The 110,199-nt window shown below is 32.9% G+C and overlaps 9 protein-coding genes and 1 long non-coding RNA gene across 19 annotated transcripts; 5 read left to right on the top strand and 5 right to left on the bottom strand.

Annotated features, from left to right (window-relative positions):
* The first annotated feature begins 2,109 nt into the window (after window positions 1-2,109).
* Window positions 2,110-6,771, top strand: LOC117235668 (alkylglycerol monooxygenase-like). The gene is made up of 9 exons (XM_033497923.1): window positions 2,110-2,366; window positions 2,631-2,755; window positions 3,458-3,609; window positions 3,694-3,797; window positions 4,674-4,836; window positions 4,933-5,084; window positions 5,506-5,640; window positions 6,139-6,252; window positions 6,347-6,771. The coding sequence occupies exons 1-9, from the start codon at window positions 2,130-2,132 to the stop codon at window positions 6,647-6,649; spliced, it is 1,485 nt and encodes a 494-aa protein (XP_033353814.1). The 5' UTR covers window positions 2,110-2,129; the 3' UTR covers window positions 6,650-6,771.
* A 2,816-nt stretch (window positions 6,772-9,587) lies between these two features.
* Window positions 9,588-19,279, bottom strand: LOC117235658 (microtubule-associated protein futsch-like). The gene is made up of 2 exons (XM_033497903.1): window positions 11,252-19,279; window positions 9,588-10,525 (listed from the first exon to the last, which is right to left on the bottom strand). Exon 1 carries the CDS (start codon window positions 19,234-19,236, stop codon window positions 11,266-11,268), a length of 7,971 nt encoding a protein of 2,656 aa, XP_033353794.1. The 5' UTR covers window positions 19,237-19,279; the 3' UTR covers window positions 9,588-10,525; window positions 11,252-11,265.
* A 587-nt stretch (window positions 19,280-19,866) lies between these two features.
* LOC117235670 lies at window positions 19,867-23,920 on the bottom strand. Its single transcript, XM_033497930.1, has 3 exons — window positions 23,781-23,920; window positions 22,487-23,628; window positions 19,867-20,318 (listed from the first exon to the last, which is right to left on the bottom strand). Exon 2 carries the CDS (start codon window positions 23,523-23,525, stop codon window positions 22,509-22,511), a length of 1,017 nt encoding a protein of 338 aa, XP_033353821.1. The 5' UTR covers window positions 23,526-23,628; window positions 23,781-23,920; the 3' UTR covers window positions 19,867-20,318; window positions 22,487-22,508.
* Window positions 23,834-44,827, bottom strand: LOC117235660 (ankyrin-3-like). 3 transcript variants are annotated; one of them, XM_033497905.1, is made up of 27 exons: window positions 44,555-44,827; window positions 40,350-40,451; window positions 40,093-40,225; window positions 39,813-39,976; window positions 39,491-39,646; window positions 39,231-39,359; window positions 38,964-39,161; window positions 38,528-38,824; window positions 37,494-37,691; window positions 36,997-37,143; window positions 34,085-34,234; window positions 33,574-33,714; window positions 33,145-33,300; window positions 32,408-32,704; window positions 32,098-32,281; window positions 31,678-31,797; window positions 31,522-31,606; window positions 31,362-31,379; window positions 30,324-30,548; window positions 30,100-30,245; window positions 29,812-30,020; window positions 29,506-29,710; window positions 28,839-29,028; window positions 28,627-28,765; window positions 25,474-25,753; window positions 24,848-24,997; window positions 23,834-23,970 (listed from the first exon to the last, which is right to left on the bottom strand). In XM_033497905.1, the coding sequence occupies exons 1-27, from the start codon at window positions 44,594-44,596 to the stop codon at window positions 23,936-23,938; spliced, it is 4,296 nt and encodes a 1,431-aa protein (XP_033353796.1). In that variant the 5' UTR covers window positions 44,597-44,827; the 3' UTR covers window positions 23,834-23,935. The 3 variants fall into 3 exon arrangements, with proteins under 3 accessions (XP_033353796.1, XP_033353797.1, XP_033353798.1); XM_033497906.1 differs by lacking the exons at window positions 23,834-23,970; window positions 24,848-24,997; window positions 25,474-25,753; ... (12 more) ...; window positions 33,574-33,714; window positions 34,085-34,234 and having other exon boundaries at window positions 36,863-37,143; window positions 44,555-44,821; XM_033497907.1 differs by lacking the exons at window positions 23,834-23,970; window positions 24,848-24,997; window positions 25,474-25,753; ... (13 more) ...; window positions 34,085-34,234; window positions 44,555-44,827 and adding an exon at window positions 42,329-42,594 and having other exon boundaries at window positions 36,863-37,143.
* A 1,257-nt stretch (window positions 44,828-46,084) lies between these two features.
* On the bottom strand, window positions 46,085-50,448 carry LOC117235669 (bifunctional peptidase and arginyl-hydroxylase JMJD5-like). 5 transcript variants are annotated; one of them, XM_033497928.1, is made up of 8 exons: window positions 50,426-50,448; window positions 48,855-49,016; window positions 47,938-48,082; window positions 47,668-47,839; window positions 47,401-47,565; window positions 47,010-47,227; window positions 46,771-46,923; window positions 46,187-46,444 (listed from the first exon to the last, which is right to left on the bottom strand). In XM_033497928.1, the coding sequence occupies exons 2-8, from the start codon at window positions 48,992-48,994 to the stop codon at window positions 46,187-46,189; spliced, it is 1,251 nt and encodes a 416-aa protein (XP_033353819.1). In that variant the 5' UTR covers window positions 48,995-49,016; window positions 50,426-50,448. The 5 variants fall into 5 exon arrangements, with proteins under 5 accessions (XP_033353820.1, XP_033353815.1, XP_033353819.1 ...); XM_033497926.1 differs by lacking the exon at window positions 50,426-50,448 and adding an exon at window positions 49,694-49,709; XM_033497927.1 differs by lacking the exon at window positions 50,426-50,448 and adding an exon at window positions 49,288-49,420.
* On the bottom strand, window positions 49,036-49,709 carry LOC117235671 (UDP-N-acetylglucosamine transferase subunit ALG14 homolog). Its single transcript, XM_033497931.1, has one exon. The coding sequence runs from the start codon at window positions 49,693-49,695 to the stop codon at window positions 49,057-49,059; it is 639 nt and encodes a 212-aa protein (XP_033353822.1). The 5' UTR covers window positions 49,696-49,709; the 3' UTR covers window positions 49,036-49,056.
* A 1,516-nt stretch (window positions 50,449-51,964) lies between the features above and the next one.
* Window positions 51,965-53,994, top strand: LOC117235654 (the record flags this gene model as incomplete). Its single annotated transcript, XM_033497896.1, has 1 exon — window positions 51,965-53,994. A coding segment is annotated over exon 1 (1,938 nt), but the record flags the coding sequence as incomplete, so codon positions are not given.
* A 2,842-nt stretch (window positions 53,995-56,836) lies between these two features.
* LOC117235678 (BTB/POZ domain-containing protein 17) lies at window positions 56,837-61,503 on the top strand. Of its 4 annotated transcripts, XM_033497937.1 has the most exons (4): window positions 56,837-56,966; window positions 57,369-57,611; window positions 57,705-57,845; window positions 60,024-61,503. In XM_033497937.1, exons 2-4 carry the CDS (start codon window positions 57,513-57,515, stop codon window positions 61,281-61,283), a joined length of 1,500 nt encoding a protein of 499 aa, XP_033353828.1. In that variant the 5' UTR covers window positions 56,837-56,966; window positions 57,369-57,512; the 3' UTR covers window positions 61,284-61,503. The 4 variants fall into 4 exon arrangements, with proteins under 4 accessions (XP_033353828.1, XP_033353830.1, XP_033353831.1 ...); XM_033497939.1 differs by lacking the exons at window positions 56,837-56,966; window positions 57,369-57,611; window positions 57,705-57,845 and adding an exon at window positions 59,007-59,150; XM_033497940.1 differs by lacking the exons at window positions 56,837-56,966; window positions 57,369-57,611; window positions 57,705-57,845 and adding an exon at window positions 59,289-59,417.
* Window positions 61,504-62,967: 1,464 nt separating this feature from the next.
* Window positions 62,968-66,304, top strand: LOC117235749. The gene is made up of 2 exons (XR_004493726.1): window positions 62,968-65,804; window positions 65,884-66,304. It is a non-coding gene; the product is annotated as an uncharacterized LOC117235749 (long non-coding RNA).
* A 3,047-nt stretch (window positions 66,305-69,351) lies between these two features.
* LOC117235682 lies at window positions 69,352-105,968 on the top strand. The gene is made up of 3 exons (XM_033497947.1): window positions 69,352-69,705; window positions 102,803-103,013; window positions 103,230-105,968. The coding sequence occupies exons 2-3, from the start codon at window positions 102,829-102,831 to the stop codon at window positions 105,424-105,426; spliced, it is 2,382 nt and encodes a 793-aa protein (XP_033353838.1). The 5' UTR covers window positions 69,352-69,705; window positions 102,803-102,828; the 3' UTR covers window positions 105,427-105,968.
* Window positions 105,969-110,199: the final 4,231 nt, after the last annotated feature.

The following is a 110,199-nucleotide window of genomic DNA, read 5'->3' as shown; positions in this document are numbered from 1 at the left end:
AATTATTATATCGATAATTAAGATGTCGTACATTATTATAATCTGTATATGTGTTTCAGGCAATCGCTATGTTCACAGATTTTGTAAAATCTTGTTCGCAAATAACATGCTTCGTTCCTCAATATACTCTTCTATTTTAAGAAAAAATACCTATATTTTAACAATTATTTGCTAAAGAAAAGAAGTCTTAAATAACTTAGTAGTAAGCAAATTCATTGCGTAACAAACTGTAGAAGAAATAAATTAACAATGTGCTGTGCACACTACCTAAACAATATTAGTAGGGTCATGATCGCGATTACCACCAACAGGGGATACTATCGATACGATATAATTTTTAAAACATTCGACTAAATAAAGAAAGCGACAAACAATTCTTATATCGTCATTACGGTCCTTGAATTTGACGTTCATAGACGTCACTTCCCATAGCACACTGAAAAATAAAGCGTATCGACGATAGATAATAGAAGAACCGCATGGTTAAAATATATGCAATGTTTGCCGGAGAGATAGTCGAATCTACAGCGTTATCGTTAATTAAGAAATTAGTATGTAACCGATTGGCCGCTTGGAGCTTCTATTGCGATTAAAGTACGTAATGATATTATGGATGTTTAGGACACAGAATTCAACGACATCTATAGAAAATCGATTGCTTCTCTAAATTTTGATACAAAAGAATTCACTTGACGCTAACCAATTGGATATTTTCTAAGTAAATTCTTCTGTAAGACACTCGCTCTAACAGAAAAATGAATAAGAGAAAAGATTCACAAAGCGACTAGAAGTTGTTTCACTTGACGCAAAAGACAAAAGTTTGTTACATTTATTCAAAAATATATATTTTATAAGATATAAATCTTTCGTTGTTTTGCAACGAACGTGACAAATGTAGTTGAAATTTAAAACTAAGAGAAACTAGATACACATGTACGTTAGCAAATATTAATTTATTATTTTTAATGTATTTTCGAAAGCCGTTTGAAGAACGTAAATCTATTTTATATTCCATTTTACGTACGTATATCCTTTTCTGTTTAAAAATCAATTTTGAAGTCGAGTTCAAAATGAGAATATCAACATCTTATAGTAACCTTATTCGTTATGTGCAATTAACCGAAATATTAAATTTGGCATACGAAATGTACAAACAATCTTGCATATGGCAATAGTATAATTTATTGGTTTGCCCACTCTTGCGAGAATAATTAATGCGTGTTATGAAACACCCTGTCTGCCGCCAATGCAGCGTCTGACACGCTGAAGGTTTGCATACAGTGGTGTATCATGCGTTTTCCTACTCTTATAAATTCTTCCAACGTATCTTTTATGACATCATTGTTTGTCTGTAATATCGAAAAAATCATGTGATATTGAAAAAATGAGAGAAGATAGCGATTTATAACAATCCGTAAAGTCTCTTATCGTCTTCGTTACGTTTTCAAAATATACAACATGCGCGTAAACTTATATTAGTTAATTATTGTCTGTATGTCGATTATGATTTTCAGAAAATATGGCAAAAAATGTTTGTGCGATTAATTCTTCCCTCTTAAATCGCGTGTATCTTTTAATCAACGTTCAACGATCTTAATTACAGTTTAAATTTGATTCAAGTGAAATTTAAGCTGTAAATTAATTAAAATTAAATTAAGTTTGATTAGCTTACAGTAAATTAGTGGTTACCAATGTACCGACACCATAGCTTTCGACGAAAATCAAAACAATATTTGTATCAAAGAATACGATAAAAAAGGAAATCGATACATGTTTAAATTACATTACTCTATTGGTAATGTTCGCTTTTAGATGTCCAATCCAATAGATGACACAAACGTCCAATAGATAAACATTCGTTGATCACTTCGTTAATAATACGAGGAGCTTGCGATGAAGATGCGACGTGTTGTGAAATTAAGACGTGTCGCAGAATGCAGTTTAATTCCATTCAATCTTTATTTTTAGCAACCATCGATATATTTAGCATAGTTTAATTCGAATAAGATGCTATCTTCATTGTCGCGCCTTTACCACATACGGCCGTGAAATAAACATCGCGCGTACATACTCACGTGTCCTCGGTTAGCTCGAACTTACATATATAAACGATACGTGCATTCAGTTCGATGACTAAAACAGAATCGGATGGAGTTATAGCGCTTCACTGGGTTTGCTTTGTTTCGTCGTTCAACAGGAATTATTTGAACATCAAAGTGCAACGTACTATAGCATCGAACGAAATGAATATTTCCAAGGCTGATTTGATCGATCAGTTAAAACACACAGGGAAACTCTGGTATCTTGTTAACCCCTATGAGACAATTTTCGAATTCCCACACGAAGTTCCCGATTATCAGCAGCAGGTAACCATATTTATATTTTATAATAATATAAAGCGCGAAACGCGTCTTTCTTTTTACCGTTGATGCCGCAAAATTATTTATATAATCAACGAATAGTAAGTTTTGTATATTTTTACGTTAAATCTTAATATGGTATTCGGTAAAGAAGACAAAATTTCGTATATCGCGAAGTTTATGTAATAATACGTAGATACATACGTTATCGATAACACTGTAACAAACATAAATATTGCATCAATTAAGATAAGATAAATGTATACGTAGGTATGGTTACCATTTTTGGTCCTTATCGTATTTGAGCATATTATACTGGCCTTTAAGAAGAAAAGATTCCGCTTGAACGATCAAGTGACTTCCTTGTCTCAATGGATATTGCAAGAAACTAGCCGGTAAGCATAGGTAACTTTTGAAATGTATCCGCAATTACCGCCCATTGCAATTAAGAAAGACAAATTTTAAACATTGGTACGATATTATGAAAATAAAGTGCAACGATAAAATAAAATCTTTCTTTATGGATTTCAATGGTAATAAAAGAACCGTCCTGTTATAGTTACGTATATCGTTTTAGGAATTACAAATTTCTTCGTAATTATCATATATAAAATATACCGATTTACAACTTTTCGATAACAGCATCTGAAACATTTCTATTGGTTAACAAGTACATCATCGAATACGATTCTTGAAGATAAACGCGAATAATTCAAGCTTAAAAGGCATCAGAAACCTTTAGTAATCGTACAATTTAATTTCATATTTACTTAAATGTAGATATAGTAGCACGATATAAGATACGAAAAAAGGCATAAATTCTTAATGCGTATTTTTAATTGACACGGTACTTGGTACAAAACGATGTATGCTTTTGTATGGTCTAGTAATTCTTAATACTAGGTCCAATAATCGCATCAACATATATTACCTGTCGTCTTATTCGAAGTATCATCGTATATTTCGACCGAAAATCGCGATCAAACTTTGCAAATTAATAGTGACACCGAAATGAGTTCGACTCTTTTTTTATAAATGAATTATCTCGACGATGAAGTGGGTGATTCGTCTCTAATATCTTCAACGATACCTTCCAGTACTCTCTTCCGTGGTGCCGAATATTACGCGTACATCGTAATTTACGAGAGATGTCGCTGGTGGAATCTGCCTTGGAACTCGCTATGGACTTGGTGTATCACTGCCGTGGGGGTGGATTTCTGTTACTATTGGGTTCACCGCAGTAACCACGGTTAAATTCCTATCCAACCATGTGTGTGTGATTGTCCATCCTCTACTTGACAAATTTATTATAGTGTTTCTCGCCCGTTTACAGAGATACACTTTTTATGGGCTCAGCATCAAGTACATCATAGCAGCGAAGAATTCAATCTCGCGGTTGGTCTGCGGCAATCCATCTTGCAACACTGGTGTAATTTCGTAAGTATCGCTCGTGTTACATACAGATATGTTCCACGCTACGAAATGAAAAAAAAGAAAGGAAATTCGATGTTTCGCATATCTGCGTACACATTGCGTTTTCTTTTTATTTATATGTAAATGAACGAAAGAATGAATGAATGAAAGAATTTATCAAACGATTTCAAAGATACATTTGGCAGCAAAATTGAAAGATCTCGAAATTTTTGCCGAAAAGGGTATGGATCTCTGAATTGTTGTGATACTAAAAAAAAAAAAAAAAAAAACACAAGCAAAGCGAATTTACTTTCGTTAAATGTATTTTGCCATTTATATCGCTTATATCGTTGTAGACACTTTTACACTAGTCAGCAGGATGGACAAGTCAAGATACTGTTTTTCTCAACGATTTTACGGAACTAAATGTGCCTTCGGAAATTGAACAATTATTTTCGTGACTCAAATCGTTGTAAATGCAAAGATCGAAAAGTGAAAAGTTGTAGTATTTCCCTTAAAATCAATTTATTCTCAACGAGGTTGAGGTTACTAGAGGCTTGATTCTTCGAATTGGCCCTAGACAGATTAACGTACGATTTTTGTTCAGGAGGTGAAGATATATTCAACGAAAATTTCACGATGCTTTAATTTTGCTGTTAATCACATCTTTGTAAGTCACATCTTCCTGAAATATCTAAAACATATTCTATCGATATGACGTAATTTTGTAATTGTAAATAAATAATCTTGCATAAACGTTATAACGTTATAGCATAAACTTTCTCTAAAGATAAAATATCGAGTATATATATACAATATGCAAATGTGCAATTGTGCAAATGTACAAAAATGTTATTCCACGCTATATTATAGAGATACATGTGTGTAATCTGTTTACAGATGTTATATTTACCTCTTGCATTATTTATACCGCCATCGCATTTCATCGTACATAATCAGTTTAATTTAATTTATCAATTATGGATTCACACGACTGTCATTGATGATCTTGGACCGTTCGAGTTAATATTCAACACACCAAAACATCATCGTGTACATCATGGTAAAGGACAGATGGGTTTTATATTATATTAAATGTTATTGTTAATAATCATTATTACGATTATTATCAATTATAATTATTATATATCGTGGATAGGTTGCAACTTATATTGCCTGGACAAAAATTACGGCGGCGTTCTCATCATATGGGATAAATTATTTGGAACATTCGTGCGAGAAAAAGAAAAGGAAGAGATAATTTATGGCTTAGTTGTTAGTGCTCAATCTTTTAATCCCCTGTATTTACAGGTAAGGTCATATTTGTTTAGACCATGTCTCTTTGTTTAACCGTTAATGAAACGAACGATCATTCTGTTACATAAGCTAACAATCAGTTATGTAAATATGCGTTCGGTTGACATGATTTCAGAGCTAATCTACATTTTAATGAACTGTAGTAATCCATACTTTAATTCGTTCATTTATAGATTAATTTGTATATCGAATATTTTCAATTGCATCGACATGAAAATTACAAATTAAATTATTTATGCTTATATGTAATTTACAATAATTTTGCCTCTAATATACTAATTCATGTTGTTTATAGCAATGCATGTTTGTTCGATATACGTTCAGATATATTTGGTCCAGTATATGTAACACATTCGTATATAGCATAACGATTTCATTTGTTAATATAAAATATAATAATTTTGAATTGTTATAGACATTTTACACTGCAGAATTATTTAAAAAGATTACACGGATGTCAACTTTTATGGACAAGTTAGGTGTTATCTGGAAAGGTCCTAGTTGGTTTCCAGGTATTCCTCGCTTAGGTCTGGATAAATATAAAATTAATGTAAGTTTTATATTTTATACACTTTTACGTTGTTACGACTACATTATCATCGGTATTACATATCGTTACTGTTATTATTAGAATCGACTCACAAACGTATTTGAAAAATGCACTATCTCCTGTTGTACACTGCATTATTTTCTGATTACCAACAATATTTTATGAATAATTCAACCGATAGAAAGAGAATTAGATTGTATGAAAGTACTTGTATGAAAGTAAAATGAGCTCGCTGCAAACGCTCGGACGCATCATTAAATAATATTTACGAATATATAATTCGCTTTTAAGAATACTAATGGATTTATGTAATTGGCATATAACAGCGAATGCCGATATGGCACAGGTACTAGTTTGAATCACCAACAAGACCACATAAACCGGTTTGGTTTTACTATGGGTATTCTTCACCACACGATCACTGAATCTCATAACCATGAATACATTTATTTCAAAGCACGTTTATGGTAATAATATCATTGTCGTTATTTCCAATAGGTTACATCTAGGATTAAATATGATAATTATATACCGCAGTGGCAAAACATTTACGTAATTATACACTTTTGCCTAGTTGTTTATCATCATCTTCAAATATACGAGGAAACACAGGTGAGCATCGTAGTAATTTAAATATCTTTGTTTCTTTATACGCTCAAACGTTGTACTTGTCTATTTTTAAAATATTAAATACTTTTCTATATAGGATTTAAGGACCATATCATCAGGATTTATCGTTATTAATAATTTGCTTGCTCTTACCACTATTGGTTTGTTATTCGATAAATCAAAATATGCTGGAATTTTGGAATTCATTCGATGCCTTATTTATTTAAGTTTCTCCAAAATATATTGTTCCATAAATTTATATATCTATTATGTATATGTAACTTCGTTTTGCATTTGGATTTTACATTTTCACCATACAGTAAAATCAAATTTTATAACCGTGGCAAGATATAGGAATCAAACTAATGTTACGGAGCATGATGAAAATATTTACACATAAATTCTGTATTTACACTATATACGATTATTCTGTCTCATTGATATTTATGTGATAAATAATACATTATTCGATATCATTGTTGTACACATTTCACAAACAATAAATATCGTGGAATATAGAAATTAAGTATTTATTGATATGACCGTGAAGGTTTATCCATAGTTATCCTCGTTTGAATAAAAAATTAGCTATATTCTGTACATAGGCATATTCGCAATTCTACAAAACTTTTTCACAATTAATATAGAAGTATATAGATAATGAAATGTCTTTTGTATTCAGTATTCGTTCATTTCAGAGTATTATATGCTTGTTTCATAAAAATGTTGAATAAATTATTCTACAAGCAATAAGAAAATAACATAACTTTTTGAATACGATTAATATAGTAATCAAAAATATCATGTATACACTACCATATATATACTGTTGTTATATATGACAAAAATTGTGAACCAGATCTATAAAATTTTGATTTATAATAATCAGTTTTCTACCTGAACTTACGTCATTGGTCTCCTTTAAATCTTCGATCCATTGCGATTTTATTTCAAACAGGTTCCCTTGGTTCCTTGAATTCTATTGAAACCACAAAAAGAATAGAACTTTTTCTTACACTCAATGTACTTGTTTCGTCATTGCATAATGAAAACATTTGGCAATTATTAACAAAGCAGCTCGTCGATTTCGATGATTTCCGAATATGTTTCAGATATCGACATTTTGAACAACTTTTCCCTATGCGTGTAACCCCCGCTCGGCCTTAGTTTCTGAAATATACATTGGCAAAAAGATTGTCGGTACCGCTGCAGTGAATCGCGTGTGCAATTGCGCGTGTAATTGTGCATCTGTGGCGGTGTACGCGTAAGTATTGCCGGTAGCCTTGAGGCAGGCGAGTACAACAACCGAACCAACAAATACAAAAACCAACCTAAACCTAGCTCTTATCTTTCGTTTATAATGCGAATGGATAATGTTCAAAATGTTAATTTCTACAACACATTAAAAAAATCATCGAAATCGGAGAGGCGGGTCCCTTTATAAATAATTACCAAATATTTCTTATACGAAATTTTATGACAAAGTATTCGATTGGATTGAAACATTGGAAGCTCTAAAATTCCTGAATTATTCCTTCTTTTACGTGTGCAACAGGTTTAGATGGCCGTTGTTCAAAGTATGTTTAGAATGCGGGATGTCAAGCGTTTAAACGGCATTGTTAACTCGAATATATGCCTTGCAGCTGATTGTTCCGCAGATAAAATTTATAAATAGTTTTATGCGCTTACTTAGGTATATGCAAGTATTGTACAGGATGTTACAGAGAAGAAGTTACAGGATTTTGCGAATTTATAGTAATCATCGTTCCCTTTTCGTGCAAAATCAATTTGAGAGTTAGAAAATATGTAAAAGTTAAAGAGCATTGTACTTTTTCTTTACGCGTGCGAAAAACTAGACCAGACAGGATGATTCAAAATATATCTGCTGTATGTATTTAAAAGTGGAGCGAATCTACTTGCGATTAGGTAAATGGGATTATACGATTCCAAGTAGGATAGATTATAATTTTTGTTATGTTTATTTTTTACGAAATTACAAGATTTCGAGTTACAAAAATGTTAGAAATACATTCAATTACCCAAAAATCTTATGGTTTTCAAATGATCCTAAGTATAAAAAATCACATCTTTTAATTGATATTTATGTTCATGTTAGGTAAAACAATGTGAGAATCGAACAAAGTTCATAATTCACTCCGTTTGCTAGAACACTTGATACTTACTTACTACAGAAGACGCTCGAGGTTAACGAACTTTGATACATCATTTAAAGAAACGATGAAATAGCGTAACACACATACAATCGCATGAATAATCTCCGAGGAACATAAATATTGACAGTCTTCTGATTTTTATCATTATCTTTGGTATCATGCACTCTCGATACGTCGGTATATACCATAAGCGAATACGTCAGGCTAAAGTGTATCGACATCAAGTTATGAATCATGATTAAGGAAATAAATATATGAATTGTGTAACGATAGATTTCTGCTGAAAATAATATGGATAAAAATTATATTTAGAAATCAAGTCAGCGACTGATAAAAATAATAAAGCCATTAATCGTTTAGTAATGAAACTATAGCTATTATTAGTAAGTTAATGTAAGTAGTATTGTGATACCCCATTTGGGTCTAGACGCTCCAACCGTACAATAGTTTGCATAATTTCTATGTTTAATACAATTAGTTCTCAAATAGTTTCTCTTATTCCTTTCCTAAATGATACAACAAAATGACTTGCCAATGTTATATAACAAAATTAAAAAGTATATTCTTAAAATTTTATAAATTTCAAATTTATGTCTTTGTTTCTTTTTTTTTTTTTTTTTTGACAATCACATGCAACAGATATCGTTATGAATTTATTTATAATTATAAATATTTATCGTGCAATGGATAAAGAAACGATGTAGAATTTCAGAGGCAAGTAAGTTACTTCCATTATTTTGCTTTTTTATTTCGTTTCACTTTTTGGCTATCAATCAGTTTTTGTTATAGCTCTTCAAAATCGAGAACATATTCATAGGCATACTTACAGAAAATACAGAAACATATGTATGTATGTAGTGTGTGAGACAGGCGAGAGAAGATGTACGAACGCTTCTAAGAACGATGATTTATCTTTAAATAAAGGATGCAAGGAACTACCGAAAAAAGGCCTTCGTGAATGTTGAATGTATCTTGTATTTCTTCATTGTTTTCTTCATTTTATTTTACAATATTTTGTTAGTTGCGCGTATGACTTTGCGTTTATTAATTACCTTACGTATAGACGAAGTTATTGCTCTATTATAATTGAAGTTCTATCAAGTATGTTATCCAAGCAACTATCAATTGCGATGAACATTGGGGTTTCAATAAATGATGATATTATTTGGTTCATATAGATTTATATTTTCATCGATGAAGAAAGAAACAGATTATGAAGACAAATGAAAGACATCGTTAAAATTTTGTCGTAACGTAAAATTCGCATGACCGATAAAATACATGAAATTTATCGTCGGCAAATAGACGAAAGCAAAATTTCGTAATTGTTTAAAATTTCGCATACAAAAAATGTCTACAACATTTGCACATATGCATCGTATATTACGTAGAGAATGCATTCTCTCGATAGTTTTCTCCTAAAACCTTAAATATTACGGTTCGTATATAAAATTTTCTATTTAATTAATATATTTGTTCTTTCGTGAACACTTGCAATTAAGATTAACGAGTATTAGAGCTCGTAAACGTTTCTTGAAAATCAGTATGCAATATAAAGTGTTCGTAACTGTCAACACCTTAAGAAAGCGTAGTCACAATGACACGTTATAATCGAAAATTTACAAAACATGACACTTTATGTAAATAGTATTATCATACAAGTAGGACAATATGAATAACATTTAAAAGTACAATTTTGCGATATAAACTTAATCGCTACAAACAAACGTGAACAACGAAGCAAGATATTCGTAATTATTTAAACAAGTAAATGGAAAGCAATTACATTCTAGTACGGATTTAATACGAAATAAGTAAGCGTCATTCGTATTCCTATCTCATTTTCATAACAATCCTATATTTTAAATATCATAACTATTCGACTTAAGCATCGTAAAACAATTTACGTATTCTTATAAAACATGGCATAAAATAAAGGTAAATGCATTAATATCTTGCATATGCACAGCGCGCAAGTATTTCTTTAGTACATCATTTTCCATATTATGCTGTATACGTAAAGCATTTGAACTGGCTCGATAATACATCGTTGTAGCCTTAAGAATCAATGTTGTAACAAATTCACTTCGATGGTCCACTATCTGTAACGAGATAACGAGTTTAATATTCAAACGCACGATACGTAACGAGCAACATCTATGGATATAGATATGCTACAATGGAAGGACAAATTTTCAAAGCGACAAAGCGTTGTTGAATGCTATTGAAAACGATCGTATCTCTTTGCATAGGAAAAAACGAGTCTTCGAATGATATGCGAAATATAAAAAAAAAAAAAAAAGGAACGGGTTGTATCGAGCTACTGTTCGAAAGAATTATATGCATCAAAGTAAACGTTTCACAGTGTTCGGATATTAAAATCACTCGTTACGAATATCCGCTCAGACAATGCATATTTCCGAAGACTAAAATTCCTAAAAAACAAGCGTTCGAATTTTTCGAAGTGATTCTTCGATAATAATTAGTCGTTCGAATAATCGTACGAAATTGGCCACTATAACGCGACAATGAAGTTTAAGGGAACCAAGCGAACGAATAGAAATCATTCGTGTACTTTTTATTCTTGAACCAATTATCCGATATTTCGACGAGCAACGGTCGCGATAAAAATTTAGCATAACTCTGTATGGTTAATCTTAGTTGTATATTTATGTACTACTACCGCGCAAAGAATTAGAATTCACGCAATTTTATCGGCGATGACAGAAAGCAAAGGGCTTAAGGGTAGTACACGCTACGATGACTACGGTAGAACCATAACGTCGGTAACTACATTGTCGAACATAATCTTTTCATACGATACGTACCTACGAAAATATTCCTATGTATTAGTGCTTGGTGTTGTCCTCATTTTATCACTTTTATCCGTGTCCACCGTTTCTGACCTTTGCTCTAGAGAATTGTCCGACGTCACGCCATCCGAATGATCGTCCTCGTTGCTTGGCCTCTCGCGACTTTCAGCATCCTGTAGTTCCAACAGAGGCATATCTAGAGAATCCGAAGAAATACGCCTAACGCTGCTTGCATGTTCGGCTACGTCCGATTGCATCTCCTTCGCATCTCGCACGTTGTTCAACGAGTCGGAACTTAACGAAGGAAAGTCTAGCGTGGTTTTCATTTCTAACGAATCGGAGCTTCGACACAACGGGTGATGCTTTTTATCCATATTATCTTCCAGCTCCAGAGAATCCGTACTCGTTTCCATAACGTTGCTCTCCCTTTGGAGAGGCAGTACAGTTTCCGGTTCCTCCGGCTTCGAGATTGATTGCACGCCAACTTGAGCTCCGATTTTCTCAACGTCCGTAATTTCGATTTGCGAAATGTCCTCCGTCGTATCATCCTGCCGATCAAATTTCTCCACGTTCGACTGAGCTATTCGTATGATCTCGTCGATCTCTTTTATTCTCTTCTCGTAATCATCGGATCCCGACGTGCTCGCGTTGAACGAGCCAGCCGTACTCGTGTCGATCCTCGTTCGCGGTAGACTTTCCAATTTGTACTTGTTCTCGGGACTTTCGTGTTCCAGCAAGTCCTCTTCCTCTCTGGCGCGCAATTCGATCAAGTGCGCTTCCCTGCACGCTTTTTCCAATCCTTCGAAATCCTTCAACGAGGACAGTGAGATATCGTCACCGTGGCCGGATCGGCTAGTCATGTACCTTCTTGGAAGACTACCGTTATTAACGGAATCGTGCGAACCGCATTGTAATCTCTTCGAATTTTCGGCAGCGACGGCGCTCTCCAAGTTTTCGAATTCTTGCAACGAGCTCAACGATACGTTATCGTGATCGGATGGTCTAGTGAAATACTTTTTACCCGTTAAGACATCGTAATCGGGTGTGCTTCCAAAGCTACCGCGCATACTACCCACGCTTCCTATCGATTCTTTATGGCTACCTAAACTTCCAAATCTACTACTGCCAGCTTCAAAGTCGGTAATTTCCTCCTCTTTGATGTCTTCTAGAGGGCCTCGATCGTACTCGATATCGTAGACTCGGGGATCGGCATGAAATTGCATTTCTATCCATTTCTTCCCTCCTTCGTATTGCTCCTCGTCCGAATACGACTGCGAATACTGATCGTCGTTTGAGACCTGCGGTGGACTTTCTTCCGACTCAAAATCGAATAATTCGTTATTTTTCGACGTTTGACTGGTCGACACTTGCGAATCCTGCTTGTTTTCGGTTATAAGGTTCTCAAGATCTCGATCGTACTGTTTGCTACTCGCTTGCGGTATGGAACTAATACGTATACTTTTACCTTCGGAATCGTATTCTTCGGCCTCTTTGCCGACTTCCTCTATAACTACAAAGTCGTCGATGATATCAGGCTTGTCGACCATCTCGAAAGAATCGCTATCCGGCGAATGACGGTCCGACTTCTCCTTTCCTACGACCGTATCGATGGACACGCCCGATGTTGACGACGTCGACATACTCGTCTGCTGTATTATCGATGGCGTAGACGTCTGCATGGACATTTCAGGACTCTCGCTGGACACTCCTGCCGCAACGTATCTTTGCTCCAAGAGCTCGGACTCGGTCGTCATCGGTACGTCCAACGTTACTTCCTCCGTGTCCTTTTCGGCCGTTGCCGCGTCAAAAGTTTCGCTCTCCACCTTTTCGAAGGATGATTCGGTCTCGGACGTGGTTTGAGTCGAAATCACCTGGGTGCATACGCTCTGTACACCGTGTTCGGAAACCCGTGATGTCATTATATCTACAGATCGAAGAGTACCGGGTATCGCGGTCAAGGTAGACGTAGCGAAATCAATTCCCTTGGCGTCTTTCGTCGTCAGTTCCTCCGTGGATTCAACCTCGAGAGCAGCGTTATCGAGGACCTGTGGGAAAATCATTTCGGAAGATCGCTTCATACGGCAAGGTATACTGCTATAGATGTTGTCTATCGGTTCGTCGATCGGTATATCGCTGCCCGAAGAATCCGACTGTTCGGTGTGTTCTTCCTCCAGAGCACCGTCGAGACGTTCTTCCACTTCTTCTTTCTCCGCGTCAGTTTCGGAAGGCACCAACGTTTCCGACAATTCGCTGGTACTGTCGATGCTACCAAGATGACCGGAACTCAAAGACGTCAGAGATTTCATAGACTCGCGCGAGCTCATCGTGGTGGCTGCTGTATGGTACTCCTGAGAGGTTGGTTTCGAAGAGGAAGAATGCTCGATAGACATCATCGCGGTTTCGTATTCCGAAGCCGTCGCAGAAGGTACGCCACAGGATTGCAAAGCCTCTACGTCGGAAGAACTAGGTCGGCTGCCGCTACCGATCTCGTAATCGCAAGATTGGTAATTGCTACTCTCGCCGGAACTAGAACCAAGATCCGCGTCGCTGTCGGATGCCACGCGTTTAGAACTTCTACCGGGTTTCTGTCGTCTTCTGAGTACCGGGCGTGGCAAAGCCAAAGAAGAACTTTCGTCTTTATTGTCAATGTCCGAGCCTGATCTGCTAGCAGGTACAGGACTAGGATGTTCCTCTTCGTCGTCTTTCGTATCTTCGTGGACGGTTATCGCAGCAGTCTCTGCGTCAGACTTTTCGGTTTTGATCACAGGTGTGTCTCCTTGTAGATGTACCGGTTCTTCGATACTGCTAGAAGTGGATTCTTCTAATTCCACTTTACTTTCTGTACTATCTTTCGTTTCGTACGGCATCGACTTATCGATAGGAGATTCGCTCTTTACAGCTTCGGTATCTGATTCGTGCGGCTGTTGTTCAGGGAACGACGGTGTGTATAAAAATGGTAAATCGTTCGGAATGGATTCGGGTTGTAATTTAAATCGGAACTCTGAAGGGGAATCTTTAATTTGAATCACAGTTTCGCTATTTTCGCTTAATTCCTCTATCAGGTCTTGTTTCGCTGCTTCTAAAGATTCTTTCACTTCGGCTATTTCTTTTTTAACTACCTGATCTAGAACGGTTATAGCGTATCGTGCGCTTAAATCAACGCTAGGGAGATCGTCTTTTTTTATTTTAAAGGCACAAGTGTCGGAAGGAACTGTCGTGGATCTTCCAGGCTTATCGTGTTTCTCCGTAGCTTTCTCCATATGCCTTTTATAGTCGTCGCCTAAGGGTTTCATTTTCGACAAATAAGCTTCCGTCCATTCCTTTAACACGTCATCCACGCGTACTGGTTTCTCAGAGTCTGTCGTTTCTTGCCATACTTCTTCCGCGGGTTTCTCGCTCTCCTTTAACGATCTCGTCGTTGTTTTTTCCAATTTCAGTTCGATTCCCGACTTTGAAAGGATTTCCTCGCGTTTAGAAGTTTCGCTGACCGAAGACGCGTCCTCTTTGATCCTTTCCTCTCGAGTTTCTTCCTCCAAAGATTTCTCTGTCGTAGTTGCAGGTAGAACCTCGGGACGTTCTTGCGAAGCGGACTCGTCCGCTTGTAAAACCTCTCGCTCTTCCATCGCTTCCACGATTCGTTCGCCAGATATTTCTCGTTGAATACTCTCAATGTACTCTTTGATAGGCGTCTTCGCGTCGTATTCTCGTTGTAACGTGTCTACCAACTCCTGACAACTAACGTCCAATTTGTTTTCCACCAGTTCGCTGTCAAAATCTTGTTCGCTGACAGGAATCGCCGTTAATTTCGTCTCACCGACCGAGGAAGCCGTACTTTTATCGCGACCGTTGTCCGCGACCGTCTCTTTCGTCGATTCTATCACGCTGATCTCTTCCGAAGATTTAGTGCCGGATTCTTGTTCGTGATCCGTCGATCCATCCAACGAGGATAATCGTTCCTTCTTCTTCATCGATTCGTAAGCTTCTAACTCCTGGTTGAAAATCTGAGACGGTTGCAGCGTTTCTGATATTTCAATTTTCTCGTCACCGATCATCCAATCGACGGGTTTAATTTCAAGTCCGCGAACTTTCGGTTTCGGGGAGACCAGTGGAGGACTTTCGATCTCGAAGCTGTCTGCTCTTCTCGTACTGATCGTCGGCAGATCCTTCTGCATCGGGATAGGCTGAGAAGACTCCTGTACCAAGGAATAATCTATATTGGTATCCTCGGATACGGTACTAGGACTTATCGTTATATCCCGTTCTTGATCCATCTTATCGAACGAATCCATTTCGGCACTCTCGTGCAACGACGGAATTCCCCTACTTGTCTGCTCGGATATTTTATGTTCGTCCATTTCCAAAGAAGGCACGTCGACCGAATCTTCCCTGGATTGACTGTCTACGCCAGGTTCGAGAATTTCCAGAACTCTGGCACCTGAAATCTCCGACACGATCTTATCCCGAGGCAAACTAACGTCACTCTGGAAATCTCTTTGCAATTCCATTTGACTGCTCGACTTGCTGAATCGTTGTTTCTCAGATTGTGCACTCGAGATTGGTTTCGACACGCTTTCCAATTCGTCCGTATCGACGTCGATGGTTTCTTCGAAATCTATTTGCTCCGATATGCTGCTAGGGCTCATCGTAATGTCCCTGTCTTGCAGTTTAGCCTGGGACGACGAAAGAGGAAAACTTTCTTCTTTTTCCTGCGGAGACGATTCCTCGTCTTTAGTTATATCTTCGCTGACGCTTATACTGTCTCTCGTAGAACTTTTGTCCAGGGATTCTTCCTGTATCGACGACCTCAGTCTCGGCGATTCCATTAAACTTTCGTCGATTTTCATTTGTGCCGCTTGCTTGTCCATCGTTTTCCTCATGATACTTTCGAACTTGCGCGTCAAATCGTCAGCCAGTTTTTCGTGATCCGTTTCAACGCTTTCGCTTATAATTTGCTCCAGATATCCTTTGCCAAGTAGTTCTGCTTTCAAATCCTCTGCCGATTTTGCTTCGATTTCCCTTTCGATCGATTGAATCAAAGTCTCCGCTATGGTACGTGCCTCGATCTCTTTAAACTTTAGCCGTTGCTTTTCCTCTAAACTTTCTCTCGGTGTTGTTGCTTCTTCTTCCATTGCTTCGCTCGCTTCTTCTTCCTTCTTCGATAAGTCTTCCTCCTCCGTTTTCCTCCTCTCGCTTGGAACGAATTGAATAACATCGAAACTTTCTTTGCTTTCTTTGCGCGATTCTCCTTGCGCGAGCGTTTCGATGTGATCCGAATCTGCAACTGGTTTAGATATCCTCTCCGTCGCCGGTTTCCCTTCTACCGTTTTCACCTCATCCTTCTCATCGTCCCTTTTTCCACCGATATCTTTCTTTATCCGAATGGCTACGTCGGCATCGCTTTCTCTTAACAGGCTACTACCCGCCTCGCGAGTCATAACTCCCTCTTTGTCGGATAACTTTTTCAACGTCTCTTCCTTCTTCGTTTCGGTTCTCGATTCGGAGGCAGCTGCGTCTATTATTTCTTGCGTATCCGTCAAATTCATCGACAACTTTTGAATCGCCGTTTTATCTAATTCCTCGTGTTTGCTTTTCTTCTCCTCCAACGTCTCGGTCGGCGATTCTTTTTTTAATCGCGACTCCGACGATTTCTTCCTCTCCACGCGTTCCTTCTCCTCCAGCGTGATTACTTTGTCCCTACCGTTGGAAATCTCCGACGACACCACTTCCTTCTTTTCCGTCGTAGTGGAAGTTTTATGATCGATCTTCGAAGTGACGGTGGCGAATTCGCTCTTTGCGCTTTCCATGTCCTCGAACATTTTGAAAGCTTCTTGCGGATCGACGAACGATTTGGAAAACGTTTGTGTTTCGCTCTTCGTGGTTAGGTGCTCTTCCAATTTTGAAGTCACCTCTTCGCTCGATTTTTTTTCCGTTATCGTGTACGATTCGCTTTCTTTTCTAACGTGCGTGTCCTTCTTTCCAGCTTTATCCGATGTTGGCTTGATGTCTATAACACGTTTGGGAATTCGAGATTCGAACTCTTTCTTTTTAGTTGTCGGCGAAATTTCTTGTTCCTCCGTGCTTAATTCCTTGTCGCTCTCGAGTTTACTCGGAATCTGTTTTAGTTCCGTTATACTCTTCGGTTTCGTTTCCTTTTGCATTTTGTCCTTATCTATCTTTGCCGTTGAAACGGGAATACGCGACTCGAATTCTTTCCTAACGTGCTTCGTTTCCATCTCGGTTACCGTCTTCTTATCGAGCGTAATCTCTTCTTTCTCCTCTTTTCTCGATTCTTCTCTCTTTCCTTTGATTTCTCTGTCTTCGACCTCTTGGATCGATGAGATCGCCACAGGAGATGCTTTCTCCGATTTTTCTTCTTCGATCGACGTTATCTCCTCCTTCGTCTTATCTTTGACTTCGATTTCCGTCGCTCTTTCACCTTCCAGCAATTTTTGCATCTCTTTTCTGATATCGCTTGTAAACGTAATCTCCGGTGTAACTTCGCTCGTAGATTCCACTTCGTAGACACTTTTCGTTTCGATCTTACTCTCGGGAAGTTGAACTAGCGCGGCGGCTAAAGCCTCGCTTCCTCCTTCTACTTGAACCGATTTTAACACCTGCTCTTGAACCAGAGTGCCATCTTTCTGCACCTTGTAGATAATGGTAGTTTCTTCCGTTATAATGCGTCTTCCAGTCGATTTCTCTCTAACAACGTCTTCCTCTTTTATCTCCGGCGTTCTAACTCTTTCCCGCACGATTACATCCGTAACAACTTTTTCACTTTCCTTCTCCTGTTTTTCTACGTGTTCGACAACCTCGTCTTGCGCCTCTTCCCTTTTCGTCTCCCTTTCCGTCTCCCTTTCCGTGATTACCTCGCGTTGTAACTTTCTCTCCACCGGAGCTTCTGTTATCACGTGCAATTCCTCCTCTTTTTCTCGCGCGTCGGTTATTTTCTCTTCTTCCGTTTCTTTCTCCTCGATATCCTCTACTTTTTCCTCGCCACCTATTTCTACGCTAACTTTCTTCGTCGCTTCTTGCTTATCTTCCTTCTTTTCTTTCCTACTCTCTTCCTTCGCAGTTACTTCCGCGACCTCTTCTTCCTCCACTGCTTCTTCTTTGTATTCCATCTTCTCCTTTGTACTCTCTTTCTCTGCAGCTACCTTTGCGATAGCTTCCTCTTGTTCTTCGATCGCTTCTTCTTTGTATTCTTCCTTTTCTTTCGTACCGTCTTCCTTTACAGTTACCTCCGCGATCGCGTCCTCCTGCTCTCCTCGTTTCTGTCGTTTTAGACTCTGGTCGACACTTTCTTGCAAAATTACCTCGCTAACAATTTCTCGCTTTTCCTTTCGTTCCTCCTCTATACTTTCTTTCGTCCTCTCTCCTTCCGTACTTGTCTCCACCCTCTCTCTTATATTTTCTTCCTTTGTCGTTAATTCCAGCGTTGGTTCTTCCACCTTCTCCTTTACTTCTACTCTTTCCTTTATGCTTTCCTGCGGCATACTTACTTCCACAGACTTCGCAACATCCTTATGTCTCTCCTCTACATCCTTCGTTTCTTTCGCGCTTAATTCCATAATTGACCGTTTTGTATCTTCTCTTTCTACCTTTACATCCTTTACGATATCTTGTACAGGTACTTCGGCGATAACAATTGCTCTATCTTCCTGCTTCGTAACACGTTCAACTTTTAACTCAACTAATCGATCTTCCACCATCGCGCCACTTTCTTCCGTCTTCTGCGTCGTGTCGAGTGATTTTTCTTCGGTCGGCATCGATGGCTCCGCCTCTTTCTCGATATGCTCTTCCCTTTCTACATGCTTATCCTTTATTTCTAGAGGTTGCATAGAAAGCACGGCATCCGTCTTTTCCACATCTTCTTTCCTTTCTCCCTTTTCAGTCGTTTCATCGAGTTTCGCTTCGGCTAATTCTATTTTAGCACTTACATCCACGTAGGTTGGTTTACTCTCGTCTTTTTCTTTCTCATCTTCAGAAGACAATTTCATCGTTTCTTTCGTCTCCTTCCTTTCCACCTCTTTCCGCTCTTCCCTTTGCAAGCTAACGATTTCTCTGCTTTCTTCCATCTTCGTAACTTGCTTCAATTCGGTCACGTACTTCTCATCTTTGTCCAGCTTTTCTTTGTCGCTCATCTTAGTTTTCGTTAGCTTCTCTTTCTCGGACTTTAACGAGTCTTGCTGAAGCAACTTGGGTGGAATTTTCGTGGTTTCTTTCTGTATCTGTTCCTCGAAATACTGAGCCTTCTCCGCCACCGAGCACTCGGAAATATCAGGTACGTTCAAATCTTCCAACGTTTCGGACTTGTCCATCTGCTGGACGATATCCGCCGTGTCCTCTGTGGTAATATTATGTATATACTCACTGTCGCTTTCGTTTATCGTTAACTGCGACGTTCTCGACATTTCGGACTCCGATCGTTGATAACTCTCGCGTTTCCTTGAAATATCCTCCCAGAATTTTCTCTTCTCTGAATAGGTTTGTCTCTCGACACTGGGCGACAAGTCTTGCTCTTGTCCGACTACTTTACTGGGATAACTAGCATCTACAGATTCTAAGGAACAAGCCGCTTTTTGCGCAAGGAATTCGTGGATAGTAACAGCATCTAGAACAACCAAGAATTATGCTCACATTACTTTTTATTAGGTAAATACATATGCACGAAATACATTGCGTATATTTACAGTTTCGCATATAACTCTTAAAGGATTACACGATCAAACTTTCACAAACATAACGAGTAAACACGATTTTTATACTTTATAGCATCCTTTTTAGAACGTTATTAGACACAACACTATCGTAAACTCTGTTTACTGTACACATAACAATTTCTTCTTGAAAAGAAATACAATTTCAAAAATAAGTTTCGTCACCGAGGTATCGTTAATTTCATTAAACTCGTAACATGCACATAACAGTACATAAACATTGATATGCATATAACTCTAAATCCCTTTATAAACTATAATTGCTTTTTTCTATCAATATCCTTGGATATTGGTATCCTTCGAGACTTAAAATTAATATCCCATACGGTTGTCTATGATAATGTCGAGGACGGCAGTTTTGTCTGCAATTATAAGTACAGAAGATTGCGTTAATACTAAGCGATAACAATCAAGCAGAAATATTTTCTATCGATAGATTCTCGTAACGCGCGTGTAAGCGTAATTCGTATTTTTATATCATCACGATGACTTTTTTCGTTAATGTTCGTTTTCCAAACGAAGCTCGCGTGAATCGAGCCAAATTTCTAATTATACCTAATTACGTTACGCTAATAAGTTAAACTTTAAATAAAAATAATAGTAACTGTACTCAAAGCATGGTGCAAAAGAGAAAGAGAAGGTTTGCATAGTAAGTTAATTTTACGAACACGATAAAGATGAGAATAGTTTGTGGAAAGTAAAAGGCACGAATCATCGCTCGTTAATGCTACGATATTTTCTGACCTGAAATAATACGCACAGATTCATCTTAGTTTCTCATCCGAATTATTACATTTCTATAGGTATAAGATCATAAAAATATGTTCTCTACGAGCATCGAATAAATTTGCGAAAATGATATATATGGTGGTGGTTGGTAACTGGTGGTGCAAGCGAAAAGGGGGTGATTCTACGCGAAAAAACAAGTCGAAAATATAGAATAACAATTTTTCGTCCGAGGCTTTGTTTTCGAGAAAATCGACTTTGAATTTTCGCTCGGTACGCGTGCTGTACGTTACAACGGATCTCGCTGTAGATCGTTGTCTCGATGGAAAAATTAAAAAAAAAAAATTAAGCTAGTCATCTTTTCCATTTATTTAGCAAGTTACTAATTTGAAGTCGAAAATATAGAATAAAAATTTTTTTTTTAATTTTTTCCATCGAGACAACGATCTACAGTGAGATCCGTTATAACGAGACGCGATAAAGTGGACGCGTACCGAGCGAAAATTCAAAGTCGATTTTCTCGAAAAGAGAGCCTCGAACGAGAAATTTTTATTCTATATTTTCGACTTATTTTTTCACGTAGAATCGCCCCCTTTCCGCTTGTACCACCAGTTACCAAGTACCCTGTATATAAAATAAATTTTGAAAATCTTATAACAGAAAGTTTTTGTTATTTTTTGACTTGGAAATCTAGTCGTCGAATATGTGTTTACCGTATAAGTAATGATCAAATGCGTAATTACAACGACGAAATTGAATCAACGTGTTAATATTTTCAAAAGATAGCGATCGTAGGAAGATATTTACATTGCTGAAGTAAAAACAAATTTCCAAAGCGTGTACGTAAAACATGGTATATCGTTAAAACGTTGGATTATTTTCTAAATTATCTTACGAGACGTGCGATTAAAGTATAAAAATATTTAAAGTCCGAGATTCGTACAAAAATTAAAATATCGAAGAAAGGAAACGTTAAAGTAATTTTTTTTTTTATAGTACAACATTCTTCTTTTCTTTTAAACCAACATATTCAACATTATAATAAAAGACGTATTTTTATAGCTCGAAAGTAAAAATAACGATTAAGAGTAAGCTTACATGATGCAGCTACTTTGTAAATATACGGAATAAGACTTTACTCTATATTCAACTCATCGTAGATCAATTACAATTAATTAAGTTTCGAATATTTTAATAAGTAATATGACATTTCTCGTTTCCGTTTGTTACTTTGTTCTACAGAAATCAACGAAAGACATGATATATGTAATTAAATAATTATAAACGATATCAAAATATATATAAGCGAAAGTTTAACACAATCCTACATATATTCTTTCATTTGTTTTAAATTTTATATTATCCGTATTTTTAATTTAATATGCGTTACGAAATAAGTCCATTTGTCGGACAAAATGTAATAATATTTGATTCTACTCCGAACAAAGGTATATAATCGATATGATTATTCCAACGATTTTTTGGAGAGTCCTACCTCACGGTCAGTGATAAGTAATCCATTGTAATTCGTAGAATATTCTGAATTCCTCGATAAACATTATGTTTAACATGATGTCGAGTCGTATGATATTTACTGTATATGTTTCGTAATTGTATAACATATATAGCAATATTATAACGAGCAAAGAGTGGATAACACAAGGGACAATATGCAGTGCGTTCTTGCAATACATTCGATACATAATTGATCAAACTAGATTTAATATATATGAGATTTTCATCAGAGTCTAAATAGCACAATATTTCTCGCTAGAAAGCGTATTTTCTATATTCGTGTCCTTACCATCGACGCATTTCGAATTAATTTATTCATTCGGATCGACTTCTTCGATGTCCGTATGACAATCGCTGATCGCGTCGTCACCAATATCTTTCACAGTTAACGTGTTCTCCATTTTATTGATATTTCTCATAATAACTTGAGACGCTGCCAGAACGTCCAAATCTTCGAGCAATTCTTTATGACTGCAACAGGCTTCTTGCATATCTTCCTCCTCGGATATATCCATATCTTCCTCGTCGGTATTCGACATAACCACGATATCCGGCATGCTACTGCCCAACCCGTTTCGCGGCTCTTCTTCCCGATACATTTTATTTCGCACTTCTACGGAAAACGGTCCGTCACCTTCCTTCGTCGTTATCGTTTCTCCGCTATAGTCGCAAAATATATCGCACCTCGGTTTCACGTAAATCATCGAGTGTACTTCGTCTTCGCCTTCGAAATCCTCGAGATCCGTATCACCTTGACACGGAGTTTTGGCAACCTTAAGGTTATTCCGATCCTCCTTTCGCTCGTTTTCTGGCTCGCTGGCATAAATTTCGTCAACGTCCGTAAGGTCTTCGATGAAATTATTCGGCTGAGACGAGCCTTTATCATCGGGTGACAAAAGCTTGGAGCCTTCGGCCTCCACGTCGTCCGACGTTACAGAAATAATCGGTCCTTGTTGTTCATCCGCCGTATAACTCAATGATCTGATTTGAGAATTAATGGACGTTAACTCTCCTTCGGAATCGGTGTCGGAGAAATGTAACGACGTATTGTTAATCATAGCGTTCAGTTTTCTACGCGTCGATCTCAATTTACGCTTTACTTTCGCGCCTGTAACACTTTCCTTCGATTTCGAAGGACTCGAGTTTCCATCGACCATCCGCGAACATTCTACGATCTTTTCTGCATTTTTCCCCGTCTCTGAGCGATCAATGACTCGATTAGGATCTAAAGAATCTGTACCGGCTACGATCTTATCGATGGATAATCCCTTCTGGTTCGCAGATTCAAACGTGCAATTTTCCTCCTGTTTGTCGCCTGATTCTTCCATGACGAGAAGCGACTCTCGGCAATAAGTTTCTTTCTTCGTCTTTTTTAGATTTAGCGCGCAGATCTTAAGTGCAAATTACTAAAGAACTTAAAAAAACCTGAAACTGAAAATTGCGAAAGAAAGAGGAAATTAATGCTCAAAACGAACAAAAATACGAGAATAATATAAGACTGGCGTGTGTTATGGATAAATAAAGTAAAATCAAAGAGTGTAACAGATATTTAAGTACACTGGATTTAAGTAAGATAAACTCACATGTGTCAAATTGCGGTAGGGTGATACTCAAAAGAAGATAAGTTTTAAAGATACTGCTTCCAGTAGTGGTTCGAATCAAACTAAACAAGGTTCGTCATAGCTACGTCGAACGTTTGTTGATACTGTTACGCATAATTAAATTAAAGAAGCCTCACTCAACGGTCGAGCCATAAGCAGATTAACTTTTCCTCTTAAATAAAAATAGAATTACAGTGGAATTTTGCTACCGTATGGAGCGTGATTGTTTTGAAAATAACTTGTCTTTTTCGATGTAATAGCGAATTCACCTAACTTAGCATAAAAATCGATCGTCGTTTATTTTATCGCAGTCGTATGTGTTTGTGATCGTTAAAACAATTTGCATGTTAAAAGTACATAGTTCCTTGTCGTATTTCAATATACATATATATACATATACATACATACATGATATATACAGGGTAGTTGGTAACTGGTGGTACAAGCGGTAAGGGGGTGATTCTACGCGAAAAAAGAAGTCGAAAATGTAGAATAACAATTTTTCGTTCGAGGCTTTGTTTTCGAGAAAATCGACTTTGAATTTTCGCTCGGTACGCGTGCGTTATAACGGATTTTTTCACTGTAGATCGTTGTTTCGATGGAAAAATAAAAAAAAAGGATTAAGCTAGTCATCTTCCATTTATTTAGCAAGTTACTAACTTGAAGTCGAAAATGTACAGTGAGATCCGTTATAACGAGACGCGATAAAGTGCACGCGTACCGAGCGAAAATTCAAAGTCGATTTTCTCGAAAACAAAGCCTCGAACGAAAAATTTGTATTCCATATTTTCGACTTCTTTTTTCGCGTAGAATCACCCCCTTTCCGCTTGTACCACCAGTTACCAACCACCCTGTATATATACATATATAGATTTCCTTTCTTTGCACCTTGCATTTGAATATTCGACGACACCACTCGGTGTCTTGGAAACCACGTCTCACTGTGATTTATAATTTTTATATACCGTTATAACAAAGTAGAGGATATTATATTTCAAATTTTCTAATTTGTCTAATATAAAGCGAATAGGTAGAAATGAATATCATACCTGTTCGTTCTTTTTGTAAGGTGTCGGTAATAAATTTCTGTTCGGAAGGCGAAGTATCTTTAGGTTCGTCGCCTTTTTCTTTTTGTTCCATCTTGTATTTCGATTCGTAAGAATCCAATTTTTGATCGATAATATTTGAATCTTCGTAATCTATAACGAAAGAATGAACGACCTGATTAAATATACGTACCGTATGTAACACACGTACGAGTATTATCGAGGTCCAGCGCAAGAGGAAGCTACACGTCGCAGCAATAACGTCGTTTTTATGGAAAATTTTGTGTTTCGATAAAAATTGCATAATTAAGACTACTATGTTTTTACTTAAACTTGTTAATACGAAGGTAGTGTATCTGAGGAAATGTTTTATTCTTCATTCTATTTCCTATACGCTTAGATCTGAAAATTTGATTAAAGAGAAGGAGAACTACATGGAAGTTACTTTACATTTAGAAACATTCACGGTAAAAGCAGGAATTTTCTTACGTAGTTATCGATTAAGGAATAATAACTAAACACCAAGAGATTTCGGAATTAGTAAAAATCTCGTTTTTCAACCTTTTGTGGGATAAATCCCTTTTGCACTGGATCTCTTGCCCGACATTAAAACGTTCAACAAATTTTACCTTTCAATTTCTTCTGTACTTCCACTTTAGTCGTTATTTCTGGAAGAACGATATTCAATACACAAATTGGTTGTTGAGGTGGCTCTCCTTTCGCAACTTTTGGCTCTCGCATAAACAGCATCCTGGCGACAGGATCTAACAACGGATCTTTCACTTTTACGTGAAAAGATAAACGATTCTGACGAAACGCTTTGAACGTAAATTTCAATTGTACACCCGATTTCGTCACAGGTACTAAATTCCCACTGAATTCGATATAAAGATCTTTCCCATCGAGCGCCTACAAAACAAATATACTAGTTAATACGTTTCTATCAAAATTACGTATATTCTTATGCTACTTTACAGCAAGCTCTTTTGTATGTGTACATCAAATTTTTGTTATTTTATCTTTAATAAGCTCTGTCGGTTTATAGGAAGATATCATCTTCGCAAAGAACAAAGGACACGCAAACGCGTCACATTGATTTACTGGAAAACGAGATTAGAAATAAAAAATCTGATTCTGCATCGTCAGCTTGTTCTTTCTCGTAAAATTATCGCTTTTTGAGTCGTGTCGCTTATTCAATAACATCATATTGGTAAATTCAGGTTGCTGCTCCTTTACTGTCTTTTTTTTCGTTTCTTCTTCTCCTTCTTGGTTGATGATCTCGATAATTAGTAATTAGTAATCAAACAATATCGTATTTGATATCATTTCCTTCGGTCGAATTTATATCGAATACACATTTTATTCGTCACTAGTCGTCATTAGGAGGCTCGAACGCCACTCGTTATTACTGGAATTAATTTATACAAAGAAATTGTCAACTAACATACATGCATATGTATATGCAACTTTAGCCGGGCAAAAACATGATTATTTATCCAGCAGCATTGCAGAAACAAATTATTTTCACCCATGAGAATGTTGGTATTTTTCAGAAGAAATAATATTTAAAAAATAGAAGTAATTAAACATTGTAAACATAAATCTTAAATCTAAATCGCAAATGATATGTCTCCTTTCCTTCGAGATTGTTGAACCGTACCAAAATTATTTCTAGCATAAGAATCGTGTTGCTGGTCACGAACAAGTCAGAAAATATTGGTCGTTTTTACAATATAAATCTCTACGAAATATCCTCTACCAACTATTCCTCGACTGTTCGTTACTGCTAAAATAAAACTTATTCTATCTCAAAGAGGACGTCTTATGACAAGACAGAGAGAAGCCAAAGAAGAATTCATTTTCACTGCTACGAAATTTCGCTTGTTTCATCTTGAATACGTCATCCTACCACGCTATCGGATTGAAAAGTGGTCCGTTTTTTTCGGAAGATTGAACCTGTACATATGCTTGTTAATAAACGTTCGTAATTGAAAAATGCTACGATACCAGTCGTATTTATTTTTAGATGTTTTCCATGATCTTTGGATTGGAAGAATTTTGTTTAACCGTAATGCAGAATTTGTATGCTTTTTTTAAGAATATAACTACGCACGAGTTATGTCAGTTAATTTTCCCTAAATTTCACCAACAAGTAGAAAATAAGCACATTGCGTTAATCAAATATTTCTTTAATTATTTTATTATCAAACGAGCAACTCGTTGGATATTGATCACTCTCAGTTGCTTATCGTATAATTTAAAAAAAAATGCTTCACGTTACTTGTAAAATGTTCAAATACACGTAATACATTTTTTACAAGTACATTTTTACATGTAGAATAGCGCCTATTTTTAATCTTACAAAGGAATATCCCCTGATCAATGAAACTTATGTATGACGTAGTTTTCGACAAAATATCTCACACGTAAAAAAATACGTGCTGGCATTCACGTTGAAGGATTCAAAACAACCCCCAAAGTTGGGGCTTGGTAATACGTTTCACAGAATATTTGGAAAACTATCAGATTTCGAAAAGTGATTCACACGTAAAAATTGCACATCGTACGTCGCACATAACGACAAATCGCGATGAATATGCAACAGATTATGACGATTCGTATCGAAATGTTCCAAGATTAAAGTATAAAACAATATATTACGCGTTACGTTACCACGTTAATCCTGCAAAGGTTCCTCGGTGTTACAAAATCAAACAGAAAATATTCGATATCCATAGCAGAATTATGGAACATGAAATAAATGAAATCTGTTGTGCGTAAAAGTAAAGAATGCGTATTAAAGCACACGCCATTACCAAAAATGAATAAATCTTTGAGATCTTCGAAAGAGACGATACTCGTTAATAATAAACCGAATAAAATAAAACTACATACAATCGACCCTCCTGTAACGCGATTAATTCGTTCCGTGTTGCATCGGAGCTGTATTATAAAAATATCGTGTTACAGAAGGGCTGTCCAAGTATTAAATATGCAATTAAATTTTGTATTTAAATTTTGTAATTTTTGTTGTATTAAATATTGGGAATTCATAGCAGAATTATGGAAGATGAAATAAATGGAATCTGTTGTACGTAAAAGTAAAGAATGCGTATTAAAGCACACGCCATTACCAAAAATGAATAAATCTTTGAGATCTTCGAAAGAGACGATACTCGTTAATAATAAATCGAATAAAATAAAACTACATACAATCGACCCTCCTGTAACGCGATTAATTCGTTCCGTGTTGCATCGAAACTGTATTATAAAAATATCGTGTTACAGAAGAGCTGTCCAAGTATTAAATATGCAATTAAATTTTGTATTTAAATTTTGTAATTTTTGTTGTATTAAATATTGGGAATTCATAGCAGAATTATGGAAGATGAAATAAATGGAATCTGTTGTGCGTAAAAGTAAAGAATGCGTATTAAAGCACACGCCATTACCAAAAATGAATAAATCTTTGAGATCTTCGAAAGAGACGATGCTCGTTAATAATAAATCGAATAAAATAAAACTAAATACAATCGACCCTCCTGTAACGCGATTAATTCGTTCCGTGTTACATCGAAACTGTATTATAAAAATATCGTGTTACAGAAGGGCTGTCAAAGTCCATTAAATCGTGCCATATGGAAACCGTGGTGTAAGAATATCACGTTATAAGACAATCGAGCGAAATGCATCAAAGAAAAGAAAACGAAAAATGTGAATACACGCGTTCTTCAGTTCTTACGAGTGCGATAAAATAAAATTACGTAATGAACGATATTTACTTCAACATCGCGGCTTTTTACAATTTCGACAAATTCCTCTTGCCTTTCCAAGGTATGCAGTCCCTCCTTTCCATCGGTCATACACAATATTCTTAATGTTGCTTCGAGCACATCCATTCGTTTCGAATATATTACGAAACTGTATGAGAAAGATATTAACATTTTAGAAAAACTGCTAATCCAATCAAAGCGATGTCGGCGTTAATACGTACTTCGTAATATATGGCACAAATAACGACTCTTCGTACAACTCGGTTGCCATTTTCGGAACTGCGCCTATATTTCGGCAATCCATTAGCCAAAATCGAGCGGATACGGTCGTAGTAAAGGATACTGTGTCATTCATAAAAGTTAACGGTGTCGAACCAGTAACATCTTCCCATTGCGATTCGCTCGTCCCACCTAAATGTAAAATGAAATAGAAGGACATCGCGTTAAAAAGCGTCACTGGTTTCGCGTATATGTAAAATATCGTTGGTCCGGGTTTCCGACTTTAGGGGTCGATGCCATATATCAAATTTTGTCGTATTATCGATTATCATCGATCGCACCACGGAACATGAAATTTGCCGCAATATATGAAAGTACGTACGCGTAGAGAGTACCGACAGGATTTATTATAAAAAATTTGTTAAACCTCGTTGCCAAGGAGATAGGGTAACTTGACGATGGTTCGCGAAAATCAAAGTAGCGATTTCTCGTTAGAGGATGAATCTGGAGAAAAGAGTTGGAAATATCGGAAATATCGACAGTAATGTTCTAAGTCGTATTACTGAAAATAACGCGAGACAAATGAATAGCAATTCGAACGAATGTGCAATAAATAGTTCTACCCTAAAGAGATAGATACTTAATGAGTTTCAATTACGATTACTTTACCTGCAATACTGCACAACAGGCGTAGCGTTGGTGTCTCACCACCGTATTGATTGATCATTCCTTTATTTGCAGCTTGAGGTACAGGTATTGTAAGAGTAATTGGTTTGTGAAACTTTCGTCTTCTCGGTTCGATTGTTATCACGGGTGAAACGGCTACGCAATTTCCTAGTAGCTTTGCTGTAAGCTCTGCCGGAATCACGTGGGCCTATGAAAAGTAACCATCCACATTTTTCCCGATTATCGTCGGTTTACGCGATACGGTTCGTAGAAATGTTCCGAGGTACGATGCATTACGATCGAACTTACTTGTAAGCCGACTTTGATCTTCTTCGTTAACGCTCCTGGTGGGAAAACAGCTTGAACGTCGTTGGCCACGCTTGAAGTCAAAATTCCACCTTCGGCGCCGATTACGTGAACTTCCTGTTTAATTCTCGTGATAATGGCAAAGTATTGGGGAAAATCTGTCGTTATTATTCGAGTGATTCTGCCAGAATGAGCAGCGCTCATTTGTGGATCTGCAAAATGACAAGCTCGTAAAATCTTGTTACGTTTCCATCTCGATACGAAATACGTAAGCTATATTTCCGGAAATACCATATGGAGTATTTAACAAAGTAGTATCATTGTCAACAGAATTATCATGCTCTTTCCAGGTTTCTCCGTTTTCACTTCTGAGGATAATGATTTCCCTCTCTTTGCCTCGAATAGACGCGAAATGGGGTATATCGATTAGAACAGGCCTGAAACGAGATACGTCCAGTTCTTGATAACAAAAAGGACATATCGTCGTGTAAAACGATTCGCAGAATGGTATTTACCCTAGAAACGTTGCACCGACCGGCCCCATCTCCATAATACGAGTTGCTAAAGCCTCTCCTTCCATTAAAGGTGGAGGATTCGCAATTTTAGTAGGTTTTATCAATCTACACGTAACACGAATTGGCATTGTCGCTCTGCGTGGCGGTACGATAATACGTACACCGCTGTGTCTACACCCTTTCATAGCACCTCCACGTGCATCCACCAAGAAACTTACTAAAAATCTAAAAATTGAAATCTCCATTGTAAATATCATGTAGCACCAGCTTACCGTAAAAAGATAATTACTTGTATAAAAGTGCGCATATTTTTCGATTCGCTTGAAACTGTGAAATCTGCGATCAGATAGCATAGATAAGGAAGCTCAAATTGAGAGTTTAATTAAAAATTAATATGTCGATCGACGCTAATCGATGAAATCTCTTGGTAAAATGATATAAGGCCACGTTTGATAAATCGATTACACCTTATGACGAACAGTCCAGTAGAAAAGGAAAAGATTGTGAAACAAAAATAGCGATTAATCCAAAAACTATCGACTTGAACGACGCATTGGAAAATATATGTGTATCTTATTTTTACTTTCATAAAGAAAGATCACAGTAATTGATTAAAATTATAATCTGACTTTTTCTGATAAACGTACAGAATATGACATTAACGAGAAAAATACTTTTGTGTATATTAATAAATATACAAGTAAATCGAATAAACTTACTGTTAAATGTTTCTCTTTTCGCGATTTTTTAAACATTTTACATATTATTTTTGGCGAATACTGTATTGTGAAACGAATACTCACACGAGGTGCGTTTTTCGTTTATCGAAATTTACGTTTGAAATAGGCATCTTTACGAAGCATGCATTTATCGAATCAGTAAACAGACGAGCGAAATGAAAAGTGAAGTTAGCACGCATTGCTGTGATTTTTCTTTAGAATAAAAGGTTATATGTATAATAACGGTAACGTGACTTTACATTGTACAATGTACATTGTGAAATCAGACATACGAACTTTAGCGATAAATGTTACTTACGATCTGAAATGAAGTCGGCTAAAATGAAAATATTTGATTTTCATTAATAGGAATTCTGGTACAAAATGTTACGCTACAAATGCTCGATACGTCATTGAATGATGTTATATTTCCAAGTAATTTACTTTAGCGACTATTGTATAAAATCGTGTTTACATACCCCAAATTAAATCCATCAGTATCAAAGTTTTCTGCTAGACAATAATTATTGCTTTGAGTGAAATCCTGTTTTTCTTCTTTTGTGACTAGTCGAAAACAACGCAGCAGATTACGTAAAACGATCGTGACGTTTAAAAACAAGCAATAAGTGTTTTACCTTGTCTGTGTATTGGATCGTCTCGTGTAACATCAATAGGCAGAGAATCGTCTCTCAAACTTTTCATCAAATCTGCTGTAAGATATCGATACGGCTGTTCGCTGATCAACGCATCCGAACCTGTAAACAAATATCTCGATTGAGTTTTGTTTCATAAAAATATTTCGTTTCTTTCGCATTTTATTACTCTAACATTTACATTTATTCTAACAAAATATAATACCTATGGTTTAGCTTTGTTTAAGTCTGAATGTATATTTTCCTGTCTATAGAACGTAAAATGCAATAATATAACTTGATTTACAACGCATGCGTACAGAATTACTCATTTCACGGGAAACAGACATAATAATACTTGTTAAGTTACATATTAAATTACGTATACGCGTAACAATGTTCTGTTATGAATAAACATCGTACCTCCTTCGTCTTCGGAGTCAGACATAAAGCTGGTCTCTTGCAGACTTTCAGGAGCGATCACTTTGTACTTCTCGTCCCAATTTTTGTTATCAGGTGCCAATGTATCGTAAGACAATCCTTTCAATACCTCCATTACAGATATGTATCCTAATTTTTGAGCTATATTTAATGCGGTTAGTCCATCCTAGAACAATTTTAGCATGTACCATACGTGTTTCTACATTATTACAAATTAATAACGTTCCACAATTACAAAGCATATACGTGTATATACAGTTGGAGGAAAATGTATCGAAATATTATTACTCACGTTGGTTCGTGCTTTATGCGAAGCATTTCCCTCCAATAAAGCGCTAACAATATGTGCATGACCTTGTTGAGCAGCCTGATGCAATGCGGTGTAATTTTGATTAGATTTTACGTCGATGGTCGCGCTATGTTTTAAGAGAAATCGAATCATAGAAAGGTTTCCAAAATGTGCCGCGACGTGTATCGGCCGATAGCCAGTTTCCGTTTCACTCTCTACATTCGCACCATTTTTCACCAGGATAGAAGCCACTTTAATAAAGTCTTCTTGAGCGCATAGATGCAACGCAGTGAGACCATTCTAAACAAAACGATCGTTATCCTTTAACGATGACAATTACGCGATTATAAACACGTTTGACGATTATGCGATAAAACAACGCTCGTCGTTGAAAAATAAAAAAGACCGAAAAGAATAATATCTACGTATGAGGTAATTTGACTGTAATTTTAATAACATAATTCCAAGTTGAATTCTTTAACTTACAGAGTACCGATAGTAATACCGTTGTTTGTAAAAAGAAATTCGAAACAACATTTGATCGTATACAATGTATATCAAAGGATATACCTAAAAGTATGAAATTTTCCAACTGGTCGCATTTTTATGCTATAAAGACAAAAATCTAATTGTTCAAAATAATTACAGATAATCGACTATCAAGTCTAGAGATATAACGATATACAAATGTAAATTGATTCGCTCCTCTTCTTTATTTGATTACCAGACAATGCTCCTACCTTTGACTTGTGATTTGGATCAGCTCCATGTTCAATCAACAAATTCGTCATATCATAGTGACCTTTTTGTGCACTTAAATGTAGAGGCGTGAATCCTGCTTTTGATTCGGCGTTCGCATTCGCCCCATTTTCTAAGAGTGTCGAAGCAATATCCATCTAAAGAATTTTGAATCTATTAATTATATATCGCTTGAAATCTTTTTCTAGAATTGCTTATATCATACAAATAACTTCTTAATAGAATTGTAATCGAATTTTAGAAATATCAAAATCAATATTAAATCGACGACAGACTGCAATGTGAAAGAACTGCCAGAAAAAAAAAGAAAAGAAAAAGATTGTATTAGAATTCGTTTTCGTCGTCAAAAGCTACGTATCCGGGTTAAGTGGTCGATTCATTACAACCACGTACTATATTGTAAGTATTACCTGATTTTTACGAGCAGCGATATGTAGAGGAGTATGTCCATTTTGTGAAGCTAAATGAGGGGATGCGCCCTTTTCCAATAAAAGATTTGCTACATTTGGATGGTCATAATGGCATGCCAAATGTAGAGGAGAAATATCATTCTGAAACGTATTTTAACGCCTTAGTAAAGATTTTACAAATTACGTATAACTAAATAATGAAACGATTATTTACATAAGATAAGGACACGTAAATTGTTATACACTATGATATTACGATACTAAATTGTATAACACACAGATAGACAGAAATCTGAACATAAAAGGGTAATTAAATATTCATTTGTAAGAGTATTGGTAAAGAATTTTAATATCTAGGTTGACAAGAAATAAAATCGAATTATTAAGAGACACATAATTTTCAGTTTGTACTCGTGTTACATGTAATCGTAACTTTCATTAAATAAAACATATATATAAAAAAATGTAGATAACATACATATTGAATAAAAATATAATAATTGATACGTACCTTTCCTTGCGCGTCCAATTTGCTATCCCTTTGCAAAAGTATCTTAGCAACGCTCATGTTGCCATATTTAGCCGCGATATGTAAAGGAGTAAAGCCGTTTTTAGTTGTAGCCTTAAGAGAAGCATTGTTTTCCACAAGAATAGTTGCAACCTGTATACATATAAATACATTAAATAAAACATCGAACGAAATTATAATTAATCTTTTAAGCTGGAAGCTACAAATAATAATTTAGATGCTAAATTGTTATATTACATTTAATCAATTAAATATAATATAATAACTTTGATTAAACGTATATAGTGTCAGATATAATATTTATAGATATCTGATCGATGACCTCATATTACTAACACTTTGTTCTTATGCGTCTTATTCTGATTTGACGTATCGTGAGATAAACGACGCAGCATTTGGTTGTATACATACATATACATATAAGCAAGAAATTAATTTTTAAATATACCTACTTTATACCTTTATGCATAGATAAGAAATTAATTTTTCTCCAATATATTCAACACAAACACTTTTGCATCGTGACATTGAATTTCTCAAACAATCCTGCTTTTACAAAAATCACTTTGCACGTTTAACGTCTTTAAAAAATATCGTGAAAGTCGTATTAAAAATTATTGCCTATATCGACAAACTGAAATATTCACTCAAGTGTTACCTTTACACGTAATAATTATTTCAAGAAATGGAATATTGCTTATTGTCTCCTCTGAATGGACTATTTTTCAAAATATCATCATAGTTTCGTAATGTTCTTCCATGAGTAATAATCACTCTTCCTGAATAAGTATAATCAAAGTACAAAATATACAGGGTGGTTGGTAACTGGTGGTGCAAGCGGAAAGGGGGTGATTCTACGCGAAAAAAGAAGTCGAAAATATAGAATAACAATTTTTCGTTCGAGGCTTTGTTTTCGAGAAAATCAACTTTGAATTTTCGCTCGGTACGCGTGCTGTACGTTATAACGGATCTCACTGTAGATCGTTGTCTCGATGAAAAAATTAAAAAAGAAAAAAAAATTAAGCTAGTAATCTTTTCCATTTATTTAGCAAGTTACTAACTTGAAGAAAATATAGAATAAAATTTTTTTTTTAATTTCTTCCATCGAGACAACGATCTACAGTGAGATCCGTTATAACGAGACGCGATAAAGTGCGCGCGTACCGAGCGAAAATTCAAAGTCGATTTTCTCGAAAACAAAGCGTTAAACGAAAAATTTTTATTCTATATTTTCGACTTCTTTTTTCGCGTAGAATCACCCCCTTTCCGCTTGTACCACCAGTTACCAACCACCCTGTATATTGGGTGTCACAGTTCTAATATTAAGTATTACATTATTATTTTCTATGAAACTATGATTGACAGGGAGCTAATCGATTCAATTTTCTTTCCATCTTTTTTTGCATAACTAAAAAGATAGAAAATATTTCAAGAAGAATATAAGGGTATCTTTGGACGATCAATAACGTTGTCAATATTTCAAGATTCCCAATATCGTTGCGGTTTGTCGGTAAATGATATTGACAATATGTTTCGTCAATATTTATTGACAAACCATATCTTCCTCGTACGTTTTATACTTATTGGCAATATGTATTTATCGTCCGAACATCCCTTTATACGTAAACAATAGTGTTAAGAACCAAAATATAAAATATTAACAATATATATCGAACATCTGAGAATTCCCTCGAGGGATAACACTTTAAATAGGATTGTTATTAAATAGGATTTTAGTTAGGCCTTAATATGTGACACTTTCTATCGATACGGTAGGCACGCGTTTCTTCCAGAGGAATTCTTCGAGTCTCTGCACAGTATATGACCAGTCTGTGTCTGAACAAGTGTAACATAAACTCAAAAGTATCGCTTCGGGTATTTTCTTATTTTTCATACGATAAGTTGCAGAAAATTAAGCAATTAAGATGTCTTTTCACACAGATGGTTTTTTCACATAAAGAAGCTAATGTTTGTTCATTGGGAATGCCGAAATAAATCGATTTATCCATCAAAAAACGTATGTTACCTAAATACATACCAATCTTCGTATGATTCGCTTACGAAAATGCTCATCATATCGAACAAATAGCCCGAAACTACTCCACTTTCGTTTAAAACACTTTTCCATATAATTAATAGTTTCGAAGATATTTCAGCTTCCAGTCTTAAATGATTCATCCTGTATATTAGATCGTACCATGTAAGTAATGCAAGTCTTTTTTAGAAATAACTGTTGACGAGTGAAAGTGATACATTGTACATATTCCGCCGTTCTCTACAATTTTTTTGCCATTTTTCTATCGAATTATTCCTACTCCTCTTCTATGAAAATTCCAATCGCAACCTGTCCCATTGTTTCAAACTTAGCTCTTGGAAAAATCACATTATTGGATGACCTGACAATGATTTTTTATTACTACGTTCACTGATCAGGTTGTTAAAGTTACTTTGTAACAGGAAGAGGGTTTCTCAACTTCTTACCTCGCAAAAATCAGTTTACAGGTGAATCTAAATGGCAACATAAATACGAATGCAGAATGAAAATAATAAGATGAAACTATGAATTTTCAAGATATTAACAATGACGTACGCAACATAACGTTGAAAGAAGGCAACGTAAAAAATAAATTAATATGGTGAAAAATTTTATTAAAATTCATTACAGATAAATAACTTAACATAAAATATAACAAGTGTAAACAAAACTTAATTAACAGAATATGAAATGAAATGTAAATGATAAAGAGAAAAATCTGCATATAACAACGGAAAATAAGAAATTTTTTTTATTACAGAACCTATATAAAGTATTCACGATATCTTGTCCAAAATAAATATAATCTACTTTGTGTACTGATGTGATCCGCTATCTTTGAAATTTCTTTGTACATTACCTCCTCCTGGCCTTCCTTTGCCGCGATATGCAACGCTGTGTACATATCTTTTGTGGTAGTATCAACTGCTGCACCATGTTGCAGAAGTAACATAACAATATCGATATTTCTTAATCGCGACGCAATATGAAGAGGTGTTTGTTGTTCCTAAAAAATCGGAACATACACTAAATATACCATATTGTTAATATTATATATATATATAAGTATATACACATGTACAATCATTATAGCTTATAATCAGTACTAATAACTTTTATAATAAATTAACGGCGTAATGCGTATGTATTATAAAGGATAATAACGATAATGATATAAACATAGAAAACATAATGAGACTGGTTAATGGAATGTGCGAGACATTTAATAACAACGAATGCGCATGTGACCATTTATATGTATCGTTTTGTTACAAAGTGCAATTTTTGCCAAAATATCAAGGAAACCTGATCACGTCCGGAAATATGGTTTTCAAGCAAGATTCTTTGTTTACTTACCCTCGCACGAGCATCAACTTTGGCTCCATTTCGTAATAAAATTCGAATAATGTCTGTCTGATTAGCTCTAGCTGCCAGATGTAGAGGTGTTTCACCCCTAACAGTTGGCACATCAGGATTGGCTTCGTGTTGCAGTAGAAATATCACGATATTCATACATCCCATAAAACTGGCCACATGTAATGGAGTCAGTCCAGACTGTAAAATATATGTATTTTCTATTAACATTTTGCTACTATGACTCCATGACTTTCGTACCGATACTTTCTTCTTCGGAGTATATTTATCAACATACATAGAATACATAGAAATGATCATCTGTATTGATCATGATAGTATTAATAGCCGTTAACCAGTCTTTTCGTAACCAAGGAACTATAAAGCGTTCTATAACAAACAAACCTGATGTATTTCCCTTTCTAACGCGTTTCTTTCTCATTATCTTAATTATAGGCATACATTTATAAATAGCGTAGTATAATAGCGGAGTAACTGACGAGCATTTTTTACTTAGTTCTTGAGTCAAACGCTAAAAAAATGAGAAATTTTAAATATCCTCTTAACGATTTGGCCAATTTCAAAACACATCTATTTCTTACGAATCGCGCTAATCTAATTAAAATAAATTTTTCTTATAAACGTACGACTCTTAGGTGGAGAAACATGACGATAAAGTAGTTAAAAGGGACAGTTATCGATCCTCGGGTAAAGGTAATCGAAAAAGGTAAAATAATCTGATAGAAACGATGCAACGTTTTTCATTTCCAAGATTCGAGTGCAAACCGGACAAATGTAAGTACTTTGTCTTTATATAGTAAAATATATCATTTCGACCATCTTTTACCAAATTATATTCTAAAGTCTAAGTCGTTTAAACGAATAACTCAGAATGAAAATTAACGATGAACGGGTGAATAACTTAAAAAAAGAGAGAAAATAAACTTGAACGAAAGAAATTATTTTTTGCAAGTGAATATGATTTACAAGCAATAATTAACGTGTAATTATGGGGAAAATCGTTATACGGTAATTACCTCGGTAGTAGATTCGATCGATGCTCCGTGTTTTAATAAGAGTTCGACAACTTTTATTCGATTTTTCTTGCAAGCGATATGCAATGGTGTGAAGCCATTTAAAGCGCGTGCATTTGGATCAGCTTTGCGATCCAAAAGTAGTTTTGCGACTCTAACGTGGCCGCAGTGCGCGGCAACATGAAGAGACGTTAAATAATCGATCGTAACTTCGTCCACTGGCGCTCGGTGATACAATAGTACTCTTGCTGCATCCACATGATCACCTTGCGATGCCATATGTAACGGTGCAAGTCCATTCTGTGAAACGTATGCGAAATGAATTGACATGTTCGTCGATAAAGTCGAAATGTCGATCAATTTACATGTACGTATATCTTTCAAACATATAGGCCGATAAAATCGTTGATACAACGAGCGGTTAACGTCGTTTACGTACTTTCGTTCGTGCACTAATTGGTGCAGAATGTTCAAGAAGTGTGGTAATCACTTGTTCATGACCAGATCTTGCTGCACAATGAAGCGGTGTTAAACCATCCCTAGTTTTAGCATCGATTTGCGCAGAATTTTCTAATAATACTTTAACCATGTTGTTTTTACCCCACTTCGCCGCTACATGTAAAGGGCTTATATTATGCTGATAAAAGAAATGAAAAATATCAGTACAGGCTTGTAACTACTCTTGTCGATGTCGATGTATTCGCACCTTTGCCAAATAATTAACATCAGCTCCGCGCTTTATTAATAAACGTGCTATCTCTTCGTTTCCGTAATGGGCGGCGATATGCAAAGGTGTAAAACCACTTTTTGATGTAACATCGGGTTTGTGATCATTCTGAAAAACGAACGAAAAAATTAATCATCTTTAATACGTCAACGTTCAAAGACGATATAAAACAATCGCGATAGTTTGAATAAGAAATATAACAATTCCAATAACGATCAGCTAGTAGTATCGTTGTTCACCTGTAACAACAGATCCGCAGCTTTGCAATCATCTTTCTTAGCCGCGATATGAAGTGCCGGTAGTCTAACTTTTCCTTTAGAATCATTTTCTAAAAGAACGCTGACGACTTTATCGTGTCCTTGTTGCATCGCTACTGCGAGAGGTGTAAATCCATCCTGAAAAATTATTTTTATCTTTCACCGTTCCAATTACGAGATACATAAAACATTTCATGAATATAGATAGAGTCGTTTGAACCGAGAAACAAGTAAGCGCAAATACATCTCAATCGCGGAATACAATTTTTAAATATTGGCATGCAAAGTTTCAGATAATATTCACCTCCGTAGCAAGACTCTGATTGGCTCCATTGCCGAGCAATAATTTAACCACTTGATCGTGATTTTCTTGAGCGGCCATGTATAAAGGTGTAAAACCATTTTGAGATTGAATATTAACTGCAGCACCATACTGAATAAGAATATTTACTATTTCCACTTGGCCGGCTAAAAACATGTTACAAATTTTATTCAGTAATATATATATATATATATATATATATATATATATATATATATATATATATAATTATGGTGAATTAGTAATAAACAATTATATTTACCCAGTGAAGCTATGTGCAACGCAGTGTTCCCCTTTTTTGTAGCTGCGTCCACTTTAGCGCCTCTTTTTAATAATTCTGTTACTATTTCAACATGGCCATCTTTCGATGCTAAATGTAAAGCATTTAAACCGTTCTGAAATGCGACACGTAACATCAAGTTTTTCCATTTAATATAGAACCGATATGTGATACCATCTAATGAATCCGTACGTAACATGGGCTAATTAGAACGATTTATAGATTAGCTCGATACTTACCGAATTAGCTGTATTAATATCTAGATCAGTGTCGAGGAATTCGATCACTTTTTCAAGGTTTCCGGACCGAGCAGCACGAAGAAATGCTGTCGTGTCGTCAGCCTAAATCAGAGAAACACACACACACGCACATATATTAATATTTATTTTATTCGATTAATCTGTAAATTCTATAATCGCGATTACGACTACCAATCGTAATGTAATGTTCCACGATTATTTCCCTTTCACTTACTTCACGATTGGTATTAATCGTCCTAAATATATCAAATTTACGTAAAAGGATCCTTGAAGAAAAATTCATTCAACAGCAACAATTCTATGATAGAAAGTGTTCAATAGTAAGTTGGAATAGTCATGGATAATTTCCACCTGGATAATTAGTCTTTTTACACGTTTCATGATTAATGACTTTTTGACACAAAGTAATCATTAGAAACATATTTCGAAGTTCTAAAATGTAAATATGTTTATTAAATATTATACGACTTTATAACCGAACGTAGCAGCGGTATTGCAAAATGGAACGTTTCTTAAATATCTTTAGCTTGTGGACCAGTGTGCTCAAATAAAAATTTTGTTCTTGTAATATTTAACAACGGTATATGAAATTTCATAGTAGTTCGTAGTAGTAATTTGTATTTAAACGAGAAGTAAGAAGATGGGAAAAATAAAACTGAATAAATAAAGAAATTGTATTTAAAATACCTAAATAAATAAAAAGAACCTTTTGTAATTAGTATAATTAACTTCGACCAATTTTTTACGCGATCTATGTTATAATTTAAAAAATTACATAGCTTTATAACTGTACACATTTACGTTTATGGGACCAATCACAAAAAGAGCACCAAGATTAAGCAGTTTAATTCGTAATTTAATTTAATTCATAATAATAAGCATAAGATAGAGGAGATAATCAAAGGAAAAAGTTGCTTCGTTTGAGATCAAAGAGTATTAAAATGACCAGTCGTTAGTTAACCTTTGGTCAATGCAGCAAAATTAATACTTATAGTACAAGTACCAATCGTATAATACTATTCGATATTGGGATACTTTGTCCTACTGCGTACATTGCCATTTGCTTAAGAAACAGCTTGGTAAAGCGTTTATCTAAACGAGTTACATAAATTAACGACAAACGATAAACGATATGAATAAATAAATTATGCGGTATAAAAATATACTTCCATGTGAAAAAAAAAAACTCTATCTACAGAAATGATACGGATGTTGTCATATTAAAATCGAAATGATTTCATTACTACGATATAAAATTTACGTACGAATCCCTTATATTAGCGATAAAATTAATTTCAGATTTAACGTTTACAAAATACGATGATAGATACGTTCAGGTGACAAATAATTGAGAAACTTTTAATAGACTGATATTATCATAGAATTTTTATCCGTCCTCTTCATTTTGAAACGTAGAAGTGGTATTACTTTTGATTCAAGTACTCGATCCGAGTAATGCAATTGGTTACATTATACGCTATGATTTGACCATGACCTTTATCCCACCAACAACTTCGACGTATTCCGCTTGATAAATTTTGTCTGCTAGAACGTTTGTAGCAAGTTACGTTGCTTTGATTATTTCTAAATTAATATCTGCAAAGTGGTAACCACAAGGCAACAACCGGCTTATAAAACGTCTACCTTTATCGTATGCACGTATGTATATCTTGCTTACATCATCCCCTCTCACGACTGCCTTTTGCTTTATCTATGGTTATCAGGCAGAATTTTAAAGTTCCGCTCGTTTCGGTACATTTAATGCCGGGGCAAAGAAAATTCACGAAGTAAGGGAAAACGGCGTTCGGAAAGTCGATGTGACTATTTTCTAGCAACGAAGGAAATCGAATAATTTCGATATTATCGGTCAACGTTCACACCCTTCGATCAGTCGGGGGTGGAAAAAATACCGGCGACATTCCGGCGCCTCTCGCTACGCAAAATATATAGAACCATACCTGACTCGTACTATCCGTAACCATCGTGCTTTATAAGAGACTAGGCACTATCCTCCTGATTCTTTCACTCGTCCAGCAACTGCCGAACACGAAGGTTCTTTTTCTAGGCACGCGTTAAATCACCATTCATGCACTCCTGAGGTAACGCGGCGATAGATGAATAGGAATATAGGAGCCGCCCCGTATACGAAACCAAGGCGCAGAATCGAGCGGCAACGATTACGGGAAAAACAGGGGTTGCATCGTTGCCTTTCTCACCCCTTCTTATACCTGTCCTTGTTTTTCTCCCACCAACTCATGCGGTGTATCGGTTCCCGACACTATGCGCACGCGCTTATCAAATCTGATCACACACCTACGCATACGCATACTTTCTCTTCCCTTCTCTCTCTCTCTCTCTCTCTCTCTCTCTCTCCCTCTAGGGGTATGACAGCCTAGGAAAATTAACCAGGTTTCTCAACATGCGAATATCGGCCGAACAAATATTACCACCGATATTACATACATCAATGTATCGTGGGATACAATTTCTTGTTACATCGACGACAAAAATTCAATCGGACATAGCGATATTTTTAACAGCTGGTTCTATATTGTTTTATCTTCGAACAAGTCTACTTACATTTAGGTAAATACCTTATATGCGATATCAAATTGCAAATTGGTCATTCGCGATAATTTGATCAACTTACGTTCTAAGAAAGAAGTAAAAGATAAAGATAGGTTATTTCTTTTTATGCGGTACATGTACTATATATATATATATATATATATATAGGAAAGTGTAGCAATGAAAACACAATACATAATACGTTCGAGAGATTGTACGCATGTGCGATAGTCGAACGAATTCAAAAACGACTATTAACCAACTTTCTCGTTGTTTTACGATATGTAGTAAATGTGGTAAAAGTGAGTTAAGTAAAGTCAACGGAAAGCTTACGATCAATATGACATATTAAATAATCATACAACTTTTAAAAATAATATTCCATCGATATTCTAAAACTTTAAATTGTCTTCAAAAAATCCAGTATTTAACCCATTTAATTCCTCCATTAATATATGCATTTCCTGCACATGCATTTATGCACACGATGAATAGAATAATATATTTTATGACGCATAATTTACTAATATTCATATATTGAGTTTACTAATATTTTTAAACGTCATTCCAAACTGCTTATTATTATTTTAATTGTACGAGCGTTAGCTGACTTGATAATAATCTTACATTTCCAAATTATTATATATAAAATTCTCTACAACCAACAACATGTAATTTACCTATCGTTACGTTTAATTTCGAAACACAATCACCTGCATTTTACATTGTAGAAAAAAAAACATACACAGATTGCAGATATAATGAAAATTGAATTGTGGCGGGTTAAAGAGAATTATAAAATATAGTAAATAAGTAATCGTTTATTAGTATTATTACATTTTATAAAATAATATTATTATATCTTAGAAAACAAAAGAATATGTATCATAAGTAAAAAAAAGAAGCTTTGAAATCACGAATACTGCGACTGTTAGAATATGAGAAATCATGTTTTACTTTGTACATGTTTTACACTGTCTTTGTTGTTGATTAAGTCAGAAAAAAGATGTTGAGAACCTATTTATTTCGACAAAAGGAATACGTTTAATAAAATCGAAATACTTTAACGTCACTTACATGTCTTTAAATATTAATAACGTCTCTGTTTTCAAATTAAAGTTTGTGATATGATTATAAAAAATTGTACTCTTATATATACTTTATGTTGAAAAATGATGTAAAGCTTATAGTATTTAGGTATGTAAATCTAAACTGCTTCGACTTCCTACTTCGTCATAACTAACACATTTCGTTTCGTGAACCAACAATACGATAATTATATGAATTTTCTAAAAATATCTTTCACCTTCTTAAACACTGGATTTTCGCCAATATTACAACGTAAATATGGATGTAATGAGAATAACAAGGCAGTCGATATCTTTTTGATACGGGTATGAGAATCAAAATTCTATCAAGAAATAGTATGCTGCAATTATTATTCATGGGATGTTATTACTGTAATATTTGTTTCGAAAACCCGGAAATATATTTAGCTCGATGTGCACTGAAAAGAGGAAAGAAATTTTTTAAATGCGTCATATACATTGTGGTATAAGCTTTAGCACAAATATGTTGCACATCCTTTGACATATGTTATTTTCACACATTTTTACCTGGAACTTAATGATCGGTGGAAATGCCTCCTCTGTCGTCATTCCCAAATAATAAACTGTGTATTTCGTTTGACAGACTTTACGTATACGTATATTTTCTACACTCTATACTGAAAACGTAGGTCAGAGGGTATTTATAGCATTCCGTTTTATTCTCATGAACGCCTTTGTGGTGCATCTGCTTCAATGATTTGCATATACATATTTTATTTAAACCAATCAAACATACTTAGCACTATTCTGTTTTGCTAATCGTTGCTTTAACGTAATAATATTATTTTCTGGCGTCCAAAATAAAAAATAGCTGAATTAAAAAGCTCCATTTCTTTTTTCGCTGACGTTAAGAAAATTATGCATAATTGACTTATTTTATCAATTGTAATAGTCCTAAGATGCTTGTTTCGTATCGTTATCGCTACTAAATCAGATCGAAGGATAGGCATGCATGCATTCCTTATATCAAAATTATCTCTGATTATTTTTTTAGAATAAGCCTTTAAACAGCTTAATTTACATTCAACAATTAGATGTTATTCTATTACCACCATTAGAAAGAATAAGAAAAAATGTAATATTATTGAAATAGAGATCATAATGATAAGTACATTATTTATATTAATAGCAAATAACAAAATAATTATAAAAAATTAAATATCTTTTTATTTTATACATAGTTATATAAGTATGTATGAAACGTAATAAACGTAAAATTTTTATACAGTAATAATTCATGGATTAGAAGTTATTTATGACAAAGTAGTAAAAAGATATAAGGATTATCAATTTTTAATACATTTCGTTAGAAGAAAATTATACAAAATATTGTTAATCCATTTTTTTGATGTACGATTTTTGTTTTTCTTCATTTATATTTTTGTATTAAAATTTGAATATCCGTGTGTGTATTGTTTTCATCTTTATTCTCAAATTTTCTGTCCTTCCCCTCGTCATGTGAGCGATCTAACATAAAATTAAAATAATTATTTGCCCTGTAACACATGTAAAGTAAATTTCATCTAACACTTTATATCCGTAGTAGATCCAGGACTTTACCCTTATTTTACGTACTGACAACCAATCAAGCGATAACAAATATGCAGAATACCAATATAATTCATCTTTTTTAAATTGACAAACATTTCTTTTCTTTTCATCTTCTTTGTATTGATTTCTTGTTTATTACTTGCTTATTATCTTAGTCATTTTTATTCACTCCATCTCTTTCTTCTTATTATTCAATTAATTTTATCAAATATTAATTGAAAATTTGTATAAGATTGGGGGAATAATTTCATGTATTTCTTCTTTCACTATGCTCCCATAATTTCTCATATTTACGCGTGTATTAGACAATATTCCTTTTATTCCCATTTCTCTCTTTGCCTTTCTTAATTAGTTTTTATCTACCGTATGAATTATTCTTATGATCATAAATAAATATATATGTATTGAAAATATATATTTTCTTTTATCTACTTATCTCATTTATTTTCTATCTTCTATTATTTAGAAAACTTTAATTTAACATACATATATACTGTATTTATTAAAACTTTCAAATACTATAGTAAATTATTGTACATGGGGAGCATTACAAGCACGTTAATAATTTATAAATATATTCTTTCGTACTTAACTCCACCAGAAACTAATCGAAAAGCTTGGAGTCAAAGAAGTTACATGATGCCACCATTTTGGAGGAATGTAAAGTATTTCTCCAGGTCTCAAATAGGTCATCAAACCTTTAGCTTTGCTAAAATTAGGCCATTTCTCATAATTTGGATTCAAAGGATCAACTTGTGCAGTGTTATTCAATAATCTTGTATCATATGGATACAAATTAGATGAATCATTTGGGTGATATAGAATGACCCGTTTGTGTCCAAATATCTAAAATTTAGTAAAAAGCCAATACTATAAGTTAATATACTAAATTATATACTAATCTAATACAAATACAAAGCTATTAGATTATAATTATATAATATAACAATACAGAGGTATAAAAATAATAATTTACTTCTCTAAAATAGAAGAAGTTAAAAATTAGGAATGACAATAATTAAATTCTATATACAATAATGTTCAATAATAAATAATGAAATTATGTGGCAAAAATTTGAGATTTAGTATATACAATAAACTATATTATATTATTTTTTTTCGCAAATAATTTAACTTATATCTTATCATAGAATGACAATTAATTTTCATACTTGGCACAAAAGATTATTTTTAGGATCGAAATGTAGAGGTGAAACAGTTCCGCTAGGTCCAAACCAAGCATTTATATCTGGTTGTTCCACATCATCATTGTCTGTAAAGTTACAATATTCAGGAATTGTAAAATCATCTTTCAATTCAGGAATCTAAAATCATTTTGACATAATTAATATTTAGATTTTCGTTAGAAACGTTAAAACTATAACAAATATCGAGAGATAAAAAACAAAACCTGTTCAAATAATTGATGTTGAGCTAAGTAACCAACTTGGTCACCTTTCGTTAATACATATTTTTGTAGAAATTCTGAAAAACTAAGAAGCTGCTGTGACCAATTTTCATCGGTATAACGTGAACCAATTTCAATAGGAACCGTTCTACTTCCAGCTACGCTAATTAAATACTTTAGATCTTTCCACTGTTCTAGAGCTTTCCAATGTTTGATACATCCTAAAATATATTACAAGTATTTCGAATTAAATTACAATAGAAATTAATAAAAAAAAGATATCAACTGTATATATACACTAGAATAGCTTAGAAATAATCTTCTTTCCTGTTTTAAAATTGACATGATATAACAAGAACATATTCAAATATACAGATTGATAAAGAAATGTTACCTTTCATTATTGCTGGTACTTTTGGCATAAATATTTTTGTGTAAAATAATTCCATCGAAGGTTCAACATACTGAACAATTTCAGTAAATCCCGGCAATACAAAATTATATAAACTTTCAGAATCAATAATTAATTCTTCTACATCTAACTCTCCCAATGACTCTGCTGAAGAAGATAACGAATAATCACATGAAACAGCTATTGATACATACAATACATTAACACTATCATAAACATACATATGGCATTATAATAAGTAAGACTTACTGATACAACTATTCAACATTGAAGCAACTTTTGGTAATAAATCAATTACATTTGGAAGCGGTGCTCCTAATAGAATACCTTTATCAATCTGCTGAATAATGTTCCTCAACAAAATTGTATTCTTTGTAAATTGTTTAGTATCATTATTGTGCTGAAGCTCCAGTAGAACTGCCTGTAGATATAGAGTATCAAATTACAAACACTTAGATAAATATGATATAACATATAGTATAAGATACATTCAACGGAATGATTAATATGTTATATTACCTTTAAGATAGTACATAATGTGTAACAGTATCGATATTCAATTGGAACAAATTGCCAGTGACCAGAATTTAGTACTTCCCACGTTTTATCCATACAAGCTTCAACTACTATTAACGAATTTTTTATCCATTTTATCGATGGAATCCTTCCATAAAAAAGATAAGGATTAAATATTATTCTTACCATTTTTATGTAAAAAGTACGATTGAAATATATAAAGCCATATAGCAGTTTGTTTTATAGTATATACTATCCCATAATTATAGCTAAATAAGTAACATAAAATAATATAAATGGACCCAATATCATTTAAAGATCTTCAAATTTACATAAAATAATATATAATTATATTTAATTATGCTTTTAGTGAAGCACATACAGAGTTAAAGAGAAATTACATTAATTTTATTTTTGAATATAATATTGACAATACTAGATAAATGTTTATATATTACTGTTTATTATCAGATAAATTTGAAGCCTTAAAAGAAGGAATTAAACGAATAAAAATTTGTTATTTTAAAATTACTTTTAGAAATCACATTATAGATATATTACTATAATATAGCTACAATAATATAGCTATAACATATTTGTAATAAATAAACAATATATGTCTCTATAAAATGTAGTATAAATTTAATTCAATTTGATAACTTTAAAATGATCTCCAAGAGAGTTATAAATATTGCTTCTGTTTTTCTAACTCATGCTAATCTTGTTTCCTTTTATTTTTCAATTAATAAAAAATATAATTTAAGTATTAAATAGAGTATTATTATAAATTATTTCTGTGAAGTTTAAATATATTCATGTAATTATAATTATGTATGCGTAATAAAAAAATCATGAAGTAAAATTTGATTTTTTTTATTTTTATAATTATTTTATACAATTATATAAAAATTTCTATTTACATTTTATCTTCAATGGATGTTTTTAAATTGCTTTCTACCGATGACAAGTGTATCTTCATTTCAATAGGTAAATGATTTTCTATATTTTCAGCTAATAGATTCCAAGATATAAAGTTGGCAATAATTGTGCAATTAGACATTTTTTAAAAATGATGTATGCAACTAGAAAATAAATCATAGGTATAAATTAAAGTTATTTTATTTAGAAATAAAATATTTTACTACTTTTGTCATCTGGTTCTTGTAAATATGGCCATTGTACTATTTGGTAATCTGCTATATAATACAAAATTTTTCCCGTTAATGACAATGTTTTGACTCTGCAAAAACTTTCAACAAATATTATAGTAGTTTGCGCGATACAAAATACTTTAAATAAGAATGCTACTATACATAAAGGGACACAAGTTCCTGGACCATTACATAGAAGTAACTCTGGACATTCTCTCCACAAGTAAGGAATTGATTCCAGAGTTGCATAAATAGTACTATAAATAGATGTATAGTACGACTGATGAATTTCTCTGCTTCTACGAATTTTAATTATCTTATAATCTACATTATTCTTTTCTAAATATTTAACTTTTTCAATGCTCATTGAATCTGTATCAGCATACACATATATTCTTGGCGAGTAATTTCTAAAGCTTAAATAATTAAGTATTCTTATCATTTCTGCTGTATGTCCTCCAGATCCTAATACAATCATTGTTTTAATTGGTTTATTTCGAATCGATTTCCTTCCGCTTGTTTTATATGTAGGAAACATTACAAAATATATTCTTGCAATGATTATCATACAAACAATTATACAAATAGAAATGTAATATATCGTGTACATTTTTGTAGTATAACCTGTAACAATTTAAATTAAAATAATCAATCTATCGAGCTGCTTTAGATAAGCCAAAGCAAAATAAATTGTTAATTATTACATATATATGTCATGAAAGCATAAAATCTAATAAAAGTTTTTCTAAAAAAAGTACTTCAATTAGTTAATGTATGCATTTACATGAGATTTTAGTCCAAAAGTATTAAAAATTATAAAAATGTATAACATCCTTAGATTTACTACATATATTTATTAATTTATTAAACAATGCATACATTTGCTACACTTTAGTAACATGTTAATGTACACATATATATATATATATATATATTACTTCACAAATAAATAAACACTACTATATTATTAATCTATATATTACATATAACAATACTTAATTATATATTTAATTGTATAAGTACCATCTATCTATGATTAATATGGGTGATCCGAAGATAAAAATGTAGCTATCTTTTTTTACAATAATAACTTATCAATCGATTTAAATTCTTAAAATTTTCGTACTTCGTACATTACACATATATTAGATTAAAATATGTCATTAATAATCAATTCTTTGTTATTCGTCATAAATTTAATATAAATATATTCGAGAGAGTATGTAAACAAATATTTATAACTTTGCAAATCTTACGGAGATAAATAGTTGCTTATATAAATTTAACAACAAATATTATATTGACAGATACAGAATGTGAAACTTAGGTTATAAACATACACTAAGAGAACGAACCACTAGACCGACAACCAAGGTTAAATAAAACTATTGACGAATATATAATATCAAACAAGAAACGAGAGTGCTCGCGCCCGTAGTTCTAGTTGTTCACAGTACAGGTGCCGCACCATGCGGCCAAGTGCTCAAGTGAACTAAAGTTAGCATATACAAGAACCTATAAAAGTAGGAACTTGCCCTGTTTGGTTACACACTAGCATAGGCAAGAACCTATTTACTTTTCTATCCAATATAGACAAGTATAAGAAATTTCCACAATCCCAGTGGAAGAAATTTGGGCGTTAATCGGAAAAATGATAAAAAACAATCTCGATGAAATATATCGCAACGCCGGGTCTTGAAACGAGTTTAATTTAAAGTTACTACATATAAATGAAAAAAAAGCTATTTCAACTATGCGCGATAGCCACGAATCGCAACGCTACGAAATTGATTTAAAATTAACGTCATTTTAATAATTATTTATAATACTATAATACTATAATACTATAATACTATAATACTATAATACTATAATACTATAATACTATAATAATAATCATTTTAATAATTAATAATTCTCCAGGATATATGTACACGAAGCATCTTTATTCGTGGAAAAGAAAATTGCGTGGAAAATAAATTACAAGAATCATATGCGATTTCAGCGATACACGTATCTATTTATAAAACCTAAAATAAAATTATTCATTTTAACAAATCTTATTCTATGTTAAATCGGTAATCTCGTGAATGACACTAAAATGGTAAAGAGTAAGGAAGGTCTAGAACACCTATGTACTTCGTGTTTATACAATCGTCCTCTAGGCTCTTGACTAGAACCTTTGTAATGCATAACCACTGGTCACTGAGCGCAAGGCACGTACAGAAGTATGAGTCAAAGATATATTGAATGTTAGATCAATTTTTTGTATTTTGATCTGCAGTATTCGTAAACATTTTATACCATTGAGTAATTTCTACAAAATTGTTCTCCTGAGACAAATGCGATAATAAATAGGTAAGTAAGACATTTTTTTAATTGAACAAAAAGTTTCCCAAAAATAAAGTGAATTTTTATTCTATTGGAATTTTATAAAAGTAAATTATTTATCATTAAGTGTGATATTTTTTACATTAGTTATATTTTTAAAAAACGAATTAAAAGTGAATTATATAAAATATATAATTTTCAATAATGATCTCATCAGATATGAAAATATAATAATAATTTAATACATTTTTTACAGCAGGAAATGGACATTTGGTGTAGTTAGGACCATAATGAAATCATTTACCAAAGAAAAAATTTGAGAATCACATAAGAATCGATAAAAGATTATACAATATTATTATCAGAAGGGTAAAAATTAATATTATTTTTATTACAATTAATAAAAATATTAATATTAATTTCATCAAAATTAATATTATTAAGAAGCAAATGCAATTAGAAAATGAACTCAAATAATTTTTCATCGCATAGTAGATTTCAAAATATTTATAATAAAAAGCAATTCTCTTGTAAAAATTATAAAAAAGAAAGGCAAGCGATTGTTAGTGTAATTTATAAAGAAAATCAGAATTGTAATATCACTTTAGCTAGTTGTGCAAATAAGAATCAAAATATATTAATGAATTCAACAATCAGATCTACATTAAACAGAAGGAACTGTGATAAATGCCAAGAAAATTTAAGTAGTTCTCCAAAAAATACTTTAAAATCTACAAGTATCGTAAATCGAGTTTTAAACAAGTGCGATGGAAATACCTCTGTTTTGTTATTGGGAAACTATAGGAATAACAAGAAATCGAGTATGACTGAAACACCAAATATAATAGAAGACGACCATAAAGCAGTATTAAATCATGATTTACAAAATATAACGTGCTTTTGCAATAAATCTAATACAAATTGCAATTTATACAATAAGAACGAAATTCACTGTGAGCAAAATGTGAAATTTCAACAGAAAAGTTTACCTATAATATCGCAACAAAGATCTCTAGAAGCAAAAACACGTAGGAAGAGAAATCAATCTAATGCTACTAATGAAACAGATTGCAATATCTCGATGCAAACTAAAAGAGAAAATAGCTGTGATATTAGTAAATCTATTACAACTGAAGAATCAAGGGAAGGTGTTTATACAAAAGGTAAAAGACAAAGAACAATAAAATCAACTTGCCATTTACAAATAAAGAAAAACAAACAAAAAAGGATATACAGTACAGTACATAAATATAAACAATGTAATAAAGTTACCAAAAATAAATATTATAAAGTAATAGGAAAAAGAAAGGATATAAGTAATTTTTCCACAGTTACCATAATACCATCAAGCAAGATTGATACCAAAATAAACAAAGATATAGCAAGGCATAAAAATTGTATAGATATTAAAAATTTGATAATACCTTTGATTAGAATAGATGATCTTCCTACATCTGAATTATCTAAATTAATTCAGAGTACCAAATCTATCGAAAATAAAGAGAATATACAAAAAGATGAAAATATATGTAATGAAACAGAGAATATCGTAGAAATACAGTGTTCTGCATATAAAAAACACAGTGCTACTGAACTCAAACAAGAACAGGAAATAAATATATTGTATAAATCAGTGTTTGAGGAAAGATGTACAATATTTGAAGAAAATGTAGTGAATAAAATTGATGAAAATATAAGAAATATAAAATTTGAAAAAGAGACGTATAAAATATCTCCAGAGAATATTTTACAATTTTTTCTAGAAAACAGAAGAGATATATATATAAGAACAAGATTGAGATCAAGTATTGAAAATATCTATAAATATCATATAAGAAAAAGTGTAGCAATGTGCATTAAATGTATAGAAGTCTTTAATCTTTTACGACAATTTTCAGGTAAAGTAAACTTTGTACAAAATGAAAAAATATGCATTGAATGTACACTATGTAATTTACAAATTAACTCTCTATTTCATTTTCAAAAACATCTAATGGATATACATTTACAATGTGAAAGAAAATCATTACGTAAACAAAAGAAATTTGCAGTTGCTATTATTAATTTCAGTGATCAATTAGATTTAAATATCAATAACCAATTTATATTTGAATGCTGTTGCTGCTCAAAAATATTTGATCATACAACAAATTTTGAGGAACATATTAAAAATATGCATCACGGCTTCGATCATCATACAGATGATGTTAAAAAATGTGAGGCAGAACAAATGGCTGTAACTTCTGAAACATATACAACATTTAAAAATGAACAAGTATTTAATGAAACTCGTGCTTTAGATAAAAATTATATTTTTGATGTTCCAACTGATATAGATGAAATTTCTAATTCAGGAAAGGAAATTAACATACAAAATGATCATATAAACGAATATGATATTAACGCAAAAGAAATAATTCTTAAAAACAATATATACCATACAAATTCAAATAATAAAAATTTATTGTTGGAGATGGAAGTAAAAGGCGAACAAATAAATGATATAAATAATTCAGATGTTACTGAAATAAAAAAAGAAAACCAAAAATTGAAGGAAGATATAGAAAAATTAAATGATGAAAAATATTCAAATAGTATTTCAAAATTAAAACTTTCTAATGTATCTGTTAAAATTGATGGAAGATTTAAAGAATATTGGAAACATAAAAAAAGCTTTTCTTTTATTTGTAATGTTTGTTTTAAAAAATATAGAAGAAAACAAGCGTTTTTATCTCATATGTCTAAACATGTAACAAATTTTAATACTAATGTACATGAGCAACAAAAAGCAGAAGAAAATAATGATCTCATCAGACATGAAAATGATGTAGTATTAAATGCACATACTAAAACTTCTCAAGACAACAGTAAAAGTTTCAAGGATAATAATGTACTACATTCTACTATAAATTTGGCAGAATCAGACCAAAATACTTTAATATCAAAAACAATTGATAATGAAGTTGATAGTGGTGAAAATGGAAATGTAGAATATGATAAAGACGATAATGTAGCAAGTAAAACAGATGATTGTAATTTTGCATTATATATAAACCTTACACACATACAAAAAACAAGAAATGATGCGAAAAGGCAAAAATTAATTAAATACAGTATGAACATTACAAAAAAACGTAAAACAAGTACTAATGAGCAGCAAAATACAGAAAATGAAATTGGAAACATGTTTCCAACAAATTTTACCACAAATACTAATTCAATAATAGATGCAAGTAAAGAAAATGTAAGTTATGGTTTAAAAGAACTGCATTGCATTATATGTGACAAAAGATTTAGTTCTTTGACAATATTTAAGGAACATATGTTCTTTTTACATGATTCGTTGTTTGAAGATCCAAGATCACCAAATTTATCAATGATACCATATAAAGTAAAAGATCTGTCTACACAAGGTACTCGTGTATCTAAAATGAAACGCAATATGACATGTAAAATAAAAGAAGCAAAGAAAGTTTTGCAAAAGGAAAATAAACAAAAATATAGAAAGTGGCGTTGTAACGCATGTAAAGAAAATTTTGCATTACTTAGAAACTACTTACGACATAAGTATTACTGTCATAATGATGAATCTGTAGTTCATATTTGTGATAATTGTAACAAAATCCTTACTTCAGTTGCAATGGTGAACATTCATATGTGCACTAATGTTACTACCTGGAATTGCAAAAGATGTAGTCTCACTTTTCCCAACGGTATATCTCTAACACGACATAATATGAATTATCATTTAGAAAAAGTAGGTCCACATGTATGCAAAACATGTAAATTAAATTTTCTTACAATGTACATGCTAACAAGACATGAAACAACGCATTCTATAAGTAATAATTCCAATGTTACAGAAACTTTCATAGATTTATCTGTACCTGCGAAAAACTATTTACCTTGTACTGTAGATGATACAAATGTTAATTCTGAATTCAGTAGAAAACAATTGGATGACAAGGCTATTCCTTATAGGAATAAAAATGTGGAAATTAAAGAATTAGATGAACTAAATGAAAAACTTTCAGAAATGCACATTACATCTAATATACCACACGATGATAAAAATATACTGCACTGTAATACATTATGTGCTACAGCAGTACAATTTAATCTTCATCTGGAAGAAAGACATAAAAGAGAGATATGTCAAATTTGTAATAGCTTATATTTTACAGATAAAGTAGTAAAACATTTAATATCTGATCACATAGTCTCAAATAATGTGTGTTTTAGAGAAAACGATGCTAATATTGAAATAATACAAGGAGATATAAATTCTCAAAATGATATAATAGAAATCCTTGGTGTAAAACGTTTATTGTCACTTTACGAATATCAAAGATTTGATACTATTGTAGAAAACAAATGTTTCAGTTGTATAACATGTTCAGAACAATTCTCAAATACTCAGCAATACAAAGTTCATTACTTAAAATATCATGATACAATCTGTTTATTGTGTAATATAAAATTTGAACACAATTTACAAGCACTTGAACATAAAATTAAAATTCACAAATCTATTGATTTGTATTTGTGGATAGCGCAGAAGCTAATATTGCAGTTAAGACAATATGGAAATACCATTGAAGATGTGATATTAAAATCTAACGAAATAAGAGTATGTTAAATAACATGTACTCGTAATTTTAAGTTATATTCTAACTAGTCTATACAGATATCTGTAATTCATTAAGGAAACGTATAAGTTGACTCATTAAGACTATTAATTCAGATAACCTATCAAATTTTAGTTACCTTCAATTAAATATAAAATTTTATATATTATACAACTTTTTGTAAGTATTTTTTATACAAAATAAATATTAATAAGTATACTGCTGTAATCTTAATAATCTGATATTCTTTTATTTGTAATTATAGAAAGTACACTCAAGTATTATAAAATGATAATTAAGATTCTGTTATAAAATTAAATTAAACTCCAAAGAAACACCCTTATTGGATATAAATAAAATATCAAGAGAGAAATCATGATATAATACAATTCTTTTGCTCTATTATTTTGTTCATAGTATCTGGATTTGTATCTTTTTTATTGTTTGAATCTTATACATATAATAAAATGATACAGATTATTTCATATATTGTAAATCATTTGTTCAGTTTTTGAATAAAAATCTTGTTTACCAATAAAAATATAAAAAACTACATGGAAATTGAAATTTCCAAATTTGAAAGTAGTCGTAATATGTATCGATCAATTTAAATTTATCAAATAAATATATCTTATATCGATTAACCATAGTCATATTAGACACCTATTTATTCGTGTATTATTTCGTTAACTAAATTATTTAGTATATTTGAAATTTCCTTTAAGAATCAAGTAATTCTAAAACTTGTATCAAAATTCGCGCTGAATATACTACAGCGCTTAGCTTACTTTATCACTAGTCTTGTATGTATTTATACAATCGACTTTCAAATCAGTTCAGTTACTATCTCACGTCGATGTGGTTTTTACAAGTTTTGGACATTTCGAAATTGTATATGAAATAAATCCAGTTGAATATTAACGTATGTATACAAAATAAAAACAGTGATAGTTCTTTCATAGTTTAATAAAAGAGTTTATATATCTTAGTGATTTAATATTAAAATAGACAACTGAGGTTTCACAATTTACCTCCTTCGTATTTAATTAGCAAAATCTTTTTAATTCATTACAATCGTATACAGTCTTTGACAAATTAAAATTTATCAATTGCTACTTTATTCAATGTCTTTATATAAGATAAACATAACCACTGTTAAACATATAACGTTTCTGTTTATAAAACATATGCATTACATATATTAATAATCTTAAGTAACATATAAATAATCAACAATTTTATTAAAATCCATTACTATTTTTCAATTTATTTTCTTTTTTGAGGATATAATGTATACTTTTATATTATATATTCTTTCTTACAGTTATAAGAGTATTAAAACATTAAAATTTATAAAGAAAAGATGAATATTTATTCAGGCCATTATTCTGATTATAAAACAAATTTGAGTACTATGCTATAGAAGTGGAATTAAAAGTTAGTCCAAAAGAAACAGTGATGATCAAGTATGACAGGTTCTTCGAAGATGGATACAAACAAAGAAACGGAAGAATCTAGTAATGTTCCAAATAATGTTGGAAATTCTGAAAGTCCAGATTCAATAGAGGTTGTTATTAAGGGATATAAATTATCATTTAAACAAAAGAAAGATTAACAAAATTTTATTTGAAGAACTGAATTTATTATATTTTCTATTTAGGTGGATAATTCGCGTACAGTTCTTTTAAAAATAGCAACATTATATGCAGAACGTCTTATGAATGATATTTGTCTTGTTGTTAATGGTATAGAATATCCAGCACATCGCCTTATACTTTGTGCTTCAAGTGATGTTTTCCAAGTAAGTAAATTTTAAGGTAGAATATAAAATAAGATAAAATAAAACACATAATTGTTCATTATACAGGATGTCATTAAACTGGTAATGTAACTTAAAAGAATATGATTTTATTAAAGAAAGTAAATTAGTATAAAGTAACATTTTCCTCATGTAAATTGATATTAATAATTCATTCAGTATATTTAGTATATTCCAAAAGATATAAACGTATTGAATATAATTATGTTGGTAGACCATTAAAATTTTGTTCTAGCAAATTTTTTTATTAATAAACAGTAAGTTTTTAAGTGGAAGGTACTTCTGTTTTATTATTCATTCTTCATCATTTAGTATGATAAAGTAATAAAAGTAATTTATAGATACAACTTAATTCAGACATAAGTACAATGGTGTTATATACATATATTCAATGTATATTTATCATTTTATTTGAAATCAAAGCTTTTTATGGCGAAATGTTGTTATAATTTGTTGATTTTTTTCTTTCTGTATAGTTACTTTCTTTTAGGTGATAACACTAATTTAATAACGTATTTTGTACATATGATATAAATACTTATCCATGTAATTAAATTTTAGCAGTAAAGTAAATATTATGTAGTGGAATTTAATTTACTTATAAAATACGTATATTGTGCCAAATAATGATAGGTTGACATATTTCTTATTTCACTCATATATTAAAAATGATTAACTTTGGCATATCTAACAAGAATTTTCAAAATACAACTGAGTTGAGGACAAATTACATTTTACATTGCACTACTATGTTTTTCTATCTGACTTTATTTGTATTCAAAATGTGTTGAGAACATTATAAAAAAAAGATCACCAAACAGTCACCTTATTTAAAATAGACCGACTGATAGTATGTTTGGGCTCATTAAATTACAAAAGATTTTTAACTAATTCATTAACAACCTTTACATTGTAGCAAAATAAAGATTATGTAAATTTGATTTATTATGTAAATGGATTCAGAAAGCAAACATTTTAAACTCGTATCTTTTTTTTGAATTATTAAAAATAAAAGAGTTATAAGCAATTAAAAATTAATAAAACCGAACATTTTCGATCGCTTACCGAATTTACTCCAAGAACGCGTGACGTCACAAGTCAGTCGCGTCGTCTGCAATATGTACAAGTCAACACAAAGTGAGAATGATTTCCTGATTGTGAATCTAATAAACGCTATGGAAGTTCATGAAAAAAGAAATTATAAATGGCTTTTGTTCCACAATGTCAGAATGATTCAATAAAAATATCAGAAATGTACCGTTCCTGAAGATAGTAATCTACGAAAAGGCATGGTTTCGAATTGCTAAAAGAGATATGCCAAGGACAGCTCCAAATTTCTTTTGCTGTAGAGATTATTTTATTCACTATATATGTATTCATACATCATATTGTACATGTTAATAATTTGTGTTTTCCTTCTTTGTATTTTTCATTTGCTACAGTTTATATCCTTTTCAGTATGATACATACGTGTTCCTTTGGGTTCTCATTGTTTTAATAAATATTCTGAGTTTTTATCCCCAAATCGAATAATAATAAAAAATGGTTATATAGGTGATTTGACCAAAATACAAATATTTTCAGTAGCATCTAATTGAAATTGCGTGTTAGTGATCACTGCTAACATTGTGTTACAGCTGTGGTGTTTATAGATCCTTGACGATTTCCGTTCTCTCCGAGTTCGGAATTTTTTGAATATGTTATATTCGGTGTTTTTTGAATATGTTATAGAAATCAACATTTAGAACATCTTTTTATACATATAAACGTTGGTCGACCTTACTTTCCAAGATATTCGCGAAATCTGTCCGTATTAATTGAATTTTGAGCATAGTTTTGGGTCTGTGACAGCATCACTATTGGTCGCTGCCTGCGGGTCACTTATATTTTAAAAATGCGGTCACCGCCACACAATTGTCTTCACAAAAACATAGTGTAACTCAAACCTAAATTTAACTGAAGTTTTTTGTAAACTTTTCGGAAATTGAGCAATGGTTATATATATATATATATAGAAAAAAGTTAGTTAAAATGTTGTCGATATACTTCAAAGTCATCGAAGCCGATGAAATTTTACATAATTACCTAACGTTATATTTATTATTATCTTTTTTAGTATAGCTAACATTTCAACATATACTCTAATTTTTCTTATTGCAGGTAATGTTAATGAGTCCTCAGTGGAGTGAGTCACAGGAAAGTAGAGTAACCCTCCAAGAAACGCCACAATGTGTACCTATATTTAGTGAGTTTTTGCGGTACTTTTATACTGGTCAAATAAGAATTAATTATGGAGTTGTTCTACCAATATTATCTTTAGCCGATAAGTATAATGTTAAGGATTTAATATCATTGTGCCTTGATTATATGCAAAATCATATTGCATTAGCTGCCATACACGGCACTCTAGTATCATGGTTACAGTATACGTCAAATTGTGGTCATCACAATATTACTCAAGCATGTCAAAATTTTATTAAGTGGAATTTGGAATTGGTGGCCAGAACTGCAGACTTTGGAAATTTTGATTTAGATATTTTAGTATCGTTGCTACATCAAAGTAGTTTAGTGGTAAAGGATGAAATGACATTATACAAATGTTTAGAATCTTGGTTGGATCATCAGGCAAATCGGTTGAAAAGTCAATTGTCGCACGACGAATTAGAAGCTACGTTAGAACAATTGGTAATAGCTGTGATGTCTCCTGTTAGATTTCCAATGATGTCTCCTCGACAATTAGCAGAATTACTTTTATTTCCTTTAACGAAAAAATACAAAGAATTCTTTGTAGAACGGATGTCTATAGGAATGTCATTTCATTCTGGTCAGCTGGATAAAGTTAAAGAAGTAAGTTTAAACGAAGAAGATGGTGCATTACTTTTTGAACCAAGATTATACACTATAGACACCTGTAGTTCATTACTTACGATAGAAAATTTTCATGGTTTACCCTCTTATCACACCAGAACGCTCGTATTTTCAAGTCATTCGTGTTTAGCAGAGTATGCTGGTGACCGCGCGTGTGAATGGGTTGTAGATATATATCCAAAAGGTGTTTGGTTTAAAAAGTTTTTCTTAATAGTGTGGCAAGGAACCGTAGAAATGCCCGAACATGTGAAACGTTCAGTTAGATTATCACTCACCTGTAAGGATCCATCTGTAAATAGTAATGCTGATATGCGTGTAAAAATAGGTGTTTTAATATATGGTTTACAGGATGGCGTTGAACATATTGCAAGAGTAACAGAAATTATTCACAGATTTAGTAAAAAAGAACGTGTTCTTAATTTGGACGATCTTTTACCGTTTGAGGAACTTAACCCGCAGCAGGGTTCCGTCTCGGAAAATACATCTCCTTTTCTAGTAGGTCCAAATAAAGATATGCTCAAATTACATATTGTTATATCACCAGCTAACTAAGACAGAGAGATTTCTTGGGTTATATAAAATGAAATCTTACTACAGACTTTAAATATTTTGGACTCATACGAAGGGTCATCTTTTTTAAGTTTGTCTTCAACGTATGTCCTAGAATTTTTTTCTTTTGATAAATTGACATTTTAATGTTAGACTAAGATAAAGTTTTGTATTTAAATCGTAATATGTAATAAAATATTAAAAGATTTCAATGTTCCATGAATTTCCATCACATTAATTTTTTCTGGGAAAATTGTTAATTACTATTAATTATTCATTTAGAATAACATAATTTTTAAAGCGGACGTCTGTGTATGATAGAATATTGTTAATTTACACTCTGTATAACAAAAAATTAATGAGTTTATATTCATTTTATTGCAAGAACGAATGAAATCGATAATCATAAATATTTAATCCACCTATCTGATTTCGATTTTTTAATATCTTAAGTATATTTAGTAATATATTTAATATTAATATTTCGATTTTTTAATATCTTAGGTATATTTAGTAATATATTTAATATTAATATTAATATTTAATACATTATTATTATTTATATAGAAATTAAAATTTTTAACAACTTTTTCCTGTACGTGAAACCTGCGCTCGATCTTAATTTCCGAGATATTCGCAAAGAACTGTCGATACCATTAGAGTGAATTATTGTGTCTATAACTGTGCATTCGTTGCAAAGTATGTGTCAATATTTGTTGCCGGATAGAATAACATCCAAATCCAACAAGAAGATATGCCAATAAACTATAAAAAATGATAAGAATTAGGTTTGTTTTAAGCAGTAACCGAGCGGCGGTTTTATGTATAGGAGAAATGTATGTATTGTTAAAAATTTTAATTTCTACAACATTAAAAAATCCTAATCAGTGGAATGAGCGAGATATCGATATCAACCGAGATATTTTTTTGTAAAAATATTTTTTTTTTTATCTTTTATATAAATGTATTGCTTTATTACGAAAGCTATCTTAAGAAGGCCATAGAAAATATTTTAAAATTTTGTGCGTATTCGATTCTTTATTGTATATAAAATCACATTGATATCGTCGATATAGTAAATATTTGGAGGATTTTAATAGTAACTAAATACATAACTGAAGGGCAGCGTAGGTTTTAAATTTCAACATCAAGATGAATTATGCGCGATAGTTCTGTTTTACAAATCTTCATCGGTTCAAATGGATTAACATTTATGACAACGATAAGAAATATTTTGTAATATTCCATACATCGTAAGAGAGATAAATTTGTAATTATTCAAAATTAAAATTGTATATTTGCAGTACGTTTTCACATCACTATAATATAGTGATAACACACTAAACCACATGTAAAAATTTTTTATTCAGTTAAATATATATCGTATGTTTCTTTAATTTATGGGAATTAATCAACCTCAATGTTTTTAAAATGCGTTTTTAAAAAACAGATTTTTTTCTTTGTTTGGTTATTCGTAACTAGAATATATAAAGATATTTATATTTTTTACTAATTTCATTTTTCAGAAGGATGAAATCTTTAGATTTTACTAATCACTATTTCTTATTTAAAAAAAGGTTCACTTTTTCTCGCTGATATTTTTCGCAAAAATTTGAAAAATAATTGTTATTTTTTATTTTTGTTCATAACATTTATTGGCAATATATAAAGAAATATTTTTTTTCTTTTGGAAACGGGTATAATATAATGATAGAATATTCTCAAAAGGTAAAGGTTTAATTTGACAAGATTTATTTTAATTTTCTAAATGTTTGTACTTCCTCTTTCATTATGATTTGCAAATTCTTTTGGGTAGTGATTTCTACAAATATTAAACAAAAATTCTCTTGAGATAGTTTCCATTTCTATAAACATTACATAGTAACGTATACAAATTACTTTTTTATTTTATGTTTATAATATATTGTACGTTTTACAATAGTTTATATTTCTCAATTAAACGATTGAACTTTGTTTCACTGTTGTTATTTCTATATGCTCAGCTGATCTCCGTTCGATTCGATACCATCCATTTGCAATCACGGAAAGGAATGATCCTCTTACAAAAGTAACACTCCATCGTCCCTTGTCCATTATTTTATACTTTTGTATTCCACGTGGTGTATCGTATATCCTTACCAAGTGTGTTGGTAAAGCATAAACATATGAGCGGTAGAGGCATAGCCATTCGTTGACTCTCGAAAATATCTCATCGTACACGTTACTTATCGAAAACCTACACTTTCACGGTTTTGAAGGGATTTACTTTTAACCACTCTGTTATGACATACGAATAAGAGAAAGAATAATCCGAATAAGTTGTTAGCACACTCATGAGTCATACTATTACACGAATGCATTCGCCAAAAATTGTATTAACGTAAACTAATCGAATCCTAATCTAATATTCGTGAGTCAAATTGCACATATACATACACACACACATACACATGGAACACGTATACGTGTCGTACATAATCCGCCTGACGTCTTACTAATGTCTATAGTATTCTATTTTCTTTAAGATCACTGATATCCGCTAATCCTTTTCTATTACTTTGTTCCTTTTTGCTATCTGGACGCCATAAGAAAATGATTTAAGAAAAGTCCTGTTCAAATCCACGAGAAAATAGTCTTTCGATAAATACACCAGCTCTGTTTCGTTTTCTTTGTTCCGGTTTTATTTTATTTTGTACTCTGTTTTATATTGGCTTGCGTGTGTAAGAAAACGTGTAGCTCGAAACTCTGAGACGGTCGGCTGGCTTTCGTCACTCTGTGCTTTTTACGAAGAGAACGCGAAAACACTCGAAGATGCCTTAAGTTAGGCCCCCTTCTTTACTGCGTCACAAGTTGGCGGGCCTCAACGGTTTTACGATTGTAACGTCTAAAATACTCGTCCATTCTTTGTACAATCATTAACGCAGACGAACGTTAAGTATCTAATGAACGAAGAAGTATCTTATACGCGATTTCAGTTATCTCGAATCAGCGTCGTCTTACACGTGTTTACAGTTCGGTCACCGATCATGGAACGATTCGTCGCAGCGCGACTAGCACGGTGTTCTTCAACCTTTGCGCTTTCTCATACTCCTTGCTTATCCTGCGATGCCCTATTTCTTTTATCTTGACGACACGTAGAAGAAACCGACACGTGGCAGGGAACGTTTGCATGTGTAAAAGATACCCTTCGCTTTTATTCCCCTCCCTTTCTCTCTCTAATTTTAGGAATCTTCATCTTATGGTATCTTTAAAATGAAATCTATCCAATTTACCCAATTCAAAGTAAGTGGCTTAATTACTTAGGTTCGGGAACATGGACTTCTACAAATAAATACAAATTTCCTTATTCATCAAACAGTGATTAAATTATATGAACCGTAATAAGTTTATATACTGTATTTATGTGTTATGTCGGCAACGATATTCATAGCGATTGCTTTTAAGGTTCATCGAACTATCGAAAATCGCGAATTTTGGTTTAACGACGAATTCTAAGCGTCGCGAATGTATAATTTTTGGCCGACAAATTGTAAGAGGTGCTAATGTTACAGACGTCATGATACCCCACGGCGAGCGTAAGATGATAACAATGCCCTGAAAGGATCTGTCCACGGAGTAGGTTAGACGATGAACCTTTTGGCAGAAGGACTGAATCGAGCAGCTCAGCGCATACCCCAGAACCCTAACCGTTTTAGTGCCAGGGGTTTATCCGTGCCGGATTGTGCCATGCAGTGCGATAGCGCTTCGAATTGACGATCGTGACCAAACATCGCGACGCAGTTCACCACTGTACGCAAACAGCGAGGGCGCTGCTTGGCGTTAAAACGGTTAAAGGTACGATATCATTTAGAGAAACAAGTCTATGTCTAGATAAGTGAGTTCGAGTTTAGTTTGGGTTAGATTTCCATTGCATTCGTATTTGAATTAGATTTGGATTAAATTTCGATTACGTTAGACTTCGATGATTCAACTACAAGTAGTGATGATAGTCGTACTCATAAAATAGTCGAATTAGCGGTCGGCGAAAGAATAGATGAGAGAGGGAGAACGCTTCCACAAAGTGGAATGACGAGTTTGCCGATTGTCTATCGGAATTCCTATAGCTTCATTTTTTGCCATCATGGTAAAATTGACTCGATGGAATTGTCGAGGGAAACAACCCGAAAGCAGTACATTTTTAAATACGGCAGGTGATGTTAAAATTCAACTTTGGGTTCAACGTAGGAAGAATAAGATTCGTTTGTAAGAATTTATGTTCAAGACATGTTGAGTTAATATAAACGCTGAGCCAACGTTTATTGAGACTGATGGAGATAATTAATCATCCAACGGTAACATGTTGCGCAAGGTAGAAACTATGGATGAATTTTATACGGATATGCGTGCAAAAGTGACGTCACGGGAATTCTTGTATACAATCGAAAAACAAGATTTAGTTAAAATGATATTTTGTGATTCTGCAACAACTTTTAATGAATTAAGGAAAAACGGTCGTCGTTTATCTGCTGAGAGCACAGTATGGAGGTAGATTTCAATGTATAATTTAAGAACGTCATTTCAAAGGATTCGTTAACATCATTACGCTTCGATCCCAAATTTATAGCGAATATTGGGAGAACTTTTGGAGATCGCAGAAATTTATCGTGCACGTTATGCACCAAAGGAGAAGAATATCGAGTAGCGGCTTTAAAACATTTGTATAAAGTCAAAATACATGCCCGAAAAAAGGATGAAGAGGAAAAATTGTGCGACTGAAGAAATCCGTCTTGGAATAAAATATGTTATTAATTGCCTCGATTACTTCCTCGAGGTAATACGACAGTCGTACCTAATGGTGGCACATATCCTCCAATAGAGGAAAAGAGGAGGAGACTTTAATGGTAATTTCGGCTGAGTCATCCTTATAATTAATGTGAATTTAATTATTTAGGTTATAATATCAGATAGAGATATTAAAATATAAACTGCAAGCAAATTGTAAATCTTGTAAAAGAAGGTTCGAAAATATACTGATATATACTTGACTCTTGTACGTTTTGCCTCTCTCTGCCTTTGTCTCTGTCACTCTCCTCCAATAAAGAAAGACTCCTTGATTTGCTATGATCCGACTTGAGTGTATTGAATTTTTGGATTTTCGAATTCCCAGTACTATTTGGATAAAAAATAAAAAAGTCCTTTTTATAATAATGTATTTGTTGAAAATTTTAATTTTGATAATTATCGCTGATCATCGTGTTTACTTTTTGTTTACTTTTGCTACCTTGATCATCGTAATTTGTACGTTTTATATTATATTATACATATACATATGTGTACGTATGTACGTATACGTATGTACATATGTGTTATACGTTCGTTAGACGCCACATGAGGTTTCTTTGTTCATCTTGACACGTGTAATTCTATGTGGGAGACCACGAATAAAAGGAGTCCACGTGGAGAAGGAAATTGATATAAATTGTAATAATCATAAGAGGATTCACCGATACACGTGTCAGTCTATCACCTAAAATAAAACCATTCATCTTAACACGTTTTCTGTTCGTCACGTGGCACGTGACAAAACACATTTTATTAGACTATTAGAAGTTCAAGTATGATTTATTCTCTTGAGACTTGAACTACGTTTCGATATTCATATATGTAATATGTACTTTCATTCTTTAATAAACCACTAACTGGAATTGTTGTTTTATATTTAAACAACTGAAAAAATATACATCATGACCGTTTTGTGTTTGCAGTTTTCGTATTGAACGTTTTTAGCACTAATTGCCAATGCACATAGTACTAACCCGCGTGATGTTGCTAAAACAAGCAAAATTTTAATGAGGTTCTAATTTACATAACCTACACCAGTTTCTTCTAACTGATCAACAACTTTTAAAAATGTGTAAATACTTACTTGCAAAATATGTATACTTTGTTGTTATTTTACTATTTATCATAAACTGAGACGATTGTTATTCTATTTCTCCTAATTGGTATTATCCATGATAAACTAATTATGATATTTCTTAATCCAAATGCAGCCAAGTGAAAGTAGCTTATATGTTATATTTCATTTATTTTCATAGAAGGTTTAGAAAATATTTAGAGTAGGTATATACAGGGTGACCTGTAACTGTTGACACAATTGGGTATAGAGTGATTCTATGAGTAAAAGTAAGGCGGAAAAATGGAATAAAAAATTTGTACGTTTCATTTCCGAGAAAGTCGAGGTTGAAAATTTGATAAGTGTACTTGGCTAATTCCGGACTGAACAAGAGTAAATAATCAACAGGATAAGCTACGTGTAGAGATAAATAAACTACGTGCGAAAATAAATCAAGTTTAGAATACAATTTTTTCTTAAGATGATTTTTTTTCGAGAAAAATAAGTTTAAAAATTTATGTGTATCATCAGATCAGTTCTTAACTAACACGTTCAAACATTAGATTCTTGAAAATGACGGATTAACAAGAAAAATTTTATTTTACAATTTTGACTTATTTTTGCATATATAATAACCTCCATCCAAATTTAGTCTGTACTTAGCCAAGTTTACGTATACTGATCAATTTTCAAACTCGATAGTCTAAGAAACGAAGCGTCGTATGAAAGAATTTTATTCCACATTTTTTACTTATTTTTTCATAGAATCACTTTGTACCTAATTGTACCATTAGTTACCGACCACCCTGTATAAGGATATAACAAGTAGAGTGATTCTTTTATTTTTTATGATTAAATGATTCTAGCTTTCTAAATCTGAGTACTGTATATAATTTAAAGTCGATGATAATACAAAATAAAATAAGTAATAATTAAAATAATCGATTCTCTTTTGCGCTTCAACGATATCCAAACAAAATTTCAAACGTTCTTCTATTTCGTAGGTATAAAGATCATGTCAACAGTCACAATCATCCTGAACAATAAACGAAGCTTACAAAAAGAAAAAAGAACGATAAGAACATTGATTGATCGAATGAAACTAATAGAATTACAGCAATTTTTCTAATAAGATAATTCCCTTAATACATTTGCATTCTTTCCGTATATCAATATTTATACTTCACCTTCTATTTATACACACTGACTAGCTTAAAAAAAAAGCAAGATAAAATCGCACGGGGATTCCCTGAAAGACATTAACTAGAAATTGTTCAAGATACAAGTCATTCGTGCTTCGTTAGCGTTGGGAATGATACCGCATCGATATCAATTTACGAATTTTGATTCTACGTCGTAAGATCGTAGGTATCAAGAATAGTCGATACCTTTTCAATATTTAATATAAAAATTGATACTGCATGAAAATATTAATACTAATATTATACCCGCAAAGTAGAAATCAATCTACAGGATGTTCTAGTAATCATGGCACGAATGGTAAGAGGATGATTCTATGTGACAAAATAAGTAAAAAGATGAGATTCAACTATCAGACTGTCCTAATTATATCGATCGTATTTGAAATTAATTTGAAAGAGCATATAGAAGCTACACGATATGTATTTAGCGCAAGTATATAAATACATATTTCACAGAGATCGCAAAAGTATTTAAAATATTTCGATTATCTATTATATTAATAATGTATAAACTTCAACATTCGACGGAACCATTTTTGAAAATGATGTGTTTGAGATAGTTCTTCATACTGTATACTGATTTTTCACTAAATATACGTTTGCGATGAATATCCCGTAATTTTTATACTCTGTATGCATTTTTAGATTGATTTCAAATTTAACCTATATAACGAAGATAGCCGATTCTCATCTCATTGATAATAAAATTTCAAAATGTTTTATATAACAAACACAATATACGTATAACAGTCTTTTGTGGTAAATGTTCTAATATTTTCGTGAATTGTTCGAGTATCATCGATATGCATCGTATCAATCCCATCACTGACTACAAGTCACTCGTGCTTGTTACCTTTGAGTTCCTATAAGAAAGGGAGGGGACAGGGAGACAGGATTTCGTCCAGTGAACTAGGGAGAAAATGGGCCAATCACAGCGGCTCGGTGGTTCGGGGTTCGGGAGAGTTCGGCTGGGACGAGGTAAGCACGACTGACTTCGTGAATCTTTCGCAATTCGCTTCAGTTCGTCCAGCAGAGAAGCAACGCTCGTTCCGCGACGATGTTCTTCACGCTGCAGTTTATATCTACTGTATATAGGCAGCTTTAGGCGGGTTAACACGCGAAATTTTTTTCAAAAATTTTCAAAACATAACCTCAAATACATGACTCGATACATTTCACACGAAAATATGTAAAGTGGTGCGTCAGGTTTCCAAAGTTTGTGCTTGGCGGAATTGTTTGACAGTTTTCCAAACGAATCCTCGTGAAGCAATCCGCAAGCTGCATGTCGACCGAAACCTGCTTCGTCCAAATGGATTGATCTTCTCTACTTCCGAAGAAATTTTGTTTGGTAAGTGTCTACTTTTACTTTTCAGTTAGACTTCTCAATTGTATAAGGTGTCCCAGAAATCGTCATACAATCCACAAAGGGGTGGTTCAACGTGAAAAAATAAATCGAAAATATATGTAGAATAAAATATTTCATACCAAACTCTATTTTTAGTAAAATCGAATTTTAAAATTCGTTTAGTGTACAATTTGGCTAATTACTGACTGGATCGAAATAAACAACCAGCAGGAAGTTATACTATATGCGAGAATAAATAAAAAGTGTGGAATTTTTCCGTTTAAGGTTTAATACACCATTCACAAGAAAATAGGATTTGAAAGTTTGACTAAGAATTCGCTTGATACACGCGTACTTGATCAATTTTCAAATTTCGTTTCCTCGGAAATTACTTTCACACATAGTTTGTAGAACAACGTCCTATTGATTATTTACTTTTGTCCAGTTCAAGCCAATTAGCCAAGTTCAAATTGTACTTTACAAATTTTCCTTCAAAACTAAACATCGTATGAACAAATTTTATTTTATATCTTCGATCTGTTTTTTTACGTAGAATGTTTGTCACCTATTGAACCACGATCGTTGGATCACCTTGTATATATGATACATGAAGATTGACAAAGATGATTCTTTGGTATGCTGGAATGAATATCTTTAGTCTCAGATCATATAACGGAAGAAATGATAATATGTACGCTTTGTGATTTTTTTTATAAAATTTATAACATGATTCCATCGTGTTTTTCTTCTTGTATTGCATTTCTGTATTTCAATTTAACACGAAAATATACATACGTAGCGTAACTATATCAATAAGTTGCCTTTTTATAGTTATATAAGCATTAAAGTAAATAATTCTAGGTGAAATTAGAAAATGTATTTAATCGAATCGCTCACTGAGCATTAACTATATGTAATTTTGCATTACATAGTATAGAAGTTACATTTAGTGCAAATTAGGAAATATTTTTAACCGAATTAATTACTTAGTATTAGCTATGTGTAATTCTGTGAAAACTATAGAAATTGTTAAAATTAGGAAATATATTTAATTGAATGAAACATGCGTTATAGAAGGTGCATTTAATGAAACATAGCTTAAGAATGCATTTTATTCTATGAATTAGTGATTTGGTAGTTTTCCATCAACATTAAGTAAGCTTCCGATTTAATATTTTGTTATCGGTGAAAATATGTAATTTGTATTCCTGTCGTTGACGTCTTTCCTTGCGAACAATGACTTTCATTCTATTGCCACGCGTGCATAATAGAGGTTTGTCGCAGCGTGTACGGTAAACGTTTTCGTGCTCATCGGAGAAGCACGAGCATCCTGTTATGCCCCTACATTGCCAGCCATAAGTCATCGGACTCGAACAAAAAAGTCGACCAAACCGAAAATCTTAGTTTCAATCAATCGAATTAATGTAGGCGGAAAATAAGTTTTTGGAAATGTTTATATTTATTTTTAAATTTAATATTAATTATTTGTATAGAAAAGATTTTTTATTTGCATACATGTGTATATATAAATTTTTTTATCGTATGTAATTTTTATAGTAGTTTTATAATATTGTATTTTTAATTATTATATAAGATAGATCGAAACATTATATCTTGTCTGTTATGTCATTCGATTGCGAAAATATTCGATTATTTCATAGAATTTTTTTTACTTTTGCTTTACTTTCTTTTATATTTGTCGATATTTCTTTTAAACAATTTTTTACTCATTACATGATATTTTTTCATGCATTTTTATAAAAAGATTTCTCAAGTTATACAATATTGTTTTGTTATTTCTAATGACGATCACATTTTTTTCTATTTCTGATCATTTATATTAAATTATAAATTAAAATTAAATTATATATGAGAATTTTTCGCCATTTTACTAGAAATCTATCTAACTATATGTGTAACAACTTATGGACGGTAGTATATATCGCTAACTACATACAGTACACGTTTAGAAAGTATAAATTTTTGCTGGATTGCGTAATTCATATTCAAGCATATTGATGACCTTTGGTTCTTCTTAATGGTTCTTATACGTTATGTAGCACCAAAAAATTTGAGATTACATGTATATTTTTGCTAACTGAGATTATTAGAATATATTTCGCTTATCGTTGACATTCTAACTTAAATGGAACTTTACAAAGTATTTAATTTAGTAAAGTTTTGCTACAAATATAGTTCCGTGTTTTAGAAAAAATAATAATAAAGGAAGGATTAACTGTAAATCTTTAACGATGTAGTACGTATCATGATAGTGACATCAGATGTTTGAAGTATCCATAGAGGGCTTCTTCGCTTTTTAAAAATTTTCCATGTGGTACTTCAAAGAACGAGATGGGCGAATATATCTAGTCGAAATTTAAGTGGGCGTTGCGTGATTCGTCGAATCAATTGTTTGAACTGCTTGAAGAAATTCGATCCGTTCCAGCTAAGCAACGAGATTACTATATTATTCATAAGTTGGAAATTTTACATTACATAAAATGTACTTACAAAGAATCGAATTTTTGGTTTTTAATTTCAATTGTTTGTCAAAATTCAAAATATGAACAATTAAGTCACCATTTCAGTTCTATTAACTTTCTTTCTATTTTCTGGATTGATCCCGTTTGAGGATACAGAAAATTGCAATAATAAATTCGAACGTAATAAATAACGATATACTAGCAATGTAAACGTACGTCGAACGATTCAATAATCGGTAATTTCTGTAATTTCACGAGTTGTTTTCGACTAATCTTCCCTCTTTGATTCATTATCGTTATTATTTTTCATTCTTTATATAACAAATTAAAAATAATGATATTAATCAATAACGTTATTTATTAGAATTTCATAATAAATTTGATACATTAGGATATCTTAAAGTACATTATTGGCTGTTTATCAAACACCCACATTTTCTAACTTTGAGTTATTAGCGAATACGGAATTCTTTAATAACAGTTAAATTTTACGATAATGTTGCTTCAACATTTGGGTAACGTCATTTTCAATGCTTTCATTTTTAGCTTTTGAGGTTATGTTTATAAATATCCTGATTCCTTAACCAACCTCCCTCGATGCCTGCTTTACCATTAGAGCTTGCGCGTATTATCCTCCTGTCATGAAAATTTTCTTGTTCGAATGGTAGAACAAGTGCCATTATTTGCTTTTTACAATCGAACCTCGATAAGTCGAATCTCAAGCAAAGAGCTGAAAACTTCAAGTTGCGGAGGTTATGTCTAATCGAGTTTTTCGCTAATAGAGGCTTCGTAGACTGCTGACGTCCTTCAAATCGTATAAGATTTCAAATTGTTTCTGCATTAACCGATTTCAGTCGAAGCCTTTCTAGCCAACCGAGAACCTTCTGCTGATCTTCTAGCGTTACAGTCGTAAGTCTGTTATTTTCCTTTCTTCGTACGAACCACGTGCTTTCGAAGTGGAAAAAACAATTATCGTAGTTGAACTCGTGAATCCGTTGAGCATACCGAGAAACGAATAAAATTCACTGATTCACTTCCTCGTGACCGAAGATCGTGACCAGTGTTTGTTACGTATATATTTAAACAGATTGGTTAAAAGTTGATATTCCGCTTGCTTTTCGCGCATTAAAAGAATAAACTTATGTAGAAATATTTGTTTTGAAAATATCACGGTTTCCTCGTTAAATCGTAAGCTTGCATTTGAATCGAATGGGGCGGAAGTGAAGTCTGTTGCATGTATATGATATATGAAACGTTTATTGCAGAGTTGGATGTTATTCGAATACAAATTTCCAAATAATTTTTTACAAATTATTCCAGAAACATTTCTCAGCAGGAATTTTCGAACATTTTTAAATAAATCATTGAAACGCAACTTCGATTTAATTCTAAGCCGAATAATTTTTCAACGAAGGTTACAGACGAACGAAATTATTTGGAAATAACGAATAATTTATTATTCGAATAAATTAGCGAAGTAACGAGTTAAATGTGCAACGTAAACCATGATATTATATGGGTGGCTGACGATGAATTGATTTGCGTGTATCGTTGGCCACAGTTCAACGTTCCCAACTGTTGTGACATTGTTTTAATAATTACGTGAATATCTCAAGCGGAATATTTCAGGGTTTAAGCGATAAACGAAGTATTTCGAGTGGTTCAGTTTTACAATTCTTAAATTAAGTATTGCGACAACGAATTAGGTGAAGAAAATTAGGTGTTAGGTATACGAGCATCGAGGTAGTATTTTTAAATTCCATATATGTAAATGTGAATATTAAGTATGATAAACTTAGTAATAATAGGAAAAATAATTAATGACAAGGAAAATCGATTTTATCTGTATGAGAAATTAATTTTTAATTTGAACTTAATTGTAAGTCAGTTAAAAATAGTAAAAGATTATTATTATAACGTATATTTGTTTTACTAATAGAAATAAGATAAATAATAATTATAAATGTTATTCTGAAAGCACTGAATAAGCTGATTTGCATATCAACAGGATACAGGAAAAATGTAGCAATAGAATAAAACGTAATAATAAAATGAAACAATTTTTTTATTTATAAATACCATTATATGTTATTATTATATATACATAAAATATTAGAGGCTTTTGGCAAAATTAATTTTTTACCCGTAAAGGCACGAACGAAATTAACGAAAAAAATTAATGTTTATATTTTTCTTAATAACAGATATTCTTGTCCAATTTTGGTTCTCAAATATCGTTACGTTTATTTTACTTTCAAAAATAGAATTCTTAAGAAACGTTCATCGAAAAAGAACTTACAAATTGCTTTAATTAGAACTAATTGAGACACGCTTGTATGTGTTCAGCTGTTCCTTAAAATATCGCAGAAATCGCAGAAAAATGAAAAAGGTGACACTTTGACATTCAATGCTTGGAATCGTTCTCGTATTTCATCCTACTGACGTCATAAAAAAGTTTTATGCCATTTTTTTAAAGAGTAACATAATTGACGTCCGTATCTACCGTTCAACCTTATTCATCTGAAATTGGACCTGAACTTGTTATTAAATTTTGAATATTAAGAATTACAAAAACGTATAATTATTGCACCTCGAAGCGCATAAATTACAGAAGCGCATAAACAGAAAGCTATCGTAGACGTATTGTTGGAAAAAGCACAAAACACATTCATCTTCCTGAATAATCTTTCTGAAAAAGACGTCCCCTGGTTATGCTGTATTGTACATATACGTGAAATAAAATGTTATAAACCTTAAGTATACTTGTCTGTACTGATTTCTCATAAGCCATAAATGACCTAATATCTATAAGTGGAAGTGTATATAACATTGGTGGACTGGAAGTGAGAATTTCCACAGACTGGCACAGATAAAAGTATGTACAAATCGAGGGATTCGTTGAAAATATGTCAGCGATATCGGAAGTTATCAAAAGTCGACGATGTACGAAACTGGAAGAATTTTTCAGATAGAAATATTTGCGTGTATATTTTGACGAATGCAAATTTTGACACGCCATTAATCAGCAATAATAAATTATAAATTTGTATTGCGTGTATTTCATATTATGGGTTTGATTACATAATGGAAATTAACGTAGGCTGCTGTTGGTCAAATGTGCAGAAACAAGTGTCGACTTAGTTTATTTTTTATATCAGACGGGCATAATGAGATTAAACCTGTGACAATCAGCCTGTTATTGCGTGGAAAATCCGTATCGTGTTTGTATTATGTCTGGTCTCTTAGTATTTGCTATCAAATATCAATCGATCTAATTCCTCAATTTTTTTCTTTTAGTGTAAGACCTTTTAGCTTAAAAGCATTTTGATTGGAAATTTAGGAAAGATAATTACTTAAAAATAAGACGACCTTCGGTAATCGTTTAATAATAATAATTCAGGAATTTATGCAAATATACGAGAACATTACCTGCAAAGAATGATAACTTTGGTATCCATTATTAATATGTATGGGAGTATTTTGTATGTAATCGATTGACAGACGCATACATTTACATATTGTACATATTATATATTACATAATGTACGAAATGTTCATTCTTTAAGTGACTTTTAAAACTAGGATATTCCTGTTCTAGTAATTGCAAGAGGAAAAAGATCTGATATCAGTTATTTTGTTATTTAACCAGTTTTAGATGTTAAATTTTAATATCGGGCTTTATAAATAAACGCGAAATAAGGGATAAGAGATGACGATAAAAAGCTTATTAATAAGAATTTTTTAATTTCTCTTTTTTTCGTTCATACGTTTTTTTCTAATTTCTCCGAGAAACAAACAGTTAGACAGACAATAGCTTTTCGTTCCACATTTACGTATCGCTTCCCTCAGGGAAAAGTCCCTACAAAGAGTTGTACCGTTTAACCTTTTTCTCTACTTAGAATAAAATTCATAAATTTATATATATATATATATAATTCGCCACTTTTAGATAACTTATTGCACGATAAATTCAGGTAAATGATTTCGTAGCAAAATACTCACATCCTTTGTAAATTCCGTTTTTATTTGTTTTCCTTATCTCATATAAACTTCACTAGATAGTAAACTATCGCGTTTTCGAGATACATCGTTAATTCTTCGATAGTTTGCTTTTAGTGTGATTCACTTCGAAATTTCGAACGCAATAATGTATAGGGTACCCCAGCAATCGCGGTACAATCGGTAAGTGGGCGATTCTACATGAAAAAACAATTTGGAAATATAGAAAAAAATGTGACGTTTCGTTTTCGAGAGAGCCGAGTATGAAAACTCGTGTCGTATACTTGAACTTGGCCAATTCCGGATTGGACAGAAGCGAATAGTCGATAAGAATATACTACGTACGAAAATAAGTTGAAGATGTGTTGGAGATCAAAAATTTGCTCATAGACGCTTCCGAGAAAATGAAATTTGAATCAAGTACGCATGTATCAAGCCAATTCTTAACTCAACGCGTTCAAATATCATATTCTTGACAACGAGGTCTTGAACGAACAAATTTTATTCTATAGTTTTTTATTTATTTTCGCACGCAGAACCGCGCCCAGCGGTAATTAGTTAAATTTATATATACTGAATAAATTATTAGCGAGGTATATATGGAAGAATTTTATTCTATTCTATGTTTTCGATTTATCTTTTCACGTAGAATCCTCGTCGATCGTACCATAATTACCGAGACGTTGATATTCGATATCGAATGGATCCGAAAATCGGATCCAATGCGCACGAGAAGCACGCATTGTGCAACCAGGCTTTTGAGGTTAGGTTTGATTCTTTTCAGAAAGGCATCGACAGGTTCTTTTTTAGTCGATGAGTGACATGTTTTTGTAAGTTTCATTTATGGTTTTTGGCAATCTTTGTTTTCAAGCATACATTCATCGAAATTATTATAGTTGATTGACAAGTTAGTCATTCTGACTGATGCAGTAATTGTTGGTTGAAACTGTGGTTAAGTAACGTAATTACGATTAAATAAACGTCGATAAAACAAATGGAAGATGGTTCATTTCTTGGACTATTTACGAATTATTATTTAACGGAATACATGCGTCGTGTTTTACTATATATTAGATCGCAAGTTTAGTTATCGATGGTAAGTAGGTTGTAAGTACATGAAATTCTCTTCTTTCTTAATGTAGTTTGTGCGCTTTCCTGTAATGAATATAAAAAGAGTAAAAAATTCGCGTAAAAATATAAATTTTTCTACGGTATACATAAAAATAATTACAGTGGTGATCATATGTAACATATATAAATAGGGAAAGTTTTAATAAGAAATTGAACATTATTTAGTCGCAATAAAAGTAACTTTCAATTCTAAAGTTAAAGTTAGTACGAGTGAAAATAGGTTATACTCATATATTTTACTAAGATATGAAAACAGTTACAATGGCGGGTATATAATTAGAGATAGTTTCTATACCAAATTATAAGTACTTGATTTACTTGGTAACTATTATTAGAAATACAAATCCGAGAAGTGTTACAAAGTACAAGAGATGCATTTTTAAATCCTGCATTATAGGGAGTGCAGTTGTTTAAATTTATTTATAAAAATTTGTCCGGCCACGTAAAGTCTAGTCCTGAATGTATCTCCATAATTACTGACATAATATCGAGATATGCTCTATGGCATAGAAGTCGATACGATGTTCGTTTCGACCCATACGATCGAAATCACATTAAAATTAGCAATTGTGTCCGAATGATTAATTCATGCCCCTCCGTATCTTTCGGCAGAAGGAAAGGACTTTGAAACCGCACGTGTGTAGCGATGAGTTGGCATACCAGCAAGTTGGTTATATGATATTAAAGTTACTGGACGCATATTATACAGGATGTGCGAAAATAGATGGCACAACGATACTCGCAGAAGAAATATTGATTGAAATTATTGGGGAACCGATCAGCGGATGTAATTTTTGAAGGTGTACGTGGCGTTTAAAATGGAATAACAAAAGGAAGAAGTCACTAAATTTTCTTCTTATTAATTGTATAATACAAAATTTAATATATTGGATACGACGTTGGATACGTAAAGGAACTTTTGTAAATGTTGAGAAATATTAAAAATATTGATGATATGTAAATAAAATTTAGATGTATAAATGAATTGTAATCAAATTATTTAATTAAAAACTGAGAAGTTAAATACCTGTAAAATGATATACATACCTAATACTGATAAATATTAGACGTATAATATTTAATAGAAAAAATATTAAAACTAAAATGTCGGTAAATTCTTTTAATATCTATTCTCATTTTTTTATAGTTGTCTTTAATATTCATCGACAAGATAAAAAATTATTTTTTGCTTTGACATAATGCCAATTATGTCTTATAAATATCGATGACTTAATTCAATGTGTGCATAAATCTGTTAGAGATTTGTAAGAAAATTAACAATCTTGCCTCTTACGACCGATATCGAAGCTTTCATTGGTAACGTTACAAAATAAGGGTTTGTAAAACAAAGTTTCGTTCCACGTATTCGATTTATTTTCTTCGAGGCAAGTCGATTTCTTTCTGATTGAATTGCTATTGCTTTGCAGGCCTTGAATTCTTAAAACTATGTATCGCATTATTTAACTGGACGAGTTGGTCGTTACGTAACGTAATTTCCAAAACAATCGATCAAAGCGAAATTCGATGGACGTTAACGTTAAATTCGATAGAAGTTAACGAGCTGGAAACGAAATCCAAAGAACTGAAGCGGCGTTACACTCTACAAATTTGCATTCAGAACGAGAGATCGCGTCATTTTTGGCATCTAATATATAAACGTGGCAGCAAGTAATGAAACAGACGATATTTCTAAATCCTTTCGATTTTTCCATTTTAGTGAATTACCAGGTTGGAACTTACGACATGGTCGTTTGAACGTATCAAATTCCATAGCTAAATTACATCAGCAAATACTTGTATTGTTTGCTCGTAGAATGATTTGCATAAAACTGAATGTCAGTCTATGCTACTTTGATGCTACAAGCTCTTAGCAATAGTAAAATAAATATATGCACAATATCCGAATCATTTTTTCTTTCGTCTAAACCAAGATGAAACTTCATTATTTCCACATAGAACACAATAGCTTAGCAGTGAAAGTTTGTAGCATTTTATTTTAATAAACATTGTCTTCTTACGAAATATACGAAAAGTCATACGCCGGTTGTACATGGACGATCGTATTTTAATATCAAAATCTGACGAGAATATCGTATCACGTACTATTCGAAACTATCCTATACCTTCGTAAATCTTTTAAACTTTAAAGTAGGTATAGCACTTGTTTATTGACATAATTAGTGTCTATAATTTTTTTCTGTGTGTAATAAAAACATATTAAACCGTGTAATTATCTGTCTTATGTGTAATAAAAATAAGTCTTTGACACTGTCTTAAAGGAATTACCGTATTACACAGGTTAACGTTTTCATTTCTATCCTATCAGAGGACAATACTAATTCCATTAAATTTAAAATTCTTTTCTACCTCAGGTTATTTCCGTATTCGAGACACGAGTGTTCAGTCAAAGTACAAATTCTTGCTAATATTTGTCGCGAGCAAATATAACTTTTCATTTGCTAAACGTACGTTAGAATTGGATATAAGGTGTAAAACTCTTGTTTCAACTGATTTGTAACGTCAGAGCCTTCTAAACGGAGAAATTTGCGTCATTAATCGCGCGAGGAACCAGGAACCCGCATCAGGCATAGCATGATGTTTGCACGTGCTATTTTTCTCCTCTTTTTTTCTTCCTTTTCATTTGTTACGTGCCTGATTTCCAGTAATATACGCAGTCGGAAGTTAGAACTTTAACTACGGTACAGTCTCCTGTATCCGAACCTTCGTTGTTCCAACACGATTGATATTTATTTTTTACAAAATTTCCCAGTAGCAAGTGCTTTTTTTCTGTTACAAATATTATTCTATTGGTATTAGAGATTTTTGGTCCTGATCCCATTTCAACGAACGAACGACATTCGTAACGTTTTAACAATCTCACGACCATAAACTCTGATAAGCATATAGTCTGAACGCCCGCGTATTTTTGGCGCAATTGAAAGGATTCAAACGGTCTCTTGGAAAGTTCGTTCCGATTTAAGATTCGATATACAGGGTGGTTGGTAACTGCTGGTACAAGCGGAAGATATTATAGAAGATAATATAGAATAAAATTTTTTTTTTAATTTTTTCAATTTTTTTTTAATTTTTCCATCGAGACAACGATCTACAGTGAGATCCGTTATAACGTACAGCACGCGACAAAGTGCACGCGTACCGAGCGAAAATTCAAAGTGGATTTTCTCGAAAACAAAGCCTCGAACGAAAAATTGTTATTCTATATTTTCGACTTGTTTTTTCGCCTAGAATCACCCCCTTTCCGCTTGTACCACCAGTTACCAACCACCCTGTATATTGATCGAGTTACATAGGATTTTCTGTTCCGTGACTTTTCTTCGTCTGTCACGCAATTTGAATATTTCTCCATCCTTCCAGAAGCTCTCAGGCTTCTCGGCGAAGAACTTTTCAATATGTTTTGTTACGTCGACCAAAGTGTTGAAAATCGGAACGAACTATCCGAGCAGCATTTAACAAGCGTGTAATATTTTATTAAAAATCGTACCAAGGAAGATTGACTATTTTGTTAAATCGCTTAAAAATCTAAAAATTTTCCGATAAGATTTTTTGCAGATTTTATTCGAAAAGATATTTTTAAAATTTTGGAAAAATACGTACACGTCGTAATTGGGTTGAAAATACGTAAAAGCAGGTAGCGGGGACTGTTCCACGTTGAAGAGCAACGTTACTCAACGACTGCTATGCGTTTCTGTTTTTCAATTCATTGAGCCAATCAAAAAATGCATCGAACCTAACGTTAATGTCATTTCTCTGAAATGATTCAAGTGCGTCACTCACAATTAAATACTTTTCTTAGAATACAGCTGTCTTATGCTTAATTATCACGAACTGGATAGATGCTAGAGACGGTAACGTACGATCTCACACTGACCAAACGTATTTTGCGATAGTTGTGTCAACGTAAATGCGAAAAAATCTGAGAAAATACAATACAACGTCGTCATCTAGTAAAATATGTTAACACGATAAGTGTACGTATATTTCTTTCTAATAATAAGCGCATTTCTTAATTATTCTTCATTCAATTTCGTAGTCCTTTATTTTCTTCTGTCTGATCTGAGAAAAGTGTCTCGTTTCGGAACTACGTTCGAAGATGACGGAACGCGTCAAGAACTTTCACATTCGCGTATTTTGGAAAATACATTTCAATTATTTGTACATTGGCATTCAGAAACATTCTCATTATAGAATGTTAACAAATGCATATCACATACGTACAATATATTTACATACCTGATTATCTCATCCCACGGATTTCCAAGCATTTAACGCAGCTCAAATACATATGTATTATAATTATAATTTCTTTCGTGGTGTAATTTATGCGACGAACGTAGAATCGTTGTCGCAATTATTATTGCAAAGTTAATTATTAAGTTTACAAGTTCGATGATAAATACACGTTAGCGGTTCAACGTATTCCGAAAATGCTCAAGTTTCGTCCTTACCTATCGGCTTTCCAGTTGACAAACATTGCCATCTAGGGACGAAATTGAAAGAATAAACTGTCGCCGATATTCTTTACGGCGTATTCGAGAAAATGTTAATTTTATTTGGCAAGTTTCGCGGGCAGACGAGACGACGTTTACCAACAGTGGAACGATCGATGGACAAAGCGGGCATACACCGCGTAAAGAAAATCCACATTCCAGATGAAATATACTAATAATCGAGCACGATACAGTGTAAATGTTTGTTGCCACATATCCGATAAAATGGATTATCGGATCTTATCTTTTTTACGGAATTTTGAGCGAACAAAGACACGGCAATCTTTTTTAGATTTCCATCTACCAGTTCTTGTACACTAATTTACACGATACAGATATTCCGTTATCTGCACCGCGAAGAAATAGAATACTTTCAACAAGACGGTGCTTCAGCACATTCTCGAGCTGTCATCAAATATTTGAATAGAAATTATCGAGACAGTTGGATACTCGAAAGACAGAGAGTATTTTCATCCCGTTATTAGTGTTCGAGATATCCGATAACGATATTCTGTTACAAATATCCAAAATTAGAGAAAGTGTTAAGTAACGCGTAACGCAAGAGAAGAACGAAAAGACGTTGAGATTGGAACTGAGAATCGCTGGATCGGTATCTGTTACAGCGCCAGTATCCCACGACACGACGAAATAATTTAGCAAACTTTCAGTCGGTAACTTGTAAAGTAGTCGATTTCGGGTATATGATAAATACGTTAATACTCGTCCGCAGAGAATAAAAAGACGCGTTTCATGCGAGAAAAAGAGGGGCAATTGCGTTTTGCAGGCGCAATTGCATAAAATTATTTCCGGATTATGCTTGGTCGTGTACCATTTACCTTTGGCCTATAACATTTCTCTCTGTGCGAAACCGTTTGCAAGATACAGCTTATCCCAGAGGCGTGGAACATCCCGTATACACGATATATTATCTACTTATATGTTATATTATACACATACGTACATACGTATCGGTACTTATCGTCGAACTTACGAACTTAATTGCTATCTCGGCGCTAATAAAATAATTGAACGTTCGTGTTATAAATTATCATATATATCTTTTTGTCTGTATGATAAACTGCGCCGCAACAGAGAATTATTAGACGTTTATCCTTCGTTAAATGTTTCTGAAACCGTCGCATAAGATAATCGCTAAATTGTTTTAATTAAAACGTAATTACATTAAGCGGTCTATATCACCTAAAACGTTGTTTCTCCTTCTTTCCAAGCATTTTTAATTAACTATATTGAACCGAGGTAATTCGATTGTTCTACGTGCGTCTTCAACGTCCGTAATTTTCCTATACCGCTATGTGTACGTACAATTCTATTTGTATTAATTATAAATTCCTTCCAAGCCGTTGTATGCTTACTTCTTCGAATAAGCAAAGTTGACGACATCACTGTGCATATTAAATAGCATTCGCTTATATGTAGTCTATAATACGCACATCGAAGTTTCTTAATTATTCGCTATTCATTATGCTTGCTATACTTATCGCTACGTATTTAACTTATTAAGAGGCGAAGCAGTAAAATAATTTTTAAAAGCACAATGCTTCGACGCAATATATATTACGAAGCAACGATCAACAGTGGATATAAAATATGAATTATAAATCGTAAATTGAAGTAGAAATATATCAACGAATTTAAGATTTCTGAACTTATGGTAATCCTAAGCTCGTAGTATTTTCGTGCCCATTTAAAAATGTCAAGGCCACCTCGAGTCTTTTATAAAAATATTTTTTTGCGATTTTAAGTATCGCAATTTATAGCTGATTCAAAACAGGACTCTCGTTTGAAACTTTTTTTTTTTTTTTTTTTTTTTTGTTACATTATCGGAAATGCTTCAAAGCTCGTGCGCGCGATTTCGCTCAACACCCTGTATATTTCAAAGCTAGTGAAAACGGTAAACGCTTCTAGTGGTCGGCGTAGCAGATTATTTGCATCTGTAGCGCGTACCGCGCATCCAACCCCTTGTTTTAATTTCGAGGTGTCAAGAAACGCGTATTCGTTTGTGGTTTGCATATTCGTTAGGTAACTGGCACGTAAAATTTTGAGAGCGTCAGGGCCAGTGTCTCTATCTCTAGAAATCTATCGATTTTGAAAGGATATTTACCATTGGTCGTCCACGCTGGGAATTGGTATTGTCTTCTCCGTATAGTAGGAGGTACATTGGTACGTATATCGACTTTTAAGAACCGAAAGTATTTTTTTTCTTTTTTTTTTTCTTTTTTTTTTTTGAAAGTTTAAGGGCTTCGATACATCAGACCTTTTCGTAAAATCATCAAAGAAACGTTTATAACACTGTGTGTGTATATATACAGGGTGGTTGGTAACTGGTGGTACAAGCGGAAAGGGGGTGATTCTACGCGAAAAAACAAGTCGAAAATATAGAATAACAATTTTTCGTTCGAGGCTTTGTTTTCGAGAAAATCAACTTTGAATTTTCGCTCGGTACGCGTGCACTTTATCGCGTCTCGTTATAACGGATCTCACTGTAGATCGTTGTCTCGATGGAAAAATAAAAAAAAAATTTTTATTCTATATTTTCGACTTCTTTTTTCGCGTAGAATCACTTGTACCACCAGTTACCAACCACCCTGTATATTGCAACTTTATGCGAGAACAAACATTTTATTCTACATTTTCGACGTATTTTTACACATAGAATAGTCGACCCCCCCCCCCATTTCCACTCCGAAATTGACTAAATTTTACAAATCCGATTTTCTCGGTATGAACAAATCTTGTCGCGCATTTTCGATTCATTCTTGTCGTCTCAATCGTCCACTTGTCGGTTGCATCGTAATTTATTACCGAGACACCCTGTATATCTCGGTTTCGTATCGTTCTCCTTCGTCTTTTGTTAATAAGATCCACAGCATCGTATCGTATCGTATCGTATCGTATCGTATCGTATCGTATCGTATCGTATCGATATTATGTATCATTGAAAATGAGAAATCCGAGGAATATAAATTTCCAAGGAAGCGATTTCTTTCTTTCTGATTTTGGTTGTCCGATGGAAAAGTTCTTGCCGAAGGTTGTCTTCTCGATTCGCGTGCTTCTCTTATCTGCTCGATTGTTTCTTGTGCATAACGCAATCGGTGCGAACGCAATATCCTTGACGATTTTACGAATTTTACTGGATCGACGTCACGAGAAATACTTTGTTGCAGTTTGTTCTTGAGAACAGATTCGATAGGATCGTTAATTAGAACCGAAGACGTTTGTACGACCATGGTTGGATACGAGAAAATATTTATCGGTATTGTTTTACGTGTTTTTGCTTAATCGTGAATCAATTAGCTCCGCGAAAGACGAAATTATCGTAGATTTTATACTTTTCGAATTCAAGGAAGATAGGTTGCCTTATACGACCAACAAGGATAATAACGTTATCCTGTAAATTTGCTTTAGTACGACGAAGACATCTTTTATTTGTCGAAACACGTCCGCAAACTCGAATAACCAACTTTTTTATAAATCGTTCATTTTATTTCATATCCAATTTACTGTCTAACCCTTATTATATTTTTTAATAAATAATTTATTTGTCAATAGAAAAAAGAGTGAAAAATTCAACAACGAACAAAGTACTCAAATGAAGAAAAAAATTCAAAGTAAAAAAATATGGTACAAAGGATACAAAAATAGAAGAGAAAAAAATTAATAGAACAATGGCGGGTACTGACCTTCCACGAATTGGTTGAACTCGTGTTCGCGAAACTTGTTATATACTCGATGTTTCCTTCGTCTCGCAGTCGTCGATATCTCGGTTGCATACTTTCGCTCTTATAAACAATTATGTCAAAACAGTGTTAGTTGCTTCAGAACGACGACTCATGGCCGTTCTTTTACAAATTTTTACACTCGCGTGTATCTACATACGTGCAATCTATTCTCTTTCTACTTGAATTTTGAAAATTTGACAATTAGTTTGAAAGAAAAAACACTTCAACTTTAATTTTGTAAACCCGGTGACTAGTTTAAAAATTACTTTATCTTTAATTTTACACATTCGGTGACTAATCCAAAAGATATTCTAACCTCAATTTTGTAAAATTTACCTCATAAAAGTATAGAACGACACAAAAAGGCAGGACTTTTGCTTGCGTATAGAAATGGAAGGGTATAATCTGTCCTTTAGAAAAATCGTGGAATCTACCCAACTCTTTCATACGCGAAAATATTATTTAAATCGTATAATATCTTCCTGCGCGAGGAGACGACTCATGTAAGAACAATTTGTTTAAATCTTTCATGTCGTACGAGCTATTCCTTTCTTTCTTTTTTTTCTTGTAATCGAAACGAACACATTGTACATGAAAATAGCGTTCTGCAAATATTTAGTTTCATAAAAAAACTTTGCAAATCGTTTTAAACTAAATGTCATGTAAGAAAGAAGTTAAATATTATTTTGTTTACGTTAGTGTTTCAAACATGGCAATTGATTAAAATTTTGGTTTCGTGCCAAGCAGCGGTATTTTAGTATAATACAATATGCCTGTGGTACGAAAACTTGAAACTCAGATAAGATTTCAGTATACTCGAGGATACTTTGCGCTCATCGGGTAATAGCGTAGTAAATCATTCGCGGGACCGACTTGCATTTTAAGTATTTTAATCTCTAAATTCCAGGAAGATTTACATTTAACAACAATTCGTTTAATCTACTTTTTCTCCTTCTTTATTCTTCTTCTTTTTATAGCTTACTAGATTTATATAATTCGTAATTTTTTCCCCTGATTTTATTTCGTTAGGTTCTGTTATTCGAAAGTCGTTGTATACCTAACGCGCAGCGCCCTCTTTTCCATCGTTGGCCAATAGTAGTTTTCTACAGAGTCCGTAAGATATTTGTAGCGTAAATCGTGCTTGAAATCCTTTGAAATTTCGACAGTGCCTCACTCGGTATATTATCTACGGGTGATTCGATTTTTAGAGAATCTAACCTTACCGAAGCGGAGATATCGATCTTCAGATTTGGAAATTTTAACACGTAATCTCCGTAGCAAGCCGTTGCACAACTTTTTCATTAATTACGGGAAAGTCGTTCTTACGGAGTTGTTAAAGAAACTTCTACGTTGAGCAGAATGTCTAGAAGAATCTTTTCGCGAAAGAAGAGACTCAACCGTGACTCGTTTTTCGAACAAAGGTAGTATTGAATTACTACTAAATCGGTGTTCCAATTGCCGCATATTATGACGTTAAGCTGTTATTCTGTCTATTTTCGAATTGTTACGATCTGCCATTTAGTTTCCTCTAGACTACCTGGTAAAGAGAGATACGTTGATTCGTGGAAAAAATCGCAAAATACGTCCTCGCTGAGATTTACTTGAGAATAATTTGACGATTTTAAATACCTTCCTTTATGCCTACTCTCACCCTCATCGTCATCTGCTATTGTACGTATCGTCGATCTGTATTATTCATACGCCATTTATCGACTTTAAAAATCGTTCGAATAATAATTACAAGTGCTAATGTATACTCGTTAATATTCGAATATGAAGATATAATATATGCAAAAATTCCATTATGCATCGAGTGATGCACGTGACGTGCAATTTTCACGACTTATCATACGGAGTAATTTTAGCTGTAACGATTTGCACGTGTTCCATCGGTGCCGATGAAAAATAACCGTTCGAACTAATGTTTCGTAATCTTTGGTGCATATTAACTCTAGATATAGCTACAGTGGTTACAAAAAGTATTTGCACACAGTCGTATTTGTATTTTTTATAAGTAGACTTTTAATTTTGTGTATAAAGGATCGAGAGTATAGTACTCTCTATAATGTTTGGTAAGTAAAACAATTTTCTACTTAGATTACGTTTTTTTAAATAGATATGTTTATAATACGATGGCATAAATTTTCCTTATTTTTCGTCATTTAAAATGCCATTAAATTTTCCACAGTCGACCATTCGGTTTAATATTCCACGATTATTCATCGTACTTACTTGAATAATTTTATAGTACTCATAAATATCTGCACGCTTTGTTGAGTTTGCTGCAGAAGTCGTAAGTGTCCAAACGAATGATAAATTAGATGGCGAATAAATTTCAGATATCGAGCGATTCCGTTAAACAATTTTGTTACATCGCTATAGAGAAATACAAATCAATATAGAAGCTTTTGTTATGAGAAATTACAATTCAAAATGTTCCAACGAATAAAACGCTGTTAGTTTGTAAGAAAATTATGATACCTTTTTTTTTAAAGTATACTTTTTACAACAAAAGCGAGTAATTAATCTATATGTATCTTTATCCATAAAAGTTAACATTCTGCATAAAGTATAACACATTGAATGTATTAGAAACGGGCCAAATACTACTAAAGTGAATAACAATACGATAACATAGTATATGTTAAATACTATTTTATTTACTATATTTGCTATTTTTTCTCAAATTATTTAATTCCTTGTATAAATTAATCATCGAGAAAAATATGTGTATAATAGTTTTATGTTGTTAATTCTATACTCAGAGGTAGGATCACAATAGTTATTATTTTATCGAATGGATAAATCTATCGCACCGTTCTGAGCCAAAAAACCTTTATTGCACGCGCTTACGAAAACTAGGGATAAAAACAAAAAACCATCTTAAGCCTATCGATTGTAACTAGGACTATCTTCTGGTTACTATTTCTTACAACTAACGCATCTGCACATGGATGGCGGGCACGAACTGACGTTGTGATTTTCAACGTTTTACGAAAAATCCAATCTTTCAGAGAAGCAATCGTTGTATAAAAAGTACGAAAACCACAAGAATAACTTCGCAAAAAAATGGAAGTTTACCAAAGTACACAATACTTGCCTCTACTTTTCTATTTATATTCAAAGAAGTACCTACTATAACCTGTTCCATTTATAAATATCCTGTGTCTTGCGCGTATGAGCGAACCCAGGTTTTTACGAAAATATTGCTGGAAAATTTTAAAAAATTTTTAAAAGTCAATTCAGATAAAGGATTTACATTTTCTTAAACTTCAAGCTTTTACTCGTACAAATCGAGTTAATTGGCATAAAATTGCCCGAATTCGACCAGATATAAAATGGAAAATGAATGTCTAGTAAATATCACGAATAGAGGAATATTTCAATCGTAAATCCAACTATGTAATTGTATTGAGGAAAGTTTGATTTCTGTTTTCCTTCTCGATGGAAAATCGTCGCGTCTTTGATATATGATTTAAAAATATGCACATGTATTTCTTATAGTACCTACTTTGAGGTAGCATAAGCTTAAGACTTGCGAACTTTTATTTCCAGCGATATATAATACTTGGATGGGCGAGCACAGAAGCGCCGTGTTCGTCACTGTAGATAATAATATAAATAAAATTGTTCTTTGTCTTAGGGAAAACGTAACTATAAGAAAATACTAAAACTATAATAGTACCTTTTAAAAATAATAAATAGTACAGTGTGGCAAACTGAAACATACGAAAAACATGAAAAATGTGTAAATTCAACTAGCTGTACTATGAAACGTTTCATTTCGGTTTATCTTCTACGATATCTTCTACGATACGCGATTTGGAAGAACATTTTTTGCAGTTCGAATTAAATTCCAAATCTCTATTTCAGATTATAACAATAAACCGACTTAGTTGTGCTTTAAGCAGTGTGCTACAATTTGTTGAGCATCGTGTCTACGTCAGTGATTAGTTCGTCCAACATATAAGATAATCTGAGAAGATTTATGGTTGCTTTTGTGGGCGTACGAAAGATGCGGGAAACGTTTGCTACTCGTAATTTATTAGCGATTCGTTTTTCTTTTCTTTTGTATCCTTCTCGTCAGAAAAAGGCGTAAAAAGGTAGGAAAGATAATTTTTGATGATAATTTTTGGCGCAATTTAGAATTTTTATTTCCAGAAGACAGAAAAATAATTTTGGCAATTTTTTAATTATTCTCAAAAAAGAATGAAAAATGAGAATGACTGCGACGCCTTTTTTTGTAGTTTTCAAGTGAAATGATTAAATAGATTACTTCAAATATGGATCGTTTGGAAGATGGTAATTTATGTTCACCATTAATCATTTGTACGTTGATAATAATTTATGTTCTAACCGAGAGAAAATATTTAGACACTTCTGCTGACGATGGTATATCATTGAAATTGTGTAATTATGATTCTGCATGAATGATGGGTTAGGTATGATAAGAGAGTTGAGTTTAACTCGAGATAAGAAAATATTCTTAAGAAAAAAAAAAAAGAACTATTCGCACAACATACTTATCATATTATATGAACATTATCACGCCATACGAACGATTACAATAAATGAATGATAGAAAGAAATAAAGAAATATCTAAAATACTTGATTTTTATTATCTTGAACTTTTTTCACCTCCAAAATTCTGTAGATTTAGGTATATTACTGTCTGCTGCAGATAAATCTCATTCATATATTTTTATTTAATTATTTATACAGTGCAATCTTATAATAAAATTCTCAGATCATTGATTTTAAATATTTGTATTTATTTTATATTTAATAATTATCAATATATCAATATTTATTTGTACCGAATATGAAATTACATAGTAAATCCTGTTATGGATTATTTGCAAATTACACTACAGGATAATATTTTTGACGATTTTTAAGCTTTAAAATAAATGGAGAATTTGTATAATGTACATTTATATTTATGTATCTGTCAAAGTAGGAAGAATATGCTACAAGTATCGTTTTATATGTAAAACAGGATAATATGTAAAACTTGTTACTGTACACCGACATTTTTGCTATTTTTATACTTTCGTTTAAAACAGCACGCTAAGAATATTCGATCGAATATTTTCGAACATGCTTTAAAACATGCTTTTATTTCACTAAATAACGTATAAGCTTAAACACAGAAGGTACACACCAAATATTATCGTCATAAATCACTGCTCTCGATGGAAAATAATCTTCTGCTTCTTCCATACGATGCCTGTTTTTTAAACGATATAAATGTTTTTTACAATCTCATCCATGATAAATAATTTTCACGATACTTAACATAATCTCGAAGTACGCACAAGTTGTGCTAATTTTTAAGTTTTTCAAGCAGGACGACAGTTTCTAAAAAAGCGACGTTCTCGATCTTTTTGTCGCGTCTCGACCCATTTTCCAAAATTAAATTTTATTCAACGATCCTTTCTTACATCGTTGTGTAACCTAATCTCAACCTAACCCCATTCGATGCATGAAAATCTAACCTAACAAAATCGGCAAATTCTTGAAAATCCGTTATTTATACAGTGTCTTTCGATCTAAACGGTGTAATTATAAGAACAAATTTATCGTAGGACCACTAAAATCACCTCAAAATATAAATTGTAGACATAAAGCGACACAACACTTACATATCTGATGTACACTGATGTATCGTCTATATACATTGTTCGCCGATAGTCCACAAAACTGCCTGTGTCGTTTGTCCACTAGCACTGTGACAAGTACTCGGGTATACCTGTGTGTTGATGAGTCGAGGATGTGTTGGAGACGAAACACACGGATCGTTGTAATCTATCTTTATAAAAACGTGACTGTCGCCAAGCGGACTGTCCCTGTCGAATCCAGCGTAGACCAGGCTTTACCTTCGACCCGTGGGACGCCACGAGGACTACGGTTAAACAAATGGAACGCAGTGCGGTACAGATTGTAAATGGAGGACGCTTTTGCGAAACATCTGTGGGTTTCCTCTGGACACTGTGCGCTGTGTAAATTTCAAAGAGAAGAGAGCACGATAGGTGTTAATTTTTCGTACGATATGAGTAACGTTCATTCACTGGGAGACGTTCATTCACTGAACAGATCACCTTATGTAATTAGATGTCCATCTGTCAAATCCCTGTGTATCAAGTGATTTATATATCTTACTTTTACTATTTGCAGCATTTCTCGTTCCTTCCACCCTGATGGGTCAATTCTATAATTCATACAACCACATATTTATCTTAAAATTATTCCCGAATACTTTCTTCCTCAAATCTCGTATCTGCCTTGCCGCTAACCTAGCTTTTTTTAGCCTAAGTTGACTGCGTGGTTCCTAGTACTTCCGCTTTTATCGAACGTAAAACTTTCGACCTCCTCTGTCCTCTCCTTACGAATTTGAAAAAAAGACGTTAAGGAAAATAGCTCCCAATATTAATACCAATTTTGTGAACGGGAAAATTATCAGAATAAATATAAGACATAAGGAATAATATACGGAAACAAGTAAAAAACATGTAAACAACGTAAATACGAAATATGCATATGTTATTAAATATCACCTAGTTGATTATCACAGATAATTATTGAATATTAGATATAGTCACAAATATTAAAAGCGAAATGTATGTCAATATTAAGAAACATTGATTCTAGCGTTAATATCATTCTTTCGAGCAAAATATTATGCCCCCCATTCTAGTGTTTCAATCGACGTTAGGCCGCGCTTAACGACCTCTGTTACAAGATCATTTCCTGTCGCAAACATATACCAAAACAAGATAATCTTGTAGCGTATCGTTGTGCAATTGCCATTTCGCACTCCTATGTATTTCGTGGGAACCGAAGTTAACTGTAACCAGTAACGATTAAAAGCCAGTAGTGTATCCAATGAAAGATACTTTTGGAACTATCAGAGCATAAAACTTGATGTTATGATGTCACAGTCGAAGGTCAAAACTGAGAAGATCTGTTACAGAGAACGGTTAGAGGCAACGTGATATTTTTCTAACCTCATTTCATTGCGTGTTCCCGACCTTTCTTACTTTTATGACCTAGATCACTGCAGGATACTTAAAAAAGAAAGTAATATATATAAAAGTAATATAAAAAAAGTAACAGAAGGAAATATACTACAGTACCCCGTTTTAATAATATAAAGTTCACCTTGAGACCCTTTAGCGACTAAAGCGTAGACCGGAGTTTAGTCTATCAATTAAACCGCCATTTTTCTTTATTTAATGACACATAGATGCTTTTTTCTAAAGAAGGAGAATACCATTCTTTTTCTGTCTGAGCCTGCTTTTTAAATGTATTCACAGTATTCAAGATTCCTATCGTATTTATTTACTTATATATTTATCTACTTATTTACTTACTTTTTATTTGTGTACTACACGCAATATTCGTCCGATAGGTTAGGATGACTTCCGGTTTATAACTTCCATGTATATACAGTAACAAACCGAACTATTACTACATATCAACTTACGTATGTCGTGAAAGTTTGTTTACATTTTGTAAATATCACGACTAAAATATTCTTTTCGTTTCTCAACTTGCAATTCTTATAGCTCAAACTATGATACAATCAGCTATCTAAACGCTTAATGTTAGTGAATTTTAGTATTAGTGTCTTACAAAGGATGACAATAGTAAAGAATATTTTGTCATATGCCCGAGTAGTTTCAATGTAAGATAAGGTAGACAAGTAGAAAAAAGAGATATGCGACGTTATATAATGAAATGGAAGCCAGCAAATCTTGTTTAATAATCTAGACTTTAGTCTTTGATAGAATAAGAAATGCAAAAGTTGTAACGATAGAGATTATGTAAGTTTTAAAAATATATAACGTGGTTTCCAACATTCATATAAGTATCTACACAGACATAATAGAACTGTATCGAACTGGGAACATATACAGGGTGGTTGGTAACTGGTGGTACAAGCGGAAAGGGGGTGATTCTACGCGAAAAAACAAGTCGAAAATGTAGAATAAAAATTTTTTTTTAAATTTTTTTTAAGTTTTCCATCGAGACAACGATCTACAGTGAGATAAGTTATAACGTACGGCACGCGTACCGAGCGAAAATTCAAAGTGGATTTTCTTGAAAACAAAGCCTCGAACGAAAAATTGTTATTCTATATTTTCGACTTCTTTTTTCACGTAGAATCACCCCCTTTCCGTTTGTACCACCAGTTACCAACCACCCTGTATACGTATATTCACCTATTCTATATTAATTCTAACGTTCCATTAAATTTTCTAATAGTATCTTCCTTAGCTTTTTACTTTTAGTTAGTTGGATTTATTTAATTGTATAATAATAATTGAACAAAATGATTAAATGAATAACTGTTAAATGAAATAGTAGAAAATAATAAAAAAGTATATATTTTATCGAACTTGTACAACTTTTATAAATACATTGGTTCTACAGAACATTACAAAATGAAAAATGGTTTTCTGATAAAAGACGAGGTTTAATCAATTACAAATATTTGTAATATAAAAGTTATATATGTATATTACTTCCATAGAACTCTACAAAAAAAAAAAACTATTTTTTACGTAAAATAGAATTTGATCGGTTCTATGCTGTTTGATAGAGGAGATAGGAGGAGGAAGAGAATACATTTGCAAGAAATAAACAATGAAAAATTAGTCTGTTCGATTTGGATTTTCAACGAATGTCCGATTGAATATTATGATTTTCATCTTTTTGTCTCGGGAAAATTCAAGACTGTTTGTGTCCATTGTCTCCAGCCATTCGAAGGAATTTCAAAATACACAAGTTAATATTTGCAGTTGTTAAACAGAGGCAACAGGTATACATCTATCAGTAACTTTCATAATCTCAATTAAAAGAAAGAATTCAAATCATGCAAAGATCGTCAACACTATTAACTCGTTCTTTTTTTTTTTACTTCTAACTAGGAAAGAGATATGATTTATGATGATAAAATTCACGCAATACCGACACAGAAACTTTTTATGCCCATATATTCTGTGCATTGTACGTAACGTTTAAAAATTTCATCAGCACTTCGACGCGATCCGACTATCGTGATTATTTTGGTGAAATTTAAAAGCCATGTGGAAATGCACGTAAAAATTACGAAATACTGACTTTGGTCTTGGCTGTTTGTTTGTTTGTGTTTTTTTTTTTGTAATTATCTCTTAATTCTCAGTTGTTATTATTTCTATCTTTCAATTTATATATCCTATCTCGTCTATCTGTAGAATATAGAACCTTTCGTAATACAGTTAATAGTTGAATTTACGAGTAAATATTTCCTTATCTATACACTCACGATCATAAATCAATTTGACACTAAATTCCAAATTTTACTACGATAAATATAAACATTTATGACTGAACGATTCTTTCAACAAAGTCTAAGAAGAAACATAGTTTCTTGTTTATTTTTATTGGTCCTTAGTTCACACGTGTAGCCATAAAGTAATCTCGAGACTATCTGCAAGTCACGCTTAAGAGCACACGTGTCTCTAAATCTCTGCATACCCGCAAACTCCATCTGCATCCAGCTATATTATAGACTGTAATGAATTTAAATTAATCTTTTAATTATCTTTCTATTCTACGCTTAATTATCTTCTTATCGCATTCCACATACTTTTTTTTTTCATTTATTTGTCATACTTGAGACCTTGTAGAGTCGAACACGTATGATTGATCGAATAAAAAGAGTTCTATGTGATTATTAATTTCTAAATAAGTATTTACCAGTATCGTCCAATTTTTATATTTATTACGCTAGTGAAGTAACCGAAAGAAATATACAGGGTCATTGGTAACTGGTGGTACAAGCGGAAGGGGGTGATTCTAGGCGAAAAAACAAGTCGAAAATATAGAATAACAATTTTTCGTTCGAGGCTTTGTTTTCGAGAAAATCCACTTTGAATTTTCGCTCGGTACGCGTGCACTTTATCGCGTCTCGTTATAACGGATCTCACTGTAGATCGTTGTCTCGATGGAAAAATAAAAAAAAAAAATTTTTATTCTATATTTTCGACTTCTTTTTTCGCGTAGAATCGCTTGTACCACCAGTTACCAACCACCCTGTATAATAAAATAAAACCAAGTACCACGAGCATTGTGCCTATTCTATGCATTTTTGTATTCACGGAATTTCCTACAAATGTAAGGAAAAAGTTCTGTACACGTTAAGAGACAACGATGAATTTTTCCACAAAGATCTAATCGCTGCAAATTTTCACCGCAAGCGACAAATAATTAATCTTTAAATCTGATCTACCAACTTGGGATATTTGTAATTGTCAAACAGATCGTCAGTCAGATACCTTTGAATTGCCTTAAACGAACGTCCGTTATCTACTCGTTGATCGCTAATAACCACGCACGATGTCCGTATCTAATATAATTAGACTCGTGAATTTGAAAAGCTTCACGGACAACGTCTTCATACCTTAGATATCATAAAACCAGGCTACATATCTGCAGACTATAAATATTTCGAAACTCGTTATTCACGGCCGCACGAAATACGTGACTTCGCGTCGGTAAAATTCATTTGAGAATTCGTTTTATAACGAAAGAAGAGGTGCCACGGTTCCATCAAATTTGCGAGTGCTTGTTCGTTTGGGACGCGTGCGCATAAGCTGTAAGATTAGCGCCGGTAAATCACCCGTCACGATCGCTTTTATTACCACTGCCGAGCAAAAGCTACAACCGTACCTCTAAATATAGCTGAAAAGCTGCAGCAGAGAGTCGAGGTTAAGCTTCGTTCACATTAGTCAAGATATACTCGAGTTCGAGCCATTTAAATCTGAGTAACCTAATTTTGAAAGGCTATCCAATAGAGAGTAAAACGGAAAGAGATTGTGTATGCGAGTGAATAAGAAAATGCAGGGTGTGTCGGTAATCGTGGCACGATCGACAAGGGAGGTTTCTACGTGAATATTATAAAGATGATCAATCGTTAAAATATTCAGTACGTACGTTTTACACTGTCGTTATATCGTTATTTCACACGGTTTGTTACTGAAAAAATTAAGTAATCAGTCGGTCGACTCAGTTTACTAAGTTGCTTGAAACTTGGCCGATTAACTAAGCTGGTTTAGGTCGGTACGATATCGATAAGTGGAAAATTGAAAATAACGCAACGTAACGTAGCAACTACTGCTTCTTTCGAGTCAGGGAACAATCGAAGAAACCTTGGTTTCATTTGAAAGCTCAAAAGCATATTTTAAACCAAGTAAGACGACAAATTTTGCATTTTTAGAAAATTTGAAAATATACAGGGTGGTTGGTAACTGGTGGTACAAGCGGAAAGGGGGTGATTCTACGCGAAAAAAGAAGTTGAAAATGTAGAATAAAAATTTTTCGTTCGAGGCTTTGTTTTCGAGAAAATCGACTTTGAATTTTCGTTGAATTATCGTTATAACGGATCTCACTGTAGATCGTTGTCTCGATGGAAAGATTAAAAAAAAATTAAAAAAAAATATATTTTTATTCTATATTTTCAACTTCTTTCTTCGCGTAGTTACCACCAGTTACCAACCACCCTGTATGTAAAATATTCGAAATATAACACTCGCGTTATTTTATTTAGTGGATGACCCACATTTCTATATTGGTTCCATCTCTTTGGTCGTGTCGATCAAAATATAAATTTGCAAAAATATCCACAGCCTAATTATTACACAAATCTAGTGATTTAATTAACGAGAGTAGAAACTCGAAAAAACTATCATTTTCGTTAATACAATTTTACGTAATATCCGAGTAAAATGAATGACAATTCCACGGTGATGAAGAGGTTTCAAGTTATTGAAATTTAGTACCCGATACAGGTGAGCTATTTTTGCCTGCGTAATATCGCTGCAGCTATATGTCTTCGTTTGTTTTCCTAGTTTAAAAACACCGAGGACAGACATATTATAATCGCAGCGATATCGCCCAGAGAAAAATCACTCGTCCGCATCGGGCCTTAAATCGCTTAAATTCAGATAACTTGACCATTTTGAACGAAGCTTTAAGAAGCGTTTGAAACTCGTAGCGTAGATCGATGCGCATGCGCAACAACGACCAACGCGGATTCGAAGCAGATGTCACACTAAACGTTAAACGTCGTTGACGACCGTTTTCAACGGTCTGTCACGCGAGCCAAAGAACGCTGCACGTGAATCGCGTGTGCGATACGAAATTGCTTCGTGCGACGATAATTTCCTCTGGTCAATCTCGCTAACGCTATATAGCGATAGAAGCAAGTTCAGCATATACCGTAGCATCCTGTCTAACGCGACGAGGAAATTGCTATCGGCCTCGCGATGACATAATTTGAAAAATAAGGATAGAAACGAAACGCCTCTTAAGGAAATACGCAATAACGGAAGAAACGTTTTACAGTGACAAACATCGAACAGAAACTAAAATACGTTTCGCGACAGTCATGCAATTAAAATATATTCGTTATTCTGTCTATTAATAAAACTAATCTCCGATCAAACTTATTATTGGATAAGACCATATACTTCTCATAATTATATACGAGGGTCGGCTAGAAGGTAATATCTATTTACGTATCGAAGCCATATAAAACGATGGAATGTACTTGTAGAAGGTCACCTAGCTTCACGCTTTCCTGTTTAAATAACTAGTATCGTTGTAGTTTCGTACGTAACGACGATGCGAATTGAAAATCCCGCTGACGACGAAACGCGGTCTGTCGCGCTTTCCCGCTTTTTCGATGCTTTGAAAACGCTCGTTCAAGAGGAACGCACCCACGAACTGCATCAATTTACGGTAATAAGACTATGATCGAATCATTCGTAAGACTATGCGGGGATTCAATACTAAGGGTAAGGAAACTGTACGTAATCGCGAGCATCCGGCCATTACAGAGAATAACGCAAACAAACACATCGCTAATTATTAGGGGTTAGGTGAATCGAAGATATCGAATTTAACCAATTCGAACATCCCGTTTGTTCGTACGACCAATTTAAAGGGACGAGGCATCGAGTACGATGAAAGACGCCGCTCGCTGTACCCCTACTGTTTGATATTGCAGCATGTTGGCATGTTCGCTGTTCCAGCATTTCTTTGGACTTTGCCAGGGAACGGTATGTAACGCCGACTCTGTATACGTAGATACCCTGCGGACTGCGTCCGTAATACATACGTACGTCACAAGATGATGGAAAGATGTAGGAAAACGAACAAATGACCGGTGGTAGGCTGTAAAGAAAGAACAAAATATCGTTAGTGGAAGCTATTCATTTTTCGAGATCTTTGATCTTAGGTATCTCGCAACATGCAAATAACCCGTAACTACTCATCGTTGAATTATGATGTTTGGAACGTCGCGTCGGAAGCAGCGAAAAATAATCTTCCGTTACGCGTTCCAGCATATTTTCCCTGACAAATTGAGCAACTTTCGGTTCGTCCCTTTTTTTTTAATACACCAGTTTCTTTTTTTTTTTTTTTTTAAATAACCGAACGAAGTTGTTAACTGAATTTTTGTAAGAAGCGTGTCTGATTTGGTATTACTAATACCATGGTATTTTTAATCTTCTTTTAATAATTGATAATTGTAATTGCGCGAAAATCAAATTTATGAAAATTGAAAATATTTATTTATTACGTAGGTGAATTTGAAAAATAGGAAGAAATCTCTCATAAATTATGGAAAACGATGTAAAAATATGAAATACCGTCAGTAGTAAGTGCGAATATTTTGGCCCTGCAGCTTTCAAAATTATTTTTACAACAAAATCACCGTTACAAGGGAGAGAAGGATATCGCGAGTTTACTTCTTATCGGAAAAAGTTTCCATAGCCTAGAAATTTCTCTAGAGAAATCGTGGTTTCCGCTTCAAACCATAATTAATTTTCGTTCCTGCTTATTTTTTATATTTAATTACTGTCTTGTGACTGTGGTTGAAAGCTGATAAATACGGGAAATTATGATTTCTCAGGAAATGGACAATCGATATGTATTTTTAATGACAATTTAAAAAGTGTGTGGCACCTTTTGCACGTGTTCTTTTGTTTTTGATGGGAAAAATAGCTTTATTTCAATCACGTAACTCGTACAAGTTGCAGAAGTAAAAAGATTGTTTCGCAGTGGCCTCGTATTCTTGCAATGCAATGCGATTTTTCAATCCTTGAGCGTAGAAATATAAAAACTGGATAATTTCTAGGATTTCTTATTCAAAGAAAGGTGTTTTTTTTTTTTTTTTTTTTTTAGAACAAGGAAATTGTTACAGCAGTTTTTTTTAATTTTATTGTTTTGTTAAATTTATCAAAGATTTTTGCAAGACGATCTCCGATTCTCAATTGTAGCAACAACTTTTCGTTTAAATTGTATCTTCATCAACATTTGTATAAAATTCTATACATTTTTGTATAATTCTATACGTATTCATCCAATGTATATTAAAATTCTGTGTTACAGAAACAGAGAACGTCCTTATACCAAATTCAATTTAATTTAGTTTACAATTAACATAAAAATTTCAAAGTCTGTTATCTCATATTACGGAAGCCAAATTTTTCGAAATTTATTTAGTCGGACTTACACGCGTAACTGTTTCTCTATTAAGACTCGCTTCTCTGTAAATCTCGCGGTTAACGAGAGAGAATTGCAATAAGCGCGTAATAGCAACGAGAAAACTAGCAAGCCAATTACATATTTTAAAATGTATTAAAAAACCTTGCCTGTGACGTCAAGCGATATAGACGCTGCTTCAACCGCGTATATTTATTTTTACCGCCAAAACTTAAGACGTCTTAACCTTTCTTTTGTTTCTTGCGTTTCGAGCAAGCTGTTTGCTGATATGTTAATGCATTTTGCGAGCAAAATACTAAAGTCACCCCGCATCTGCGTCACGAGCTGCGATTCATTCTCACAACTTGCTGTCGATAGGTGAACATCCAGGTTTTTTCCTCGAAATAAATACGATCCCTGGTCCGTTGCAGTTTTCGACTTTTTTCCCTCGTATCTCGATCTCGCCTCGATTTAACTTTTTCGAGGTTAACCGGTGTGTAAAAGATAGATTTCAAAGTAACTTTTACCATAATTCGTCTGACGTCGTTGAGACGTCATTTGAGACGTATATCGGGATGTACGGTTCCACGATAAATAAAAGAATCATTGGACACTATAACACCTTGGCATTGAATTACTTGATATTGTAATTTTTAATTTCGTTGAATTTTCTTATTAATCTCTGTCACAGAGAAGATATAAAATGAAGTTAGACATGTTAAATTTGAATAACCTAACTTCGTTCAAGTTACTTTTCATTAATTATGTTTAACTTAGAGTTACGGTTATTATTGTTATTGTTATTATTAATTCTAACTTTTCACATGGACATCTACATTTCTGGTATTCTTAATTACTGCATTTTAACTTTATCGAATGATCGTATAATTGCTATGACGATAAATAATGCAAGATTTACATCACATGGTAATTACATATCATGTATCCTAGGAAAAAACTCCATAAATGATACAGCATTTTACTTAAGCTTATCGTTCAATATAATTTACTAATGAATTACTGCGTAATTTACCCCCAAGATCTTAATTCATTCTCCGAAAATCGTGAAACTCCTATATATACTATGTATACGTGTGTGTACGTTGTATTTGTTGTTTATAGGTGTACTTGTAGATTTACGATGCAACGATATAATTATTGGTTTTCATTGAAAATGCAATATTTTGAATAATTAAAAAATTAAATACAGTCGAGTTTGTAGCTAGTTAATCAAATAATTAGTGTTACGAAGAATTAACGGAAACATTAATTTTTCTTGGTAATTTAATTCGTTATGTCTTTTATTTTTATCACGCCTTTGTTCGAATTCCTTGTATTTATACAAAATTTCTTTCTCGTAATGACGTGTCTAACCATCGACCACGGACAATAAAAGTTCGCGCTCCTTAGTTCCAGACAAAGGAATCGTAAAAAGCGCAGCGCTTTTTGCTATTAATTCTCATTTTCAAACGCGCAACAGGATATCTATGAATCACCGCGTGTCGAATTACCGAGTGTCAGAGATTAAGAGAAACTTAACACGAGATCCGAACACCGAATGATAAATGCCATACATGAAGATTACGCATAATATATCTTAGCGCGTCGTAGATAATTTGTGGTGTTTCGAAAAAGATTTATAAACTATCGCGCGAGTAAATAAAGAGTTCTATCGACCTAACAGATATTTATGGTAATTATCGGTATCTCGTCCACCTGACCGATTTCGATAATTTTTGAATACGTTGTAGAAGTTAACATTTTAGACAACTTTTTCTCATACGTGTAACCGACGCATCGACCTTGGTTTCCGAGATATTCGCAAAAAAACTGCCGGTACCGCTACAGCGAATTCTACATATATATATATATATATATATATATATATATATATATATATATATATATATATATATATATATATATATATATATATATATATATATCTAACAAATAATCTATGGCAGGTGTTTGAATACACGCGTGAGTCACTGTAGATATTCGGTGGAGTTTCCAAAACATAAGCAAGGTTTGCATTTACTGCAAAAGCAGAAATCAAGCTCGAGTTTGAACGATGGGTTTCTTTATTAAACTTGTTGATCTATGCGGGTAACAGTCTGTTTAACTTCTCTCATAAACGTCTGGTAGATTAATCAAACATTTTAAAATGATCGAAGTCACAGTGTATTTCGAACGAAAATAACTGCATCTTGACTGCTGATAGCTGAACGAGAGGAACGGCTGGAACAATGAATAAGAACTGGAATTGAATGAACTGGCGAAATAGGGCAATTTTTCTTGAAATTATGGCGCGTAATCTCTCAATATACATACATATTGCGGCACAGTGTTACCATCAGAGTATATTTAGACTTAACGGATTTTCCCGTATGCGCATTCTGTGAAAATATCCATGCAATCTAGCACGGGTAGACCGTACCTTGTGCTACATTATTCCTATGTTTCGAATATGTACAATGATAAATATATATTATTACGTTTATAATAATAAAGAATTTACAGGGTAATTTTCAAAAATCAAAGACCGAAACAAAACCTTTTATTACCTAGGTTTCATCTTCTTAACTATGTTCATAACAATGTGAATTTGCATAAATATCCGCTGTTTATTAATAACGTAGAATAACGAAACTTTACGAAACTCGTTTGTAAAATCATTGATAAATTTCGTTTCTTTCGTTTCAGGATTGCGTCACATTTATTATACATGAATGGTTGGAGATTCGCCAGACATCGTCGGAGAAGGATCGATTTCAGATCTAGGAGATCTAGAGGGATGGTTGAATAATCATGCGATAGTGATCTGGAGTTTCGCCCTTTTTAGCTGTTTCTTACTCAATGGCATACTTCTAATGGCATTCCTCGTACGTCCGTCGCTACGGACCATTTCCAACAGGTTATTCTTCGTTTTATTATCGTACTAATATGACAGAACCGTGTTATATTATATCGTAATAATAGCATATTATATTATTAGACTGCAGATAATCATGCAAAAAGAAAAATACATATTTCTTAATTACACCATATCACGTCAAGATCCATATAAAAACAGAATTGGATGTATTGCGATATTATTAGGTGACAAGGAACACATTGTTTCTGTTTCCAGGTTTGTCATGAACCTAACCGTGTCAAACCTGTTGGTCTGTGCCATCATGAACCCCCTACTAATAATGGACGCTGTTTCAACGTCTTCCAACTCCTCCATACTCGACTCTGCACCTGTACTGAATATTTGTTCAATGTCAGAGGGAGCAATGGCGGTAGTAACAACATCTTCGGTCTTCTCGGTCCTGTTAATCGCTGTGGATCAATACTTTGCCGTGATGGATCCTCTACGTTACCGTGCTCGTGTGGACAAACTGAAATGCGGCATTCTAATCCTCTCCACCTGGATGATCTCCATAGTTTTCGGCTTTCTCGCTTTCTTCAACTCAAATCCTCAAAGTGTTTGGCTTTTCTGCATCTCCAAAGAACAAAATTCCGTAAGTTTCTCCACAGAATCGACTCTCACAGTATTGGAGAACAAAACCAATAACAACGAGCTCAATACCAGTGCAATTCCTGAAACAGTGGAAACTGTTAGTCTCAGTGACGACATAGATCTCATAGAGAATACTACTGTGATCTTTGATACGCTTATAGACGATACAATCACTTATGGCTTTATTTATGCCATTGTTTATACCATATTTGCTTATTTCATCCCATTCATTGCCGTCTGCTGGATCTATGTCACTATTTACGTGGCTGCACATAGAAATTCGGAAAGAGCTAGAAGAAGTGGCTCTAGGCCTATATTATCTTCAGCAAGCTTTAGCGAAGAGCAGAATGGCCCTTTGAGGAACCAACGTCTTCAGGCGGATACTGTAGAGGATATTAGAAAGTTACCTAAGATATCGAGTTTGTCTTCGATTGACGAGACCAGCGAGACTATGCAACCCACCGGTCAGTTGTCTAGAAGGCGATCCTTTGCTTCTTCTATAGATATGGATACATCTTCTCCACCCGAAGAAGCGGAGAATAAAAAGCCTTCTAGAATTGTTTTTACGGTTGGTCCACAGAGAGTCGAAGTCTCTCAATCTACAAATGAAGAAAACTATATTAATGATAATTTAAGCAATTGTAATTCGGTAATGGAGAAAGATGCCAGGGAGAGTAAGTGTCAGGATTTGCAGAAGCAAGATTTGCAAACTTCGGGATACGAAGAGACGAAAGAATCGTCTAGAGATCTAAAAGATCACAAACAGGTGAATAATTGGATCTCAAAAAGTTTTATCGACGAGAGCAGTGATTCTGAGGAAGAAACTCGCTTTGAATGCTTCGATAAAAAATTCTCACCTCTCTGTAACTATTCTTCGAATTTATTCCAAGAATCACTGCAAGTCTCTGAAATTATCAAAGAAGAAAATAATGAAAGCAAACAGAACGATATTAACAACGATCGGAAAGAAGAACATTTGGTGCAAGTAGAAGTCGAGTTGAAGAACCAAATATTGAGTCAAGGAGACTCTGAATTATCAGTGAATTTTTCAGAAACGAGGCCCAACCGTAGGTTATCGTCATCCTTGAATAAAGACGCTTCTCTATCTCATACATATGAAAACAGTAACAAGACTGAAAAGACTAACGGTAGCAGCGTTACAGAATCGTCCTCGTGTTTGCTAGCACCAATAGTGACAATAACCCCAGCGCCGAGCAAGAACGACAACCTGCATCGTGTTTCGAGCGTGAGGAGCACCTCGAGTTACATACACTCTCTAAAGGACAGGATAAGCAATGGTTCTATATTTAGGCACAGAGAGGAGACGAGGGCGGCGCGAATAAGTGCTCTGGTGATCGTGATGGGTCTGATCTGCTGGTCGCCGTACGTGATATTACTGGTAATGAAGAATCTACCTCGATCCACTGACCAACATTTGCCCCATAAATACGACGTGTTGGCCTCCAGCCTCTTGATCTTGGCCGCGTATATAAGCCCACTGTTGTTCGGCTATAGATCAAAAAGAGTGAAACGCGAGTTAAGAAGGTTCTTCTGCTTCAGGAGAGAATTATCTTATAAGAACAATAGAAGCTTAATGGCTAAAAAGGTGTTGAGGAGGAGACACAGTAGTAATCTCAGTCACTTTGAGATGGATCATAAGTATAATATATTCAGTTGCATGTATGGGAAAAATCGATGGCCCAAGGAGAAGGTTCAATTTGTCCAAGTACCAGACACGGCTCTAGCTGTGGAAACTTGCAGGAGTAGCTTCTCTAGCGGAGCCAGTACTCAGATCTCCAGCACCTCGACGGAGGAATGTTGAGATCCGTGATGTTCCTGACTTAATCATGTTCATAGGCTTCTTTTTATATTGGAGATGGTTTTTGTGGAGTACTTAATGCGCAGTTAATTGTGTGCAGGTGTTTCAGTTGGTTTTAGATGAGATGTTGATAGGTTTTGAGTGAACAAGTAGAATTGGTTATATTGAGTGATTTGAAGAAACAGTCGAGTGATTTAGCGAAATAGAGCCACTAATATTTTAATAATAATAATAGGTTGGAAAAGAAAGAAATCTTTAACTACAGATTGTTCATCTCTGGAAAAAGCTTAAGTTTTTATCTAGTTTCTACAATTTGATAGAGAACTTTAAAAACATTACCAGTTGAATATTTTCAATACTTAAAAATATATGTGTCATTAAAAACACTAACTATATTAAATTTTAATAGTATAGAGATTAAGTTCTCAAGTAAGAGTTTGTAATTAAGGATTGCTCTTGAAGGAAATTGAGACGTATAGAGATTTTATTTCAAGACGGATATCTGTTTAGTTTTTTTTTTAAATAAACAATGTTTTGTCTATCTATATCCAATTTTAATACTTTGAAAGAAACTCTCTTCATAGAAAGAAATCATACTCACATTGAAAAATGATTGATTTAATAGAACATTGGTGCTAATGATAGAACAGTGGTTGTTGATATACTGTGCAGAAATAACTTCAATTTTTAAATAAGATATAAACTGCAGTCATTACAACCATTTGACTCAAAACTATAAAAATATATTATCTAAAACTATAAAAATTATAAAAATATATATTCGACACTCTTTGTTGTAAATGAAGTTTGAACCAGGTAATGGTTAAAGTCTACAATTTATTACAAGAAAGAAAGAAAAACTGCATTCATACTTTGATCATCAGAGAATATTTTTCTAAAAAAAAGATCGTAAAATAAATGTTATTTTACTTATAATAACAAATATCTTCTTAAATGTATTTAACTCTTCAGAAAATTTTTTTTTAGAGAATATTTTCCTTCGATGAAAAGTAAAATTAAATGTAAAATATAATTTAAATTCAGATCTATGCAAATGGCCAAATAATAGAGAAATGTTTTTAACATTGTATCTACTTACCAAATCTTTACAATAGTAAAATATGCTTGTAATTTCCCTATGTGTTAACTATAAATAACTGTAAATTATTTCTGTACATAAATCATGAAAGTTTAGTAAAATAATTATAAGTTATTTTGTAAGACAATTATAAATGAAAACAAAAGAAGTGTATTATTCTATTGAGAAAGGGAAATTAAATTATACAGTCTTTCTATAGATGTAATCAATATCAATAAACATTTCTTTTGAAATTAGAAAATAACTGGTGACAGGAATATTAGGATGGAGTATCTATAAATAAATACAGATCATGCACAATTAGTATTTAGAAGAATCAACGTGAAAATTCAGCAAATGAAACCAATGAGTATACATAAGTACACATTAAAACAATTAAGCGTGAAAATGATATACAGTCAGTTACAAAATTCTTGGTATGCTCTATAAAAAGACTAGTTTTTATTAAAATAAAACATCTTCATCACATTCTTGTTTATGAATATGATTTACATGATTTATATTCACATTTACATTTTATAGTTCTATATATTCTCATATATGGAATAAAAATACTTCATTAAATTAATAAAAACAAAATATATTTAATATATCTTAATAATATATTAGATTTAAAAATGATACTATATTAAATATACATCTTTGTTATTAGGGTGTGTGAGAACTTTTGTGACTGATTGTACTTTTCTAAAAGTGAAATGTTCGAGTAAATCGAACATAATAATTTAATTTGGTGGAAAACAAACTGAAGAACCATTCTGCAGTATAACAAACAACTAATTCCTAATTCCTGTAACGAGTCTATAAATAATAATAAGCTAGTTATAAGATAAAAAGCGCGAATTAGTCAGTATACACAGAATCATACTTGTCAGTCATATATGATTCCTTTAATACACAGAGATGAATATGTGTAAGACATAACATTATGTTTGTTCCACTAATTATTCGTACTACTTTTTCAATGAGATGTCAATAGTATTATCTAGGTATGTATATACGTATACATACATATATGTAAGGTATTTAATGTTTATGTAACATTGGATTATGTTATTTATAGGAGTAAATTAATAATACTGTCAACGAGGCTGTACAGAAGATATATAGATCCTCATGTTTGTTCAAGTGATGATATCCACATTTTACGTCATGATATCTGTAAAATATCAGGAGTTATATGCGTTGTTCTGTTCACAATCATAATTATACATATGTATATATATATATATATATCATATGTACAATCTACATATATAGCAGAGATCATAGCTATTAACTAAATAACACAATAACTAATTGAAACTTATCACATGCTATTAATAATACCTAAAATAGTATTGCAAAGAAATCTATATTTTTATTCATTGAATTTATTAACCTGAATCGGTTAACTAATGAAATTAAAATTTAAATCATTCAGGAATGGAGAAATTGTTGAAATTGAATGTTTTAATTACTATATAGAAATCCGCAGATACATAGAAAGTTCTTGGCCAATCATATTCTTACACAAATTCATATTTTTATGGTGGAATTTAAATATGGGCATTTATTGCATTCACTAAATATTATTATAGGTACTTTATCTTGTATGTTTTCTGTATATTGTTTTATAATATATTATATAATATATTATAACATATTAAGTTTATTCTATACATTTCTGAATTTTCCAATTTTCTCTCTTTAAATCTCATTGCCAATACAATACTTGTGGTCTCTACTATATCTCATAGCACAGATCATATGATTGAATCGTTTCACAGACATACAATAACAAAGTTGTCAGGTGAAGTGTTGGTACACAAGACACTTTTTACATCTCTTGTGTATCCAATGACACTTCACATAAAACGTTCACTGTAATATGTTTTGTTATTACAGAACTATTCAGTGATGTACAATATGCAACACTTGAATAAATTATATATGTGTTTATTACCGATATAAACGAAGATCACATAGGAAAAATATGACAAATTCATTTTTGTTGATATCGTGATTTTTAAATTACGGACACTTATGTCCATGATTCATACTTTCGCAAATTCGATTTAGAAAATGGAATCTAGATAGACATTAGTTTTGACTTTTAAGTACTATAATTATACTATATTTTGAATATTTTATTTCTCTGTATTTTGCACTTTCAAATTTCCTATAAATGCATAATTTGAATGTCACTTATAGAGTAACTAAAAATACTTTTGCAGTCGAACTTCAGGAACTCGAATTTCAAGGGAAAAGCTAAAATCTTTGACCTATGGAGACTATGTCGAATTTTATTTTTCGCGAAATTTAAGAGAAATTTAACGAGCGAAAACGGTTTAAAAATGTTTTGATTAATATTTTTCGAATTATAGAGGCTCGAAGAAAAAGGAATTCATCTTTCAAGGATGGACTATCTATTTGGAATTTAGAAAAGTGAATAGCAGTTTAACTTATATAGGTTGTATTTGTGGGACGTGCGCAGGTGGAGCGAGGGTCAGGAGAGCATGGTGAATGCAGGTTGATTAGGTTACGGTATTTCATTATAAGATGTAGATACGTATATACCTGTTACTTCGAGGTGTAATCAAATTTTTATTTATAGATCCCATTTTTACCTATTTTATGAAGGTTTTTAAGTTAAAGAAGTTCGAGGTATCGAAGTTTGACTATATAAACAGTTCTAGGTATATAATATGTGTAGAGTGCAGACTTCTATGCAAATCATATTTTTATGAATTCAACCGAAGGAATGGAAATTAAATAGAAAATTGTTCTATCCACTAAATATCATGATTAGCGCTTTACTTTGGATGTATTATATATTTCTGCATATTTTGTCTATTTTGTATTTTATTATTTTCATATAAATGCATAAATATCCACAAGCTAAATATGGATTTGTTTGGTAACATGCGTTTGGTTAACAGCATATTGAATTCAAAATGAAAGCGTGACTTACTATGTTTTTCCCTTGTGGTTTTCAAATTTCGAAGTATTTTCGCCAGTGAACGTGTACATATGTAAATATGTAATATACACACCTTCAACACACGCAACAATAATATTTCATGACAAGTTTTTTGAGCCTTGAAGTAATCGAGGATAGTTTCTCTGAACTATTTTGTACATTACAAATAAAGGATAATTTTTTATTTATATTAAATAATCTGTACATAAAAGAAATGATTTGATGATGAATCTTGGTATAAGTATATTTGTTGTGTATCGTGTGTTACACAGTTGGTGCGACGTGTGTGTTTTCGAAATATGTATTTTTATATATCTGTCGAGACGCGTAAATACATGTATGTATATTCAATAGGCTGTTTTTAAAATACAGTGAAAAATAAAAATTATTCTTCTGGCTTATTATTTTTATCAAGTATAAACTGTAGAAGTACTTACATCTCCCCACTGAATAAGGTAGAGTTATTTCAGTCAAACTAAGCAATTTGTCATTCATTAAATTTGATTATAAGCAATTTTTTGCGTAATTTGCAATAATAAAAGTATTCATATTCTTGTAATTGTTGAATTAAACGATTTATTCAAATTTCCATTCATATTATAATGGATTGTTATGTTTCAACTAATCAATCAAAAGTTGTTGACATTCTTAGTTATAATCATCTTAAGTAGCGTGTGTATATTAATATTATTTCCAGAAGTTGCTTTGTTGTGGA

The sequence above is a fragment of the Bombus vosnesenskii genome, unplaced genomic scaffold, assembly GCF_011952255.1.
Source record: "Bombus vosnesenskii isolate JDL3184/JDL3185 unplaced genomic scaffold, Bvos_JDL3184-5_v1.1 scf7180000013319, whole genome shotgun sequence".
Lineage (NCBI taxonomy): Eukaryota > Metazoa > Arthropoda > Insecta > Hymenoptera > Apidae > Bombus > Bombus vosnesenskii.
This window is presented reverse-complemented; position numbering and strand designations above follow the sequence as displayed.

What these genes read in the sequence shown, in the direction of transcription:
- LOC117235658 (XM_033497903.1), bottom strand. Translation starts at nt 19,236, where the DNA reads ATGAAATTGTCTTCTGAAGATGAGAAAGAAAAAGACGAGAGTAAACCA.
- LOC117235678 (XM_033497937.1), top strand. Translation starts at nt 57,513, where the DNA reads ATGACAGGTTCTTCGAAGATGGATACAAACAAAGAAACGGAAGAATCT. An exon ending in AAAGTCCAGATTCAATAGAG is followed by an intron (nt 57,612 to 57,704) that starts GTTGTTATTAAG and finishes TTTTCTATTTAG; the next exon opens with GTGGATAATTCGCGTACAGT. An exon ending in CTTCAAGTGATGTTTTCCAA is followed by an intron (nt 57,846 to 60,023) that starts GTAAGTAAATTT and finishes TTCTTATTGCAG; the next exon opens with GTAATGTTAATGAGTCCTCA.
- LOC117235671 (XM_033497931.1), bottom strand. Translation starts at nt 49,695, where the DNA reads ATGTACACGATATATTACATTTCTATTTGTATAATTGTTTGTATGATA.
- LOC117235660 (XM_033497905.1), bottom strand. Translation starts at nt 44,596, where the DNA reads ATGACGACAGAGGAGGCATTTCCACCGATCATTAAGTTCCAG. An exon ending in TTTGTGCCATATATTACGAA is followed by an intron (nt 28,766 to 28,838) that starts GTACGTATTAAC and finishes TTTCTCATACAG; the next exon opens with TTTCGTAATATATTCGAAAC. An exon ending in AGTACAGAAGAAATTGAAAG is followed by an intron (nt 24,998 to 25,473) that starts GTAAAATTTGTT and finishes CTTTCGTTATAG; the next exon opens with ATTACGAAGATTCAAATATT.
- LOC117235668 (XM_033497923.1), top strand. Translation starts at nt 2,130, where the DNA reads ATGACTAAAACAGAATCGGATGGAGTTATAGCGCTTCACTGGGTTTGC. An exon ending in ATATTGCAAGAAACTAGCCG is followed by an intron (nt 2,756 to 3,457) that starts GTAAGCATAGGT and finishes GATACCTTCCAG; the next exon opens with TACTCTCTTCCGTGGTGCCG. An exon ending in AAATATACGAGGAAACACAG is followed by an intron (nt 6,253 to 6,346) that starts GTGAGCATCGTA and finishes TTTTCTATATAG; the next exon opens with GATTTAAGGACCATATCATC.
- LOC117235670 (XM_033497930.1), bottom strand. Translation starts at nt 23,525, where the DNA reads ATGGAAGAATCAGGCGACAAACAGGAGGAAAATTGCACGTTTGAATCT.
- LOC117235669 (XM_033497928.1), bottom strand. Translation starts at nt 48,994, where the DNA reads ATGTCTAATTGCACAATTATTGCCAACTTTATATCTTGGAATCTATTA. An exon ending in AGTACCAGCAATAATGAAAG is followed by an intron (nt 47,228 to 47,400) that starts GTAACATTTCTT and finishes AATATATTTTAG; the next exon opens with GATGTATCAAACATTGGAAA. An exon ending in AACATCAATTATTTGAACAG is followed by an intron (nt 46,924 to 47,009) that starts GTTTTGTTTTTT and finishes AAATGATTTTAG; the next exon opens with ATTCCTGAATTGAAAGATGA.
- LOC117235682 (XM_033497947.1), top strand. Translation starts at nt 102,829, where the DNA reads ATGGTTGGAGATTCGCCAGACATCGTCGGAGAAGGATCGATTTCAGAT. An exon ending in CTACGGACCATTTCCAACAG is followed by an intron (nt 103,014 to 103,229) that starts GTTATTCTTCGT and finishes TTCTGTTTCCAG; the next exon opens with GTTTGTCATGAACCTAACCG.